Source organism: Mustela nivalis (genome assembly GCF_964662115.1).
Source record: "Mustela nivalis genome assembly, contig: HAP1_SCAFFOLD_379, whole genome shotgun sequence".
Lineage (NCBI taxonomy): Eukaryota > Metazoa > Chordata > Mammalia > Carnivora > Mustelidae > Mustela > Mustela nivalis.
This window is the reverse complement of record NW_028136271.1, coordinates 22,570-164,336: the sequence shown is the minus strand read 5'-3', so window position 1 is coordinate 164,336 and position 141,767 is coordinate 22,570.

Sequence of the window (141,767 nt, the reverse complement as noted above, 5' to 3'; positions counted from 1 at the left end):
TGGTTTTCAGACATCCTTCCTCACACTCCTGGCAAACAAGCCCTCCGGACTAGGAACTCCAGAACCACAACCCAGCCCAGTGTCTGCCCAATGGAAGAAAAATGTTTTTTGGGGCTCTCCAGAAAACCCAGATGAGAATCAACCTGCTCGGACCTCGACGGTACCGGAAATTTATAGGATGCTCTGGACACTCAAGCTCTGTCTGACACAGCCTGAAGCCAGACGTCCAGAAAGACAAGGAGACAGCCGGCCGCACACCCAGCACTCCAGACACGCCATGGTCTTATGCCGTCACCTCTTCCTAACATTGGTTTTCAGATATCTGAACCTAGACATTATATCAATTCTCCACACAGCTGGGTATCGCAAGCACAAAACAGAACTCCTCCGTCCCCATGGCTGTAAAGCTTGCTCTTGGCATGGAGTCACACCTTCAGGGTGGGAGAAAACTTCATGGCCCCTGATGCCACGCCGAAACTTGAGTGCTGCTTGGGCACAATCACACTGTGACCCTCAGCATGAGCCCCATGTCAAAGAAAAGCCTGTCAGGGCCTGGACCATGAGCACGCATATGGGGCTTGCCAAGCCCCTATGCACCCAATCCTCACAGGTGTTTGAGTTTTCCAGTCGCCCCGCCCGTCCCCGGGGCTCGGCTCGGGAATCCCTTTTTTGGAGAGACACATGAGCCAGACAACACGACTCCACCCTTCCCACAAAATGACCCCCAACTCTTGGGAGCTGGGACAAATCCCCAGAGAGGGATACTCGTCCACAGTCCCTGAGGCCTCCCCTCCAATCCACGGCTATCCCGGACACAACATCCAGAGACAAAAGCCTGAAGGAACGCCTCCCACTCGCCCTAGTTTCAGAGGCCCAGGAGCTCCCTCTCGGGCTGTACATGCGGCCTGCCATACCCTAGGAGCCACGCATAAGCTGAGTTTGTGTATTCAGAATTCTGTGCCCACAGCCTGGACCCACACAACCTCCAGGCTAGGGCCTCTGGAGCCACAGCGAAAGATTGTGCCTGCCCTCTCCAAGGAAAGTGTGCCCAATCCATTGACCACAACCCTACAGGTTAGGGAAAAGCTCCAAGGCACCAGAGGCCATCAATACTGTAGGCCACCCTGGACAACAGCGGAGCAACTACTCCACTTAGACTCTCAGACAGTGTCCGCAGAGACAGAAAGTTGAAATGGACAGGCCCCCAGGCCCTAATCTGAACCTTAGCTTTGGTTTCCATGTGTCCGTCCTCAGAGGACTGTTTTCGTAGACCAGCACACGGGTCTTTTCTGAGGTACCAAACCAAACCTCTGTCCTCTCCACATGGGGAGCTTTCTTACTGGTGATGTATCAAACCCTTCAGGTAGGAGAGTTCCGCAGGGCCACTGAACAACCAGCACATTCCAAGGTCTCCCTGGACCCAAACGCACATTATGACGCATCCTCAGGAGAGGCCATTTCAACTCAGCCCCCTGGGTAGCGTGCCCCAGAGGCAGCAGATCAAACATATCTTGTCGCTAATGGCCAATGGGAATGCGAGGCATGCTGTGCAGGGATCCATCCTTCAAACCCTGCTCTCCAGTCCTTCCTAATGGTATGTCCTGGAGCCATGCAGCAGGACTCGAATGTCCCGCAGAAGGAAACCTTGTGGTTTGGGGCAACCTCCAAACTCAGCGTGGGAAAACTTCCTTGGCCTCAAGAGGCCCCCGCCTCATGAAGGTGCCATCATGGACACATACTCCAGCCTCAGCCAACGTCTGATCCTCAGCCTGACTTCAGATGCAGTTGATTTCGATTCATCCTCTGCAGAGTGGGCCTGCTCTGCCCTTGGCTCCAATCCTCTCCCTAGCTTGTGTTTCCAGACTTCTGTCCTCACACTCCTGGCCCACAAACCCTCCCTACTGGGAATTCTGGGGCCAGAATGAAGCACTCTGCCTGCCTCCCAAGAGAAAACCATTGTCTATGGTGCTGCCCAGAAACCTCAAATGAGGATCAAACTGCTTGGCCCTCGGCAACACCCCAATTGCATAGGCTACCTTAAACACTGATGCTCTGTGGCAAAGAGCCTGAGCCCAGACCTTCCAACAGACACCGACACAGCTGGCTACACACCCAGCACATTGGACCCGCCACTGCCTTAGGCCACCATCCATTCCCAACCTGGGTTTTCAGTCATCGGAACCTAGACCTTATTCCAATCCCTGCACAGGGGGGAACCTGATGCACAAGTCAGAACCCCTCCTTCCCCATGGCAAGAAACCTTGCTGCTGGCAGTGATTCAAACCTTCTGTGTAGTAGAAAACGGCATGTCCATGAGGTCACGCCCATGCGTGAGGGCCGCCTTGGGCACAAACACACATTGTGACCCTCAACGTGAGTACTTTATTCAAGTAACGCCTCTCAGTGACTGGACCAAGAGCCAGCAGATGTGGCTTGTCATGGCCATAGGCACCCAGGACTAACTAAATGGTGTGTATTCCAGTTGAGGGAACCCACTGCTGTGCTCTAGAGTCCCTCTCCTGGGGGGTCCCTAGTGGCAGAAATCAGTACTCTTCCCTTCCCACAGAATGAACCCAAACACTTGGGAGCTTGGACAATCCCCCGAAAGGAAGGCTCTTCCTCGGCCCCTGAAGCAACCCCTACCCTGCACGGCCACTCTGAACGCAACACCCAGAGACAAAAGCCTGAGTGACTGCCTCCCACGTGCCCTCCTTTGATATTGAGAGGATCTCCCCTCACGGACTGGAGATCAGGCTTGCCATTACCTTGGCCCCTGGCTGAGGCAAGTTGGCTTTTTCAGACATCTGTCCCCACAGCCCTGGCAAACACAGCCTCTAGCCTGGCTCCTCTGGAGCCATACCACAGGACCGTGCCTGCTCTCTCCTGGGAAATGTGTCCATTCCTTTGGCCACACACCTCCAGAATATGAGAAACCTCAAGGCCCCCAAGGACATCCTAATACTGGGAGCCTCCTTGGACACACAGGGGTATTCGGACACAAACTGAACACCTACCTCCACGAAGGCATGCACACAGATGTCAACAGAGATAGAAGGTTGAGCCGGACAGGCCCTTAGGCCCTAATCTCAACTCTTGCTTTGGTTTCCAGGTGTCACTCCTCAGAGGCTTTGGTTCCAAGAACAGGATATAGGGCTTTCCTGAGTCACTGAAAAGAAAACCTCTCGTCTCCACATGGGAAGCTTCCTTGTTGGAGCCGTGTCAACACCTCAGGTTGGAGAATACTGGAGAGTCCCCGAGCCACCTCCACATTCCAAGGTCTCCCAGGCCACCAAGCCACAGTAGGACACATCTTCAGGAGAGTCCATTTCAACACTTCCCTCGAGGTAGCTCACTCAGGAGCCCGCAGATTGAGCCTGCCTTGTCCTGACTAAAGAGTGGGAATATGAGGTGGCGTTCCCAGGCATCCATGCTTAGACACCTGCTCTCGAGTCATTCCGTATGGGGCCTCCTGGAACCATCCAATAGGACTCGACTCTCATTCAGAAGGAAACCTGAGGTTTGGAGTAGTTCACAAATCCCATCGAAGGAAAACCTACCTGGCGTCATGAAGCCCCCACACCCTTCAGGAAGAGGCCATGCTGGACAAAAACTCTAGCCTGAGGCACGTCTCATAGTTGACATGACCTCAGTGCAGGAGATCTCGATTCAGCCTCTGCAGAGTGGGCCTGCCGTGCCCTCGGTCCCAAACCTCACGCTAGCTTGTGTTTTCAGACTTCCTTCCTCACACTCCTGGCAAACAAGCCCTCCGGACTAGGAACTCCAGAACCACAACCCAGCCCAGGTTCTGCTCAATGGAAGAAAAACGTTTCCCTTTGGGGCTCTCCAGAAAACCCAGATGAGGATCAACCTGCTCGGACCTCGACGGTACCCGAAATTTATAGACTGCTCTGGGCACTCAAGCTCTGTCTGACACAGCCTGAAGCCAGACGTCCAGACAGACAAGGAGACAGCTGGCCGCACACCCAGCACTTCAGACATGCCATGGTCTTATGCCGTCACCTCTTCCTAACCTTGGTTTTCAGATATCTGAACCTAGACATTCTATCAATTCTCCACACAGCTAGGTATCGCAAGCACCAAACAGAACTCCTCCGTCCCCATGGCTATAAAGCTTGCTCTTGACATGGAGTCACACCTTCAGGGTGGGAGAAAACTTCATGTCCCCTGATGCCACGCCTAAACTTGAGTGCTGCTTGGGCACAAATTCACACTGTGACCCTCAGCATGAGCCCCATGTCAAAGAAAGGCCTGTCATGGCCTGGACCAAGAGCCCGCATATGGGGCTTGCCAAGCCCCTATGCACCCAATCCTCACCAGTGTTTGAGTTTTCCGTCGCCCCACCCATACCTGGGCCTCTGCTCGGGAATCCCTTTCTTGGAGAGACACATGAGCCAGACAACACGACTCCACCCTTCCCACAAAATGACCCCAAACTCTTGGGAGCTGGGACAAATCCCCAGAGAGGGATACTCGTCCACAGTCCCTGAGGCCACCCCTCCAATCCACGGCTATCCCGGACACAACATCCAGAGACAAAAGCCTGAAGGAACGCCTCCCACTCGCCCTGGTTTCAGAGGCCCAGGAGCTCCCTCTCGGGCTGTACATACAGCCTGCCATATCCTAGGCGCCACGCATAAGCTGATTTTGTGTTTTCAGACTTCTGTGCCCACATCCTGGACCCACACAACCCCCAGGCTAGGGCCTCTGGAGCCACAGCGAAAGATTGTGCCTGCCCTCTCCAAGGAAAGTGTGCCCAATCCATTGACAACAACACTACAGGTTAGGGAAAAGCTCCAAGGCCCCTGAGGCCATCAATAGTGTAGGCCACCCTGGACTAAGAGGGGCTATCTGACACCAGCGGAGCAACTATCTCCACTTAGACTCTCAGACAGTGTCCCCAGAGACAGAATGTTGAAATGGAGAGGCCCCCAGGCCCTAATCTGAACCTTAGCTTTGGTTTCCATGTGTCCCTCCTTAGGGGACTGTTTTCGTAGACCAGCACACGGGGTTTCTCTGAGGCACCAAACCAAAACTCTCTCGTCTCCAAATGGGGAGCTTACTTACTGGGGATGTATCAAACCCTTCAGGTAGGAGAGTTCCGCAGGGCCACTGAACAATCTGCACATTCCAAGGTCTCCCTGGACCCAAACGCACATTATGACGCATCCTCAGGAGAGGCCATTTCAACTCAGCCCCCTGGGTAGCGTGCCCCAGAGGCAGCAGATCAAACATATCTTGTCGCTAATGGCCAATGGGAATGCGAGGCATGCTGTGCAGGGATCCATCCTTCAAACCCTGCTCTCCAGTCCTTCCTAATGGTATGTCCTGGAGCCATGCAACATGACTCGAATGTCCAGCAGAAGGAAACCTTGTGGTTTGGGGCAACCTCCAAACTCAGCGTGGGAAAACTTCCTTGGCCTCATGAGGCCCCCGCTTCATGAAGGTGCCATCATGGACACATACTCTAGCCTCAGCCGTCTGATCCTCAGCATGACTTCAGATGAAAGAGATTTCGATTCAGCCTCTGCAGAGTGGGCCTGCTCTGCCCTTGGCTCCAATCCTCACCCTAGCTTGTGTTTTCCGACTTCCGTCCTCACACTCTGGCCCACAAACCCTCCCTCCTGAAAATTCTGGGGCCACAATGACGCACTCTGCCTGCCTCCCAGGAGAAAACCATTGTCTATGGTGCTGCCCAGAAACCCCAAATGAGGATCAAACTGCTGGGCCCTCGGCAACACCCCAATTGCCTAGGCTACCTTAAACACTGATTTCTGTCGCAAATAGCCTGAGCCCAGACCTTCCAACAGACACCGACACAGCTGGCTGCACACCCAGCACATTGGACCCGCCACTGCCTTAGGCCACCATCCATTCCCAACCTGGGTTTTCAGTCATCGGAACCTAGACCTTATCTCCAATCCCTGCACAGGGGGGAACCTGATGCACAAGTCAGAACCCCTCCTTCCCCATGCCAAGGAACCTTGCTGCTGGCAGTGAGTCAAACCTTCAGTGTATAGAAAACGGCATGGCCCATGAGGCCACGCCCATGCGTGTGGGGCGCCTTGGGCACAAACACACATTGTGACCCTCAGCGTGAGTACCTTATTCAAGTAACGCCTCTCAGTGACTGGACCAATAGCCCACATATGTGGCTTGTCATGGCCATAGGCACCCAGGACTAACTAGATGGTGTGTATTCCAGTTGAGGGAACCCACTGCTGGGCTCTAGAGTCCCTCTCCTGGGGGGTCCCCTGTGGCAGAAACCAGTATTATTCCCTTCCCACAGAATGAACCCAAACACTTGGGAGCTTGGACAATCACCCGAGAGGAAGGCTCTTCCTCGGCCCCTGAAGCAACCCCTACCCTGCACGGCCACTCTGAACGCAACACCCAGAGACAAAAGCCTGAGTGACTGCCTCCCACGTGCCCTCCTTTGATATCGAGAGGATCTCCCCTCACGGACTGGAGATCAGGCCTGCCATTACCTTGGCCCCTGGCTGAGGCAAGTTGGCTTTTTCAGACATCTGTCCCCACAGCCCTGGCAAACACAGCCTCTAGGCTGGGTCCTCTGGAGCCATACCACAGGATCGTGCCTGCTCTCTCCTGGGAAACTGTGTCCATTCCTTTGGCCACACACCTCCAGAATATGAGAAACCTCAAGGCCCCCGAGGACATCCCACTACTGGGAGCCTCCCTGGACACACAGGGGCATTCAGACACAAGCTGAGCAGCTACGTCCACGAAGGCATGCACACAGATGTCAACAGAGATAGAAGGTTGAGCCGGACAGGCCCTTAGGCCCTAATCTCAACTCTTGCTTTGGTTTCCAGGTGTCACTCCTCAGAGGCTTTGTTTCCAAGAACAGGATATGGGGCTTTCCTGAGGCACTGAACAGAACTCCTCTCGTCTCCACATGGGAAGCTTCCTTGTTGGAACCGTGTCAAACACCTCAGGTTGAGAATCTTGCAGAGTCCCTGAGCCACCTCCACATTCCCAGGTCTCCCAGGCCACCAAGCCACAGTAGGACTCATCTTCAGGAGAGTCCATTTCAACACTACCCTCTAGGTAGCTCACCCAGGAGCCCGCAGATTGAGCCTGCCTTGTCCTGACTCAAGAGTGGGAATATGAGTTGGCGTTCCCAGGCATCCATGCTTTGACACCTGCTCTCGAGTCTTTCCGTATGGGGCCTCCTGGAACCATCCAATAGCACTCGACTGTCGTGCAGAAGGAAACCTTGAGGTTTGGAGTAGTTCAATAATCCCATCGAAGGTAAACCTCCCTGGCCTCATGAAGCCCCCACACCCTTCAGCAAGAGGCCATGCTTGACAAAAACTCTAGTCTGAGGCACGTCTCATAGTTGACATGACCTCAGTGCAGGAGATCTCGATTCAGCTTCTGCAGAGTGGTCCTGCCGTGCCCTCGGTCCCAAACCTCACGCTAGCTTGTTTTTACAGACTTCCTTCCTCACACTCCTGGCAAACAAGCACTCCGGACTAGGAACTCCTGAACCACAACCCAGCCCAGTGTCTGCCCAACAGAAGTAAAACGTTTTCCTGTGGGGCTCTCCAGAAAACCCAGATGAGGATCAACCTGCTCGGGCCTCGACGATTCCCGAACTGGATAGGCTGCTAGGGGCACCCATGCTCTGTCTGACACAGCCTGAAGCCAGGCGTCCAGACAGACAAGGATACAGCTGGCTGCAAACCCAGCACTTCGGACACGCAATGGTCTTATGCCGTCAGTTCTTCCTAACCTTGGTTTTCAGATATCTGAACCTAGACATTCTATCAATTCTCAACACAGCTGGGTAACGGAAGCACAAAACAGAACGCTTCCTTCCCCATTGCTGCCTATGCAATAGGGGTGTTGCCGAGGGCCAAGCAGTTTTATCCTCATTTGGGGTTTCTGGGCAGCACCATAGACAAAGTTTTTCTCCTGGGAGGTAGGCAGAGTGCTTCTTTGTGGCACCAGAATTTCCAGTAGGGAGGGTTTGTGGGCGAGGAGTGTGAGGACGGAAGACTGAAAACACAAGCTAGGGTGAGGATTGGAGCCAAGGGCAGAGCAGGCCCACTCTGCAGAGGATGAATCGAAATCTCCGGCATCTAAAATCAGGCTGAGGATCAGACGTTGATTGAGAATGGAGTATGTTTCCATGATGGCACCTTCATGAAGCGGGGGCCCCATGAGACCAAGGAAGTTTTCCCACGCTGAGTTTGGAGGTTGCCCCAAACCACAAGGTTTCCTTCTGCGGGACATTCGAGTCCTGTTGCATGGCTCCAGGACATACCATACGGAAGGAATGGAGAGCAGGGTTTGAAAGATGGATCCCTGTACAGTATGCCTCGCATTCCCATTGGCCATTAGGGACAAGATATGTTTGATCTACTGCCTATGGGGCACGCTACCCAGGGGGCTGAGTTGAAATGGCCTCTCCTGAGGATGCGTCATAATGTGCGTTGGGGTCCATGGAGACATTGGAATGTGCTGGTTGTTCAGTGGCCCTGCGGAACTCTCCTACCTGAAGGGTCTGATACATCACCAGTAAGAAAGCTCCCCATGTGGAGACTAGAGAGGTTTGGTTTGGTGCCTCAGAAAAGCCCCGTGTGCTGGTCTACGAAAACAGACCTCTGAGGACGGACACATGGAAACCAAAGCTAAGGTTCAGATTAGGGCCTGGGGGCCTGTCCATTTCAACCTTCTGTCTCTGGGGACACTGTCTGAGAGTCTACGTGGAGATAGTTGCTCCGCAGGTGGCAGAGAGCCCCTCTTAGTCCAGGGAGGTCTACACTAGTGATGGTTAAGGGGCCTTGGAGCTTTTCCCTAACCTGTAGCGTTGTGGTCAATGGATTGGGCACACTTTCCTTGGAGAGGGCAGGCACAATCTTTGGTTGTGGCTCCAGAGGCCCTAGCCTGGAGGTGGTGTGGGTCCTGGCTGTGGGCACAGAAGTCTGAAAACACAAACTCAGATTATGCGTGGCGCCTAGGGTATGGCAGGCCGCATGTACAGCCTGAGAGGGAGCTCCTGGGCCTCTGAAACCAGGGCGAGTGGGAGGCGTTCCTTCAGGCTTTTGTCTCTGGATGTTGTGTCCGGGATAGCCGTAGATTAGAGGGGTGGCCTCAGGGTTGTGGAAGAGTATCCCTCTCTGGGGATTTATCCCAGCTCCCTAGAATTTGGGGTCATTTTGTGGTAACGGTGGAGTCGTATTGTCTGGCTCATGTGTCTCTCCAAGAAAGGGATTCCAGAGCAGAGCCCCAGGTACGGGCGGGGAGACTGGAAAACTCAAACACTGGTGAGGATTGGGTGCATAGGGGCTTGGTAAGCCCCATATGCGGGCTCTTGGTCCAGGCCTCGACAGGCCTTTCTTTGACATGGGGCTCATGCTGAGGGTCACCGTGTGAATTTGTGCCAAAGCAGCACTCAAGTTTGGGCTTGGCATCAGGGGCCATGAGGGTTTCTCCCACCCTGAAGGTGTGACTCCATGCCAAGAGCAAGCTTTACAGCCATGGGGAAGGAGGAGTTCTGTTTTGTGCTTGCGATACCCAGCTGTGTGGTATTGATATAATGTCTAGGTTCAGTTATCTGAAAACCAAGGTTAGGAAGAGGTGACGGCATAAGGCCATGGCGTGTCTGAAGTGCTGGGTGTGCAGCCAGCTGTCTCCTTGTCTGTCTGGACGACTGGCTTCAGGCTGTGTCACACAGAGCATGAGTGCCCAGAGCAGCCTATCCAGTTCAGGTACCGTCGATGCCTGAGCAGGTTGATCCTCATCTGGGTTTTCTGGAGAGCCCCACAGGGAAACATTTTTCTTCCGTTGGGCAGACACTGGGCTGGGTTGTGGTTCTGGAGTTCCTTGTCCGGAGGGCTTGTTTTCTAGGAGTGTGAGGTAGGAAGTCTGAAAACACAAGCTAGCGTGAGGTTTGGGACCGAGGGCACGGCAGGCCCACCCTGCAGAGGCTGAATCGAGATCTCGTGCACTGAGGTCATGTCAACTATGAGAAGTGCCTCAGGCTAGAGTTTTTGTCCAGCATGGCCTCCTCCTGAAGGGCATGGGGGCTTCATGAGGCCAGGGAGGATTGTCTACGATGGGATTTGTGAACTACTCCAAACCTCAAGGTTTCCTTCTGCACGACAGTCGAGTGCTATTGGATGGTTCCAGGAGGCCCCATGCTGAAAGACTCGAGAGCAGGTGTCTAAGCATGGATGCCTGGGAACGCCACCTCATATTCCCACTCTTTAGTCAGGACAAGGCAGGCTCAATCTGCGGGCTCCTGGGTGAGCTTCCCAGAGGGGAGAGTTGAAATGGACTTTCCTGAAGATGAGTCCTACTGTGGCTTGGTGGCCTGGGAGACCTTGGAATGTGGAGGTGGCTCAGGGACTCTGCAGGATTCTCCAACATGAGGTGCTTGACAAGGCTCCAACAAGGAAGCTTCCCAAGTGGAGACGAGAGGAGTTCTGTTCAATGCCTCAGGAAAGCCCCATATCCTGTTCTTGGAACCAAAGCCTCTGGGGAGTGACACCTGGAAAAAAGCAAGAGTTGAGATTAGAGCCTAAGGGCCTGTCTGGCTCAACCTTCTATCTCTGTTGATATCTGTGTGCATGTCTTCATGGAGGTAGCCTCTCAGCTTGTGTCCGATTGCCCCTGTGTGTCCAGGGAGGCTCCAGGTATTGGGATGTCCTCGGGGGCCTTGAGGTTTCTCATATGCTGGAGGTGTGTGGCCAAAGGAATGGACACAGTTTCCCAGGAAAGAGCAGGCACGGTCCTGTGGTATGGCTCCAGAGGACCCAGCCTAGAGGCTGCGTTTGCCAGGGCTGTGGGGACAGATGTCTGAAAAAGCAAACTTAGCTCAGCTAGTGGCCAAGGTAATGGCAGGCCTGATGTCCAGGCCGTGAGGGGAGATCCTCTGGATATCAAAGGAGGGCAAGTGGGAGGCAGTCGCTCAGGCTTTTGTCTCTGCATGTTGTGTTCACAGTGGCCGTTCAGGGTAGGGGTTGCTTCAGAGACGAGGAAGAGCCTTCCTCTCGGGGGATTGTCCAAGGTCCCAAGTGTTTGGGTTCATTCTGTGGGAAGGGAAGAGTACTGCTTTCTGCCACAGGGGACCCCCCAGGAGAGGGACTCTAGAGCACAGCAGTGGGTTCCCTCAACTGGAATACACACCATCTATTTAGTCCTGGGTGCTTATGGGCATGGCAAGCCACATAGGCGGGCTCTTGGTCCAGTCACTGAGAGGCGTTACTTGAATAAGGTACTCACGCTGAGGGTCACAATGTGTGTTTGTGCCCAAGGCGGCCCTTATGCATGGGCGTGGCCTCATGGCCCATGCTGTTTTCTCCTACACTGAAAGTTTGACTCACTGGCAGCAGCAAGGTTTCTTGCCATGGGTAAGGAGGGGTTCTGATTTGTGCATCAGGTTATCCCCTGTGCAGGGATTGGAGATAAGGTCTAGGTTCCGATGACTGAAAACCCAGGTTGGGAATGGATGGTGGCCTCAGGCCGTGGCGGGTCTAATGTGCTGAGAGTGCAGCCAGCTGTGTCGGTGTCTGTTGGAAGGTCTGGGCTCAGGCTATTTGCGACAGATCATCAGTGTTTAAGATAGCCTATGCAATTGGGGTGTTGCCGAGGGCCAAGCAGTTTGATCCTCATTTGGGGTTTCTGGGCAGCACCATCGACAATGTTTTTCTCCTGGGAGGCAGGCAGAGTGCTTCATTGTGGCCCCAGAATTCCCAGTAGGGAGGGTTTGTGGGCCAGGAGTGTGAGGACAGAAGTCTGAAAACACAAGCTAGGGTGAGGATTGGAGCCAAGGGCAGAGCAGGCCCACTCTGCAGAGGATGAATCGAAATCTCCTGCATCTGAAGTCAGGCTGAGGATCAGACGTTGGCTGAGGCTGGAGTATGTGTACATGATGGCACCTTCATGAAGCGGGGGCCCCATGAGACCAAGGAAGTTTTCCCACGCTGAGTTTGGAGGTTGCCCCAAACCACAAGGTTTCCTTCTGCGGGACATTCGAGTCCTGTTGCATGGCTCCAGGACATACCATACGGAAGGAATGGAGAGCAGGGTTTGAAAGATGGATCCCTGTACAGTATGCCTCGCATTCCCATTGGCCATTAGGGACAAGATATGTTTGATCTACTGCCTATGGGGCACGCTACCCAGGGGGCTGAGTTGAAATGGCCTCTCCTGAGGATGCGTCATAATGTGCGTTGGGGTCCATGGAGACATTGGAATGTGCTGGTTGTTCAGTGGCCCTGCGGAACTCTCCTACCTGAAGGGTCTGATACATCACCAGTAAGAAAGCTCCCCATGTGGAGACTAGAGAGGTTTGGTTTGGTGCCTCAGAAAAGCCCCGTGTGCTGGTCTACGAAAACAGACCTCTGAGGACGGACACATGGAAACCAAAGCTAAGGTTCAGATTAGGGCCTGGGGGCCTGTCCATTTCAACCTTCTGTCTCTGGGGACACTGTCTGAGAGTCTACGTGGAGATAGTTGCTCCGCTGGTGTCAGAGAGCCCCTCTTAGTCAAGGGAGGTCTACACTAGTGATGGTTAAGGGGCCTTGGAGCTTTTCCCTAACCTGTAGCGTTGTGGTCAATGGATTGGGCACACTTTCCTTGGAGAGGGCAGGCACAATCTTTGGCTGTGGCTCCAGAGGCCCTAGCCTGGAGGTGGTGTGGGTCCTGGCTGTGGGCACAGAAGTCTGAAAACACAAACTCAGATTATGCGTGGCGCCTAGGGTATGGCAGGCCGCATGTACAGCCCGAGAGGGAGCTCCTGGGCCTCTGAAACCAGGGCGAGTGGGAGGCGTTCCTTCAGGCTTTTGTCTCTGGATGTGTGTCCGGGATAGTCGTGGATTGGAGGGGTGGCCTCAGGAACTGTGGACGAGTATCCCTCTCTGGGGATTTGTCCCGCCTCCCAAGAATTTGGGGTCATTTTTTGGGGAGGGTGGAGTCGTGTTGTCTGGCTCATGTGTCTCTCCAAGAAAGGGATTCCAGAGCAGAGCCCCAGGTACGGGCGAGGCGACTGGAAAACTCAAACACTGGTGAAGATTGGGTGCATAGGGGCTTGGCAAGCCCCATATGCGGGCTCTTCGTCCAGGCCCTGACAGCCCTTTCTTAGACATGGGGCTCATGCTGAGGGTCACCGTGTGAATTTGTGCCAAAGCAGCACTCAAGTTTGGGCGTGGCATCAGGGGCCATGAAGGTTTCTCCCACCCTGAAGGTGTGACTCCATGCCAAGAGCAAGCTTTACAGCCATGGGGAAGGAGGAGTTCTGTTTTGTGCTTCCGATACCCAGCTGTGTGGTATTGATATAATGTCTAGGTTCAGATATCTGAAAACCAAGGTTAGGAAGAGGTGACGGCATAAGGCCATGGCGTGTCTGAAGTGCTGGGTGTGCGGCCAGCTGTCTCCTTGTCTGTCTGGACGACTGGCTTCAGGCTGTGTCACACAGAGCATGAGTGCCCAGAGCAGCCTATCCAGTTCAGGTACCGTCGATGCCTGAGCAGGTTGATCCTCATCTGGGTTTTCTGGAGATCCCACAGGGAAACATTTTTCTTCCGTTGGGCAGACACTGGGCTGGGTTGTGGTTCTGGAGTTCCTTGTCCGGAGGGCTTGTTTTCTAGGAGTGTGAGGTAGGAAGTCTGAAAACACAAGCTAGCGTGAGGTTTGGGACCGAGGGCACGGCAGGCCCACCCTGCAGAGGCTGAATCGAGATCTCGTGCACTGAGGTCATGTCAACTATGAGAAGTGCCTCAGGCTAGAGTTTTTGTCCAGCATGGCCTCCTCCTGAAGGGCGTGGGGGCTTCATGAGGCCAGGGAGGATTGTCTACGATGGGATTTGTGAACTACTCCAAACCTCAAGGTTTCCTTCTGCACGACAGTCGAGTGCTATTGGATGGTTCCAGGAGGCCCCATGCTGAAAGACTCGAGAGCAGGTGTCTAAGCATGGATGCCTGGGAACGCCACCTCATATTCCCACTCTTTAGTCAGGACAAGGCAGGCTCAATCTGCGGGCTCCTGGGTGAGCTTCCCAGAGGGGAGAGTTGAAATGGACTTTCCTGAAGATGAGTCCTACTGTGGCTTGGTGGCCTGGGAGACCTTGGAATGTGGAGGTGGCTCAGGGACTCTGCAGGATTCTCCAACATGAGGTGCTTGACAAGGCTCCAACAAGGAAGCTTCCCAAGTGGAGACGAGAGGAGTTCTGTTCAATGCCTCAGGAAAGCCCCATATCCTGTTCTTGGAACCAAAGCCTCTGGGGAGTGACACCTGGAAAAAAGCAAGAGTTGAGATTAGAGCCTAAGGGCCTGTCTGGCTCAACCTTCTATCTCTGTTGATATCTGTGTGCATGTCTTCATGGAGGTAGCCTCTCAGCTTGTGTCCGATTGCCCCTGTGTGTCCAGGGAGGCTCCAGGTATTGGGATGTCCTCGGGGGCCTTGAGGTTTCTCATATGCTGGAGGTGTGTGGCCAAAGGAATGGACACAGTTTCCCAGGAAAGAGCAGGCACGGTCCTGTGGTATGGCTCCAGAGGACCCAGCCTAGAGGCTGCGTTTGCCAGGGCTGTGGGGACAGATGTCTGAAAAAGCAAACTTAGCTCAGCTAGTGGCCAAGGTAATGGCAGGCCTGATGTCCAGGCCGTGAGGGGAGATCCTCTGGATATCAAAGGAGGGCAAGTGGGAGGCAGTCGCTCAGGCTTTTGTCTCTGCATGTTGTGTTCACAGTGGCCGTTCAGGGTAGGGGTTGCTTCAGAGACGAGGAAGAGCCTTCCTCTCGGGGGATTGTCCAAGGTCCCAAGTGTTTGGGTTCATTCTGTGGGAAGGGAAGAGTACTGCTTTCTGCCACAGGGGACCCCCCAGGAGAGGGACTCTAGAGCACAGCAGTGGGTTCCCTCAACTGGAATACACACCATCTATTTAGTCCTGGGTGCCTATGGGCATGGCAAGCCACATAGGCGGGCTCTTGGTCCAGTCACTGAGAGGCGTTACTTGAATAAGGTACTCACGCTGAGGGTCACAATGTGTGTTTGTGCCCAAGGCGGCCCTTATGCATGGGTGGCCTCATGGCCCATGCTGTTTTCTCCTACACTGAAAGTTTGACTCACTGGCAGCAGCAAGGTTTCTTGCCATGGGTAAGGAGGGGTTCTGATTTGTGCATCAGGTTATCCCCTGTGCAGGGATTGGAGATAAGGTCTAGGTTCCGATGACTGAAAACCCAGGTTGGGAATGGATGGTGGCCTCAGGCCGTGGCGGGTCTAATGTGCTGAGAGTGCAGCCAGCTGTGTCGGTGTCTGTTGGAAGGTCTGGGCTCAGGCTATTTGCGACAGATCATCAGTGTTTAAGATAGCCTATGCAATTGGGGTGTTGCCGAGGGCCAAGCAGTTTGATCCTCATTTGGGGTTTCTGGGCAGCACCATCGACAATGTTTTTCTCCTGGGAGGCAGGCAGAGTGCTTCATTGTGGCCCCAGAATTCCCAGTAGGGAGGGTTTGTGGGCCAGGAGTGTGAGGACAGAAGTCTGAAAACACAAGCTAGGGTGAGGATTGGAGCCAAGGGCAGAGCAGGCCCACTCTGCAGAGGATGAATCGAAATCTCCTGCATCTGAAGTCAGGCTGAGGATCAGACGTTGGCTGAGGCTGGAGTATGTGTACATGATGGCACCTTCATGAAGCGGGGGCCCCATGAGACCAAGGAAGTTTTCCCACGCTGAGTTTGGAGGTTGCCCCAAACCACAAGGTTTCCTTCTGCGGGACATTCGAGTCCTGTTGCATGGCTCCAGGACATACCATACGGAAGGAATGGAGAGCAGGGTTCCAAGGAAGGATCCATGTACAGTATGCCTCGCATTCCCATTGGCCATTAGGGACAAGATATGTTTGATCTACTGCCTATGGGGCACGCTTCCCAGGGGTCTGAGTTGAAATGGCCTCTCCTGAGGATGCGTCATAATGTGCGTTTGGGTCCATGGAGTCCTTGGAATGTGCTGGTTGTTCAGTGGCCCTGTGGAACTCTCCTACCTGAAGGGTCTGATACATCCCCAGTAAGAAAGCTCCCCATGTGGAGACGAGAGAGATTTGGTTTGGTGCCTCAGAAAAGCCCCGTTTGCTGGTCTACAAAAACAGTCCTCTGATGACGGACACATGGAAACCAAAGTTAAGATTCAGATTAGGGCCTGGGGGCCTGTCCATTTTAACCTTCTGTCTCTGGGGACACTGTCTGAGAGTCTAAGTGGAGATAGTTGCTCCACTGGTGTCAGATAGCCCCTCTTAGTCCAGGGTGGCCTACACTATTGATGGCCTCAGGAGCCTTGGAGCTTTTCCCTAACCTGTAGCGTTGTGGTCAATGGATTGGGCACACTTTCCTTGGAGAGGGCACGCACAATCTTTCGCTGTGGCTCCAGAGGCCCTAGCCTGGAGGTTGTGTGGGTCCAGGCTCTGGGCACAGAAGTCTGAAAACACAAACTCAGCTTATGAGTGGCGCCTAGGGTATGGCAGGCCGGATGTAAAGCCCGAGAGGGAGCTCCTGGGCCTCTGAAACCAGGGCGAGTGGGAGGCGTTCCTTCAGGCTTTTGTCTCTGGATGTTGTGTCCGGGATAGCCGTGGATTGGAGGGGTGGCCTCAGGGACTGTGGACGAGTATCCCTCTCTGGGGATTTGCTCCTGCTCCCAAGAGTTGGGGGACATTTTGAGGGAAGGGTGGAGTTGTATTTTCTGGCTCATGTGTCTCTCCAAGAAAGGGATCCAGAGCAGAGCCCCAGGTACGTGAGGGGCGACTGGTAAAATCAAACACTGGTGAGGATTGGGTGCATAGGGGCTTGGCAAGCCCCATATGCGGGCTCTTGGTCCAGGCCCTGACAAGGCTTTCTTTGACATGGGGCTCATGCTGAGGGTCACAGTGTGAATTTGTGCCCAAGCAGCACTAAAGTTTCGGCGTGGCATCAGGGGCAATGAAGGTTTCTCCCACCCTGAAGGGGTGACCTCATGCCAAGAGCAAGCTTTACAGCCATGGGGAAGGAGGAGTTCTGTTTTTTGCTTGCGATACCCAGCTTTGTGGAGAATTGATATAATGTCTAGGTTCAGATATCTGAAAACCAAGGTTAGGAAGAGGTGACGGCATAAGGCCATGGCGTGTCCGAAGTGCTGGGTGTGCGGCCAGCTGTCTCCTTGTCTGTCTGGACGTCTGGCTTCAGGCTGTGTCAGACAGAGCATAGTGCCCAGAGCAGCCTATCCAGTTCGGCTACCGTCGATGCCTGAGCAGGTTGATCCTCATCTGGGTTTTCTGGAGAGCCCCACAGGGAAACGTTTTTCTTCCATTGGGCAGACACTGGGCTGGGTTGTGTTTCTGGAGTTCCTAGTCCGGAGGGCTTGTTTTCTAGGAGTGTGAGGTAGGAAGTCTGAAAACACAAGCTAGCGTGAGGTTTGGGACCGAGGGCACGGCAGGCCCACTCTGCAGAGGCTGAATCGAGAACTCCTACACTGAGGTCATGTCAACTATGAGACGTGTCTCAGGCTAGAGTTTTTGTCCAGCATGGACTCTTCCTGAAGGGCGTAGGGGCTTCATGAGGCCAGGGAGGTTTGCCTACGATGGGATTTGTGAAGTACTCCAAACCTCAAGGTTTCCTTTTGCACGACAGTCGAGTCCTATTGGATGGTTCCAGGAGGCCCCATACGGAAACACTCGAGAGCAGGAGTCTAAGCATGGATGCCTGGGAACGCCACCTCATATTCCCACTCTTTAGTCAGGGAAGGCAGGGTCAATCTGCGGGCTCCTGGGTGAGCTACCCAGAGGGGAGAGTTGAAATGGACTCTCCTGAAGATAAGTCCTACTGTGGCTTGGTGGCCTGGGAGACCTTGGAATGTGGAGGTGGCTCAGGGACTCTGCAGGATTCTCCAACCTGAAGTGTTTGACAAGGCTCCAACAAAGAAGCTTCCCATTGGAGACGAGAGGAGTTCTGTTCAGTGCCTCAGGAAAGCCCCATATCCTGTTCGTGGAACCAAAGCCTCTGAGGAGTGACACCTGTAAACCAAAGCAAGAGTTGAAGTTAGGGCGTAAGGGCCTGTCCGGCTCAACCTTCTATCTCTGTTGACATCCGTGTGCATGCCTTCGTGGAGGTAGCTGCTCAGCTTGTGTTCGAATGCCGCTGTGCGTCCAGGGAGTCTCCCAGTAGTGGGATGTCCTCGGGGGCCTTGAGTTTTCTCATATTCTGGAGGTGTGTGGCCAAAGGAATGGACACAGTTTCCCAGGAGAGAGCAGGCACGGTCCTGTGGTATGGCTCGAGAGAACCCAGCCTAGAGGCTGTGTTTGCCAGGGCTGTGGGGACAGATGTCTGAAAAAGCAAACTTGGCTCAGCTAGGCCCCAAGGTAATGGCAGACCTGATGTCCAGGCCCTGAGGGGAGATCCTCTGGATATCAAAGGAGGGCAAGTGGGAGGCAGTCGCTCAGGCTTTTGTCTCTGGGTGTTGCGTTCACTGTGGCCGTTCAGGGTAGGGGTTGCTTCAGGGGCTGAGGAAGAGCCTTCCTCTCGTGGGATTGTCCAAGCTCCCAAGTGTTTGTGTTCATTCTGTGGGAAGGGAAGAGTACTGATTTCTGCCACAGTGGACCCCCCAGGAGAGGGACTCTAGAGCACAGAAGTGGGTTCCCTCAACTGGAATACACACCATCTAGTTAGTACTGGGTGCCTATCGGCATGGCAAGCCACACAGGCGGAATCTTGGTCCAGTCACTGAGAGGCGTTACTTGAATAAGGTACTCACGCTGAGGGTCACAATGTGTGTTTGTGCCCAAGCCGGCCCTCAGGCATGGGCATGGCCTCATGGGCCATGCCGTTTTCTCCTACACTGAAGGTTTGACTCACTGCCAGCAAAGGTATCTTGCCATGGGGAATGAGGGGTTCTGACTTGTGCATCAGGTTCCCCTCTGTGCAGGGAAAGGAGATAAGGTCTAGGTTCCGATGACTGAAAACCCAGGTTGGGAATGGATGGTGGCCTAAGGCAGTGGCGGGTCCAATGTGCTGGGTGGGCAGCCAGCTGTGTCAGTGTCTGTTGGAAGGTCTGGTCTCAGGCTATTTGCGACAGAGCATCAGTGTTTAAGGTAGCCTATGCAATTGGGGTGTTGCCGGGGTCCAAGCAGTTTGATCCTCACATGGGGTTTCTGGTCAGCACCATAGACAAAATTTTTATCCTGGGAGGCAGGCAGAGTGCTTCATAGTGGCCCCAGAATTCCCAGTAGGGAGAGTTTGTGGGCCAGGAGTGTGAGGACGGAAGTCTGAAAACACAAGCTAGGGTGAGGATTGGAGCCAAGGGCAGAGCAGGCCCACTCTGCAGAGGCTGAATCAAAATCTCCTGCATCTGAAGTCAGGCTGAGGATCAGACGTTGGCTGAGGCTAGAGTATGTGTACATGATGGCACCTTCATGAAGCGGGGGCCATATGAGGCCAAGGAAGTTTTCCCACACTGAGTTTGGAGGTTGCCCCAAACCACAAGGTTTCTTTCTGCGGGACATTCGAGTCCTGTTGCATGGCTCCAGGACATACCATACGGAAGGACTGGAGAGCAGGGTTCCAAGGAAGGATCCATGTACAGTATGCCTCACATTCCCATTGGCCATTAGCGACAAGATATGTTTGATCTGCTACCTCTGGGGCACGCTACCCAGGGGGCTGAGTTGAAATGGCCTCTCCTGAGGATGCGTCATAACGTGCGTTTGGGTGCATGGAGACCTTGGAATGTGCTGGTTGTTCAGTGGCCCTGCGGAACTCTCCTACCTGAAGGGTCTGATACATCCCCAGTAAGAAAGCTGCACATGTGGAGACGAGAGAGGTTTGGTTTGGTGCCTCAGAAAAGCCCCGTGTGCTGGTCTACGAAAAAGGTCCTCTGATGACGGACACATGGAAACCAAAGCTAAGATTCAGATTAGGGCCTGGGGGCCTGTCCATTTTAACCTTCTGTCTCTGGAGACACTGTCTGAGAGTCTAAGTGGAGATAGTTGCTCCGCTGGTGTCAGATAGCCCCTCTTCTTCCAGGGTGGCCTACACTATTGGTGGCCTCAGGATCCTTGGAGCTTTTCCCTAACCTGTAGAGTTGTGGTCAATGGATTGGGAACATTTTCCTTGGAGAGGGCAGGCACAATCTTTGGCTGTGGCTCCAGAGGCCCTAGCCTGGAGGTTGTGTGGGTCCAGGCTGTGGGCACAGAAGTCTGAAAACACAAACTCAGCTTATGAGTGGCGCCTAGGGTATGGCAGGCCGGATGTACAGCCCGAGAGGGAGCTCCTGGGCCTCTGAAACAAGGGCGAGTGGGAGGCGTTCCTTCAGGCTTTTGTCTCTGGATAGCCGTGGATTGGAGGGGTGGCCTCAGGAAATGTGGACGAGTATCCCTCTCTTGGGATTTGTCACTGCTCCCAAGAGTTTGGGGACATTTTGAGGGAAGGGTGGAGTCGTGTTGTCTGGCTCATGTGTCTCTCCAAGAAAGGGATCCAGAGCAGAGCCCCAGGTACGTGAGGGGCGACTGGTAAACTCAAACACTGGTGAGGATTGGGTGCATAGGGGCTTGGCAAGCCCCATATGCGGACTCTTGGTCCAGGCCCTGACAGGGCTTTCTTTGACATGGGGCTCATGCTGAGGTTCACAGTGTGAATTTGTGCCCAAGCAGCACTAAAGTTTCGGCGTGGAATCAGGGGCCATGAAGTTTTCTCTCACCCTGAAGGAGTGACTCCATGCCAAGAGCAAGCTTTACAGCCATGGGGACGGAGGAGTTCTGTTTTGTGCTTGCGATACCCAGCTGTGTGGAGAATTGATAGAATGTCTAGGTTCAGATATCTGAAAACCAAGGTTAGGAAGAGGTGACGGCATAAGGCCATGGCGTGTCCGAAGTGCTTGGTGTGCGGCCAGCTGTCTCCTTGTCTGTCTGGACGTCTGGCTTCAGGCTGTGTCAGACAGAGCATGAGTGCCCAGAGCAGCCTATCCAGTTCGGGTACCGTCGAGGCCCGAGCAGGTTGATCCTCATCTGGGTTTTCTGGAGAGCCCCACAGGGAAACATTTTTCTTCCGTTGGGCAGACACTGGGCTGGGTTGTGGTTCTGGAGTTCCTAGTCCGTAGGGCTTGTTTGCCAGGAGTGTGAGGAAGGAAGTCTGAAAACACAAGCTAGCGTGAGGTTTGGGACCGAGGGCACGGCAGGCCCATTCTACAAAGGCTGAATCGAGATCTCCTGCAGTGAGGTCATGTCAACTATGAGACGTGCCTCAGGCTAGAGTTTTTGTCCAGCATGGACTCTTCTTGAAGGGCGTGGGGGCTTCATGGGGCCAGGGAGGTTTGCCTACGATGGGATTTGTGAACTACTCCAAACCTCAAGGTTTCCTTCTGCACGACAGTCGAGTCTTTTTGGATGGTTCCAGGAGGCCCCATACGGAAACACTCGAGAGCAGGTGTCTAAGCATGGATGCCTGGGAACGCCACCTCATATTCCCACTCTTTAGTCAGGACAAGGTAGGCTCAATCTGCGGGCTCCTGGGTGAGCTACCCAGAGGGGAGAGTTGAAATGGACTCTCCTGAAGATAAGTCCTACTGTGGCTTGGTGGCCTGGGAGATCTTGGAATGTGGAGGTGGCTCAGGGACTCTGCAGGATTCTCCAACCTGAAGTGTTTGACAAGGCTCCAACAAGAAAGCTTCCCATTGGAGACGAGAGGAGTTCTGTTCAGTGCCTCAGGAAAGCCCCATATCCTGTTCTTGGAACCAAAGCCTCTGAGGAGGGACACCTGTAAACCAAAGCAAGAGTTGAGATTAGGGCGTAAGGGCCTGTCCGGCTCAACCTTCTATCTCTGTTGACATCTGTGTGCATGCCTTCGTGGAGGTAGCTGCTCAGCTTGTGTCCGAATGCCGCTGTGCGTCCAGGGAGGCTCCCAGTAGTGGGATGTCCTCGTTGGCCTTGAGTTTTCTCATATTCTGGAGGTGTGTGGCCAAAGGAATGGACACAGTTTCCCAGGAGAGAGCAGGCACGGTCCTGTGGTATGGCTCGAGAGAACCCAGCCTAGAGGCTGCGTTTGCCAGGGCTGTGGGGACAGATGTCTGAAAACGCAAACTTGGCTCCACTAGGGGCCAAGGTAATGGCAGACCTGATGTCCAGGCCGTGAGGGGAGATCCTCTGGATATCAAAGAAGGGCAAGTGGGAGGCAGTCGCTAAGGCTTTTGTCTCTGGGTGTTGCGTACACTGTGGCCATTCAGGTTAGGGGATGCTTCAGGGCCTGAGGAAGAGCCTTCCTCTCGTGGGATTGTCCAAGCTCCCAAGTGTTTGTGTTCATTCTGTGGGAAGGGAAGTGTACTGATTTCTGCCACAGTGGACCCCCCAGGAGAGGGACTCTAGAGCACTGAAGTGGGTTCCCTCAACTGGAATACACACCATCTAGTTAGTCCTGGGTGCCTATCGGCATGTCAAGCCACACAGGCGGGCTCTTGGTCCAGTCACTGAGAGGCGTTACTTGAATAAGGTACTCACGCTGAGGGTCACAATGTGTGTTTGTGCCCAAGCCGGCCCTCACGCATGGGCATGGCCTCATGGGCCATGCTGTTTTCTCCTACACTGAAGGTTTGACTCACTGCCAGCAAAGGTATCTTGCCATGGGGAATGAGGGGTTCTGACTTGTGCATCAGGTTCCCCCCTGTGCAGGGATTGGAGATAAGGTCTAGGTTCCGATGACTGAAAACCCAGGTTGGGAATGGATGGTGGCCTAAGGCAGTGGCGGGTCCAATGTGCTGGGTGGGCAGCCAGCTATTTCAGTGTCTGTTGGAAGGTCTGGTCTCAGGCTATTTGCGACATAGCATCAGTGTTTAAGGTAGCCTATGCAATTGGGGTGTTGCCGAGGGCCAAGCAGTTTGATCCTCACATGGGGTTTCTGGTCAGCACCATAGACAAAGTTTTTCTCTTGAGAGGCAGGCAGAGTGTTTCATAGTGGCCCCAGAATTCCCAGTAGGGTGGGTGTGTGGGCCAGGAGTGTGAGGACAGAAGTCTGAAAACACAAGCTAGGGTGAGGATTGGAGCCAAGGGCAGAGCAGGCCCACTCTGCAGAGGCTTAATCAAAATCTCCTGCATCTGAAGTCAGGCTGAGGATCAGACGTTGGCTGAGGTAGGAGTATGTGTCCATGATGGCACCTTCATGAAGTGGGGGCCCCATGAGGCCAAGAAAGTTTTCCCACGCTGAGTTTGGAGGTTGCCCCAAACCACAAAGTTTCCTTCTGCGGGACATTCGAGTACTGTTCCATGGCTCCAGGACATACCACACGGAAGGACTGGAGAGCAGGGTTCCAAGGATGGATCCCTGTACATTATGCCTCACATTCCCATTGGCCATTAGTGACAAGATATGTTTGATCTGCTGCCTCTGGGGCACGCTATCCAGGGGGCTGAGTTGAAATGGCCTCTCCTGAGGATGCGTCATAATGTGCGTTTGGGTCCATGGAGACCTTGGAATGTGCTGGTTGTTCAGTGGCCCTGCGGAACTCTCCTACCTGAAGGGTCTGATACATCCCCAGTAAGAAAGCTCCCCATGTGGAGACGAGAGAGGTTTGGTTTGGTTCCTCAGAAAAGCTCCGTGTGTTGGTCTACCAAAACAGTCCTCTGAGAACGGACACATGGAAACCAAAGCTAAGGTTCAGATTAGGGCCTGGGGGCCTGTCCATTTCAACCTTCTGTCTCTGGGGACACTGTCTGAGAGTCTAAGTGGAGATAGTTGCTCCGCTGGTGTCAGAGAGCCCCTCTTAGTCCAGCGTGGCCTATAATATTGATGGCCTCAGGGGCCTTGGAGCTTTTCCCTAACCTGTAGGGTTGTGGTCAATGGATTGGGCACACTTTCCTTGGAGAGGGCAGGCACAATCTTTCGCTGTGGCTCCAGAGGCCCTAGCCTGGAGGATATGTGGGTCCAGGCTGTGGGCACAAAAGTCTGAAAACACAAACTCAGCTTATGAGTGGCGCCTAGGGTATGGCAGGCGGGATGTACAGCCCAAGAGGGAGCTCCAGGGCCTCTGAAACAAGGGCGAGACGGAGGCGTTCCTTCAGGCTTTTGTCTGTGGAAGTTGTGACCGGGATAGCCGTGGTTTGGAGGGGTGGCATTAGGGACTGTGGACGATTATCCCTCTCTGGGGATTTGCCCCTGCTCGCAAGAGTTTGGGGTCATTTTGAGGGAAGGGTGGAGTCGTGTTGTCTGGCTCATTTGTCTCTCCAAGAAAGGGATCCATAGCAGAGCCCCAGGTACGGGCGGGGTGACTGGAAAACTCAAACGCTGGTGAGGATTGGGTGCATAGGGCCTTGGCCAGCCCCGTATGCGGCCTCTTGGTCCAGGCCTTGACAGGGCTTTCTTTACATGGGGCTCATTCTGAGGGTCACAGTGTGAATTTGTGCCCAAGCAACACTGAAGTTTCAGCGTGGCATCAGGGGCCATGAAGGTTTCTCCCACCCTGCGGGGTGGACTCCATGCCAAGAGCATGATTTACAGCCATGGGGAAGGAGGAGTTCTGTTTTGTGCTGGCGATACCCAGCTGTGTGGGGAATTGATAGAATGTCTTCCTTCAGATATCTGAAAACCAAGGTTAGGAAGAGGTGACGGAATAAGGCCATGGCGTATCCGAAGTGCTGGGTGTAAGGCCAGCTGTCTTCTTGTCTGTCTGAACGTCTGGCTTCAGGCTGTGTCAGACAGAGCATGAGTGCCCAGAGCAGCCTATCCAGTTCGGGTACCGTCGAGGCCCGAGCAGGTTGATCCTCATCTGGGTTTTCTGGAGCCCCACAGGGAAACGTTTTTCTTCCGTTGGGCAGACACTGGGCTGGGTTGTGGTTCTGGAGTTCCAAGTCCGGAGGGCTTGTTTGCCAGGAGTGTGAGGAAGGAAGTCTGAAAACACAAGCTAGCGTGAGGTTTGGGACCGAGGGCACGGCAGGACCAATCTGCAGAAGCTGAATCGAGATCTCCAGCACTGAGGTCATGTCAACTATGAGAAGTGACTCAGGCTAGAGTTTTTGTCCAGCATGGCCTCTTCCTGAAGGGCGTGGGGCTTCATGAGGCCAGGGAGATTTGCCTACGATGGGATTTGTTAACTTCCCCAAACTTCAAGGTTTCCTTCTGCACGACAGTCGAGTCCTATTGGATGGTTTCAGGAGGCCCATTACGGAAACACTCGAGAGTAGGTGTCTAAGCATGGATGCCTGGGAACGCCAACTCATATTCCCACTCTTTAGTCAGGACAAGGCAGTCTCAATCTGCGGGCTCCTGGGTGAGCTACCCAGAGGGGAGAGTTTAAACGGACTCTCCTGAAGATGAGTCCTACTGTGGCTTGGTGGCCTGGGAGACCTTGGAATGTGGAGGTGGCTCAGGGACTCTGCAGGATTCTGCAACCTGAGGTGTTTGACACGGCTCCAACATGGAAGCTTCCCATGTGGAGACGAGAGGAGTTCTGTTCAGTGCCTCAGGAAATCCCCATATCCTGTTCTTGGAACCCAAGCCTCTGAGGAGTGACACCTGGAAACCAAAGCAAGAGCTGAGATTAGGGCCTAAGGACCTGTCCGGCCCAACCTTCAATCTCTGTTGACATCTGTGTGCATGCCTTCGTGGAGGTAGCTGCTCAGCTTGTGTCCGAATGCACCTGTGCGTCCAGGGAGGCTCACAGTAGTGAGATGTCCTCGGGGGCCTTGAGGATTCTCATATTCTGGAGGTGTGTGGCCAAAGAATGGATACAGTTTCCCAGGAGAGTGCAGGCACGGTCCTGTGGTATGGCTCCAGAGGACCCAGCCTAGAGGCTGTGTTTGCCAGGGCTGTGGGGACAGATGTATGAAAAAGCAAACTTGGCTCAGCTAGGGGCCAAGGTAATGGCAGGGCTGATGTCCAGGCCGTGAGGGGAGATCCTTTGGATATCAAAGGAGGGCAAGTGGGAGGCAGTCGCTCAGGCTTTTGTCTCTGGGTGTTGCGTTCACTGTGGCCGTTCAGGTTAGGGGTTCCTTCAGGGGCCGAGGAAGAGCCTTCCTCTCGGGGGATTGTACAAGCTCCCAAGTGTTTGGGTTCATTCTGTGGGAAGGGAAGAGTACTGTTTTCTGCCACAGGGGACCCCCCAGGAGAGGGACTCTAGAGCACAGCAGTGGATTCCCCCAACTGGAATACACACCATCTAGTTAGTACAGGGTGCCTAGCGGCATGGCAAGCCACATAGGCGGGCTCTTGGTCCAGTCACTGAGAGGCGTTACTTGAATAAGGTACTCACGCTGAGGTTCACAATGTGTGTTTGTGCCCAAGGCGGCACTCACGCATGGGCATGGCCTCATGGGCCATGCCGTTTTCTCCTAAACTGAAGGTTTGACTCACTGCCAGCAGCAAGGTTTCTTGCCATGGGGAAGGAGGGGTTCTGACTTGTGCATCAGGTTCCCCCCTGTGCAGGGATTGGAGATCAGATCTAGGTTCCGATGATGAAAACCCAGGTTGGGAATGGATGGTGGCCTAAGGCAGTGGCGGTTCCAATGTGCTGGGTGTGCAGCCAGCTGTGTCGGTGTCTGTTGGAAGGTCTGGGCTCAGGCTATTTGCGACAGAGCATCCGTGTTTAAGGTAGCCTATGCAATTGGGGTGTTGCCGAGGGCCAAGCAGTTTGATCCTCATTTGGGGTTTCTGGGCAGCACCATAGACAATGTTTTTCTCCTGGGAGGCAGGCAGAGTGCTTCACTGTGGCCCCAGAATTCCCAGTAGGGTGGGTTTGTGGGCCAGGAGTGTGAGGACGGAAGTCTGAAAACACAAGCTAGGGTGAGGATTGGAGCCAAGGGCAGAGCAGGCCAACTCTGCAGAGGCTGAATCAATATCTCCTGCATCTGAAGTCAGGCTGAGGATCAGACGTTGGCTGAGGCTGGAGTATGTGTCCATGATGGCACCTTCATCAAGCGGGGGCCCCATGAGGCCAAGGAAGTTTTCCCACGCTGAGTTTGGAGGTTGCCCCAAACCACAAGGTTTCCTTCTGCGGGACATTCGAGTCCTGTTGCATGGCTCCAGAACATACCATACGGAAGGACTGGAGAGCAGGTTTCGAAGGATGGATCCCTGTACAGCATGTCTCGCATTCCCATTGGCCATTAGCGACAAGATATGTTTGATCTGCTGCCTCTGGGGCACGCTACCCAGGGGACAGAGTTGAAATGGCCTCTCCTGAGGATGCGTCATAATGTGCGTTTGGGTGCATGGAGACCTTGGAATGTGCTGGTTGTTCAGTGGCCCTGCGGAACTCTCCTACCTGAAGGGTTTGATACATCCCCAGTAAGAAAGCTCCCCATGTGGAGACGAGAGAGGTTTGGTTTGGTGCCTCAGAAAAGCCCCGTGTGCTGGTCTACGAAAACAGTCCTCTGTGGACGGACACATGGAAACCAAAGTTAAGGTTCAGATTAGGGACTGGGGGCCTGTCCATTTCAACCTTCTGTCTCTGGGGACACTGTCTTAGAGTCTAAGTGGAGATAGTTGCTCCGCTGGTGTCATACAGCCCCTCTTAGTTTAGGGTGGCCTACACTATTGATGGCCTCAAGGGCCTTGGAGCATTTCCCTAACCTGTAGGGTTGTGGTCAATGGATTGGGCACACTATTCTTGGAGAGGGCATGCAAATCTTTCGCTGTGGCTCCAGAGGCCCTAGCCTGGAGGTTGTGTGGGTCCAGGCTGTGGGCACAGAAGTCTGAAAACACAAACTCAGCTTATGAGTGGCGCCTATGGTATGGCCAGCAGGATGTACAGCCCGAGAGGGAGCTCCTGGGCCTCTGAAACAAGGGCGAGTGGGAGGCGTTCCTTCAGGCTTTTGTCTCTGGAAGTTGTGTCCGGGATAGCCGTGGATTGGACGGGTGGCCTCAGGAAATGTGGGCGAGTATACCTCTCTGGGGATTTGTCCCTGTTCCCAATAGTTTGGTGTCATTTTGAGGGAAAGGTGGAGTCGTGTTGTCTGGCTCATGTGTCTCTCCAAGAAAGGGATCCAGAACAGAGCCCCAGGAACGGGCGGGACGACTGGAAATCTCAAACACTGGTGAGGATTGGGTGCATAGGGGCTTGGCAAGCCCCATATGCGGGCTCTTGGTCCAGGCCCTGACAGGGCTTTCTTTGAAATAGGGCTCATTCTGAACGTCACAGTGTGAATTTGTGCCCAAGCAGCACTCAAGTTTCGGCGTGGAATCAGGGGCCGTGAAGGTTTCTCCCACCCTGAAGGGGTGAGTCCATGCCAAGAGCATGCTTTACAGCCATGGGGAAGGAGGAGTTCTGTTTTGTGCTTGCGATACCCAGCTGTGTGGAGAATTGATAGAAAGTCTAGGTTCAGATATCTGAAAACCAAGGTTAGGAAGAGGTGACGGCATAAGGCCATGGCGTGTCCGAAGTGATGGGTGTGCGGGCAGATGTCTCCTTGTCTGTCTGGACGTCTGGCTTCAGGCTGTGTCAGACAGAGCATGAGTGCCCAGAGCAGCCTATCCAGTTCGGGTACCGTCGAGGCCCGAGCAGGTTGATCCTCATCGGGGTTTTCTGAAGAGCACCACAGGGAAACGTTTTTCTTCCGTTGGGCAGACACTGGGCTGGGCTGTGGTTCTGGAGTTCCTAGTGCGGAGGTCTTGTTTTCCAGGAGTGTGAGGAAGGAAGTCTGAAAACACAAGCTATCGTGACATTTGGGACCGAGGGCACGGCAGGCCCAATCTGCAGAGGCTGAATCAAAATCTCCTGCATCTGAAGTCAGGCTGAGGAAGAGACGTTGGCTGAGGCTGGAGTATGTGTCCATGATGGCACCTTCATGAAGCGGGGGCCCCATGAGGCCAAGGAAGTTTTCCCACGCTGAGTTTGGAGGTTGCCCCAAACCACAAGGTTTCCTTCTGCGGGACATTCGAGTCCTGTTGCATGGCTCCAGGACAAACCATACGGAAAAACTGGAGAGCAGGGTTCGAAGGATGGATCCCTGTACAGCATGCCTCGCATTCCCATTGGCCATTAGCGACAAGATATGTTTGATCTGCTGCCTATGGGGCACGCTACCCAGGGGTCTGAGTTGAAATGGCCTCTCCTGAGGATGCGTCATTATGTGCGTTTGGGTGCATGGAGACCTTGGAATGTGCTGGTTGTTCAGTGGCCCTGCGGAACTCTCCTACCTGAAGTGTCTGATACATCCCCAGTAAGAAAGCTCCCCATGTGGAGACGAGAGAGGTTTGGTTTGGTTCCTCAGAAAAGTCCCGTGTGCTGGTCTATGAAAACAGTCCTCTGAGCACGGACACATGGAAAACAAAGCTAAGGTTCAGATTAGGGCCTGGGGGCCTGTCCATTTCAACCTTCTGTCTCTGGGGACACTGTCTTAGAGTAAGTGGAGATAGTTGCTCCGCTGGTGTCAGAGAGCCCCTCTTAGTCCAGGGTGGCCTAGACTATTGATGGCCTCAGGGGCCTGGGAGCATTTCCCTAACCTGTAGGGTTTGGTCAATGGATTGGGCACACTTTTCTTGGAAAGAGCAGGCAAATCATTCGCCGTGGATCCAGAGGCCCTAGCCTGGAGGTTGTGTGGGTCCAGGCTGTGGGCACAGAATTCTGAAAACACAAACTCAGCTTATGAGTGGCGCATAGGGTATGGCCGGCCGGAAGTACAGCCTGAGAAGGAGCTTCTGGGCCTCTGAAACAAGGGCGAGTGGGAGGCGTTCCTATAGGCTTTTGTCTCTGGAAGTTGTGTCCGGGATAGCCGTGGATTGGAGGGGTGGCCTCAGGGACTGTGGACGAGTATCCCTCTCTGGGGATTTGTCCCTGCTCCCAAGACTGTGGGGTCATTTTGAGGGAAGGGTGGAGTCGTGTTGTCTGGCTCATGTGTCTCTACAAGAAAGGGATCCAGAGCAGAGTCCCAGGACGGTCGAAGCGACTGGAAATCTCAAACACTGGTGAGGATTGGGTGCATAGGGGCTTGGCAAGCCCCATATGCGGGCTCTTGGTCCAGGCCCTGACAGGCCTTTCTTTGACATGGGGCTCATGCTGAGGGTCACAGTGTGAATTTGTGCCCAACAGCACTCAAGTTTCGGCGTGGAATCAGGGGCCATGAAGGTTTCTCCCACCCTGAAGTGGTGACACCATGCCAAGAGCAAGCTTTACAGCCATGGGGAAGGAGGAGTTCTGTTTTCTGCTTGCGATACCCTGCTGTGTGGAGAATTGATAGAATGTCTAGGTTCAGATATCTGAAAAGCAAGGTTAGGAAGAGGTGACGGCATAAGGCCATGGCGTGTCCGAAGTGATGGGTGTGCGGCCAGCTGTCTCCTTGTCTGTCTGGACGTCTGGCTTCAGGCTGTGTCAGACAGAGCATGAGTGCCCAGAGCAGCCTATCCAGTTCGGGTACCGTCGAGGCCCGAGCAGGTTGATCCTCATCTGGGTTTTCTGGAGAGCCCCACAGGGAAACGTTTTTCTTCCCTTGGGCAACACTGGGCTGGGTTGTGGTTCTGGAGTTTCTAGTCCGGAGGGCTTGTTTGCCGGGAGTGTGAGGAGGAAGTCTGAAAACACAAGCTAGCGTGAGGTTTGCTACCGAGGGCACGACAGACCCACTCTGCAGAGGCTGAATCGAGATCTCCTGCACTGAGGTCATGTCAACTATGAGACGTTCCTCAGGCTAGAGTTTTTGTCCAGCATGGCCTCTTCCTGAAGGGCGTGGGGGCTCCATGAGTCCAGGGAGGTTTGTCTACGATGGGATTTGTGAACTACTCTAAACCTCATGGTTTCCTTCTGCACGACAGTCGAGTCCTATTAGATGATTCCAGGAGGCCCCATACGGAAACACTCGAGAGCAGGTTTCTAAGCATGGATGCCTGGGAACGTCACCGCATATTCCCACTCTTTAGTCAGGACAAGCCAGGGTCAATCTGCGGGCTCCTCGGTGAGCTACCCAAAGGGGAGAGTTGAAATGGATTCTCCTGAAGATGAGTCCTACTGTGGCTTCGTGGCCTGGGAGATCTTGGAATGTGGAGGTGGCTCAGGGACTCTGCAGGATTCTCCAACCTGAGGTGTTTGACACGGCTTCAACAGGGAAGCTTCCCATGTGGAGACGAGAGGAGTTCTGTTCAGAGCCTCAGGAAAGCCCCATATCCTGTTCTTGGAACCAAAGCCTCTGAGGAGTAACACCTGGAAACCAGAACAAGAGTTGAGATTAGGGCCTAAGGGCCTGTCCGGCTCAACCATCTATCTCTGTTGACATCTGTGTGCTAGACTTCGTGGTGATAGCTGCTCAGCTTGAGTCCGAATGCCCCTGTGTGTCCAGGGAGGTTCCGAGTAGAGGGATGTCCTCGGGGGCCTTGAGGTTTCTCATATTCAAGAGGTGTGTGGCCAAAGGAATGGATAAAATTTTCCCAGGAGAGAGCAGGCACGGTCCTATGGTATGGCTCCAGAGGACCCAGCCTAGAGGCTGTGTTTGCCAGGGCTGTGGGGACAGATGTCTGAAAAAGCAAACTTGGCTCAGCTAGGGGCCAAGGTAATGGCAGGCCTGATGTCCAGGCCATGAGGGGAGATACTCTGGATATCAAAGGAGGGCAAGTGGGAGGCAGTCGCTCAGGATTTTGTCTCTGGGTGTTGCGTTCATTGTGGCTGTTCAGGGTAGGGGTTGCATCAGGGGCCGAAGAAGAGCCTTACTCTCGGGGAATTGTCCAAGCTCCCAAGTGTTTGGGTTCATTCTGTGGGAAGGGAAGAGTACTGTTTTCTGCCACAGGGGACTCCCCAGGAGAGGGACTCTAGAGCACAGAAGTGGGTTCCCTCAACTGGAATACACACCATCTAGTTAGTCCTGGGTGCCTATGGGCATGGCAAGCCACACAGGCGGGCTCTTGGTACAGTCACTGAGAGGCGTTTCTTGAATAAGGTACTCACACTGAGGGTCACAATGTGTGTTTGTGCCCAAGGCGGCCCTCACGCATGGGCATGGCCTCATGGGCCATGCCGTTTTCTCCTACACTGAAGGTTTGACTCACTGCCAGCAGCAAGGTTTCTTGCCATGGGGAAGGAGGGGTTCTGACTTGTGCATCAGGTTCCCCCCTGTGCAGAGATTGGAGATAAGGTCTAGGTTCCGATGACTGAAAACCCAGGTTGGAAATGGATGGTGGCATAAGGCAGTGGGGGGTCCAATATGCTGGATGTTCAGCCAGCTGTGTCAGTGTCTGTTGGAAGGTCTGGGCTCAGGCTCTTTGCGACAGAGCATCAGTGTTTAAGGTAGCCTATGCAATTGGGGTGTTGCCGAGGGCCAAGCAGTTTGATCCTCATTTGGGGTTTCTGGGCAGCACCATAGACAATATTTTTCTCCTGAGAGGCAGGCAGAGTGCTTCATAGTGGCCCCAGAATTCCCAGTAGGGAGGGTTTGTGGGCCAGGAGTGTGAGGACGGAAGTCTGAAAACACAAGCTAGGGTGAGGATAGGAGCCAAGGGCAGAGCAGGCCCACTCTGCAGAGGCTGAATCAAAATCTCCTGCATCTGAAGTCAGGCTGAGGATGAGACGTTGGCTGAGGCTGGACTATGTGTCCATGTTGGCACCTTCATGAAGCCAGGGCCCCATGAGGCCAAGGAAGTTTCCCCAGGCTGTGTTTGGAGGTTGACCCAAACCACAAGGTTTCCTACTGTGGGACATTCGTGTCCTGTTGCATGGCTCCAGGAAATACCATATGGATGGACCGGAGAGCAGGGTTCGAAGGATGGATCCCTGTACAGCATTCCCATTGGCCATTAGCGACAAGATATGTTTGATCTGCTGCCTCTGGGGCACGCTACCCAGGGGTCTGAGTTGAAATGGCCTCTCCTGAGGATGCGTCATAATGTGCGTTTGGGTGCATGGAGACCTTGGAATGTGCTGGTTGTTCAGTGGCCCTGCGGAACTCTCCTACCTGAAGGGTTTGATACATCCCCAGTAAGAAAGCTCCCCATGTGGAGACGAGAGAGGTTTGGATTGGTGCCTCAGAAAAGTCCCGTGTGCTGGTCTATGAAAACAGTCCTCTGAGCACGGACACATGGAAAACAAAGCTAAGGTTCAGATTAGGGCCTGGGGGCCTGTCCATTTCAACCTTCTGTCTCTGGGGACACTGTCTGAGGGCCTGTCTATTTCAACCTTCTGTCTCTGGGGACACTGTCTTAGAGTAAGTGGAGATAGTTGCTCCGCTGGTGTCAGAGAGCCCCTCTTAGTCCAGGGTGGCCTAGACTATTGATGGCCTCAGGGGCCTGGGAGCATTTCCCTAACCTGTAGGGTTTGGTCAATGGATTGGGCACACTTTTCTTGGAAAGAGCAGGCAAATCATTCGCCGTGGCTCCAGAGGCCCTAGCCTGGAGGTTGTGTGGGTCCAGGCTGTGGGCACAGAATTCTGAAAACACAAACTCAGCTTATGAGTGGCGCATAGGGTATGGCCGGCCGGAAGTACAGCCTGAGAAGGAGCTTCTGGGCCTCTGAAACAAGGGCGAGTGGGAGGCGTTCCTATAGGCTTTTGTCTCTGGAAGTTGTGTCCGGGATAGCCGTGGATTGGAGGGGTGGCCTCAGGGACTGTGGACGAGTATCCCTCTCTGGGGATTTGTCCCTGCTAGACTATTGATGGCCCTCAGGGGCCTGGGAGCATTTCCCTAACCTGTAGGGTTTGGTCAATGGATTGGGCACACTTTTCTTGGAAAGAGCAGGCACAATCTTTCGCTGTGGCTCCCGAGACCCTAGCCTGGAGGTTGTGTGGGTCCAGGCTTTTTGCACAGAAGTCTGAAAACACAAACTCAGCTTATGAGTGGATGCCTAAGGTATGGCAGGCTGGATGTACAGCCCGAGAGGGAGCTCCTGGGCCTCTGAAACAAGGGCGAGTGGGAGGCGTTCCTACAGGCTTTTGTCTCTGGAACTGTGACCGGGATAGCCGTGGATTGGAGGGGTGGCCTCAGGGACTGTGGACGAGTATCCCTCTCTGGGGATTTGTACCTGCTCCCAAGAGTTTGGGGTCATTTTGAGGGAAGGGTGGAGTCGTGTTGTCTGGTTCATGTGTCTCTCCAAGAAAGGGAACCAGAGCAGAGCCCCAGGTACGGGCTGGGCGACAGGAAAACTCCAACACTGGTGAGGATTGGGTGCATAGCCAGCTGTGTCGGTGTCTGTTGGAAGGTCTGGGCTCAGGCTCTTTGCGACAGAGCATCAGTGTTTAAGGTAGCCTATGCAATTGGGGTGTTGCTGAGGTCCAAGCAGTTTGATCCTCATTTGGGGTTTCTGGGCAGCACCATAGACAAAGTTTTTCTCCTGGGAGGCAGGCAGAGTGCTTCATAGTGGCCCCAGAATTCCCAGTAGTGTGGGTTTGTGGGCCAGGAGTGTGAGGACGGAAGTCTGAAAACACAAGCTAGGGTGAGGATTGGAGCCAAGGGCAGAGCAGGCCCACTCTGCAGAGGCTGAATCAAAATCTCCTGCATCTGAAGTCAGGCTGAGGATCAGACGTTGGCTGAGGCTGGAGTATGTGTCCATGATGGCACCTTCATGAAGCGGGACCCCCATGATGCGAAGGATGTTTTCCACGCTGAGTTTGGAGGTTGCCCCAAACCAAAAGGCTTCCTTCTGAGGGACATTCGAGTCCTTTTGCATGGCTCCAGGACATACCATACGGAAGGACTGGAGAGCCGGGTTCGAAGTATGGATCCCTGTACAGCATGCCTCGCATTCCCATTGGCCATTAGCGACAAGATATGTTTGATCTGCTGCCTCTGGGGCACGCTACCCAGGGGGCTGAGTTGAAATGGCCTCTACTGAGGATGCGTCATAATGTGCGTTTGGGTCCAGGGAGACCTTGGAATGTGCTGGTTGTTCAGTGGCCCTGCGGAACTCTCCTACCTGAAGGGTTTGATACATCCCCAGTAAGAAAGCTCCCCATGTGGAGACGAGAGAGGTTTGGTTTGGTGCCTCAGAAAAGCCCCGTGTGCTGGTCTACGAAAACAGTCCTCTGAGGACGGACACATAGAAACCAAAGCTAAGGTTCAGATTAGGGCCTAGGGGCCTGTCTTTTTCAACCTTCTGTCTCTGGGGACACTGTCTGAAAGGCTAAGTTGAGATAGTTGCTCCGCTGGTGTCAGAGAGACCCTCTTCTTCCAGGGTGGCCTACACTATTGATGGCCTCAGGGGCCTTGGAGCTTTTCCCTAAACTGTTGGGTGTGGTCAATGGATTGGGCACACTTTCCTTGGAGAGGGCAGGCACAATCTTTCGCTGTGGCTCCAGAGGCCCTAGCCTGGAGGTTGTGTGGGTCCAGGCTGTGGGCACAGAAGTCTGAAAACACAAACTCAGCTTATGAGTGGCGCCTAGGGTATGGCAGGCCGGATGTACAGCCCGAGAGGGAGCTCCTGGGCCTCTGAAACAAGGGCGTGTTGGAGGCATTTCTTCAGGCTTTTGTCTCTGGAAGTTGTGACCGGGATAGCCGTGGATCGGAGGGGTGGCCTCAGGGACTGTGGACGAGTATCCCTCTCTGGAGATTTGTCCCTGCTGCCAAGAGTTTGGGGTCATTTTGAGGGAAGGGTGGAGTCGTGTTGTCTGGCTCATGTGTCTCTCCAAGAAAGGATCCAGTGCAGAGCCCCAGGTACGGGCGAGGCGACTGGAAAACTCAAACACTGGTGAGGATTGGGTGCATAGGGGCTTGGCAAGCCCCATATGCGGGCTCTTGGTCCAGGCCCTGACAGGGTTTTCTTAGACATGGGGCTCATGCTGAGGGTTACAGTGTGAAATTGTGCCCAAGCAGCACTCAAGTTTCGGCGTGGCATCAGGGGCCATGAAGGTCTCTCCCACCCTGAAGTGGTGACTCCATGCCAAGAGCAAACTTTACAGCCATGGGGAAGGAAGAGTTCTGTTTTGTGCTTGCGATACCCAGCTGTGTGGAGAATTGATAGAATGTCTAGGTTCAGATATATGAAAAGCAAGGTTAGGAAGAGTGATGTCATAAGGCCAAGGCGTGTCCGAAGTGTTGGGTGTGCGGCCAGATGTCTCCTTGTCTGTCTGGACGTCTGGTACAGGCTGTGTCAGACAGAGCATGAGTGCCCAGAGCAGCCTATCCAGTTCGCGTACCGTCGAGGCCTGAGCAGGTTGATCCTCATTTGGGTTTTCTGGAGAGCCCCACAGGGAAACGTTTTTCTTCCGTTGGGCAGACACTGGGCTGGGTTGTGGTTCTGGAGTTCCTAGTCTGGCGGGCTTGTTTGCCAAGAGTGTGAGGAAGGAAGTCTGAAAACACAAGCTAGCATGAGGTTTGGGACCGAGGGCACGGCAGGCCCACTCTGCAGAGGCTGAATCGAGATCCCCTGCACTGAGGTCATGTCAACTATGAGACGTGCCTCAGGCTAGAGTTTTTGTCCAGCATGGCCTCTTCCTGAAGGGCGTGGGGGCTTCATGAGGCCAGGGAGATTTGCCTACGATGGGATTTGTGAACTACTCCAAACCTCAAGGTTTCCTTCTGCACGACAGTCGAGTCCTATTGGATGGTTCCAGGAGGCCCCATACGGAAACACTCGAGAGCACGTGTCTAAGCATGGATGCCTGTGAACGCCACCTCATATTCCCACTCTTTAGTCAGGACAAGGCAGGCTCAATCTGCGGGCTCCTGGGTGAGCTACCCAGAGGGGAGAGTTGAAATGGACTCTCCTGAAGATGAGTCCTACTGTGGCTTCATGGCCTGGGAGACCTTGGAATGTGGAGGTGGCTCAGGGACTCTGCAGGATCCTCCAACCTGAGGTGTTTGACACGGCTCCAACAAGGAAGCTTCCCATTGGAGACGAGAGGAGTTCTGTTCAGTGCCTCAGGAAAGCCCCATATCCTGTTCTTGGAACCAAAGCCTCTGAGGAGTTACACCTGAAAACCAAAGCAATAGTTGAGATTAGGGCGTAAGGGCCTGTCTGGCTCAACCTTCTATCTCTGTTGATATCTATGTGCATGCCTTCGTGGAGGTAGCTGCTGAGCTTGTGTCCGAATGCCACTGGGTGTCCAGGGAGGCTCCCAGTAGTGGGATGTCCTCGGGGGCCTTAAGTTTTCTCATATTCTGGAGGTGTGTGGAAAAAGGAATGGACACAGTTTCCCAGGTGAGAGCAGGCACGGTCCTGGTTATGGCTCCAGAGGACCCAGCCTAGAGACTGTGTTTGCCAGGGCTGTGGGGACAGATGTCTGAAAAAGCTAACTTGGCTCAGCTAGGGGCCAAGGTAATGGCAGGCCTGATGTCCAGGCCATGAGGGGAGATCCTCTGGATATCAAAGGAGGGCAAGTGGGAGGAAGTCGTTCAGGCTTTTGTCTCTGGGTGTTGCGTTCACTGTGGCCGTTCAGGGTAGGGGTTGATTCAGGGGCCGAGGAAGAGCCTTCCTCTCGGGGGATTGTCCAAGCTCCCACGTTTTTGGGTTCATTCTGTGGGAAGGAAAGAGTACTGTTTTCTGCCACAGGGGACCCCCCAGGAGAGGGATTCTAGAGCACAGAATTGGGTTCCCTCAACTGGAATACACACCATCTATTAGTCCTGGGTGCATATCGGCATGGCAAGCCACACAGGCGGGCTCTTGGTCCAGTCACTGAGAGGCGTTACTTGAATAAGGTACTCATGCTGAGGGTCACAATGTGTGTTTGTGCCCAAGGCGCCCCTCACGCATGGGCGTGGCCTCATGGGCCATGCCGTTTTCTCATACACTGAAGGTTTGACTCACTGCCAGCAAAGGTTTCTTGCCGTGGGGAAGGAGGGGTTCTGTCTTGTGCATCAGGTCCCCCCTGTGCAGGGATTGGAGATAAGTTCTAGGTTCCGATGACTGAAAACCCAGGTTGGGAATGGATGGTGGCCTAAGGCAGTGGCGGGTCCAATGTGCTGGGTGTGCAGCCAGCTGTGTCGGTGTCTGTTGGAAGGTCTGGGGTCAAGCTCTTTGCGACAGAGCATCAGTGTTTAAGGTAGCCTATGCAATTGGGGTGTTGCCGAGGGCCAAGCAGTTTGATCCTCATTTGGGGTTTCTGGGCAGCACCATAGACAAAGTTTTTCTCCTGGGAGGCAGGCAGAGTGCATCATAGTGGCCCTAGAATTCCCAGTAGTGTGGGTTTGTGCGCCAGGAGTGTAAGGACGGAAGTCTGAAAACACAAGCTAGGGTGAGGATTGGAGCTAAGGGCAGAGCAGGCCCACTCTGCAGAGGCTGAATCGAAATCTCCTGCATCTGAAGTCAGGCTGAGGATCAGACGTTGGCTGAGGCTGGAGTATGTGTCCATGATGGCACCTTCATGAAGCGGGGGCCCCATGAGGCCAAGGAAGTTTTCCCACGCTGAGTTTGGAGGTTGCCCCAAACCACAAGGTTTTCTTCTGCGGGACATTCGAGTCCTGTTGCGAGGTTCCAGGACATACCATACGGAAGGACTGGAGAGCAGGGTTCGCAGGATGGATCACTGTACAGCATGCCTCGCATTCCCATTGGCCATTAGCGACAAGATATGTTTGATCTGCTGCCTCTGGGACACGCTTCCCAGGGGTCTGAGTTGAAATGGCCTCTCCTGAGGATGCGTCATAATGTGCGTTTGGGTCCATGGAGACCTTGGAATGTGCTGGTTGTTCATTGGCCCTGCGGAACTCTCCTACCTGCAGGGTTTGATACATCCCCAGTAAGAAAGCTCCCCATGTGGAGACGAGAGAGGTTTGGTTTGGTGCCTCAGAAAAGCCCCGTGTGCTGGTCTACGAAAACAGTCCTCTGAGGACGGACACATGGAAACCAAAGCTAAGGTTCAGATTAGGGCCTTGGGGCCTGTCCATTTCAACCTTCTGTCTCTGGGGACACTGTCTGAGAGTCTAAGTGGAGATAGTTGCTCCGCTGGTGTCAGAGCGCCCCTCCTAGTCCAGGTTGGCCTACACTATTGATGGCCTCAGGGGCCTTGGAGCTTTTCTCTAACCTGTAGGGTTGTGGTCAATGGATTGGGCACACTTTCCTTGGAGAGGGCAGGCACAATCTTTCGCTCTGGCTCCAGAGGCCCTAGCCTGGAGGTTGTGTGGGTCGAGGCTGTGGGCACAGAAGTCTGAAAACACAAACTCAGCTTATGAGTGGCGCCTAGGGTATGGCAGGCCGGATGTACAGTTCGAGAGGGAGCTCCTGGGCCTCTGAAACAAGGGCGAGTGGGAGGCGTTCCTTCAGTCTTTTGTCTCTGGATGTTGTGTCTGAGATAGCCGTGGATTGGAGGGGTGGCCTCAGGGACAGTGGACCGGTATCCCTCTCTGGAAATTTGTCCCTCCTCCCAAGAGTTTGGGGTCATTTTGAGGGAAGGGTGGAGTCGTGTTATCTGGCTCATGTGTCTCTCCAAGAATGGGATCCAGAGCAGAGCCCCAGGTACGGGCGGTGCGACTGGAAAACTCAAACACTGGTGAGGATTGGGTGCATAGGGGCTTGGCAAGCCCCATATGCGGGCTCTTGGTCCAGGCCCTGACAGGGCTTTCTTTGACATGGGGCTCATGCTGAGGGTCACAGTGTCAATTTGTGCCCAAGCAGCACTCAAGTTTCGGCGTGGCATCAGGGGCCATGAAGGTTTCTCCCACCCTGAAGGGGTGACTCCATGCCAAGAGCAAGCTTTACAACCAAGGGGAAGGAGGAGTTCTGTTTTGTGCTTGCGATACCCAGCTGTGTGGAGAATTGATAGAATGTCTAGGTTCAGATATCTGAAAACCAAGGTTAGGAAGAGGTGACAGCATAAGGCCATGGCGTGTCCGAAGTGCTGGGTGTGCGGCCAGCTGTCTCCTTGTCTGTCTGGACGTTTGGCTTCAGGCTGTGTCACACAGAGCATGAGTGCCCAGAGCAGCCTATCGAGTTCTGGTACCGTCGAGGCCCTTGCAGGTTGATCCTCATCTGGGTTTTCTGGAGAGCCCCACAGATAAACGTTGTTCTTCCGTTGGGCAGACACTGGGCTGGGTTGTGGTTCTGGAGTTCCTAGTCCGGAGGCCTTGTTTGCCAGGAGTGTGAGGAAGGAAGTCTGAAAACACAAGCTAGCGTGAGGTTTGGGACCGAGGGCACGGCAGGCCCACTCTGCAAAGGCTGAATCGAGATCTCCTGCACTGAGGTCATGTCAACTATGAGACGTGCCTCAGGCTAGAGTTTTTGTCCAGCATGGCCTCTTCCTGAAGGGCGTGGGGGCTTCATGAGTCCAGGGAGGTTTGCCTACGATGGGATTTGTGAACTACTCCAAAACTCAAGGTTTCCTTCTGCACGACAGTCGAGTCCTATTGGATGGTTCCAGGAGGCCCCATACGGAAACACTCGAGAGCAGGTGTCTAAGCATGGATGCCTGGAACGCCACCTCATATTCCCACTCTTTAGTCAGCACAAGGCAGTCTCAATCTGCGGGCTCCTGAGTGAGCTACCCAGAGGGGAGAGTTGAAACGGACTCTCCTGAAGATGCGTCCTACTGTGGCTTGGTGGCCTGAGAGACCTTGAAATGTGGAGGTGGCTCAGGAACTCTGCAGGATTCTCCAACCTGAGGTGTTTGACACGGCTCCAACAAGGAAGCTTCCCATGTGGAGACGAGAGGAGTTCTGCTCAGTGCCTCAGGAAAGCCCCATATCCTGTTCTTGGAACTAAAGTCTGAGGAGTGACACCTGGATACCAAAGCAAGAGTAGAGATTAGGGGCTAAGGGCCTGTCCGGCTCAACCTTCTATCTCTGTTGACATTTATGTGCATGCCTTCATGGAGGTAGCTGCCAAGCTGGTGTCCGAATGCCCCTGTGGGTCCAGGGAGGCTTTCAGTAGTGGGATGTCCTCGGGGGCCTTGAGGTTTCTAATATTCTGGAGGTGTGTGGCCAAAGGAATGGACACAGTTTCCCAGGAGAAAGCAGGCACGGTCCTGTGGTATGGCTCCAGAGGACCCAGCCTAGAGGCTGTGTTTGCCAGGGCTGTGGGGACAGATGTCTGAAAAAGCAAACTTGTCTCAGTAGGTGCCAAGGTAGTGGCAGGCCTGATGTCCAGGCCATGAGGAGAGATCCTCTGGATATCAAAGGAGGGCAAGTGGGAGGCAGTCGCTCAGGCTTTTGTCTCTGGGTGTTGCGTTCATTGTAGCTGTTCAGGGTAGGGGTTGCTTCAGGGGCCGAAGAAGAGCCTTACTCTTGGGGAATTGTCCAAGCTCCCAAGTGTTTGGGTTCATTCTGTGGGAAGGGAAGAGTAATGTTTTCTGCCACAGGGGACCCCCCAGGAGAGGGACTCTAGAGCACAGAAGTGGGTTCCCTCAACTGGAATACACACCATCTAGTTAGTCCTGGGTGCCTATGGGCATGGCAAGCCCCATAGGCGGGCTCTTGGACCAGTCACTGAGAGGCGTTACTTGAATAAGGTACTCACGCTGAGGGTCACAATGTGTGTTTGTGCCCAAGGCGGCCCTCACGCATGGGCGTGGTCTCATGGGCCATGCCGTTTTCTCCTACACTGAAGGTTTGACTCACTGCCAGCAGCAAGGTTTCTTGCCATGGGGAAGGATGGGTTCTGATTTGTGCATCAGGTTCCCCCCTGTGCAGGGATTGGAGATAAGGTCTAAGTTCCGATGACTGAAAACCCAGGTTGGGAATGGATGGTGGCCTAAGGCAGTGGCGGGTGCAATGTGCTGGGTGTACAGCCAGCTGTGTCGGTGTCTGTTGGAAGGTCTGGGCTCAAGCTATTTGCGAAAGAGCATCAGTGTTTAAGGTAGCCTATGCAATTGGGGTGTTGCCGAGGGCCAAGCAGTTTGATCCTCATTTGGGGTTACTTGGCAATACCATAGACAAAGTTTTTCTCCTGGGAGGCAGGCAGAGTGCTTCATAGTGGCCCCAGAATTCCCAGTAGGGAGGGTTTGTGGGCCAGGAGTGTGGTGACGGAAGTCTGAAAACACAAGCTAGGGTGAGGATTGGAGCTAAGGGCTGAGCAGGCCCACTCTGCAGAGGCTTAAACAAAATCTCCTGCATCTGAAGTCAGGCTGAGGATCAGACGTTGGCTGAGGCTGGAGTATGTGTCCATGATGGCACCTTCATGAAGCGGGGGCCCCATGAGGCCAAGGAAGTTTTCCCATGCTGAGTTTGGTGGTTGCCCCAAACCACAAGGCTTCCTTCTGCGGGACATTCGAGTCCTGTTGCATGGCTCCAGGACATACCATACGGAGGGACTGGAGAGCAGGGTTCGCAGGATGGATCCCTGTACAGCATGCCTCGCATTCCCATTGGCCATTAGCGACAAGATATGTTTGATCTGCTGCCTCTGGGACACGCTTCCCAGGGGTCTGAGTTGAAATGGCCTCTCCTGAGGATGCGTCATAATGTGCGTTTGGGTCCATGGAGACCTTGGAATGTGCTGGTTGTTCATTGGCCCTGCGGAACTCTCCTACCTGCAGGGTTTGATACATCCGCAGTAAGAAAGCTCCCCATGTGGAGATGAGAGAGGTTTGGTTTGATGCCTCAGAAAAGCCTCGTGTGCTGGCCAACGAAAACAGTCCTCTGAGGACGGACACATGGAAACCAAAGCTAAGTTTCAGATTAGGGCCTTGGGGCCTGTCCATTTCAACCTTCTGCCTCTGGGCACACTGTCTGAGAGTCTAAGTGGAGATAGTGGCTCAGCTGGTGTCAGAGCGCCCCTCCTAGTCCAGGATGGCCTACACTATTGATGGCCTCAGGGGCCTTGGAGCTTTTCTCTAACCTGTAGGGTTGTGGTCAATGGATTGGGCACACTTTCCTTGGAGAGGGCAGGCACAATCTTTCGCTGTGGCTCCAGAGGCCCTAGCCTGGAGGTTGTGTGGGTCCAGGCTTTTTGCACAGAAGTCTGAAAACACAAACTCAGCTTATGAGTGGCGCCTAGGGTATGGCAGGCCGGATGTACAGCCCGAGAGGGAGCTCCTGGGCCTCTGAAACAAGGGCGAGTGGGAGGCGTTCCTTCGTCTTTTGTCTCTGGATGTTGTGTCCGGGATAGCCGTGGATTGGATGGGTGGCCTCAGGGACAGTGGACCGGTATCCCTCTCTGGAAATTTGTCCCTCCTCCCAAGAGTTTGGGGTCATTTTGAGGGAAGGGTGGAGTCGTGTTGTCTGGCTCATGTGTTTCGCCAAGAATGGGATCCAGAGCAGAGCCCCAGGTATGGGCGGTGCGAATGGAAAACTCAAACACTGGTGAGGATTGGGTGCATAGGGGATTGGCAAGCCCCATATGCGGGCTCTTGGTCCAGGCCCTGACAGGGCTTTCTTTGACATGGGGCTCATGCTGAGGGTCACAGTGTCAATTTGTGCCCAAGCAGCACTCAAGTTTCGGCGTGGCATCAGGGGCCATGAAGGTTTCTCCCACCCTGAAGGGGTGACTCCATGCCAAGAGCAAGCTTTACAACCAAGGGGAAGGAGGAGTTCTGTTTTGTGCTTGCGATACCCAGCTGTGTGGAGAATTGATAGAATGTCTAGGTTCAGATATCTGAAAACCAAGGTTAGGAAGAGGTGACGGCATAAGGCCATGGCGTGTCCGAAGTGCTGGGTGTGCGGCCAGCTGTCTCCTTGTCTGTCTGGACGTTTGGCTTCAGGCTGTGTCACACAGAGCATGAGTGCCCAGAGCAGCCTATCGAGTTCTGGTACCGTCGAGGCCCTTGCAGGTTGATCCTCATCTGGGTTTTCTGGAGAGCCCCACAGATAAACGTTGTTCTTCCGTTGGGCAGACACTGGGCTGGGTTGTGGTTCTGGAGTTCCTAGTCCGGAGGCCTTGTTTGCCAGGAGTGTGAGGAAGGAAGTCTGAAAACACAAGCTAGCGTGAGGTTTGGGACCGAGGGCACGGCAGGCCCACTCTGCAAAGGCTGAATCGAGATCTCCTGCACTGAGGTCATGTCAACTATGAGACGTGCCTCAGGCTAGAGTTTTTGTCCAGCATGGCCTCCTCCTGAAGGGCGTGGGGGCTTCATGAGTCCAGGGAGGTTTGCCTACGATGGGATTTGTGAACTACTCCAAAACTCAAGGTTTCCTTCTGCACGACAGTCGAGTCCTATTGGATGGTTCCAGGAGGCCCCATACGGAAACACTCGAGAGCAGGAGTCTAAGCATGGATGCCTGGAACGCCACCTCATATTCCCACTCTTTAGTCAGGACAAGGCAGTCTCAATCTGCGGGCTCCTGGGTGAGCTACTCAGAGGGGAGAGTTGAAACGGACTCTCCTGAAGATGCGTCCTACTGTGGCTTGGTGGCCTGAGAGACCTTGAAATGTGGAGGTGGCTCAGGAACTCTGCAGGATTCTCCAACCTGAGGTGTTTGACACGGCTCCAACAAGGAAGCTTCCCATGTGGAGACGAGAGGAGTTCTGCTCAGTGCCTCAGGAAAGCCCCATTCCCTGTTCTTGGAACCAAAGCCTCTGAGGAGTGACACCTGGAAACCAAAGCAAGAGTAGAGATTAGGGCCTAAGGGCCTGTCCGGCTCAACCTTCTATCTCTGTTGACATTTATGTGCATGCCTTCGTGGAGGTAGCTGCCAAGCTCGTGTCCGAATGCCCCTGTGGGTCCAGGGAGGCTCCCAGTAGCGGGATATCCTCGGGGGCCTTGAGGTTTCTAATATTCTGGAGGTGTGTGGCCAAAGGAATGGACACAGTTTCCCAGGAGAAAGCAGGCACGGTCCTGTGGTATGGCTCCAGAGGACCCAGCCTAGAGGCTGTGTTTGCCAGGGCTGTGGGGACAGATGTCTGAAAAAGCAAACTTGTCTCAGTAGGTGCCAAGGTAATGGCAGGACTGATGTCCAGGCCATGAGGAGAGATCCTCTGCATATTAAAGGAGGGCAAGTGGGAGGCAGTCGCTCAGGCTTTTGTCACTGGGTGTTTCGTTCACAGTGGCCTTTCAGGGTTGGGGTTGCTTCAGGGGCCTAGGAAGAGCATTCCTCTCGGGGGATTGTTCAAGCTCCCAAGTGTTTGGGTTCATTCTGTGGGAAGGTAAGAGTACTGTCTTCTGCCACAGGGGACCCCCCAGGAGAGGGACTCTAGAGCACAGCAGTGGATTCCCTCAACTGGAATACACACCATCTTGTCTTGGGTGCCTATGGGCATGGCAAGCCCCATAGGCGGGCTCTTGGTCCAGTCACTGAGAGGCTTTACTTGAATAAGGTACTCACGCTGAGGGTCACAATGTGTGTTTGTGCCCAAGGCGGCCCTCACGCATGGGCATGGTCTCATGGGCCATGCCGTTTTCTCCTACACTGAAGGTTTGACTCACTGCCAGCAGCAAGGTTTCTTGCCATGGGGAAGGATGGGTTCTGATTTGTGCATCAGGTTCCCCCCTGTGCAGGGATTGGAGATAAGGTCTAGGTTCCGATGACTGAAAACCCAGGTTGGGAATGGATGGTGGCCTAAGGCAGTGGCGGGTCCAATGTGCTGGGTGTGCAGCCAGCTGTGTCGGTATCTGTTGGAAGGTCTGGGCTCAAGCTATTTGCGACAGATCATCAGTGTTTAAGGTAGCCTATGCAATTGGGGTGTTGCCGAGGGCCAAGCAGTTTGATCCTCATTTGGGATTTCTGGGCAGCACCATAGACAAAGATTTTCTCCTGGGAGGCAGGCAGAGTGCTTCATAGTGGCCCCAGAATTCCCAGTAGGGAGGGTTTGTGGGCCAGGAGTGTGGGGACGGAAGTCTGAAAACACAAGCTAGGGTGAGGATTGGAGCCAAGGGCTGAGCAGGCCCACTCTGCAGAGACTTAATCAAAATCTCCTGCATCTGAAGTCAGGCTGAGGATCAGACGTTGGCTGAGGCTGGAGTATGTGTCCATGATGGCACCTTCATGAAGCGGCGGCCCCATGAGGCCAAGGAAGTTTTCCCACGCTGAGTTTGGTGGTTGCCCCAAACCACAAGGTTTCCTTCTGCGGGACATTCGAGTCCTGTTGCATGGCTCCAGGACATACCATACGGAGGGACTGGAGAGCAGGGTTCGAAGGATGGATCCCTGTACAGCATGCCTCGCATTCCCATTGGCCATTAGCGACAAGATATGTTTGATCTGCTGCCTCTGCGGCATGCTACCCAGGGGGCTGAGTTGAAGTGGCCTCTCCTGAGGATGCGTCATAATGTGCGTTTGGGTCCATGGAGACCTTGGAATGTGCTGGTTGTTCAGTGGCCCTGCGGAACTCTCCTTCCTGAAGGGTTTGATACATCCGCAGTAAGAAAGCTCCCCATGTGGAGATGAGAGAGGTTTGGTTTGGTGCCTCAGAAAAGCCCCGTGTGCTTGTCTACGAAAACAGTCCTCTGAGGACGGACACATGGAAACCAAAGCTAAGGTTCAGATTAGGGCCTGGGGGCCTGTCCATTTCAACCTTCTGTCTCTGGGGACACTGTCTGAGAGTCTAAGTGGAGATAGTTGCTTCGCTGGTTTCAGAGAGCCCCTCTTAGTCCAGGGTGGCCTTCACTATTGATGGCATCAGGGCCTTGGAGCTTTTCCCTAACCTGTATGTTTGTGGTAAATGGATTGGGCACACTTTCCTCTGAGAGGGCAGGCACAATCTTTGGCTGTGGCTCCAGAGGCCCTAGCCTGGAGGTTGTGTGGATCCAGGCTGTGGGCACAGAAGTCTGAAAACAAAAACTCAGCTTATGAGTGGTGCCTAGGGTATGGCAGGCCGGATGTACAGCCCGAGAGGGAGCTCCTGGGCCTGTGAAACAAGGGCGAGTGGGAGGCGTTCCTTCAGGCTATTGTCTCTGAATCTTGTGTCCAGGATAGGGGTGGATTGGAGGGGTGGCCCAGGGACTGTGGACCGGTATCCCTCTCTGGGGATTTGTCCCTCCTCCCAAGAGTTTGGGGTCATTTTGAGGGAAGGGTGGAGTCATGTTGTCTGGCTCATGTGTCTCTCCAAGAAAGGGATCCAGAGCAGAGCCCCAGGTACGGGCGGGGCGACTGGAAAACTCAAACACTGGTGAGGATTGGGTGCATAGGGGCTTGGCAAGCCCCATATGCGGGCTCTTGGTCCAGGCCCTGACAGGGCTTTCTTTGACATGGGGCTCATGCTGAGGGTCACAGTGTGAATTTGTGCCCAAGCAGCACTCAAGTTTCGGCGTGGCATCAGGGGCCATGAAGGTTTCTCCCACCCTGATGGGGTGACTCCATGCCAAGAGCAAGCTTTACAGCCATGGGGAAGGAGGAGTTCTGTTTTGTGCTTGCGATACCCAGCTGTGTGGAGAATTGATAGAAAGTCTAGGTTCAGATATCTGAAAACCAAGGTTAGGAAGAGGTGACGGCATAAGGCCATGGCGTGTTCGAAGTGCTGGGTGTGCGGACAGCTGTCTCCTTGTCTATCTGGACGTCTGGCTTCAGGCTGTGTCAGACAGAGCATGAGTGCCCAGAGCAGACTATTCAGTTCGGGTACCGTCGAGGCCCGAGCAGGTTGATCCTCATCTGGGTTTTCTGGAGAGCCCAACAGGGAAACGTTTTTCTTCCGTTGGGAGGACACTGGGTTGGGTTGTGGTTCTGGAGTTCCTAGTCCGGCGGGCTTGTTTGCCAGGAGTGTGAGGAAGGAAGTCTGAAAACACAAGCTAGCGTGAGGTTTGGGACCGAGGGCACGGCGGGCCCACTCTGCAGAGGCTGAATCGAGATCTCCTGCACTGAGGTCATGTCAACTATGAGACGTGCCTCAGGCTAGAGTTTTTGTCCAGCATGTCCTCTTCCTGAAGGGCGTGGGGGCTTCATGAGTCCAGGGAGATTTGCCTACGATGGGATTTGTGAACTACTCCAAACCTCAAGGTTTCCTTCTGCACGACAGTCGAGTCCTATTGGATGGTTCCAGAGGCCCCATACGGAAACACTCGAGAGCAGGTGTCTAAGCATGGATGCCTGGGAACGCCACCTCATATTCCCACTCTTTAGTCAGGACAAAGCAGGCTCAATCTGCGGGCTCCTGCATGAGCTACCCAGAGGGGAGGGCTGAAATGGACTCTCCTGAAGATGAGTCCTACTGTGGCTTGGTGGCTTGGGAGACTTTGGAATGTGGAGGTGGCTCAGGAACTCTGCAGGATTCTCCAACCTGAGGTGTTTGACACGGCTCCAACAAGGTACCTTCCCATGAGGAGACGAGAGTTCTGTTCAGTGCCTCAGGAAAGCCCCATATCCTGTTCTTGGAACCAAAGCCTCTGAGGAGTGAAAACTGGAAACCAAAGCAAGAGTTGAGATTATGGCCTAAGGGCCTGACCGGCTCAACCTTCTATCTCTGTTGATATCTGTGTGCATGTGTTCGTGGAGGTAGCTGCCCAGCTTGTTTCCAAATGCCCCTGTTGGTCCAGGGAAGCTCCCAGTAGCGGATGTCCTCGGGGCCTTGAGGTTTCTCATATACTGGAGGTTTGTGGCCAAAGGAATAGACACAGTTTCCCAGGAGGGAGCAGGCACGGTCCTGTGGTATGGCTCCAGAGGACCCAGCCGAGAGGCTGTGTTTGCCAGGGCTGTGGGGACAGATGTCTGAAAAAGCAAACTTGGCTCAGCTAGGTGCAAAGGTAATGGCAGGCCTGATGTCCGGGCCATGAGGAGAGATCCTCTGGATATCAAAGGAGGGCAAGTGGGAGGCAGTCGCTCAGGATTTTGTCGCTGGGTGTTGCGTTCACCGTGGCCGTTCAGGGTAGGGGTTGCTTCAGGGGCCGAGGAAGAGCCTTCCTCTCGGGAGATTGTCTAAGCTCCCAAGTGTTTGAGTTCATTCTGTGGGAAGGGAAGAGTACTGTATTATGCCACAGGAGACCCCCCATGAGAGGGACTCTAGAGCACAGCAGTGGATTCCCTCAACTGGAATACACACCATCTAGGTAGTCCTGGGTGCCTATGGGCATGGCAAGCCCCATAGGCGGGCTCTTGGTCCAGTCACTGAGAGGCGTTACTTGAATAAGGTACTCACGCTGAGGGTCACAATGTGTGTTTGTGCCCAAGGCGACCCTCACGCATGGGCGTGGTCTCATGGGCCATGCCGTTTTCTCCTACACTGAAGGTTTGACTCATGCCAGCAGCAAGGTTTCTTGCCATGGGGAATGATGGGTTCTGACTTGTGCATCAGGTTCCCCCCTGTGCAGGGATTGGAGATAAGGTCTAGGTACCGATGACTGAAAACCCAGGTTGGGAATGGATGGTGGCCTAAGGCAGTGGCGGGTCCAATGTGCTGGGCGTGCAGCCACCTGTGTCGGTGTCTGTTGGAAGTCTGGGCTCAGGCTATTTGCGACAGAGCATCAGTGTTTAAGGTAGCCTATGCAATTGGGGTGTTGCCGAGGGCCAAGCAGTTTGATCCTCATTTGGGGTTTCTGGGCAGCACCATAGACAATGTTTTTCTCCTGGGAGGCAGGCAGAGTGCTTCATAGTGGCCCCAGAATTCCCAGTAGGGAGGGTTTGTGGGCCAGGAGTGTGAGGACGGAAGTCTGAAAACACAAGCTAGGGTGAGGATTGGAGCCAAGGGCAGAGCAGGCCCACTCTGCAGAGGCTGAATCAAAATCTCCTGCATCTGAAGTCAGGCTGAGGATCAGACGTTGGCTGAGGCTCGAGTATGTGTCCATGATGGCACCTTCCTGAAGCGGGGGCCCCATGAGGCCAAGGAAGTTTTCCCACACTGAGTTTGGAGGTTGCCCCAAACCACAAGGTTTTCTTCTGCGGGACATTCGAGTCCTGTTGCAAGGTTCCAGGACATACCATACGGAAGGACTGGAGAGCAGGGTTCGCAGGATGGATCACTTTAAGCATGCCTCGCATTCCCATTGGCCATTAGCGACAAGATATGTTTGATCTGCTGCCTCGGGGACACGCTACCCAGGGGTCTGAGTTGAAATGGCCTCTCCTGAGGATGCGTCATAATGTGCGTTTGGGTCCATGGAGACCTTGGAATGTGCTGGTTGTTCATTGGCCCTGCGGAACTCTCCTACCTGCAGGGTTTGATACATCCCCAGTAAGAAAGCTCCCCATGTGGAGACGAGAGAGGTTTGGTTTGGTGCCTCAGAAAAGCCCCGTGTGCTGGTCTACGAAAACAGTCCTCTGAGGACGGACACATGGAAACCAAAGCTAAGGTTCAGATTAGGGCCTTGGGGCCTGTCCATTTCAACCTTCTGTCTCTGGGGACACTGTCTGAGAGTCTAAGTGGAGATAGTTGCTCCGCTGGTGTCAGAGCGCCCCTCCTAGTCCAGGATGGCCTACACTATTGATGGCCTCAGGGGCCTTGGAGCTTTTCTCTAACCTGTAGTGTTGTGGTCAATGGATTGGGCACACTTTCCTTGGAGAGGGCAGGCACAATCTTTCGCTGTGGCTCCAGAGGCCCTAGCCTGGAGGTTGTGTGGGTCCAGGCTGTGGGCACAGAAGTCTGAAAACACAAACTCAGCTTATGAGTGGCGCCTAGGGTATGGCAGGCCGGATGTACAGCCCGAGAGGGAGCTCCTGGGCCTCTGAAACAAGGGCGAGTGGGAGGCGTTCCTTCAGTCTTTTGTCTCTGGATGTTGTGTCCGAGATAGCCGTGGATTGGAGGGGTGGCCTCAGGGATAGTGGACCGGTATCCCTCTCTGGAAATTTGTCCCTCCTCCCAAGAGTTTGGGGTCATTATGAGTGAAGGGTGGAGTCGTGTTTTCTGGCTCATGTGACTCCCCAAGAATGGGATCCAGAGCAGAGCCCCAGGTACGGGCGGTGCGACTGGAAAAGTCAAACACTGGTGAGGATTGGGTGCATAGGGGCTTGGCAAGCCCCATATGCGGGCTCTTGGTCCAGGCCCTGACAGGGCTTTCTTTGACATGGGGCTCATGCTGAGGGTCACAGTGTCAATTTGTGCCCAAGCAGCACTCAAGTTTCGGCGTGGCATCAGGGGCCATGAAGGTTTCTCCCACCCTGAAGGGGTGACTCCATGCCAAGAGCAAGCTTTACAGCCAAAGGGAAGGAGGAGTTCTGTTTTGTGCTTGCGATACCAGGCTGTGTGGAGAATTGATAGAATGTCTAGGTTCAGATATCTGAAAACCAAGGTTAGGAAGACGTGACGGCATAAGGCCATGGCGTGTCCGAAGTGCTGGGTGTGCGGCCAGCTGTCTCCTTGTCTGTCTGGACGTTTGGCTTCAGGCTGTGTCACACAGAGCATGAGTGCCCAGAGCAGCCTATCGAGTTCTGGTACCGTCGAGGCCCTTGCAGGTTGATCCTCATCTGGGTTTTCTGGAGAGCCCCACAGAGAAACGTTGTTCTTCCGTTGGGCAGACACTGGGCTGGGTTGTGGTTCTGGAGTTCCTAGTACGGAGGCCTTGTTTGCCAGGAGTGTGAGGAAGGAAGTCTGAAAACACAAGCTAGCGTGAGGTTTGGGACCGAGGGCACGGCAGGCCCACTCTGCAGAGGCTGAATCGAGATCTCCTGCACTGAGGTCATGTCAACTATGAGACGTGCCTCAGGCTAGAGTTTTTGTCCAGCATGGCCTCTTCCTGAAGGGCGTGGGGGCTTCATGAGTCCAGGGAGGTTTGCCTACGATGGGATTTGTGAACTACTCCAAACCTCAAGGTTTCCTTCTGCACGACAGTCGAGTCCTATTGGATGGTTCCAGGAGGCCCCATACGGAAACACTCGAGAGCAGGTGTCTAAGCATGGATGCCTGGAACGCCACCTCATATTCCCACTCTTTAGTCAGGACAAGGCAGTTTCAATCTGCGGTCTCCTGGGTGAGCTACCCAGAGGGGAGAGTTGAAATGGACTCTCCTGAAGATGAGTCCTACTGTGGCTTGGTGGCCTGAGAGACCTTGAAATGTGGAGGTGGCTCAGGAACTCTGCAGGATTCTCCAACCTGAGGTGTTTGACACGGCTCCAACAAGGAAGCTTCCCATGTGGAGACGAGAGGAGTTCTGCTCAGTGCCTCAGGAAAGCCCCATACCCTGTTCTTGGAACCAAAGCCTCTGAGGAGTGACACCTGGAAACCAAAGCAAGAGTAGAGATTAGGGCCTAAGGGCCTGTCCGCCTCAACCTTCTATCTCTGTTGACATTTGTGTGCATGCCTTCGTGGAGGTAGCTGCCAAGCTGGTGTCCGAATGCCCCTGTGGGTCCAGGGAGGCTCCCAGTAGTGGGATGTCCTCGGGGGCCTTGAGGTTTCTAATATTCTGGAGGTGTGTGTCCAAAGGAATGGACACAGTTTCCCAGGAGAAAGCAGGCACGGTCCTGTGGTATGGCTCCAGAGGACCCAGCCTAGAGGCTGTGTTTGCCAGGGATGTGTGCAAAGATGTCTGAAAAAGCAAATTTGGCTCAGCTAGGGGCCAATGTAATGGCAGGCCTGATGTCCAGGCCGTGATGGGAGAACCTCTGGATATCAAAGGAGGGTAAGTGGGAGTCAGTCGCTCAGGCTTTTGTCACTGGGTGTTGCATTCACAGTGGCCGTTCAGGGTAGGGGTTGCTTCAGGGGCCGAGGAATAGCATTCCTCTCAGGGGATTGTCCAAGCTCCCAAGTGTTTGGGTTCATTCTGTGGGAAGGGAAGAGTACTGTCTTCAGCCACAGGGGACCCCCCAGGAGAGGGACTCTAGAGCACAGCAGTGGGTTCGCTCAACCGGAATACACACCATCTAGTTAGTCCTGGGTGCCTCTGGGCATGGCAAGCCCCATAGGCGGGCTCTTGGTCCAATCACTGAGAGGCGTTACTTGAATAATGTACTCACGCTGAGGGTCACAATGTGTGTTTGTGCCCAAGGCGCACCTCACGCATGGGCGTGGCCTCATGGGCCATACCGTTTTCTCCTACACTGAAGGTTTGACTCACTGCCAGTGCAAGGTTTCTTGCCATGGGGAAGGAGGGGTTCTGACTTGTGCATCAGGTTCCCCCCTGTGCAGGGATTGGAGATAAGGTCTAGGTTCCGATGACTGAAAACCCAGGTTGGGAATGGATGGTGGCCTATGGCAGTGGCGGGTCCAATGTGCTGGGTGTAATTTGTCGGTGTCTGTTGGAAGGTCTGGGCTCAGGCTATTTGCGACAGAGCATCAGTGTTTAAGGTAGCCTATGCAATTGGGGTGTTGCCGAGGGCCAAGCATTTTGATCCTCATTTGGGGTTTCTGGGCAGCACCATAGACAATGTTTTTCTCCTGGGAGGCAGGCAGAGTGCTTCATAGGGGCCCCAGAATTCCCAGTAGGGAGGGTTTGTGGGCCAGGAGTGTGAGGACGGAAGTCTGAAAACACAAGCTAGGGTGAGGATTGGAGCCAAGGGCAGAGCAGGCCCACTCTGCAGAGGCTGACTCAAAATCTCCTGCATCTGAGGTCAGGCTGAGGATCAGACGTTGGCTGAGGCTGGAGGATGTGTCCATGATGGCACCTCATGAAGCCGGGGCCCCATGAGGCCAAGGAAGTTTTCCCACGCTGAGTTTGGAGGTTGCCCCAAATTACAAGGTTTCCTTCTGCGGGACTTTTGAGTCCTGTTGCATGGCTCCAGGACATACCATACGGAAGGACTGGAGAGCAGGGTTCCAGTATCCCTGTAAAGCATGCCTCACATTCCCATTGGCCATTAGCGACAAGATATGTTTGATCTGCTGCCTCTAGGGCACGCTACCCAGGGGGCTGAGTTGAAATGGCCTCCCCGGAGGATGCGTCATAATGTGCGTTTGTGTCCATGGAGACCTTGGAATGTGCTGGTTGTTCAGTGGCCCTGCGGAACTCTCCTACCTGAAGGGTTTGATACATCCCCAGTAAGTAAGCTCCCCATGTGGAGACGAGAGAGGTTTGGTTTGGTGCCTCAGAAAAGCCCCGTGTGCTGGTCTACGAAAACAGTCCTCTGGGGACGGACACATGGAAACCAATGCTAAGGTTCAGATTAGGGCCTGGGGTGTCTGTCCATTTCAACCTTCTGTCTCTGGGGAAACTGTCTGAGAGTCTAAGTGGAGATAGTTGCTCCACTGGTGTAGGAGAGCCCCTCTTAGTCCAGGATGGCCTACATTATTTGATGGCCTCAGGGGCCTTGGAGCTTTTCCCTCACTGTAGTGTTGTGGTCAATGGATTTGGCAAAGTTTCCTTGGAGAGGGCAGGCACAATCTTTCGCTGTGGCTCTAGAGGCCCTAGCTTGGAGGTTGTGGGAGTCCAGGCTGTGGGCACAGATGTCTGAAAACACAAACTCAGCTTATGAGTGGCGCCTAGGGTATGGCAGGCCAGATGTACAGCCGAGAGGGAGCTCCTGGGCCCCTGAAACAAGGGCGAGTGGGAGGCTTTCCTTCAGGCTTTTGTCTCTGGATTTTGTGTCCGGGATAGCCGTGGATTGGAGGGGTGGCCTCAGGGACTGTGGATGAGTATCCCTCTCTGGAGATTTGTCCAAGCTCCCAAGAGTTTGAAGTCATTTTTTAGGAAGGGTGGATTCGTGTTGTCTGGCTCATGTGTCTCCGATACACAAACTCAGCTTTGGTTTGGGGACGTCAATATGGCAGCCCAAATCTTCAAACCATGAGAACAACTCATGTGGATTTGAATATAGAGCGAGTCTGAGGCGCTTACTCAGGCTTTTGTCTCTGGATTTTGTATCAGCGATGGCCGTGGAATGTCGGGGAGTCCTCAAGGGCCATGGACGAATCTTCCTCTCTGAGGATTTGGCCCGATACCCAATCGTTTTCGTCAATCTGTGGGATGGGAGGACTCCTTTCAGTTTTGTTACCTTAAGTGTTCCACCAGAAGAGGAATTCCAAAGCATAGCCGTGGGGAAGACTGAAGGGGCAACCCGAAATATGGTTAAAAATTGGGGCCTAGGGGCATGGCAAGCCCTATATGCTATCTATTCATCCAGCCACTGAGAGGCCTTACTTGAGGACTGGGCATAGGCTGAGGGTCACAATGTGTGTTTGGGACCAATGTGGCCCGGGAGCATGGGTGGGGCCTCATGGGCCACACTGGTTTCAACTACACTGAACGTTGGACAACATGCCAACCTCAAGGTTTCTTGCCATGGGGAAGGAGTTCTGTATTCTGCATCATGTTCAACCGTGGGCAGTGATTGGAGATAAGGTCCAGGTTCTGAAGCCTGAAAACCAAGGTTGGGAAGAGATGACGACGTAAGGCCATGGCGGCTCGATGTGCTCAGTGTGCGGCCAGCTGTCTGGATGGGGCCAGGAGGTCAAGGCTCAGGCTGTGTCAGAAAAGGCATTAGTGCCCTGGTCAGCCTATGTATTTTGGGTACATCCTAGGTAGGTGCAGGTTGATCCTCACTTGGGGATACTGGGTAGCCCCAGAGGGCAATGTTTTCCTTCTTGAGGTCAGGCAGAGTGCTGCATTGTAGTTCTGATTGCCAAAATGGAGGGCTTGTGGGCCAGTAGTCTAAACAGAAATCTGAGAACACAAGCTAGGCTTAGGATTCTGGTGAGGCCATGGCAGGCACAATGTAAAGACCGGAATCGAGATCTCGTGCATCTGAAGACAGGGCTAGGGTCAGACGATCGCTCAGGTTGGAGTTTCTGTCCCTGATGGCCCCTTCATGAATGGGGGGCTCACGAAGCCATGGGACTTTTCCCACGATGGGAGTTGTGAGAAGCTCCAAACTGCAAAGAGTCTTCTGCAGGACAATTGAGACCTGTTGTTTGGCTCCAGGCCAATGATTCTGAGTAGGGTTCTCAGGATGGATGGCTGGGTAGCCCACCTCGCATTCCAATTGTCTCCTAGCAACAAGACAGGTTAGATCTGCTGCATCTGGGGCAGCAACCTAGGAGGCTGAGTTGAAATGGACTCTCCTGGGGATTGGTCCTAATGTGCTTTTGTGTCTATGGAGAGCTTGGAATGACGTGGTGGCACTGGGGCCCTGAAGGGTTCTCCTAAACAGAGGCTTTGACACAGCTCCAACGTGCAAGTTTCCCATGTGTAGATGAGATGTTTTCTGATGGGTGAGTCAAGAAACAGCCATATGCTGGTTTTGAAATCCAGGCCTCTGAGGAGAGATGCCTGGAAACCAAAGCAATGGATATGATTAGTGCATAGGGCATGTTCTTTCCTTTTTACCTCGGGACATCTGTCTATGGGTCTGAGTGCAGGGAGGTGCTCCAATGCGCTCAGATTGCCCCTGTTTTTCCTGGGAAGCCACCACTATTGAGATGGGTTAGGGACTTTGGAGGTTTATAGTATTAGAAGGGTTGTGTCCATTGGAATGGGCACACACAATTCCCTTGGAGAGGGCAAGTACAGTCCTAAGGTTTGGCGCCAGGGGCCTGAGCCAGTCGGTTGTGTAGGCCAGGGCTGTTTGGACAGTTGTCTGAAAACACAAACTCGGCTTATGTTTCGGGTCATAGGTATGGCAGGACTGATCTAGAGACCATGAGGAGAACTCTTCGGGATTTGATAAAAGGGCGAGTGTGAGGCTCTTGCTCAAGTTTTCGTCTCTGGATATCGTGTCACTCATGGTCGTGAAATTTCTGGGTGACTTCATGCGAAATGGACGAGTCTTACTCTCTGGCGGTTTGGCCCAGGCCAAAGAGTTTGGGGTCATTCTGTGGGAAGGAAGAAGTCCGTTTTGTTGTTGTTGTTGTTTTCTTTTTTAACCTCAGGTGTCCCACAAATGAGGGATTCCAGTGTAGAGCCCTCGGGAGGGGCGATGGACAATCAGAAATCTGGTTAAAAATTGGGGCCTAGGGACATGTCAAGCCCATTATGACATCTAATGGTGCAGCCACTGAGAGGATTTCCTAGAGGACAGGACTCATGCTGAGGGTCACAATGCGTGTTTATGCCCTCGTCGCACTCAAGAATGGGCGGGGCCTCATGGTGAATGCTGGTTTCTCCTACACTGAACTTTGGACAACGTGCCAACCACAAGGTTTCTTGCCATGGGTAAGGAGGAGTTCTGATTTCTGCATCACACTCACCCCTGGGCAGTGATTGGAGATAAGGTCTCGGTTCTGAAGCCTGAAATCTGAGATAGGGAAGAGATGATGACCTAAGGCCATGGTGGGTTTTATGTGCTCAGTGTGCGGTCAGCTTTCTGGGTGTTGATCAGGAGGTCCGGGCTCAGGTAGTGTCCGACAGTGCATTAGTGCCCAGGTTAGACTACATAATTTGGGTAAAGTCGAGTGCTGTGTAGGTTTATCCTCATTTAAGGTGCCTGGGCAGCTATTAGGCAATAGTTTTTTTTCTGGAGGGCAGGCAGAGTGCTGCATTGTGTGTCCGGAATTGCCAAAATTGAGAGCTTCGGGGCCAGAGGTGTGAGTACGGAAGTCTGAGAAGACAAGCTAGACTTGGGTTTCAGGGCGAGGGCACGGCAGGTACCCCCTGCAGATCTGAACCAATATCTCATGCATCTGAAGTCAGGGCGAGGATCAGACGTTGGCTCAGGTTGGAGTACCCTTGCATGACGGCTGCTTCATGAAGGGAGCGGAATCTCGAGGCCATTGAGGTTTTCCCACTTTGGGAGTTGTGGAATGCCCCCTTCATGGATACCTTCTGTGGGACAATTGAGACCTGTTGGACAGCTCCAGGACATCCCATATGGAATGACTCCAGAGCACCGTTCGAGGATGGATGCCTGGGAACCCCACCTCACATTCCAATTGTCGCCTAGCAACAAGACGGTTGAGATCTGATGGCTCTGCGGGAGCAACCGGGTTGGCTGAGTTGAAATGGACTTTCCTGCGGATGGATCCTAATGTGTTTTTGGGTGTAAGAGGGACTTGGAATGGGGTGGTGGCACCGGGACCCAATCCTGGTTTGGGCAGAACACTCGTGAGAATTGGCCGGCGTAGGGCAGCTCTGCGGACCGCCCTGCTCTCCATGTCCCAGGGCCCTTTCTCGCCCAGGGCATATTGCTGCCGCCCAGAAATGGCACGGAAAAGACGCGGCCCAACTGGGCACGCCGGCGCAGTGGAGTGTTCCCGGATCAGAGTTGAAGGACGGGTGGTGGCCTGGTGTGCGCCTCCGACTTTCGGGTAGATCGGGCAGCCAAGGATGGGGATGACCTCATTTTGGTCATACAGGTTTATCACACTCTGAGCGTTGTCTGAAGCACCAGGAGGTGCCAATGGAGACTGCGTGGTTGGGAGTTGCGTGGCTACGGGACTAAGGGTTTCCGATATGGAGGCCATCAGGGACAGGACCCCGGAAGCAGAAGGTTGGGGAAGCAGGCGAGCGTTCCAGACCGGACTTTGTGATGGGCCTGGCCCCATGTTAGACCGCCAGGGATGTGACCCCCGCAGGTCGAGGATCCACGGGCGTCGTCCTCGGTGCATTCCATCTTGTGGAGTGCCTCCTGGCGGCGATCGGTTGCGGACACTCACAATGCCCTTCAAAGCTCCGGTGGGGTCGGCCCAGCAGACGTGCAGCGCCCGAATGACTTCGCCCGGCGTTTTCCGGCCAATTCTCACGAGCGTTCTGCCCAAACCAGGATTGGTTTGGGCAGAACGCTCGTGAGAATTGGCCGGCGTAGGGCAGCCCTGCGGACAGCCCTGCTCTCCATGGCCCAGGGCCCTTTCTCGCCCAGGGCTTGTTGCTGCCGCCCAGAAATGGCTCGGAAAAGAAGCGGCCCACCCGGGCACGCCGGCGCAGTGGAGCGTTCCCGGAGCAGAGTTGAAGGACGGGTGGTGGCCTGGTGTGCGCCTCTGTCTTTCGGGTAGATCGGGCGGCCAAGGATGGGGATGACCTCATTTTGGTCATACAGGTTTAACACACTCTGAGCGTTGTCTGAAGCACCAGGAGGCGCCGATGGAGACTGCGTGGTTGGGAGATGCGTGGCTGCGGGACTAAGGGTTTCCGATATGAAGGCCATGAGGGACAGGACCCCGGAAGCAGAAGGTTGGGGAAGCAGGCGAGCGTTTCAGACCGGTCCTTGAGATGGGCCTGGCCCCATGTTACACCGCCTGGGATGTGACCCCCGCAGGTCGAGGATCCACGGGCGTCGTCCTCGGTGCATTCCATCTTGTGGAGTGCCTCCTGGCGGCTATCGGTTGCGGACACTCACAATGCCCTTCAAGGCCCCGGGGGGTTCGGCCCAGCAGACGTGCAGCGCCCGAATGACTTCTCCCGGCGTTTTCCGGCCAATTCTCACGAGCGTTCTGCCCAAACCAGGATTGGTTTGTGCAGAACGCTCGTGAGAATAGGCCGGCGTAGGGCAGCTCTGCGGAACGCCCTGCTCTCCATGTCCCAGGGCCCTTTCTCGCCCAGGGCATATTGCTGCCGCCAGAAATGGCACGGAAAAGACGTGGCCCAACTGGGCACTCCGGCGCAGTGGAGTGTTCCCGGATCAGAGTTGAAGGACTGTTGGTGGACTGTTGTGCGCCTCCGTCTTTCGGGTAGATCGGGCGGCCAAGGATGGGGATGACCTCATTTTGGTCATACAGGTTTATCACACTCTGAGCGTTGTCTGAAGCACCAGGAGGCGCCGATGGAGACTGCGTGGTTGGGAGATGCGTGGCTGCGGGACTAAGGGTTTCCGATATGGAGGACATGAGGGACAGGACCCCGGAAGCAGAAGGTTGGGGAAGCAGGCGAGCGTTCCAGACCGGATTTTGTGATGGGCCTGGCCCCATGTTAGACCGCCAGGGATGTGACCCCCGCAGGTCGAGGATCCACGGGCGTCGTCCTCGGTGCAATCCATCTTGTGGAGTGCCTCTTGGCGGCGATCGGTTGCGGGCACTCAAAATGCCTTCAAGGCCCGGGGGGGGGGCGGCCCAGCAGACGTGCGGCGCCCGAATGACTTCGCCGGGGGTTTTCCGGCCAATTCTCACGAGCGTTCTTCCCAAACCAGGATTGGTTTGGGCAGAACGCTCGTGAGAATTGGCCGGCGTAGGGCAGCTCTGCGGAACGCCCTGCTCTCCATGTCCCAGGGCCCTTTCTCGCCCAGGGCATATTGCTGCCGCCCAGAAATGGCACGGAAAAGACGCGGCCCAACTGGGCACGCCGGCGCAGTGGAGTGTTCCCGGATCAGAGTTGAAGGACGGGTGGTGGACTGGTGTGTGCCTCCGTCTTTCAGGTAGATGGGGCGGCAAAGGATGAGGATGACCTCATTTTGGTGAACAGGTTTATCTCACTCTGAGGGTTGTCCGAAGCACCAGGGGACGCCGATGCAGACTGCGTGGTTGGGAGATGCGTGGCTGCGGGACTAAGGGTTTCCGATATGGAGGCCATGAGGGACAGGACCCCGGAAGCAGAAGGTTGGGGCTGCAGGTGAGCGTTCCAAACCGGACTTCGTGATGGGCCTGGCCCTATGGTAGAGCGCCAGGGATGGTACCCCCGCAGGTCGAGGATCCACGGGCGTTGTCCTCGCTGCATTCCATCTTGTGGATTTCCTCCTGGCGGCGATCGGTTGCGGACACTCACAATGCCCTTCAAGGCCCCGGGGGGGTCGGCCCAGCAGACGTGCAGCGCCCGAATGACTTCGCCGGGCGTTTTCCGGTCAATTCTCACGAGCGTTCTGCCCAAACCAGGATTGGTTTGGGCAGAACGCTCGTGAGAATTGGCCGGCGTAGGGCACCTCTGCGGACCGCCCTGCTCTCCATGTCCCAGGGCCCTTTCTCGCCCAGGGCTTGTTGCTGCCGCCCAGAAATGGCACGGAAAAGAAGCGGCCCACCCGGGCACGCCAGCGCAGTGGAGCGTTCCCGGAGCAGAGTTGAAGGACGGGTGGTGGCCTGGTGTGCGCCTCCGTCTTTCGGGTAGATCGGGCGGCCAAGGATGGGGATGACCTCATTTAGGTCATACAGGTTTATCACACTCTGAGCGTTGTCTGAAGCACCAGGAGGCGCCGATGGAGACTGCGTGGTTGGGAGATGCGTGGCTGTGGGACTAAGGTTTTCCGATATGGAGGCCATCAGGGACAGGACCCCGGAAGCAGAAGGTTGGGGAAGCAGGCGAGCGTTCCAGACCGGACTTTGTGATGGGCCTGGCCCCATGTTAGACCGCCAGGGATGTGACCCCCGCACGTCGAGGATCCACGGGCGTCGTCCTCGGTACAATCCATCTTGTGGAGTGTCTCTTGGCGGCGATCGGGTGCGGGCACTCAAAATGCCTTCAAGGCCCGGGGAGGGGCGGCCCAGCAGACGTGTGGCGCCCGAATGACTTCGCCGGGGGTTTTCCGGCCAATTCTCACGAGCGTTCTTCCCAAACCAGGATTGGTTTGGGCAGAACGCTCGTGAGAATTGGCCGGCGTAGGGCAGCTCTGCGGACCGCCCTGCTCTCCATGTCCCAGGGCCCTTTCTCGCCCAGGGCATATTGCTGCCGCCCAGAAATGGCACGGAAAAGACACGGTCCAACTGGGCACGCCGGCGCAGTGGAGTGTTCCCGGATCAGAGTTGAAGGACGGGTGGTGGACTGGTGTGCGCCTCCGTCTTTCAGGTAGATGGGGCGGCAAAGGATGGGGATGACCTCATTTTGGTGAACAGGTTTATCTCACTCTGAGGGTTGTCCGAAGCACCAGGGGACGCCGATGCAGACTGCGTGGTTGGGAGATGCGTGGCTGCGGGACTAAGGGTTTCCGATATGGAGGCCATGAGGGACAGGACCCCGGAAGCAGAAGGTTGGGGAAGCAGGCGAGCGTTCCAGACCGGACTTTGTGATGGGCCTGGCCCCATGGTAGACCGCCAGGGATGTGACCCCCGCAGGTCGAGGATCCACGGGCGTCGTCCTCGGTGCAATCCATCTTGTGCAGTGCCTCTTGGCGGCGATCGGGTGAGGACACTCACAATGCCCTTCAAGGCCCCGGGGGGGTCGGCCCAGCAGATGTGCAGCGCCCGAATGACTTCGCCCGGCGTTTTCCGGCCAATTCTCACGAGCGTTCTGCCCAAACCAGGATTGGTTTGGGCAGAACGCTCGTGAGAATTGGCCGGCGTAGGGCAGCCCTGGGGACAGCCCTGCTCTCCATGGCCCAGGGCCCTTTCTCGCCCAGGGCTTGTTGCTGCCGCCCAGAAATGGCACGGAAAAGAAGCGGCCCACCCGGGCACGCCGGCGCAGTGGAGCGTTCCCGGAGCAGAGTTGAAGGACGGGTGGTGGCCTGGTGTGCGCCTCCGTCTTTCGGGTAGATCTGGCGGCCAAGAATGGGGATGACCTCATTTTGGTCATACAGGTTTATCACACTCTGAGCGTTGTCTGAAGCACCAGGAGGCGCCGATGGAGACTGCGTGGTTGGGAGATGCGTGGCTGCGGGACTAAGGGTTTCCGATATGGAGGCCATGAGGGACAGGACCCCGGAAGCAGAAGGTTGGGGAAGCAGGCGAGCGTTCCAGACCGGACTTTGTGATGGGCCTGGCCCCATGTTAGACCGCCAGGGATGTGATCCCGCAGGTCGAGGATCCACGGGCGTCGTCCTCGGTGCATTCCATCTTGTGGAGTGCCTCCTGGCGGCGATCGGTTGCGGACACTCACAATGCCCTTCAAGGCCCCGGGGGGGTCGGCCCAGCAGACGTGCAGCGCCCGAATGACTTCGCCGGGCGTTTTCCGGCCAATTCTCACGAGCGTTCTTCCCAAACCAGGATTGGTTTGGGCAGAACGCTCGTGAGAATTGGCCGGCGTAGGGCAGCCCTGCGGACAGCCCTGCTCTCCAAGGCCCAGGGCCCTTTGTCGCCCAGGGCTTGTTGCTGACGCCCAGAAATGGCACGGAAAAGAAGCGGCCCACCCGGGCACGCCGGCGCAGTGGAGCGTTCCCGGAGCAGAGTTGAAGGACGGGTGGTGGCCTGGTGTGCGCCTCCGTCTTTCGGGTAGATCGGGCGGCCAAGGATGGGGATGACCTAATTTTGGTCATACAGGTTTATCACACTCTGAGCGTTGTCTGAAGCACCAGGAGGCGCCGATGGAGACTGCATGGTTGGGAGATGTGTGACTGCGGGACTAAGGGTTTCCGATATGGAGGCCATGAGGGACAGGACCCCGAAAGCAGAAGGTTGGGGAAGCAGGCGAGCGTTCCAGACCGGACTTTGTGATGGGCCTGGCCCCATGTTACACCGCCAGGGATGTGACCCCCGAAGGTCGAGGATCCACGGGCGTCGTCCTCGGTGCAATCCATCTTGCGGAGTGCCTCTTGGCGGCGATCGGGTGCGGGCACTCAAAATGCCTTCAAGGCCCGGAGGGGGGCGGCCCAGCAGACGTGTGGCGCCCGAATGACTTCGCCGGGGGTTTTCCGGCCAATTCTCACGAGCGTTCTTCCCAAACCAGGATTGGTTTGGGCAGAACGCTCGTGAGAATTGGCCGGCGTAGGGCAGCTCTGCGGACCGCCCTGCTCTCCATGTCCCAGGGCCCTTTCTCGCCCAGGGCATATTGCTGCCGCCCAGAAATGGCACGGAAAAGACGCGGCCCAACTGGGCACGCCGGCGCAGTGGAGTGTTCCCGGATCAGAGTTGAAGGACGGGTGGTGGACTGGTGTGCGCCTCCGTCTTTCAGGTAGATGGGGCGGCAAAGGATGGGGATGACCTCATTTTGGTGAACAGGTTTATCTCACTCTGAGGGTTGTCCGAAGCACCAGGGGACACCGATGCAGACTGCGTGGTTGGGAGATGCGTGGCTGCGGGACTAAGGGTTTCCGATATGGAGGCCATGAGGGACAGGACCCCGGAAGCAGAAGGTTGGGGAGGCAGGTGAGCGTTCCAAACCGGACTTCGTGATGGGCCTGGCCCTATGGTAGAGCGCCAGGGATGGGACCCCCGCAGGTCGAGGATCCACGGGCTTTGTCCTCGCTGCATTCCATCTTGTGGATTGCCTCCTGCCGGCGATCGGTTGCGGACACTCACAATGCCCTTCAAGGCCCCGGGGGGGGGGCGGCCCAGCAGACGTGCAGCGCCCGAATGACTTCGCCCGGCGTTTTCCGGCCAATTCTCACGAGCGTTCTGCCCAAACCAGGATGGGTTTGGGCAGAACGCTCGTGAGAATTGGCCGGCGTAGGGAAGCCCTGCGGACAGCCCTGCTCTCCAAGGCACAGGGCCCTTTCTCGCCCAGGGCTTGTTGCTGCCGCCCAGAAATGGCACGGAAAAGAAGCGGCCCACCCGGGCACGCCGGCGCAGTGGAGCATTCCCGGAGCAGAGTTGAAGGACGGGTGGTGGCCTGGTGTGCGCCTCGGTCTTTCGGGTAGATCGGGCGGCCAAGGATGGGGATGACCTCATTATGGTCATACAGGTTTATCACACTCTGAGCGTTGTCTGAAGCACCAGGAGGCGCCGATGGAGACTGCATGGTTGGGAGATGCGTGGCTGCGGGACTAAGGGTTTCCGATATGGAGGCCATGAGGGACAGGACCCCGGAAGCAGAAGGTTGGGGAAGCAGGCGAGCGTTCCAGACCGGACTTTGTGATGGGCCTGGTTCCATGGTAGACCGCCAGGGATGTGACCCCCGCAGGTGAGGATCCACGGGCGTCGTCCTCGGTGCAATCCATCTTGTGAAGTGCCTCTTGGCGGCGATCGGGTGCGGGCACTCAAAATGCCTTCAAGGCCGGGGGGGGGTGCGGACCAGCAGACGTGCGGCGCCCGAATGACTTCGCCGGGAGTTTTCCTGCCAATTCTCACGAGCGTTCTGCCCAAACCAGGATTGGTTTGGGCAGAACACTCGTGAGAATTGGCCGGCGTAGGGCAGCTCTGCGGACCGCCCTGCTCTCCATGTCCCAGGGCCCTTTCTCGCCCAGGGCATATTGCTGCCGCCCAGAAATGGCACGGAAAAGACGCGGCCCAACTTGGCACGCCGGCGCAGTGGAGTGTTCCCGGATCAGAGTTGAAGGACGGGTGGTGGACTGGTGTGCGCCTCCGTCTTTCAGGTAGATGGGGCGGCAAAGGATGGGGATGACCTCATTTTGGTGAACAGGTTTATCTCACTCTGAGGGTTGTCCGAAGCACCAGGGGACGCCGATGCAGACTGCGTGGTTGGGAGATGCGTGGCTGCGGGACTAAGGGTTTCCGATATGGAGGCCATGAGGGACAGGACCCCGGAAGCAGAAGGTTGGGGAGGCAGGTGAGCGTTCCAAACCGGACTTCGTGATGGGCCTGGCCCTATGGTAGAGCGCCAGGGAAGGGACCCCCGCAGATCGAGGATCCACGGGCGTTGTCCTCGCTGCATTCCATCTTGTGGATTGCCTCCTGGCGGCGATCGGTTGTGGACACTCACAATGCCCTTCAAGGCCCCGGGGGTTCGGCCCAGCAGACGTGCAGCGCCCGAATGACTTCGCCGGGCGTTTTCCGGCCAATTCTCACGAGCGTTCTGCCCAAACCAGGATTGATTTGGGCAGAACGCTCGTGAGAATTGGCCGGCGTAGGGCAGCCCTGCGGACAGCCCTGCCCACCATGGCCCAGGGCCCTTTCTCGTCCAGGGCTTGTTGCTGCCGCCCAGAAATGGCACGGAAAAGAAGCGGCCCACCCGGGCATGCCGGCGCAGTGGAGCGTTCCCGGAGCAGAGTTGAAGGACGGGTGGTGGCCTGGTGTGCGCCTCCGTCTTTCGGGTAGATCGGGTGGCCAAGGATGGTGATGACCTCATTTTGGTCATACAGGTTTATCACACTGTGAGCGTTGTCTGAAGCACCAGGAGGCGCCGATGGAGACTGCGTGGTTGGGAGATGCGTGGCTGCGGGACTAAGGGTTTCCGATATGGAGGCCATGAGGGACAGGACCCCGGAAGCATAAGGTTGGGGAAGCAGGCGAGCGTTCCAGACCGGACTTTGTGATGGGCCTGGCCCCATGTTAGACCGCCAGGGATGTGACCCCCGCAGGTCGAGGATCCACGGGCGTCGTCCTCGGTGCATTCCATCTTGTGGAGTGCCTCCTGGTGGCGATCCGGTGCGGACACTCACAATGCCCTTCAAGGCCCCGGGGGGGGCAGCCCAGCAGATGTGCGGCGCCCGAATGACTTCGCCGGGGGTTTTCCGGCCAATTCTCACGAGCGTTCTTCCCAAACCAGGATTGGTTTGGGCAGAACGCTCGTGAGAATTGGCCGGCGTAGGGCAGCTCTGCGGACAGCCCTGCTCTCCATGTCCCAGGGCCCTTTCTCGCCCAGAGCATATTGCTGCCGCCCAGAAATGGCACGGAAAAGACGCAGCCCAACTGGGCACGCCGGCGCAGTGGAGTGTTCCCGGATCAGAGTTGAAGGACGGGTGGTGGACTGGTGTGCGCCTCCGTCTTTCAGGGAGATGGGGCGGCAAAGGATGGGGATGACCTCATTTTGGTGAACAGGTTTATCTCATTCTGAGGGTTGTCCGAAGCACCACAGGACGCCGATGCAGACTGCGTGGTTGGGAGATGCGTGGCTGCGGGACTAAGGGTTTCCGATATGGAGGCCATGAGGGACAGGACCCCGGAAGCAGAAGGTTGGGGAGGCAGGTGAGCGTTCCAACCGGACTTCGTGATGGGCCTGGCCCTATGGAAGAGCGCCAGGGATGGGACCTCCGCCGGTCGAGGATCCACGGGCGTTGTCCTTGCTGCATTCCATCTTGTGGATTGCCTCCTGGCGGCGATCGGTTGCGGACACTCACAATGCCCTTCAAGGCCCCGGGGGGGTCGGCACAGCAGACGTGCAGCGCCCGAATGACCTCGCCGGGCATTTTCCGGCCTATTCTCATGAGGATTGGTTTGGGCAGAACGCTCGTGAGAATTGGCCGGCGTAGGGCAGCCCTGCGGACAGCCCTGCTCTCCATGGCCCAGGGCCCTTTCTCGCCCAGGGCTTGTTGCTGCCGCCCAGAAATGGCACGGAAAAGAAGCGGCCCACCCGGGCACGCCGGCGCAGTGGAGCGTTCCCGGAGCAGAGTTGAAGGACGGGTGGTGGACTGGTGTGCGCCTCCGTCTTTCGGGTAGATCGGGCGGCCAAGGATGGGGATGACCTCATTTTGGTCATACAGGTTTATCACACTCTGAGCGTTGTCTGAAGCACCAGGAGGCGCCGATGGAGACTGCATGGTTGGGAGATGCGTGGCTGCGGGACTAAGGGTTTCCGATATGGAGGCCATGAGTGACAGGACCCCGGAAGCAGAAGGTTGGGGAAGCAGGCGAGCGTTCCAGACCGGACTTTGTGATGGGCCTGGCCCCATGGTAGACCGCCAGGGATGTGACCCCCGCAGGTCGAGGATCTACGGGCGTCGTCCTCGGTGAAATCCATCTTGTGGAGTGCCTCTTGGCGGCGATCGGGTGCGGGCACTCAAAATGCCTTCAAGGCCCCGGGGGGGGGGGCGGACCAGCAGACGTGCGGCGCCCGAATGACTTCGCCGGGAGTTTTCCTGCCAATTCTCACGAGCGTTCTGCCCAAACCAGGATTGGTTTGGGCAGAACGCTCGTGAGAATTGGCCGGCGTAGGGCAGCTCTGCGGACCGCCCTGCTCTCCATGACCCAGGGCCCTTTCTCGCCCAGGGCATATTGCTGCCGCCCAGAAATGGCACGGAAAAGACGCGGCCCAACTGGGCACGCCGGCGCAGTTGAGTGTTCCCGGATCAGAGTTGAAGGATGGGTGGTGGCCTGGTGTGCGCCTCCGTCTTTCGGGTAGATCGGGCGGCCAAGGATGGGGATGACCTCATTTTGGTCATACAGGTTTATCACACTCTGAGCGTTGTCTGAAGCCCCAGGAGGCGCCGATGGAGACTGCGTGGTTGGGAGATGCGTGGCTGCGGGACTAAGGATTTCCGATATGGAGGCCATGAGGGACAGGACCCCGGAAGCAGACGGTTGTGGAAGCAGGAGAGCGTTGCAAATCGGACTTCGTGATGGGCCTGGCCTCATGGTAGAGCGCCAGGAATGGGACCCCCGCAGGTCGAGGATCCACGGGCGTTGTCCTCGCTGCATTCCATCTTGTGGAGTGCCTCCTGGCGGCGATCCGGTGCGGACACTCACAATGCCCTTAAAGGCCCCGGGGGAGGGGCGGCCCATCAGACGTGCAGCGCCGGAATGAATTCACCCTGCATTTTCCGGCCAATTCTCACGAGCGTTCTGCCCAAAGCAGGATTGGTTTGGGCAGAACGCTCGTGAGAATTGGCTGGCGTAGGGCAGCCCTGCGGACAGCCCTGCTCTCCATGGCCCAGGGCCCTTTCTCGCCCAGGGCTTGTTGCTGCCGCCCAGAAATGGCACGGAAAAGAAGCGGCCCACCCGGGCACGCCGGCGCAGTGGAGCGTTCCCGGATCAGAGTTGAAGGACGGGTGGTGGACTGGTGTGCGCCTCCGTCTTTCAGGTAGATGGGGCGTCAAAGGATGGGGATGATCTCATTTTGGACATACAGGTTTATCTCATTCTGAGGGATATCCGAAGCACCAGGATGCCCGATGGAGACTGCGTGGTTGGGAGATTCGTGGCTGCGGGACTAAGGGTTTCCGATATGGAGGCCATGAGGGACAGGACCACGGAAGCAAAAGGTTGGGGAAGCAGGCGAGCGTTGCAAATCGGACTACGTGACGGGCCTGGCCTCATGGTAGAGCGCCCGGAATGGGACCCCCGCAGGTCGAGGATACACGGGCGTTGTCCTCGCTGCATTCCAATTAGTGGAGTGCCTCCTGGCGGCGATCCGGTGCGGACACTCACAATGCCCTTCAAGGCCCCGGGGGGAGGGCGACCCAGCAGACGTGCAGCGCCCGAATGACTTCGCCGGGCGTTTTCCGGCCAATTCTCATGAGCGTTCTTCCCAAACCAGGATTGTTTTGCGCAGAACGCTCGTGAGAATTGGCCGGCGTAGGGCAGCCCTGCGGACCGCCCTGCTCTCCATGGCCCAGGGCCCTTTCTAGCCCAGGGCATGTTGCTGCCGCCCAGAAATGGCACGGAAAGAAGCGGCCCACCCGGGCACGCCGGCGCAGTGGAGCGTTCCCGGAGCAGAGTTGAAGGACGGGTGGTGGCCTGGTGTGCGCCTTCGTCTTTCGGGTAGATCGGGCGGCCAAGGATGGGGATGAGCTCATTTTGGTCATACAGGTTTATCACACTCTGAGCGTTGTCTGAAGCACCAGGAGGCGCCGATGGAGACTGCGTGGTTGGGAGATGCGTGGCTGCGGGACTAAGGATTTCCGATATGGAGGCCATGAGGGACAGGACCCCGGAAGCAGAAGGTTGGGGAAGCAGGCGAGCGTTCCAGACCGGACTTTGTGATGGGCCTGGCCCCATGTTAGTCCGCCAGGGATGTGACCCCCGCAGGTGAGGATCCACGGGCGTCGTCCTCGGTGCAATCCATCTTGTGGAGTGCCTCTTGGCGGCGATTCGGTGCGGGCACTCAAAATGCCTTTTAGGCCCCGGGGGGGGCGGCCCAGCAGACGTGCGGCGCCCGAATGACTTCGCCGGGGGTTTTCCGGCCAATTCTCACGAGCGGTCATCCCAAACCAGGATTGGTTTGGGCAGAACGCTCGTGAGAATTGGCTGGCGTAGGGCAGCTCTGCGGCCCGCTCTGCTCTCCATGGCCCAGGGCCCTTTCTCGCCCAGGGCATATTGCTGCCGCCTAGAAATGGCACGGAAATGACGCGGCCCAACTGGGCACGCCAGCGCAGTGGAGTGTTCCCGGATCAGAGTTGAAGGACGGGTGGTGGACTGGTGTGCGCCTCCGTCTTTCAGGTAGATGGGTCGGCAAAGGATGGGGATGACCTCATTTTGGTGAACAGGTTTATCTCAATCTGAGGGTTGTCCGAAGCACCAGGAGACGCCGATGCAGACTGCGTGGTGGGGAGATGCGTGGGTGCGGGACTAAGGGTTTTCGATATGGAGGCCATGAGGGACAGGACCCCGGAAGCAGAAGGTTGGGGAGGCAGGTGAGCGTTCCAAACCGGACTTCGTGATTGGCCTGGCCCTATGGTAGAGCGCCAGGGATGGGACCCCCACAGGTCGAGGATCCACGGGCGTTGTCCTCGCTGCATTCCATCTTGTGGATCGCCTCCTGGCTGCGATCGTTTCGGACACTCACAATGCCCTTCAAGGCCCCGGGGGGGTCGGCCCAGCAGACGTGCAGCGCCCTAATGACTTCGCCGGGCGTTTTCCGGCCAATTCTCACGAGCGTTGTGCCCAAACCAGGATTCAGGATTGGTTTGGGCAGAACGCTCGTGAGAATTGGCCGGCGTAGGGCAGCCCTGCGGACAGCCCTGCTCTCCACGGCCCAAGGCCCTTTCTCGCCCAGGGCTTGTTGCTGCCGCCCAGAAATGGCACGGAAAAGAAGCGGCCCACCCGGGCACGCCGGCGCAGTGGAGCGTTCCCTGAGCAGAGTTGAAGGACGGGTGGTGGCCTGGTGTGTGCCTCCGTCTTTCGGGTAGATCGGGTGGCCAAGGATGGGGATGACCTCATTTTGGTCATACAGGTTTATCACACTCTGAGCGTTGTCTGAAGCACCAGGAGGCGCCGATGGAGACTGCGTGTTTGGGAGATGCGTCGCTGCGGGACTAAGGATTTCCGATATGGAGGCCATGAGGGACAGGACCCCGGAAGCAGAAGGTTGGGGAAGCAGGCGAGCGTTCCAGACCGGACTTTGTGATGGGCCTGGCCCCATGGTAGACCGCCAGGGATGTGACCCCCGCAGGTCGAGGATCCACGGGCGTCGTCCTCGGTGCAATCCATCTTGTGGAGTGCCTCTTGGCGGCGATCGGGTGCGGGCACTCAAAATGCCTTCAAGGCCCGTGGGGGGCGTCCCAACAGACGTGCGGCGCCTGAATGACTTCGCCGGGGGTATTCCGGCCAATTCTCACGAGCGTTCTTCCCAAACCAGGATTGGTTTGGGCAGAACGCTCGTGAGAATTGGCCGGCGTAGGGCAGCTCTGCGGACCGCCCTGCTCTCCATGGCCCAGGGCCCTTTCTCGCCCAGGGCATATTGCTGCCGCCCAGAAATGATACGGAAAAAACGCGGCCCAACTGGGCACGCCGGCGCAGTGGAGTGTTCCCGGATCAGAGTTGAAGGACGGGTGGTGGACTGGTCTGCGCCTCCGTCTTTCAGGTAGATGGGGCGGCAAAGGATGGGGATGACCTCATTTTGGTGAACAGGTTTATCTCACTCTGAGGGTTGTCCGAAGCACCAGGGACGCTGATGCAGACTGCGTGGTTGGGAGATGCGTGGCTGCGGGACTAAGGGTTTCCGATATGGAGGCCATGAGGGACAGGACCCCGGAAGCAGAAGGTTGGGGAAGCAGGCGAGCGTTCCAGACCGGACTTTGTGATGGGCCTAGCCCCATGGTAGACCGCCAGGGATGTGACCCCCGCAGGTCGAGGATCCACGGGCGTCGTCCTCGGTGCATTCCATCTTGTGGAGTGCCTCCTGGTGGCGATCCGGTGCGGACACTCACAATGCCCTTCAAGGCCCCAGGGGGGGGCGGCCCAGCAGACGTGCAGCGCCCGAATGATTCGCCCGGCGTTTTCCGGCCAATTCTCACGAGCGTTCTGCCCAAACCAGGATTGGTTTGGGCAGAACGCTCGTGAGAATTGGCCGGCGTAGGGCAGCCCTGCGGACAGCCCTGCTTTTTCTGCATTGATTGAGAGGACCATGTAGTTCTTCTCTCTTCTCATATTAATTTTTTCAATGACATTGATTGATTTATGAATGTTGAACCATCCTTGTAGCCCAGGGATGAATCCCACCTGGTCATGGTAGATAATCTTTTTAATGTTCTTTTTGACCCTGTTTGCAAGGATCTTGTTGAGAATCTTAGCATCCATATTCATCAGTGATATTGGTCTGAAATTATCCATTTTGGTAGGGTCTTTGCCTGGTTTGGGGATAAGGGTAATTCTGGCTTCATAGAAAGAGTCTGGAAGTTTTCCTTCTGCTTCAATTTTTTGAAACAGCTTCAGGAGAATTGATGTTATTCTTCTTTGTAAGTTTGGTAGAATTCCCCAAGCAATCCATCAGGTCTTGGGCTCTTGTTTCTTGGGAGGTTTTTGATCACTGCTTATATCTCGTTACTAGATATCGGTCGATTCAGGTTGTCGATCTCTTCCTGGTTCAATTTTGGAAGTTTATAATTTTCCAAGAATGCTTCCATTTCATCAAGGTTGCTAAGCTTATTGGCATATAACTATTGATAATAACTTCTGATGATTGTTTCTACTTCCTCCTTGTTAGTTGTGATCTCTCCGTTTTCATTTATAATTTTGTGAATTTGGGCTTTCTCTCTTTTCTTTTGGATTAGTGTGGCCAGTGCCTTATTGATCTTATTGATTCTTTCAAAAAAAAAAAAACAACTTCTAGTTTCATTGATACGTTCTACTGTATCTTTGGTTTCTACCTCATTGATCTCAGCTCTAATCTGGATGATTTCTCTTCTTATGTGTGGAGTTGGTTTGATTTTTTTGTTGATTCTCCAGTTCTTTAAGGTGTAGAGACATCTGCTGTATTCTGGATTTTTCAAAATTTTGATGGAGGCTTGGATGTCTATGTATTTCCCCCTTAGAACCGCCTTTGCTGTATCCCATAGGGTTTGGATCGAAGTGTCTTTATTCTCATTGGTTTCCAATTGTTTCAGTTCTTCTTTAATCTCCTGGTTGATCCAAGCATTCTTAAGCAAGATGGTCTTTAGCTTCCAGGTGTTTGAGTTCCTTCTGTACTTTTCCTTGTGATTAAGCTCCAGTTTCAGAGCATTATGATCTGAGAATATGCAGGGAAAAATCTCAGTCTTTTGATATCAGTTTAGTCCTGATTTATGACCCAGCATGTGGTCTATTCTTGAGAAGGTTTCCTGTGCTCTTGAGAAGAATGAGTATTCTTTTGTTTTAGGGTGGAATGTTCTGCATATATCTATGAGATCCATCTGTTCCAATGTGTCATTCAATGCTCTTGTTTCTTTATTGATTTTCTGCTTCAATGATCTGTCTATTTCTGAGAGAGGCTTGTTAAGATCTCCAATGATGAGTGTATTCATATCAATATGACTCTTTATCTTGATTAACGTTTTCTTTTGTAATTGGATGCTCCCATATTGGAGGCATAGATATTTATAATTGTTAGATCATCTTGGTGGATTGTCACTTTAAGAATTATGAAGTGTCCTTCTTTATCTCTGACTACAGCCTTTAGTTTAAAATCTAATTTATCTGATATGAGAATTGCTACCCCAGCCTTCTTTTGAGGCCCATTGGCATGAAAGATGCTTCTCCATCCCTTCACTTTCAGTCTGGGTGTATCTTTAGGTTAAAAATGGGTCTCTTGTAGAGAAAATATGGATGGGTTCTGTCGTTTTATCCAATCTGCAACCCTGTGCTGTTTTTTTGGGCACATTTAGGCCATTCTCTTTGAGATTGATTATTGATAGATACATTTTTATTGACATCGAGTTACCTTTGAAGTCTTTCTTTCTGTAGATTGTCTCTATATTTCTCTTCCATGCTTTTATTAGGATTTTTACTCTTTTATAGAACCCCCCTTAATATTTCCTGCAGTGTCGGCTTGGTGGTAGCATAGTCTTTTAAGTCTTGCCGGTCTTGGAAACTATTTATATCTTCATCCATTTTGAATGTCAGTCTTGATGGATAAAGTATTCTTGGCTGCATGTTCTTCTCATTTAGTGCCCTGAATATATCTTACCAGCCTTTTCTGGATTGCCAGGCTTCTGTGGAAAGGTCTGATGTTATATTGATGGGCTTTCCTATGTAAGTAAGGAGCCTCTTTGCCCTAGCAGCTTTCAGGAGATTATACCTACAATTATAATTCCTCAATTTGACTATCAGGTGTCGTGGGTTTTTTTTTTTTTGAATGTATAATCTTGGGTGGAGACCATTTAGCCTCCAGTACATGAATTCTGGTTCCATTCGCGAGATTGGGAAAATTTTCTTGAAGGACTTGTTCCACTATATCTTCTAGATCTTTCTTTCTTCTCCCCTTCAGGGATTCCAGTAATTCTGAGGTTGGAACGTTTCATGGCATCATTTTTTTCCCTGATTCTGTTTTCGTGATTTCTAAGCTGTTTGTTCCAGGCTTCCTCCTGATCCTTTCTCTCTATCTGTTTGTCCTCCAGATCACTAATTCTATCTTCTGTCTCAGTTACCCTAGCTTTGAGAGAGTTTAGATTAGATTGGAACTCATTGAGAGCATTGTGGACCTCCTCCCTGGTAGCTTTAAGCTCCGCCCTAACATTGTGAACATCATGTCTCATCGCTTTCAGCTTGGCCCTAATCAATTATGTTTGGTCATCCATGCCTTTCTCCAAACTAGCTATTGCCTGGATTATTGTTAACCAGAATTCTCTTTCCAACATATTGTCTATGTTGATAGCCATTAGCTCTAGTGCAGAAGGACCATCCCCTGTATTTTTCTTCTGTTGGGCATTCCTCGTCCTAGTCATTTTGGTGAGAGATGACTGAACAGATGTAGCTGGATGTATCAACCATGGTGCAGTCAAGGTGCACCCTGGAAAACTTCTGAACAATCAGGATTCCCCACCCAAATGAGAGACAAAAGAAAAGAAAAAGAAAAAAAAAACAAACAAAAAAAGAGATAGAGAGAGAGACAGGAAAGAAAGGGCAGATTAAAGAGAAAGTTCAGCCCAAATGGGCCCTAAGGTAAGATTTATGAAGTAGACAAACAAAAAGACGGATAAAGGTATATGACAAGAGAAAAAAATATATATATATACAAAAAAAGGAAGACCCTCGTCAAAAAGAACCCCACGTGTAAGATTTATATACTATCAGGACAAACACAAAAACACAAGAAACACTGGTGGAAGATAAAGATTGGAGAGTGGTTATAAATTCTCAGTGTGTTCGAGGAAGGCTGTTTTAATTCTTCCTGGATGTATCCTGATACCTTTGTTAAAGGACTCAACTTTTCTAAGATAAAGGGGTATTAAAATTAGTTACCTATAGGGGTAGTATTGATTGGGGAAAGGGGACTACTTTGAAGTTTAACTCTATATGAATAATAGAAGATAAAAATAAAAAGGAAAAACCTAAACTAAACTAAAATATAAAAAAAAGTAGGAATAAAAAAATAGGAATGCATAAGGAAAACATAGGTGTATGTATCAAAAAGTTAAGGTTAGAAAGTTATTATGGAATTTGATGTACTGGACAGCTCGCTGTGATGGTAAATAAGTTAATAAAATTACATATATATATATATATATATATATATATATATATCAGAATAGTGGGAATGAATGAAAAAGAAAACTTTTCCTATGAAGTAGTGTTTGTACTCTTGTAGTCCTTTTTTATTTTTTTCTCTCTCTTTTTTTTTATTTCTTGGTTTGTTTTCTGGGGGAGGGGCCTGCCACGTGGGTTTTCAGTCAGTGATGTTCCCTGAGTTACGTTCTTGCGCCCCCCTCAAGGTGGTGGGCTCTGTGGAAACTGTTTTTTTTTTTTTTCCGACTTTTGTTCTCTGGAGGGTTTTATGTTTATTCACTTTTTTTCTCACTTTGACTGCTTTTGATGGTTTTTGTAGTTTTAGAGGAAAATAAACCACACCCTGATCTCCCTCTCAGAGAGAAGCCTCAGTCTGGCTGCAGAGTCTAAATAAGTTCCCCATGGGCCACTGGCAGAGCAGGTTTCAAGTCGCTGTTTCTGGGGTACCCAAAGCCAAGGAAGTAGCGGCTGTCTGGGAAGCTCCAGACCGCCAGAGAGGTTCCAAGCAGCAGTCATATTCCTGCTGGCCAGGGCTGGGAGTGCCTGGTCTTTCTGGGTCTAAGAGTGCCCAGCTTGCATGCACCAATTTCAGGGGAGGCTGAGGTTCACGCGCAGGTCTCAGGCTCTGAGAACAAGGTGCAGATCCGAGAGCACCAGGTTGGGCCTTCAAGCACCTCTCTCAGGGGAGAGTTTGATGCAGGCTCTGAAACAATGGCACATATGAAAGGGTACTGGCTGGGCCTTTATACCTCTCTCAGGGGAGTATGTCAGGCTCTATAACAGGGCTCATGCATTCTGCCATCCAGCATGGCTCCCATCCCCTCACAGGAGCCAGAACCCATGCATTCTCAGGTGCACTGGCGGCTTAGGGACCAAGACCTGGTTTCTTGGCTGCACTCTCTCTGGCTCAGCACCAGGGGAGGCTGTCCTGGGACCAGGGACTTAAGCCCCTGTCGCTAGCCATCCCAATTCCCACAATCCCCCCCCCCCCCACCGGAGATTCTTAGCTCTTTTGGAGTGCTTTCCACCAGTCTCCAAGTTAATGCTGGTCCCCAGATGCAGGGCACTCTCGCTCGTATTGGGGTATTACTTTCCAACTGATTGCCTCTGGTGGCTCCCTCCCCCTTTTGTTTATCTTCTGATATCAGTCCCCCATTCCCACTCCGCGTTACCTGCACACTGGTGTCTTCTGCCCCTGTAGAGAACCAGACGTGTATAATACTGATCTCAGGGTGATTTCATGGGTGATTGGAGTTCTTTGGTAGGTAATCAGCTCACTTTGGGGTACAGGTTGAAAAGCCATCTCCTCCTACTTCCCTGCCATCTTGTCGACCTCTCTCTGCTTCAATTTTTTGAAACAGTTTCAGGAGAATAGGTGTTATTTCTTCTTTGAATGTTTTATAGAATTCCCAAATGAATCCATCAGGGCCTGGGTTTTTGTTTTTTGGGAGGTTTTTGATCACCGCTTCAACCTCATTACTAGATATTGGTCTTCAGATTGTCCGTTTCTTCCTGGTTGAATTTTGCGAGTTTATAGTTTTCCAGGAATGCATCCATTTCATCTAGGTTGCTTAGCTTATTGGCATATAACTGTTGATAACTTCTGATAGTTGTTTCTATTTCCTTGGTGTTCGTTGTGATCTCTACCTTTTCATTCATAATTTTATTAATTTGAGCTTTCTCTCTTTTCTTTTGGATTAGTGTGGCCAATGGTTTCTCGATCTTATTGATTCTTTCAAAAAACCAGCTGCTAGTTTCACTGATATGTTCTACTGTATCTCTGGTTTCTACCTCATTGATCTCAGCTCTAATCTTGATTATTCCCCTTCTTGTGTGTGGAGTTGGTTTGTTTTGTTGTTGATTCTCCAGTTCTTTAAGGTGTAAAGACAGCTGCTGTCTTCTGGATTTTTCAATTTTTTTTTTTTTGAGGGATGCTTGGATGGCTATGTATTACCCCCTTAGGACCGCCTTTGCTGTATCCCATAGGTTTTGGATTGAAGTGTCTTCATTCTCATTGGTTTCCATGCATTATTTCAGTTCTTCTTTGATCTCCTGGTTGATCCAAGCATTCTTAAGCAAGGTGGTCTTTAGCTTCCAGGTGTTTGAGTTCCTTCTGAACTTTTCCTTGTGATTGAGCTCCAGTTTCAAAGCATTATGATCTGAGGATGTGCAGGGAATAATCTCAGTCTTTTGGTATCAGTTGAGTCCTGTTTTGTGACTCAGTATGTGGTCTATTCTTGAGAAGGCTCCATGTGGACTTGAGAAGAATGAGTATTTTGATGTTTTAGGGTGGAATGTTCTGTATATATCTATAAGGTCCATCTGGTCCAGTGTGTCATTCAATGCTCTTGTTTCTTTATTGATTTTCTGCTTCAATGATCTGTCTATTTCTGAGAGAGGCATGTTACGATCTCCTATGATGAGTGTATTCATATCAATATAACTCTTTATGTTGATTAACAGTTTTCTTATGTAATTGGCTGCTCCCATATTGGGAGCATAGATATTTATAATTGTTAGATCATCTTGATGGATAGTCCCTTTAAGAATTATGTAGTGTCCTTCTGTATCTCTGACTACAGCCTTTAGTTTAAAATCTAATTTATCTGATATGAGAATCGCTACCCCGGCCTTCTTTTGAGGCCCATTGGCATGAAAGATGCTTCTCCATCCCTTCACTTTCAGTCTGGGTGTATCTTTAGGTTCAAAATGGGTCTCTTGTAGACAACATATGGATGGGTCCTGTCATTTAATCCAGTCTGCAACCCTGTGCCATTTTATGTGCACATTTAGGCCATTCACATTTAGGATGATTATTGATAGATACGTTTTTATTGACATCGTGTTATCTTTGAAGTCTTTCTTTCTGTAGATGGTCTCTATATTTCTGTTCATACTACTCTGGGGTTTTTTGCTCTCTTATAGAACCCCCTTAATATTTCCTGCAGTGTCGGCTTGGTGGTTGCATAGTCTTTTAAGTCTTGCTGGTCTTGGAAACTCTTTATCTCTCCATCCATTTTGAATGTCAGTCTTGCTGGGTAAAGTATTCTTGGCTGCATGTTCTTCTCATTCAATGCCCTGAATATATCTTGCCAGCCCTCTCTGGCTTGCCAGGTGTCTGTTTAGAGGTCTGACATTATTCTGATGGGCTTTCCTCTGTACGTAAGGATCTTCTTTGTCCTAGCTACTTTCAAGAGGTTCTGCCTACAATTATATTTCTTCATTCTTACTGCTAGGTGTCTCGAGGACTTTTGAGAATCTGTAATCTTGGGGGGATACCGTTCGGCCTCTAGTACAGGAATGCTGGTTCCATTCATGAGATTCGGAAAATTTTCATGAAGAACTTGTTCCACTATATCTTCTAGACTTCTTTCTTTCTCCTCTCCTTCAGGGATTCTAATAATTCTGACGATGGAACATTTCATGGCATCATTTATTTCCGTGATTCTGTTTTCATGGCTCTAATCTGTTTGTTTAAGGCTTCCTCCTGATACTTCTCTATCTGTTCATTCTCCAGATCACTAATTCTATCTTCTGTCTCAGTTACTCTAGCTTTGAGAGAATTTAGATTAGAGGGGAACTCACTGAGAGCATTGTGAAGCTCATCCCTGGTAGTTTTCAGCTCTTCCCTAATATTGAAAACGTGATCTCTGGTCGTTTTAACTTAGGCTCTAATCAGTTCCTTTTGGTCACTCATGGCTTTCTCCAACCTAGCTATTGCTTGGATAATTGTTAGCCTGAATTCTCTTTCTGACACATTGTCTATGTTGATAGCCATTAGCTCTGTTGCAGAAGATCCATTTTTTGTATTTTTTTTTCTGTTGGGCATTCCTCCTCCTACTCATTTTGGTGAGAGATGGCTGAATGGGTGTATCTGGATGTATCGACAGTGGTGCAGTCAAGGTGCACCCTGGAACGCTTCTGATCAATCAGAGTTACCCACCCAAATAAGAGGAAAAAGAAAAGGAAAAGAAAAAAAGAGAGAGGGAGAGAGACAACAATGAAAGGTGAGATAAAAGAGAAGGTTCAGCCCAAATGGGTTCCAAGGTAAGATTTATGAAGTTTAAACAAAAACAGACAAACAAAATGACTGATAAAAGTATATGAGAAGAGAAATATATATATATATATATATATATATATATATATATATATATATATTTGCATATATATTCAAATAAAGGAATAACCTTATCAGAAAGAAACCCGAGTGTAAGATTTATATACTATCAGGACAAACACAAAAACACAGAAAAAGGGGTGCCTGGGTGGCTCAGTGGGTTAAGCCGCTGCCTTCGGCTCAGGTCATGATCTCAGGGTCCTGGGATCAAGTCCCGCATCGGGCTCTCTGCTCAGCAGGGAGCCTGCTTCCTCCTCTCTCTCTCTCTGCCTGCCTATCTCCCTACTTGTGATCTCTCTCTGTCAAATATATAAATAAAAAAAAACACAGAAATACTGGTGGAAGAAAAAGATTGTAGAGTGGTTGTAAATTCTCAGTGTGGGTGAGGAAGGTTTTTCTCTTGTTGTCTTTTTTTTTTTTTTCCTTTCCCAGTTGGTTTTCTGGGGGAGGGGCCTGCCACGTGGATTTTCAGTCAATGATGTTCTCTGAGTTAAGTCCTCCCAGCCCCCTCAAGGGGGTGGGCTCTTAGGAAACTGGTTTTTTTCAGGCTTTTGTTCTCTGGAGGTTTTTATATTTGTTCACTTTTGTTTTTCTCTCTTGCCTTGAGGGCTTTTGATGGTTTTTGTAGGTTTAGAGGAAAGAAAACTGTACCCTGACCTCCGTCTCATAGAGAAGCCTCAATCTGGCTGCAGAGCCCAAATAAATCCCCCCTTCAACACTGGCAGAGCAGGTTCCCAGTCGCGGTCCCTGGGGACTCAAGATTTTTTGCTTGTACCCAAAACCACAGCAGTGGCGGCTGTCTGGGCAGCTCCAGACTGCCAGAGAAGTTCCAAGCAGCAATCGCACACTGAGATTTTCCCACTGGCACAAGCTGGGAGTGCCTGTTCTTTCCAGGTCCGAGAGCACCAGGCTGGTGCCTGTGCCATCTCTCTCTGGGGAGGGCGCAGGGCATGACTCGGACTCTGATGGCATGGCAGGGCACTTGCATGGGGACTGCAAAAAGGCTGTGCTTCTGTTGGCTGGCGAGGCTCCCAGCCCCTCATGGGAGCTGGGCGCCACACGCTCTCAGGTGAGCTTGCTGGTGGTTCAGGGACCAAGACCTGGTTTCTCTGCCGCACTCTTTCTAACTCTGCACCAGGGGTGGCTGTCCTGGGTCTGGGGACTTAAGCCCCTGACCCTAACACCCCGATTCCTGCAATTTCTCCCCAGTGATCCTTTGCTCTTCTTGAGTGCTTTCTACTATACTTCTGAGATAATGCTGGTCCCCAGACGCAGGGCACTCTCGTATTGGGATATTACTTTCCGGTGGGTCACCTCTGGTAGCACCATGCCCCTTTTGTTTATCTTCCGATATCAGTCCGACTTTCCCACTCCGCTTTACCTGCCCACTGGCGTCTTCTGCTCCGGTAGAGATCCAGACGTGTATAATTCGGGTCTCAGGCTGATTTTGTCGGTGAGTGGAGTTCAATAGAAGTAATCAGCTCATTTTAGGGTCCAGATTGAAAGGGAGCCTCCTCCTACTTCTCCGCCATCTTGTCTCCAGTATAAACATATTAACAATTTTTTTAAATTAAATTAATTAATTTATTTTCATAAAAACAGTATTTATTATTTATTTCACCAACCCAGTGCTCCATGCAATCTGTGCACTCTATAATACCCACCACCTGGTACCCCAAGCTCCCACCTCCCCCGCCACTTCAATCCCCTTAGTTGTTTTTCAGAGTCCATAGTCTCTCCTGATTCACCTCCCCTTCCAATTTCCCCCAACTCCCTTCTCCTCTCTAAGACCCCTTGTCCTCCATGATATTTGTTATGCTCCACAAATAAGTGAAACCATATGATTAATTGACTCTCTCTGCCTTTCTTCATTCAGCACAATCTCTTCCAGTCCCGTCCATGCTGCTACAAAAGTTGGGTATTCATCCTTTCTGATGGAGGCATAATACCCCATAGTGTATAAGGACCACATCTTCCTTATCCATTCGTCCGTTGAAGGGCATCTTCATTCTTTCATAGTTTGGCGACCGTGGCCATTGCTCCTATATACATTAGGGTACAGATGGCCCTTCTTTTTACGACATCTGTATCTTTGGGGTAAATACCCAGTAGTGAAATTTCAGGGTCATAGGGAAGTTCTATTTTTAATTTCTTGAGGAATCTCCACACTGTTCTCCAGAGAGGCTGCACCAACTTGCAATCCCACCAACAGTGTAAAAGGGTTCCCCTTTCTCCACATCCTCTCCAACACATGTTGTTTCTTGTTTTGTTAATTTTGGCCATTCTAACTGGTGTAAGGTGATATCTCAATGTGGTTTTAATTTGAATCACCCTGAGGGCTAGTGATGATGTACATTTTTTCATGTGTCTGATTGCCGTTTGTATGTCTTCATTGGAGAATTGTCTGTTCATATCTTCTGCCCATTTTTTGATATGTTTGCCTATTTCCTATGTGTTGAATTTGAGGAGTTCATTATAGATCCTGGATATCAACCTTTTGTCTGTACTGTCATTTGCAAATATCTTATCACATTCCATGGGTTGCATCTTTGTTTTTTTGACTGTTTCCTTTGCTGTGCAGAAGCTTTTGATTTTGATGAAGTCCCAAAAGTTTATTTTGGCTTTTGTTTCCTTTGCCTTTGGATACATATCTTGAAAGAAGTTGCTGTGGGTGATATAGAAGAGATTACTGCCTATGTTCTCCTCTAGGGTTCTGATGGATTCCTGTCTTACATTGAGGTCTTTTATCCATTTTAACAATGTTTATTCTTCTGATCCTTGAGCATGGAATGGTCTTCTGTCTTTTTTGTTTTCTTCAATTTTTTTCATGAGTGTTCTGTAGTTCCTCGAGAAAAATCCTTTACTTCTTTGGTATGGTTTATTCCCAGGTATCTTATGGTTTCAGTGCTGTAGTAAATGAAATTGATTCTCTAATGTCCCTTTCTGTATTTTCATTGATAATGTAGAAGAAGGCCACTGATTTCTGTACAATAATTTCGTATCCTGCCACATTATTGAGTTGCTGTATGAGTTCTGGTAGTTTGGAGGTGGGGTGCTTTGGGTTTTCCATATAAAGTATGTCATCTGTGAGGAGAGAGTGTTTGACTTCTTCATTACCAATTTGGATACCTTTTATTTCTCTTTGTTGTCTGATTGCTGTTGCTAGGATTTCAAATAGTTTGTAGAACAAGAGGGGTGAGAGTGGGCATCCTTGTCATGTTCCTGATCTCAAAGGGAAGCCTGTCAGCTTTTACCCATCGAGGATGATATTCACTGTGGGTTTTTCATAGAAACATTTTATGAAGTTGACTAATGTTACCTCTATCCCTATACTTTGAAGCATTTTAATCAGGACCGGATGCTGGATTTTGTATAATGCTTTTTCTTCTTCAATGGAGAGGACCATGTTGTTCTCCTCTCTACGCTTCATAATTTGTTCTATGACATTGATTGATTTGTGAATGCTGAACCATCCTTGCAACCCAGGGATAGATCCCACCTGGTCATGGTGGATCATCTTTTGAATGTACTGTTGGATCCTGTGAGCTAGGATCTTGTTGAGAATCTTAGTATCCATATTCATCAGTGATATTGGTCTGAAATTCTCCTTTTGGTGAGGTCTTTGCCTGGTTTGTGGAGCAGGGTAATGCTGCCTTCATAAAAAGGGTCTGGAGGTTTTCTTTCTGCTTAATTTTTGGAACGGGCTTCAGGAGAAGACATGTTATTTCTTCTATGAAAGTCTGGTAGATTTCTCCTGTGAATCCATCAAGTCCTGGGCTCTTGTTTATTGGGAGGTTTTTGATCACTGCTTCAATCTGGTTACTGGGTAAAAGTCTATTCATGTTGTGAATTTCTTCCCGGTTCAATTTTGGGATTATACTTTTCTAAAAATGCATCCATTTCACAAAGGTTGCTTAGCATATTGGCATACAACTGTTTATTTTTTTAAATTATTTTCAGTGTAACCATATTCAATGTTTTAGCACAACTCCCAGTGTTCCATGCACTCCATACCATCTCTAATAAGCACCACTTGGTTCCCCCAAACTCCCACCCCCACCCATGCAAAGACCTCAGAGTCTTTTACAGAGTCCATAGTCTCTCATGGTTCACCTCCGCTTCCAATTTCCCTCAACTCCCTTCTCCTCTCCACCTCCCCTTGTCCTCCATGGTATTGTTTATGCTCCACACTTAATAAAACAATATGATAACTGACTCTGTCTGCTTATCTTATTCCACTAAGCATAATCTCTTCCAGTCCCGTCCATGTTGCTGCAAAATTTGGGTATTCAACCTTTCTGATGGAGGCATAATACTCCATTGTGTATATGGACTACATCTTCCTTATCCATTCGTCTTTTGAAGTGCATCTTCGTTTTTTCCACAGTTTGTTGACCATGGCCATTGCTGCTATAAACATTGGGGTACAGATGACCCTTCGTTTCACTCCATCTGTATCTTTGGGGTAAATACCCAGTAGTGCAATTGCAGGGTCCTAGGATAGCTCTGTTTTTAATTTCTTGAGGAATCTCCACACTGTTCTCCAAAGTGGCTGCACCAACTTGCGTTCCCACCAATAGTTTAAGAGGGTTTCCCTTTCTCCACATCCTCTCCAACACATGTTGTTTCCTGTCTTGCTTATTTTGGCTGTTCTAACTGGGGTAAGGTGGTATCTCAATGCGCTTTTAATGTGCATCAGCCTGATGGCTAGTGATGATGTACATTTTCTCATGTGTCTGATAGGCATTTGTATGTCTTCATTGGAGAAGTGTCTCTTCATATCTTCTGCCCATTTTTACAATATGATTGTCTGTTTTGTGTGTGTTGAGTTTGAGGAGTTCCTTATAGGTCCTGGATATCAACCATTTGTCTGTCCTGTCATTTGCAAGTATCTTCTTGCAATCCTTGGGTTGCTCTTTGTTTTGTTGACTGTTTCCTTTGCTATGCAGAAGGTTTAGATTTTGATGAAGTCCCAGAAATTTATTTTGGCTTTTGTTTCCTTTCCCTTTGGAGACATATCTTGAAAGAAGTTGTTGTGGCTGACATCGAAGAGATTACTGCCTATATTCTCCTCTATGATTCTGATGGATTTTGTCTCACATTGAGGTCTTTTATCCATTTTGAGTTTGTCTTTGTGTGCGGTGTAAGAGAATGGTCCAGTTTCATTCTTCTACGTATAGTTGCCCAGTTTTCTCTGCACCATTTATTGAAGAGACTGTCTTTTTTCCACTGTATATTTTTTTCTGTTTTGTCTCAGATTATTTGACCATAGAGTTGAGGGTCCATATCAGGGCTCTCTACTCTGTTCCACTGGCCTATATGTCTATTTTTTTGCCTGTACCATGCTGTCTTGGTTATCATAGCTTTGTAGTAAAGCTTAAAATCAGGAAATGTGATGCCCCCATTTGCATTTTCTTTTCTTTTCCAATTGATTTATTTTCAGAAAAACAGTACTCATTATTTTTTCACCACACCCAGTGCTCCATGCAATTTGTGCTCTCTATAATGCCCACCACCTGGTACCCAACCTCCCACACCCCCGCCACTTCAAAACCCTAAGATTGTTTTTCAGAGTCCATAGTCTCTCATGGTTCACCTCCCCTTGCAATTTCCCCAAACTCCCTTTTCCTCTCTAACTTCCCTTGTCCTCCATGCTATTTGTTATGCTCCACACATAAGTGGAACCTTATGATAATTTATTCTCTCTGCTTGACTTATTTCACTTATTTCACTCAGCAGAATCTCTTCCAGTCCCATTCATGTAGCTACATATGTTAGGTATTCATCCTTTCTGATGGAGGCCTAATACTCCATAGTGTATATGGACCACATATTCCTTATCCAATCGTCCATTGAAGGGCATCTTGGTTCTATCCACTGTTTGGCGACCATGGACATTGCTTCTATAAATTTGGGGGTAGAGATGGCCCTTCTTTTCACTCCATCTGTTTCTTGGGGGTAAATACCCAGTAGTGCAATTGCAGGGTCTTAGGGAAGTTCTATTTTTAATTTCTTGAGTAATCTCCACACTGTTCTCCAGAGTGGCTGCACCGACTTGCTTTCCCACCATCAGTGTAAGAGGGTTCCCCTTTCTCCACATCCTCTCCAACACATGTTGATTCCTATCTTTCTAAGGCCATTCTAACTGGTGTAAGGTGATATCTCAATGTGGTTTTAATTTGCATCTCCCTGATGGCTAGTGATGACAAACATTTTTTAATGTGTCTGATAGCCATTTGTATGTCTTCATTGGAGATATGTCTCTTTGTATCTTCTGCCCATTTTTTAATAGGATTATCTGTGTTGTATGTGTTGAGTTTCAGGAATTGTTTATAGATCCTGGATATCAAGGTTTTGTCAGTACTGTCATTTGCAAATATCTACTCGAATTCGGTGGGTTGCCTCATTGTTTTGTTGACTGTTTCCTTTGCTGTGTAGAAGCTTTTGATCTTTATGAAGTCCCAAACGTTCATCTTCACTTTTTTTTCCTTTGCCTTTGGAGACATATTTTGAAAGAAGTTGCTATGGCCAATGTTGAAGAGGTTTCTGCCTATGTTCTCCTCCAAGATTCTGATGGATTCCTGCCTCAGGTTGAGGTCTTTTATCCATTTCGAGTTTCTCTTTGTGTATGGTGTCAGAGAATGGTCGAGTTTCATTCATCTACACAAAGCTGTCCCAATTTTCTCAGCAGCATTTATTGAAAAGACTTTGTTTTTCCTTTGTATATTTTTTCCTGCTTTCTTGAAAATTATTTGACTATAGATTGATGGTCCATATCTGAGCTCTCTATTCTGTTACTCTGGTCTAATGGCCTGTTTTTATGCCAGTCCCCTGCTGTCTTGGTGATCACAGCTTTGTAGTAACCCTTGAAGCCAGGCAACAGGGTACACCCAGTTTTGTTCTTTTCTTTTTGGCATTTCCTTAGCAATACGGGATCTCCTCTGATTCCACACCAATTTTAGGCTTGGGTTGCTCCAGCTCTTTGAAAAATACCGGAGGAATTTTGATCAGAATGGCATTAAAAGGATAGATTTCTCTAGGCTGTATAGACTTTTTAAGACTGTTTATTCTTCTGATCCATGAGCATGGAATGGTCTTCCATCTTTATGGTTTTCTTCCATTTATTTCATGAGTGTTCTGTAGTTCCCTGAGTATAGATTGCTTATCACTTTGATTTGGTTTATTCCCAGGTATCTTATGGGTTGGGAGCTATAGTAAATGGAATTGATTCTCTAATTTCCCTTTCTGTATTTTCATTGTTAAAGGATAAGAAAACCACTGATTTTTGTACAAAGATTTTGTATCCTCCCGCATTATTGAAGTGCTGTATGAGTTCTAGTAGTTTTGGGGTGGATTCTTTTGGGTTTTCCATATAAAGTATGTCATCTGTGAAGAGAGAGTTTGACTTCTTCATTGCCAATTTGGATACATTTTATTTCTCCTTCTTGTCTGATTGCTGTTGCTAGGACTTCAAATACTATGTTGAATAAGAGTGGAGAGAGTGGGCATCCCTGTCATGATCCTGATCTCTAAAGGAAGGCTGTCAGCTTTTACCCATTGAGGATGGTATTCACTGTGGTGTTTTCATAGATACACTTAAGGAAGCTGATGAATGTTCCCTCTATCCCTACTTTGAAGTGTTTTATTCAGGAACGAAAGCCGGATTTTCTCAAATGTGTTCTTTTCACCAATTGAGATGACCATGTGGTTTTTCTGTCTTCGCTTATTAATTTGTTTCTGATGTTGATTGATTTGTGAATGATGAAGCATCCTTGCAACCCAGGGATAGATCCCACCTGGCCATGGTGGATCATCTTTTTAATATGCTGTTGGATCCTATGAGCTTGCCTATTGTTGAGAATCTTAGTATCGATATTCATCAGTGATATTGGTCTGAAATTCTCCTATTTGGTGAGGTCTTTTCCTGGTTTGGGGATCAGGGTAATGCTGGCTATATAAGAAGAGTCAGGAAGTTTTCTTCTGCTTCCATTTTTGGAAAGATCTTCAGGTGAATAGGTGTTATTTCTACTCTGAAAGTTTGGTAGAGATGCCCAGGGAAGCTGTCTGTTCCTGAGCTCTTGTTTTTTGGGAGGTTTTTGATCACTACTTCAATCTCGTTACTGGATAATGGTCTATTCAGGTTCTACATTGCTTACTGGTTCAATTTTGGAATTTTATACTTTCCTAGGAATGCAGCCATTTCACCTAGGTTGCTTAGCTTATTAGCATACAACTGTTTTTTTTTTTTTTAATTTTTAATTTCTTTAAGTGTAACATTATTCTTTGTTTTTCCACCACGGTCAGTGATCTATGTAATCCCTACCCTCTCTCTTATACATACCAATCGCTTCTGCCAACCTCTCACCCCCCGCTCTTTCAAAGCCCTCATATTGTTTTTCAGAGTCCATAGTCTGATAGTATCATAGTCTTATAGAGGGCACGGATTGCATGAAGCACTGGGCGTGGTGAAAAAATAATGAATACTTTTTTTTCTGAGAAAATAAATTAATTTAATTTTAAAAAAAGATATGTCTCCAAAGGCAAAGGAAACAAAGCGAAAATGAACTTTGGAAATTCATCAAAATCAAAAGCTTCTGCACAGCAAAGGAAACATTCAAGAAAACAATGGTAAACGATGGAATGGGAGAAGATATTTTCAAACCATTTTTAAACTGGATTATTTGTATTTTGGGGTGTTAAATTGTAGCCATTCCACATATTTTGGACACTATCCCCATACTGCATAGGGTTTTATTTTTTTAATGAATATTTTCTCCCTTTCAGTATGTTGTCTTTTTTTTAAATTAAATATATTTATTTTCAGCATAACAGTATTCAATATTTTTTTACCACACCCAGTGCTCCATGCAGTCCGTGCCCTCTACAGTACCTACCACCTGATACCCCAACCTCCCACACCCTTATTACTTCTTCCTTGCTCTTCTGCTGTGTGGAAACTTTATTGTGTTACAGTCCCAGTTGTTTATTTTTGCCTTTATTTCCTTGCCTCAGGAAACAGTCTAGAAAATGTTTGCTTTGGTCCATGTCAGGAAGTTACGGTCTGTGCCCTCTTGGATTTTTATGGTTTCAGGTCTCCCACTGAGGTCTTGAAACTGTTTTGAACTTCTATGTCTGTTTGGCATAAGGAAGCAGAGTAATTGCATTCTTCTGTGCATAGCTGTCCAGTTTTCCCAACACTATAGAGACTGTTCTTTTCCTTTCTATATTCTTGCCTGCTTTGTGGAAGACTAATAGGCCACAGAATTGCGGGTTTATATCTGAGCTTCTATCCTGTTCCCTAGGTCACTGTGTGTATTTTTGTGCCAGTGCCATAGTTAGGATGATCACAGCTATGTAGTATAACTTGAAATATGGAATTGTGATTCCTCCAGCATTGTTTTTCTTCTCGACATTGCATTGGCTGTTCAGTATCTTTGGTGGTTCCATACAAATTTTTAGGAGTGTTTGCTTGACTTTTTTTTGTTTAACTTAATTCAATGAGCCAACTTATAGGACACCACTAGTGTTATAGGACACTATAACACTTATAGGACAACTTATAGGACACCAACTTATAGGACACCTTTAGTGTTCAATAATAGATCAAATGTGTATACTGCCCAGTGCTCATTGCATCATGGGCCCTCTTTAAGGCCTACCACCCAGTTGCCCCATCCCCCACGCCACTGCCCTCCAGCAATCCTGAGTTGGTTTTTGTAATGAAGTGTCTCTCGTGGTTTTTCTCCCTCTCTGACGACTTCACATTCAGTTCCCCCCTTCCCCTCTGATCCTCTGTGGTGTTTCTTCTATTTTACATAGGTGAACCCATGTGACGCTTGCTTTTCTCTGATAGCCTTATTTCACTCAGCATAATACCCACCAGTTCCTTCCAGGTGGATGCGATGGTTAGTCTTCATCCTCTATGATGGATGAATAATATTCTATTGTAGATATGAACCACATCTTCTTTATCCATTCATCTGTCCATGGACATCAGCGCTCTGTCCATAGTTTGGCTAGAGTGGATAATGCTATAATGAACACTGGGGGGGGGGATGCCACTATTTTTCACTCAATCTGTATTTTTTTTCGATTTTATTTATTGACTTGACGGAGACAGAGAGAGATCACAAGCATGCAGAGAGGCAGGCAGAGGGATGGGGGGAAGCAGGCTCCCTTCTGAGCAGACAGCCTGATGTGGAGCTTGATCCCAGGACCCTGAGATCCTGAAGGCTTGACCCACTGAGCCACCCAGATGCCCCACAATCTGTATCTTTGGGTTAAATACCAAGCAGTGCAATTGCTGTGTTGTCTATTTTTAAGTTTGGGAAGAAACTCGATAACATGTGGCAGAGTGATTGTACGAGGGTGCATTGCCACCAGCAGTGTAAGAGTGTTCCCCTCTCACCATGTCCTCGCCAGCATTTGTTTTCCCTGCCTTGATCATTTTAGCCATGCCAGCTGTTGTAAGGTGGTATCTCACTGTGGTTTTGATTTGTATTTTCCTGATGGCTATTGCTGTAGAACACTTTTTTTGTGTGTCTCTTGGTCACTTCTATGTCCTCTTAGTAGAAAGGTATGTTCGTGTTTTTGCCTATGTCTTCAGCTAGATTAGGGCTAGTCCCAGGATCATGGAAGGTGTGATCTGCTTAGGTATGGAGACCTTCAGAGACATCTGAATTGAAGGCCAGAGTTAAGGAGAGTATCAGGCCCAGGCTCTGTGTTCAGTCTGGTATGAAAATATAAATAAGCAGGGAATGGTTCAATATGTCATTCAGATTTCTCCTGCTCTAAGTCCTTTCTGCAGTTCCAAAGGGCATGATTTCTGACTTTGTTGTAGGATGAGACTGTGCTTCGCTCAGGTGTCCCCATTCCCTGGGGATTTGGAGCCAGGCCTCTGGGTATGGTCCTTTAGGAACCAAACGTAGGGTTAGGATTGGGGCCTAGGATCATGGCAGGTTCAACCTTCCAGCTGTGTGGCAAGACTCCCAGAGGGCTGAGTTGAGGGTGTGGTTGGTGTCCAACAGGCCATGGAATGTGGGGGTGGCCTCAGGTGGCCATGAAGATTTCTCCTGCTCTGAATCATTTTCGGGGTTCCAAATGCCATGGTTTCCTTCTGGGAGGCAGGCGGATTCCTCTGAAATTGTTCAGGATTCCCCAGTTCCTGGGACTGTGGCGCCGCCAGGTCTCTGAGGAAATACCCCTGGTAGACCACCCGAGGGTCAGGGTTGGGTTCAGGATTTAGGGTCATGGGTTAGGGTTAGGGTTGAGGGGTTTTCTAGGGTTAATATGTTTGACTTTAACACAAGATGCCCATGCTTAAATAAGACATTTTCTGAGAGTATTTTACATTGAGTAAATTTAGCATGTAACCCAAATAGTTATGGAGAAGAATGGAAGGTTCCAAAGCAACACTTAAGACAATATTTCCTGACATTTATGTTTTATCATCAAAATAATTAAAAATTGAATTGCTCTGTGACTCTTCTCACAGATGAATTTGCTGTCCCTGTCTTTCCAGTCTTGGCCAAAAGCATCTTCTCATTGGGCTTCCTTAATGGGCGTCTCTGAGTGGAATGGTTCTCTTAGACCTTAGCCTGCATTCCTTCCTATTGTTGGTTTGTTGATTATATCCTACACTCATTGGAAGCTCCCAGGTGGGACTAGAGCTATACATTTGCACTAAGTAGATACTCCATACATACTTACTAATTCAACAAGTATGGTTTTCTTTTTAATCAAAAATATCCATGTTTTATCAATGATTTTTTTAACCATTTCAGAATATATTTGGAGAAAACTATTGCTCCATGACTATACATCTGTCAAGGCTGTGGCTTCATTATGTTCTGTGTCATGTTTCCATGAGCTGACCAGAATGCTCATGACCCATGTATGAAGCTCAACTTCAAACCTTAGGGGTGATTTCTGTGAAACCACTGGGAGGTGTTTGGGGGGCTTACACTGCTGAACACCACATATCATGCAGGGCCAGATGGGACGTGAGAAACCTTTCTTTCCCCAGCTTTTACATTTTCCTCCACCTTCTGTCAGCATGTTGCTTTCCCACCAACTGTATCTTTGCAGCAAACTCTGAGATGGCCTATGGCTTGGGACTCCATTGACATCTCAGAGTCTCATTAGAACCAGTGTCAGAGGTTTCTGTGGCACTGACATGACCCTTGTTCCCAGAATAGGTCCCATAAAGAGTCCCATGAGAATCTGTGTGTCCAGCAAAGATATATAGGTGATTGCATCTCTAGCTGAAACCGCTCTGGGGGAACCTGATGGAGGCCATCTCCAGGCTCAGTCTGGCTCTTTCACTGATTTCCCTTATGACCTAGGAGAGTCATTTTATCGGAGTTTGAGGATCATCATTTCTTTTTTTTTTAAGATTTTTTTACTAATTAGTTAGAGATTGAAACAGAGTGATCACAGGCAGATAGAATGGCAGGCAGAGGCAGAGAGAGAATCAGGCTCCTTGTCGAGCAAGTAGCCCAATGTGGGACTCGATCCCTGATGCTGGGAAGGCAGCGACGTAAACAACTGAACCACCTAGGCATCCCGAGACTCATCATTTCTAAAATGAGGAAATGTATTTAGATGAATTGATTCTTGCAAGACAATTGGATGAACTCCTAGGAAGTTCTGGGCAGTCCTCAAGGTGGATTCTCTCTCAGGAGTTCCGACTCCCATCGTCCCCACTCCTATTAATTTCCCCCTTTTGACACAATGGCTACTCCTTGTAAATTTCCCAGGGTGACACTGGACTAGCAAGTGTCTTCAGGGTGTGCCCCCATACCATCCGAAGTGGTTGAGAGGCCATGAGCCATTGTGATCCAAAACCCAGGTTTTGGCTGTGCTGCCTTACTTGCACAAAAACAGCAGTGCCTGTGTCAGGCCTTCACTGCGCCATCTGGGTTGGCTTAGTGAGGACCTAGTCCTGGACACTAGCCCCATGACACTGTGAGGGCACTCAGAATCCACAGTTCAGTCATGCAAAGCAACAAGTGATTCTACATCAGGATAAATGATGCAAGGTTTAGTTTTAGAGCAATTATGATAAAATTAGATTTAAATACAGAACAGAAAGTAGTTCAACTATAATCTGTATCATGGCCGTGATGAGAAAAGTGAACGATGGAGTCAAAAAGGGGAATGGGAGTTCCAAGAAGCAGGCTGGGGTCGTCCAGGGATAGGGGGTGTCTCGCGGAGGAAGGGACCAGGAGGCTTGTCATCGGTTCCAACAGTGCAGCATCAGGGTGTGTGCCGGGCCTGACCCACGATCCCCAGGGGCACTGGGGGCATTCTAGCTCCAGAAGACCTACAGAAATGCAAACTGGCCTGTGTAGAGCCTTTCTGGTCTGTTTCTTGGTTCCTGGGTGTGGCTCTTTCTCTGCTTCTGGAGGCTGTTGATTGTCCTTAGATACCTAAGGGGCTTTTAAAAAAATATAGTCACCAAAGCACTGAGCACATTCCCTGTCCCCAGAAATAGGTCACTAAACATAAATATTGTTTCATCTTAGCTGAGGACCAGGAGCTGGTGCTATATAGGTCCTCATGAGGTAGCATCTGTTGCCCACTGGCCATCACCCCATGACACCCACACCAAGCTCAGCCCATCCTCTGCTCTGCTCAAGGGCAGCAGACAGATGGACCAGGTGCAGGTGGGATTCCCTCCAGGCAGGCATGGCTTGCTTCCGACAGGTAGAGAAGTGGGCCTGTTCACAAGCACAAGATGTGTATTCTTTTGTTTCCTTGGTGTCTGCCTCCCCTGTCCATCATGTTGGTCATGAAGATTTAGCTCCTGGGAGAACTTGGGTTTTCAGATTTCTGTTGACATGTCAAAGTGTAGATCTGAGTTTCCTTTGTTTCCTGTGCTTGTGTTGGAGATGAAGGCAGGAAAAGTCATCATACTCTGAATGTAGAGTATGAAATATCCAGTGTGCTCTGACCCCCACCCCTCAGGCTTGAAAGCCACAGTCAACTACATACTTCATGTTCTACACAATCAGCTTTATGGTCTCCCAGACACATGTGACATGAAATCGTACTGAAAGATGATTCCCGAACTTTTGCCTTGCAGTTTGTGGAGAGATTAGGGACACTGCCCCTCGCCTGCACTGTTTTTTCTGGTCTGGCAAATGCCCAGTCACACTGCCACATGTAGCCACCCAAGGGCACAGCTGCCACATCCTCCCGGAGCACTCCCTGTCCTCGTGACCTCCATTCTGGCCAACCCAGCACACCCACAGTCCTCCTGAGTGTCCCATGTCATGGTACATGTCACACAAGGCTGTCAGTTTTTGTCTCTCGGTCTGTTCTTCATGCTTGGAGTAGATTTCTCTCACAGGTGCCTGGATGGATGGCAGGACCATTAATTATTTCAGAATCTTTTGTCCTGGAACAGCAGGCGTCCTTTAAATCCGGACGGGCAGGGGGAATCTCTGTCCCTCTGTGTGACCCCCGCCTCAGAGGGATCTAGTGTCCAGGACAAGGGATTTGGGAGTCCTCCCAGATGAAGTTTGTTCTGTGAAGGTGGCTTCCTTCCAGGATCATTATGGAACCACATGGCATGGCCATTCTGGGAGACAAAAAGCATGTTCCTGTATTGTATTCTCTTTGTACGCTGTAGCTACCAGAGAGGATACTTGTGGAAAAGGATACTGGGGATGAAAGTCTGAAAACCCAAGCTAGGGTTAGGGTTAGGGTTAGTGCGTAGGGCATGGCATGCCCAACCTATAGAGCTTGAAGTGATCTCCCCAGTACCTGAAGTTAGGGGGGAGTTTCACGTGGTCACTCAAGCTGTAGTTTATGTCCACAGGGGCCGCTGAATGTGGGGGTAGCCTCATGGGTCCATGGTTTTTTTTTCCCACTGTAGGGTTTTTGCACATGTCAAAATAGCAAGGTTTCATTCTGGGGGTCAGGAGGACTCCTAGTTTATGGCTCAAGGGCCCTCCATATGGAGGCATTCAAGAGCAGGGCTCTGGGTATGGATGCCTGAAAACCAAATCTTGGGTTAAGATTAGGGCCTAGGTACATGCAAACCTGATCTGCAATCTCTGCAGTAAGCTCCCCAGGGGACTGAATTGAAAAGGGGGCTCAGGCTGAGGGTCACAATATGGGTTTATGTCCAGGTCAGACTCCGAAGTGTGTGTGGCCTCAGGGACCATAAAGATTTCTCCTACTCTGAGGGTTTTACACAGCTCCAAATTACAAGACTTCCTCCTGGGGGGCATAGGTCAGGACGAGTTGTGTTTTGTGGCTCAGAGGTCCTCCACATGGAGGGATTCTAGACCAGGTCTCCGAGGACAGATGTCTGAAAACCCAATCTAGGATTAGGTTTAGGGCCGAGGCACATGCCAAATCCAAACTGCTGGCTCTTGGGCCAGCTACCTGGGTGTATGACTATTGGTTGGGGCTGTACCAGAATGTATTAGGTCCAATGCTGGCTTCCATAAATTGGGGTGGCCTCAGCAGCCATGCAGGTTTCTCCTCATCTGTGCAATTGTGCAGCTCTATAGAACACAGTTTTCTCTGGAGGGCAGGCAGAGTCCCTTGGTGTGGCTCTGGAATCCCCAATCTGGAGGGCTTGTGGGGCATGACTCTGGGGATGGAAGTTGGAAAATACAAGCTGGGGTTTGGGTTGGGGCCGAAGGCATGGCAGACCTGATCTTCAAACTCTGAAGCGAGCTCCTTGGGATCTGAATATAGAGGACTAATCAGGCGGTCGATCAGGCTGGAATTTGTATCCATGAGGGTTTCAGAATGTGGGGCTTGCCTCATGGAGCCATAGATGTTTCTCCCGCTCTGGCGGTTTTAAGCTGGGACAAAGTGCAAGGTATCCTTCTAGAGGACAGTAGGAGTCCCATTTTATGGCTCAGGGGTTCTCCATATGGAAGGATTGGAGACTAGGCCTATGGGTATGGATGCCTGAAAGCCAATTTAGACCTAGGATTAGGGCCTAGCGGCATGCCAGGACCAATCTGCTGGCTCTGTTGCAAGCTACCCAGGGGGCTGAATTGAAAATGGTTCCCAGGCTCAGGGTCACAATATGGATTTGTGTCCAATGTGGCCTATGAACTAGGGGACAACCTCAGGGGCCATGCATGTTTCTCCTAATCTGGGCTTTTTTTTGCAGCTCCATAGGACATAGTTTCCTTTTTGATGGCAGGCAGAATCTTGTGGTGCGCTTCCAGAGTCTCCAAGAGTTTGGAGACAGAAGTCTGAAAACCCCAACTAGGGTTTGAGTTAGAGAATAGGGCATGACTCTCTGATCTGCAGATGCTGAGGCAAACTCCCGGGGATCTGATGTAGGGGCAAGTGTGAGGCTGGAGTTTGTGTCTATGAGGTCTGCTGAATGTTGGGGTGCCCTAATGGAGCCATAGAGTTTTCTCCTGCTCTGGGGTTTATGTTCACCTGCAAAAAGCAAGGTTCCTTCTGGTGTACAGGAGTCCTGTTTTATGGTTCAGGTGTGTGCCATATGGAGGGATATGAGGAGGGTCCTGGGTATGGATGCCTGAATCCCCAATCTAGGTTTAGGATTAAGGTCTAGGGGCATTGCAGGTCCTATCTGCTGGCTCTGGGACCAGCTACCTGGGTGACTGACTGGAGGTCAGGGCTCAAGGTAAATGTCAGAATGTGTTTTACTGTCGAGGGATGGCCTCCATAAATGGGGTTAGAATCAGGAGCGTTCAGGTTTCTCCTAAACTGGGATTCTGTGCAGTTCCATATGGCATGGTTTCCTTCTGGAGGGCAGGCAGAGTCTTGTGGTGTGGCTCCAGAGATCCCAAACTAGATTGCTTGTGGTTCAGGACTCTGGGGACGGAAGTTTGAAACCCAAGCTAAGTTTATGATTAGGGCCTAGGACATTGCAGGCCCAATCTGCAGAAGCTGAGGCGAGGTCCCAGAATCTCAAATAGGGCAAGTGTCAAGCAGTTGCTCAGGCTGAAATTTGTTTCTATGAGGGCTGAAAAATGTGAGGGTGGTCTCATAGGGCCATGGAGGTTTCTCCTGCTCTAGAGGGTTTTGTGCAGTTGCAAAGAGGAAGCACTCCTTCTGGGGTACAGGCGAAGTCCTCTTTTATGGCTCAGGGGTTCCCACTATGGAGGGATTTGAGAGCAGGGCTCTGGATATAGATGCTGGAAAATCCAACCTAGGGTTAGGATTAAGGCATAGGGACATGGCAGGCCTGATCTGTTGGTTCTGTAGCAAGCTAACCAGGGTTCGGGGCCCTGAGTTGAGAATGGGGCTCAGGCTGAGGGTCTCAATTCGGGTATGTGTCCAGTACGGCCTCTGAATGTGAAGGTCGCCTCAGGGTCATGCAGGATTCCTCTATTCTTCCTCCTAATAGCAAGGTTTCCTTCTGTGGGGGCAGGAGGAGTTCTGTTTTGTGGCCCATGGGCCGCCTGTATGGAGGGAATCGAGACCAGGCCTCTAGGGACAGATGCCTGTTAACCAAAGGTAGGTTTAGGATTAGGCCCTAGGGGCATGGCAGGTAGGATCTGCTGGCTCTGGGGCCAGCTACCTGGGTGGCTGACTGGAGGTCAGGTCTCAAGCTGAGTGTAGGAATGTGCATTACTATCCAGGGATGGCCTCCATAAATGAGGGTGGTCTCAGAGTTTGTGCAGTTCTTTCCTAATCTGTGGGCTTTTGCAGCTCCTTAGGGCTTTGTTTCCCTCAAGAGGGAAGGCAGAAGTTCTGTGGTGTTGCTACACAATCCCCAATGTCGAGGGTTTGTCAGCCAGGACTCTGGTGATGGAAGACTGAAAACCCATGGTAGGGTGAGAGTTAGGGCCTAGGGCATGGCAGGCCTGATCTGTACATGCTGACATGAGCTCCCCAGGACCTGGAGTTGGGGCAAGTGTCAGGTGGTTGCTCAGGGTAGCGTTTGTGAACATGAGGGCCACCGAATGTGGGGCTGACCTAATGGACCCATGAAGGTTTCTCCCCCTCTGGGCACTTTGTGCAGCTCCAAATACCGAGGTTTCCTTCTGGGGGACAGGAGCAGTCCTGTTTTATGGCTCAAGGGATATACCATTTAGAGGGATTAGAGACCAGCTCTGTGGGTATGGATGCCTGAAAACCCAACTGAGGGTTAGCTTTAGGGTCTAGGGACATGTAAGGCCCAATCTGCTGGCTCTGGTGAGAGCTACCAAGGAAAGCAGCTCAGATGAGGGTCACAGTGTGGTTTTATGTCCAGGATGGTCTCCAAAAGTGGGGGTGCCCTCAGGAGCCATGCAGGTTTCTTTTCCTCTGAGGGTTTTACACAGCTCCAAATAGCAAGGTTTCTTTCTGGATGGCAGGAGGAGTTTTGTTTTGTGACTCAGGGGTCCTCCATATGGATGGATTCGAGACCAGCCCTCTGAGTATGAATGCTTAAAAACCCTATAGATTTAGGTCTTAGGAGCATGGCAGATCTGATTGGCTGGTGATGGGGCCAGCTACCAGGGACACTGAGTGGAGGTCAGTGCTCAAGCTGAGTGTCAGAATGCGTATCACTGTCCAGGGATGGTCTCTGTAAATGGGGGTGGCCTCGGGAGCCGTGCGGTTTTCTACTAATATGGGGCGTTTGTACAGCTCCATAGGGCATCGTTTCCTTCTGGATGGCAGGCAGAGTCCTGTTTTGTGGCTGCACACTCCCTGGTCTGGTGGCCATGTGGGCCAGGACTCTGGGGACAGAAGTCTGAAAACCAAAGCTAGGGTGAAGGTCAGGTCCTAGGGCATGGAAGGCTCGTTCTGCAGAAGCTGAGGCACACTGCACAGGATGTGCAGTTAGGATGCATGGACGGCAGTCACTTAGGCTGCTGTTTGGGTCCATGAGGGACGCCGAAAGTGAGGGTGGTCTCATGAAGCCATGGATGTTTCTCCCACTCTGGGGGTTCTGTGCAGCTCCAAATAGCAAGGTTTCCTCCTGGTGGGCAGAGGAGTCCTGTTTTATGGCTTGGGGGTCCCACAATTCAGGGATTTGAGAGCATTGCGCTAGGTATAGATGCCTGAAAACCCAACCGAGGTTTAGATTTAGGGCCTAGAGGCATGGCAGGCCTGATCTGCTTGCTCTGGGGTGAGCTACCCATGGGAATGAGTTGAATACTGGGCTTAGGTTGAGAGTCACAATGTGGATTTGTGGCCCAGGGCAGCCTCTGAACGTGGGGGTGCCCTCAGGGGACATGTAGGTTTCTCCTATGCTGAGGGTTTTACACAGCTCTAAATGGTAAGGTTTCCTTCTGGGGGTGGGGAGGGCGAGTTCTGTTTTGTGGCTCAGGCATTCCCATATGGAGGGATTTGAGACTAGGCCTCTAGGGACAGATGCCCGAAAACACATGCTAGGGTTAGGGTTTGGGCATTGGGCATGGCAGGCGTGATCGTCAGATGCTGAGCTGAGCCCCCTGGGATGCGAAGTTAGGGAGAATGTCAGGTGTTTGCTCAGGCTATAGTTTGTGTTCATGAAAGGCACTGAATGTGGGGTTGTGTTAATGGGGTCTTGGAGATTTCTCCCACTCTGGGTTTTTTTTGTTTTGTTTTGTTTTGTTTGTTTTTGTTTTTGTTTTTGTTTTTGTTTTGTAGCTCCAAATAGCAAAGTTTCATTCTCGGAGACAGGATATGTCCTGAATTCTGGCTCAATTATCCCCCATGTGGATATACTGAGAACAGGGCTCTGGGTATGGATAACTGAATTCCCAACTTAGGGTTAAGTAAGGCCTATGGTAATGGCAGCCTTGATCTACTGGTTCTAGGGTGAGCTACAGAAAGGGTTGATTTGATGGGCGCATCCCAGGCTGTGCCAGACTGTATTAGTGACAGTGGTGGCCTACAAATGTGGGGTGGAATTGGAGGTAGTGCATGTTTCTCCTAAGCTGTGGGCAGTGCATCTTCATATGTCAGGGTTTCCTTCTGGAGGGCAGGCAAATTATTTTGGTGTGGCTCAGAGTCCCCAGTCTGGAGGGCTTGTGGATCAGGACTCTGGGGAAGAAGTCTGAAAATCCAAGCGAGGGATAGGGTTAAGGCTTAGGGATGGCAGGCCTGATATGTAGATGCTGAGGTTAGCTCCCTGGGATCTGAAATTAGATCACGTGTCAGGTGGTCACTCAGGCTTGAGTTTATGTCCATATGGAACTGGCCAAATGAGGCCATGGAAATTTCTCCAGTTCTGTGGGTTTTGTGTAGTTCCTAATAGCACGGTTTCATTCTGGAGGAAAGAAGGAGTAGTGTTTATGTCTCAGCGGTCCCCTGTGTGGAAGTATTTGAGAGATGAGCACTGGGTATGGATGCCTAAAAACCCTATGGACGCCTGAAAACCCTGGAGTTAGAATTGCAGCCTAGAGGTATGGCAGACCTGATGTGCTGGCTCTGGGGTGAGATACCCAGGAGGATAATTTGAGGAGCACAGGCTGTGCCAGACTGCACTTTAGTGTCAAGGTTGGCTTAAATTCGAGGTTGAAATTGAGAGCCTTGCAGATTTCTCCTAAACAGGAGTTTCTGTGCAGCTCCATAGGACATGGTATCCATCTGCAGGGCAGGCAGAGTCCTGTGGTGTTTCTCCAGGGTCCCCAATCTGGAGAGCTTTTGGGCAAAACTCTTGGGATAAAAGTCTGAATACCCGGGCGCCTGGGTGGCTCAGTGGGTTAAGCCGCTGCCTTCGGCTCAGGTCATGATCTCAGGGTCCTGGGATCGAGTCCCACATCGGGCTCTCTGCTCTGTGGGGAGCCTGCTTCCTCCTCTCCCTCTCTGCTTGCCTCTCTGCCTGTGATCTCTCTCTGTCAAATAAATAAATAAAATCTTTAAAAAAAAAAGTCTGAATACCCAACCTAGGTTTAGGGTTAGGGACTAGGTCATGGCAGGCCTGAAATGCAGATGCTGAGAAGAGCTCCCGGGATTTCAACTTAAGGCAAGTGTCAGGTGGTCACTCAGGCGGGAGTTTATGTCCATGAGGGACACCAAATACTGGGGCTGGCCTAATGGGACCATGGATGTTTCTCCTGCTCCAGGGAGTTTGCACAGCTCCAAATAGCAAGATTTCCTTCTGGGGGACAGGAGGAGCCATGTTTTCTGGGTCAGGGGTACACCATGTTGAGGGATTTGAGTGCAGGATTCCAGGTATGGATGCCGGAAAAACCCAGCCTATTGCTGGCTTAGGGCCTAGGGCATTGGCAGGCCAGATATGTTGGCTTTCAGGCGAGCTCCTCAGAGGGATGAGTTGACAACCAGGATTAGGCTGAGGGTCACAATGCGGGTTTGTGTCCAGAACCGGCTCTGAAAGTGGGGGTGGCCTCAGGAGCTATGTAGGTTTCCCTACTCTGAGGGTTCTGCACAACTCCAAATAGGAAGGTTTCCTTCTGGGGAACAGGAGGAGTTCTGGTTTATGGCTAAGGGGGTCCCACATGTGGACGTATTTGAGACCAGGCCTTGGGGACAGATGCCTGAAAACAGAAGCTAGGGTAAGGATAGGACTAGTGGCATGAAAGGTCTAATCTTCTGGGTCTGGGACCAGCTACTTGGGTGGCTGACTGGAGGACGAGGCTCAAACTCTGTGTCCGAATGTGAATCACTATCCAGGGATGACCTCCATAAATGGGGGAGGCCTTGGGGACCATGCAGGTTTCTCCTAAACTGGGAGTTTTGTGCAGATCCATAGGGCATGGTTAACTTATGGAAGGCATTGCTGAGTGTTGTGATGTGGCTCCAGAGTCCCCAGTCTGGAGGGCTTGGAGGCCGGGCATCTTGGGATGGAAGCCTGAAAACCCAACCTAGGGTTAGAGTTGGGGCCTAGACACATGGCATGCCTGATCTCTCAGAACTGAGGAGGGCTCCCTGAAGGGCTGAGTTGAGGGCGGGCATCAGGCGGCAGATCAGTCTTGAAGTTTTGGGTCCATGGGGCTTAGATGCTGGTATTGCCCTCTGGGGGTATGCATGTTTCTCCCGCTCTGAGGTTTCTGTACAGCTCTAAATGGCACCATTTCTCCCTAGGTGGCCAGTGGAGTGCCTGCATGAGACTCAGGCATCTGCAATATGCAGGTCTTTGGTGCTTACCCTCTGCACAACACGCCTAGGGTAAGGATTAGGGCCTGCCGCATTACAGGCCCAATCTGCCAGCACTGAGTCTGGCTCCTCTCAGGGCTGAGTTGAGGCCATTTCTCCAGCCCTGTGGCGGAATCCGGCTTTATGGCTGGGGACTGCTGATGGTTGGGGGACATGCAGATTTCTCCTGCTCTGAGAGTTATGCACATCTCCTATGGGAACTGTTTCCTCCTGGGTAGCAGCCAGAGTCCTGGGGTGTGGCTCAGGTGTCCCCAATCTGAAGGGCTTGGGGGCCAGTTCTGTGGGGACAGAATTCTGAAAAGTCAACATAGGGTTAGGGCATGGGGCATGGCTGATCCAATCTTCTGGTGCTGAGGCAGCTCCCCTGACAGGCTGAGTTGAGGATGGGGGTCAAGTGGCATGTCAGACTCTGGATTTTTTTGTTGTGTGGGCCATCTGCATTGAGGGTGGCCTCAGGAATCCTTGTGGGTCTCTCACGGTCTGAGGGTTCAGGAAGGCTCCAAATGAAAGGGTTTCCATTCGATGCCAGACAGAGTCCTTAGGTGTGGCTCATGGTTCCTAATCTGGAGGGCTTGTTGGCAATGTCTCTGGGCACGGAAGCCTGAAAACACAAACTGGGGTTTGGGTTAGGACTTAGGAGTATCCAAACCCCATCTTCCAGCCCTGAGGTGAGAACCCTGGGGTTTGAGTCAAGCCCAGGAATCAGGAAACACGTCAGGCTGTGAGTTTGTGACTGGGGGTTGGTGCTGAGTTTGGGGATGTCCTCAGGGAGGCATGCAGGTTGCTCCATGTGGGTTGTTCCTAGGATTCTGTGTAGCTTAGAATGGCACGCTTTTCTTCTGGATTGCAGAAAGACTCGTGGGGTGTGATCTAGAGGTCCTAAATTGGAGGGGCAGTGCCAATGTGGCTTTAGACCTGTAGAGGGTTTGGGAGCTGCATTAGGAGTTCATGGAAGGCTCGGCAGTGCCGATTAACGCCACTGGAGGGAGAGGTGAACTGTGGTGCGAAAGTCCGTAATAAGGGTAGCAATGCTGCTTGCCACCACTGGAGGCACTGGAGGCAGTGCCGAGCTGCTGTGGGAAACATACCATAAGAGGAGACTGTGCAGTTTGCTGGCTCTGAGGGCAGTGGTGAGGTGCTGGGTGAGAAACCCTGAAACGTGAGTCACTGCAGCTTGTTTTTACAGGACGTAGTGCTGAGCTGAAGACTCTCTGTTTCCCCAGTCTCAAGAGTGGTGGTAACAACCGCTGGAGCCGGGCCCCTACTCAGCATTGTGAAACATTGCCCCAGGTTTGCTGGTAATGTGCTGTCAGGATAGTTCCGGAGGTTCCTCCTGGTGGGGGTCTGCAGCCAGGGAGAGCCAAACCCGTTTCATGATGCCTTTGGAACCGAGGACTTGAGTGTCTACTTAGAAGAGTCTATTTGCTTCTCTAAAAAGGACAAGGGCATTGGCCGGCTTGAGAAGGAAGTGAAAGAACACTTAAGGATCAAGCATGTGTCTCTCCTTCCTTCTCCCAGGAATCGGAGCAGGTGTGTAGGCTTTAGGTGGGAGGTGCCTACTTATCCGCACCTGACGACCCTTCTTCACTCTTGTTCCATGAGACGTGAAGTTTGGAAATCAGCGTCTGAATCCATCATGCAGCTTGTCCCAGGACGTCAGCATTCAGAGAAAAGAGCAGGCCGGTGGGGCACAGTGGCACATCCATGGCAGCATGGGAGGTAAAATTTCTCTTTCAGCCCAAACATCCTGGGTTTTCTCTCCTCTCCAATGGAGCCAAAAAGTCACATGAGCGCAGCTGTCAGAAATGGAGAGTGGGTGCTAGGGTTCCTGAGTTTCCTTGCAGGGAGCACCTGGCAGGGGATCTCATTTTCTCTGTTGGCTTCTGGCTTACACGGTATTTGGTACATCTCTTTCTAATCAAATCCCCTGGATTCAAAGGGGGAAGATGAGATGAACTTGGTGTGTGTTTGAAACATAGACCTCATTCCTTCATCTAACAGTGTTGATTCCATGGGTCCTAGGCTGTGGTGGAATGGCCAGCATCTAGAGTTAGGTGAATGTTTGTGGTCAGAGAGAAGCTTGGATGATGGCTTCTCCTTTGTCCATCATGATGTATCCTAAGGGATTCATGTTTTTTATCCAAAGAGTTCCAAGGAGGGCAGAGGGAAAATTCAAAAGGATTCCAAGGAGCCTTGGATGATTGAAAAGAGAAGCTTGGCTGTCTAGTTTCACTCGGTGGACCATTTAGAGAGTTGGACATGGCATCCTTTCTCTGCAGTTTCATGGGTGGGTGAAGTCAGGAGAGTCTTTGGTAATTCCCCTGGATAGAGGCATTCTGATGGCCTCACAGGGCATGACATCAGGAACCCTGGGTTGAATTTCTGGGGTTGCTTGCTGGACGCTGGGTGAGTCATGTTATCCCCAAGGTTTTTTGTTTCCTCCTTAGGAAATTTCTGGCAGGGAATGTTCTGCTTCCAGAAAAACCCTCCTGCACTGTCAGTGGGCATGCGGGTTGTTGCAGCCACTCTAGAAAAGAGCATCGTGGTTCCTTTGAAAGCTAAGAACTGAACAACCCTACAATCCAGCAGTTGCCCTCCTCGGTATCTCCCTATAAGGGAGGGTACACACTGTGATGAGCTCTGGGTGTTCTGTGCAGGTGAGGAATCACAAAATCCTACCGCTGAAGCAAAGGAATGAACACTGCATGGAAACATATTGGAACTGAAATAAAGGAAGGAAAGAAGAAGACCATGTTCTACTTCATGAAGAGCGAGGTAAAAATGGAGTGATTTTTCTTCTCCTTTTCTGTCAATGATCATTTTCAAAAACACTGTGGTGGGATACACTAGTTTCTGATTGCATAAGGAGCCCTCAGAAAGCTGCCAGGAAATGTTTAGACCTCAGAACATGTCCATGTTCCATTGATATGTTCCTTCCAGTTTGCAGGTACAATGGTAAGTGGAGAGAAATAGGGCAGAAGAGGAAAGGAGGTGCTGAACATTCAGGATGTAGCCTTCCCCTGTTTCTTTCTTTTTAAAAAGATTTTATTTTTTATATATTTGGTAGAGATTACAAATAGGCAGAGAAGGGGGGGAAGGAAAGGAGGCTCTAGACTGATCAGAGAACCCGATGCAGGGCTCGATCCCAGGACCTTGGGATCATGACCTGTGCTTAAGTCAGAGGCTTTAACCCACTGAGTCACCCAGGCTCCCCATCCTTCCCCCTTTCTCAAGAAAGCCCTGGGCCAGTTTATGTTGAGAAGATGGAGAGGGGATCCCAGCTTTGCAGCAGGCAGGGTAGTTCCAGGTCTTCCTAGAGCTGACAGGGTTCACTGAGGAGTGCTGAGCTGTGGGTGTGACAGGTCCAAACTGCTGGTCCAGAGGCGGGATCTCTGAGGAGCTGCGTTGAAGATGGGGTTCAGGTGGCGTACGAGGCTAGGGGGGCTGAAGAACATAGGGGAGTACTCATGGGGACACACAGGTTTCTCTCTTTCTGACAGTTCCTTGCAGGTCCAAACAGACTGGTTTCCTTCTAGGTGGCAGGTGGACTCCTATGGTGTGACTCTAGGGTTCCCAACCCAGAGGGCTTGCTGGACAGACCCCTGTAGAAGGAAGCCTGAAAACGCAACTTAGGTTTAGGGTAATGGCCTTGCGGAATTGCAGCTCTGATCCACCAGCGCTGATTCAGATTCCCCTCAGGGTTGAGTTGAGGGAGCTCATCCTGCAGTGTGGCAGAATCGGGGTTTCTGGCCAGGGGGGCTACTGATGTTGAGAGTGTTTTAGAAGGGTGTGCATGTTTCCTCCTCTCTGAGGGCACTGCAGAGCTCTAAATGGCACAGTCTCCCCCCGCATGGCAGTTGGATTCTTGGGTTTTCACAGAGGGGTCCTTAATCTGGGGAGTTTGGGGGCCAGGTCTCTTGAATTGGAAGCCTGAAAACAGAAACTAGAGTTATGGTAGGGCGTCAGGGCAGGCAGGCTTGATCAGCTGGTGCTGAGGCAGGCTTTCCAGTGGGCTGACGTCAGGCTGGGCATCAGGCATATCAGATTCCAAGTTTGTGTCTAGGGAGGCTATAGAAACTGGGAGCATCCTCAGAGTGGCATGCAAGTTTCTCCCAGTCTGAGGGCTCTGCTGAGCTCCAAAGGGCACAGTTTCCTCATGTGTGTGGGGCGCAGCCCTGGGGTGTCACTGAGGCATGCTTTATGCCACTGCGAGTCTCACAGGTGCCCATCATCAGGCTTAGGGAAAAGGCCTCTGGACATGGAAGCCTGTACACCATCATAGGGTTAGTGTTAGGGCCTTTGGGCACGGCAGGCCCAATGTACTGGTGCTGATGCAGGCTCTTCACAGGACTGAGTCCAGGCCATACATCTGGAGGCACAGCAGAATCCGGTTTTATGGCCATAAGGCCTCTCATGTTGAGGGAGGCTTTAGGGGGGATTGCAGGTTTCTCTCTGTCTGAGGGTTTGGTGCAGCCCAAACCACAAGAAGTTTGCCCACGTGGTCAGTGGAGTCACATGGTGTCACTCTGCTGTCCTTAATCTTGGGGATGTGGGAGCCAGGTCTCTTTGGATAGAAACCTAAAAACCCAAATTAGGGTTATGGTAAGGGCATAGGGTCATGGCAGGTCTGAACATTTCTTGCTGAGGTGGGGTCCCCGGTGTGCTGAGTTGAGAACAGGCACCAGGCAGGGGGTTAGATTCCGGGTTTGGGTCCAGGGGTTGAACAATGCTGGGTGTGGCCTTGGGGGGTCATGCAGGTTTCATAGCTCTGAGGAATGTGTGCACCTCCCAATGGCACTACTGCACCCTAGGAACCAGGGGAGTGCCAGAGTGAGTCTCAGGCATCCCCAATCTGGGGGCTGTGGGTGCCAGGCCTCAGGGTATGGAAGCTTGTATACCCCACCTAGTGTTCGGGTTAAACCTAGGGACATGGCAGGCCCAATTTGGCAACGCTGAAATTGGCTCCCATCAAGGCAGAGTTTAGGACATTCATCTGGCCACCTGAAGAATCAAGGTTTGTCTCTGGGGGGCCACTGATGGTAGGAGTGGCTTTAGGGGGACATGCAGGTTTCTGCCCCTCTGAAGGTTCAGCGCAGCTCCAAGTGGCATGGGTTCCATCCATGTGGAGGGAAGATTACTGAGGTGTTGCTCAGGGGTCCTTAATTCAGGGGGCCTGGGGGTCAGGCCCCTTGGAATGGAAGCCCGAAAACCCAAAGAAAGGTTCGAGTTAGGGCCTTGGAACATTGCAGGCCATATATACTGAATCTGAGGGGGCCTGCCCACAGGGATGAATTGGGGACACACCTCTTCCATCACAAGTATATAGCTTTATGGCCAAGGAGGGGCGTGATGATCAGGGAAGCTTTATGGGTGCAAGCAGGTTTCACCCCCTTGGAGGGCATGACACAACTCCAATCAGCATGAATCCCTACCACGTGGCAGGTGGAGTGGTGGGGTGTCACTCAGACCTCCTTTATCCGAGGGGATTTGGGGCCAGGAGCCTTAGAATGGAAGCATGAATAATGAAACTACAGTTTATTTAGAGCCTAGGGGCATGGTATGTCAGATCTTCTGGGACCAAGGCAGTCACCCAGGGCTCAGTAGGGAGAGTCATTGGCCTTGCATCCACTGGCTTGTGGAGGGCTTTCCCCGAGTTCTTGCCAAGCTCACTGAGGACAGGATTCTAGAAAAGGCCGTGTTCAGGCAGACATGAGCTGCGCAAAGTGAGGTCTCCAGGGAATTTCCTGCCAATTCTCATGAGCATTCTACCTAAACCCATATGGTGAGAATAGGCTGGCATTAATGGGTTATTTGGACCACCCATCTCTGGTGGACTATAGTTGTTTCTTGCACAGTGCATGCATAGCCATCAGGAAAACATGCAGAGACTATGCTGCTGATGGTGTGGAAAGGCCTTGTTGAGGGGAGGGCAGGCATGGGTCTCCACATACAATGGTTGACTCAGGCTCCAAAAGCCACGGTTTGCAAATAGGTGGCAAGAGGACTAATGGGGTGGGTTTCAGATTTCCTGCAGTGGAGGGTTCGAGAGACAGGACCCTGCGAAGGTAAGACTGAAAACTAGGTGAGGATTAGGACCAAGGAATAGGGGCATGGCAGACCCCATCTCCCAGCTCCAGGGAGGGAATCCATGATTGCCAAGGAGCAGGAGGCATTGGCCTCATCTCCCACTGATTCATGGAGGGCTTTTTGGCAGGGTCCGAGTCATGACAACATGGGATCCTGGGCCAGGCCCAACAGGCGGCCCTGCAGACATGTGTCACCCTTATCGAGAACGCAGGGTGTTTTCCGGCCAAATCTCAAGAACGTTTTGCCCAAATCTGGATCAATTTGGGCAGAACACTCATCAGAATTGGCCGGGGTTGGGCAGCCCTGAGTGACCGTGGGCCCTTCCTCAGGCGGGGCATGTCGCAGTCATCCAGTAAAGGCACTGAGACGATGAGCGCCACTCAGGGGCCCTAGTGCAGGGGACATTTCCCGGAGCAGAATGAGGAAGAGGTTGTGGCATCCACCTCTGACTTTTCCAGCCACTGGGGCACTGATGCTTGGGAGTGGCCTCAGTGGGGGAATGAAGATTTCTCTGCCCCCAAGGCATTTCCAAAGTTCTAAAAGGCACTATTTCCACCTGGGTGGCTGGTGGATATGTGGCATGGGACTCAGGGTTTTCCAGTTGGAGGGCCCGAGGGAGAGGATCCTGGAAACAGAAGGCCAAGAAAGCAGGCAAGGGTTAATTCCTGGGCCACGGGGCTGTACCAGTCGAATTGGACAGTGCAATGGAGGGAACCTCCAGAGGTTAAGGAGCAGGAGGTGTCAGACTCAACTGAACCGGACTCACAGAGGGCTTTCTGGCCGGGTTCAGACGTAACATTCGGGATCCCAGGCCAGGCCCAGGCGGCAGCCCTGCAGACGTGTGGTGCCCAAAGCTTGTTTGCCGGGCATTTTCCGGCCAGTTCTCTCGAGCATTCTGCTCTAATTGGGATCGATTTGGGCAGAATATTCGTGAGAATTGGCCAGCGATAGGCAACCCTGCACATTGCCCCATTCCCCATGGCTGAGGGCCATTTCTCGCTCAGGGCATGTCGCAGCCACCCAGAAAACGTGCAGAGACATAGCGACCCACCCGGGGGCCCCGGCGGAGGGGAGTGTTCCAGGAGTAAAGTTGAGGGAGTGTTTGTGGCGGGGCATCTGCACCCGACTCTTTGGGTGACTTGGGAGCCCAAGGATGGGTCTGGCCTCAGTGGAGGCAGGAATGTACTTCTCACTCATAGGCTTTTCTGCAGCTCCGAAAGGCACCTTGACATAGGATCTTAGGATGCTCGTGGCGCAGGACTCAGGCTTTCCCAGTTGGGGCACCGAGGGACAGGACCCAGGAAATGGAAGGTTGAGCAAGCAGGCGAGGGCTTGTGCTTGGGCATCAGGGCTGTCCCAGACCCATGGGCCAGCGCAAGGGAGGGTACCCCTGGAGGCTGAGGAGCAGGAAGCATCTGCTTGGCCTGTGCCAGACTCAGAAGACGTTCCAGCAGAGTTTGACGTGATGACTGGGGATGACGGCCGATACCTACAGGGCTGCCCTGCAGACTTTCGGCGCCCAAAGCGATTTAGGCAGGCCTTTTCCAGCCAATACTCACGAGCGTTCTGCCCAAACCAATCCCGGTTGGGCAGAATGCTCATGAGGATTGGCTGGTGTTGGATTGCCCTCTGGACCACCCTTCTCCCCGTGGCTGAGGGCCCTTTCTCGCTGGGGGCATGTCACGGCCACCAGGAAAATGCGCCGAGACAAGGCCCACCGGGGGGCCTTGGTGTAGGGGAGCGTTCCTGAAGCAGAGTTGAGGGACGGGTGGTGGCTGGGCTCATGATGCCAGGCCATGCCCAGGGAGCTGCCGTGCAGATGCGCGGTGCCCGAAGTGATTTGGCCTGGCATTTTCGGGCCAATTCTCTCGAGCGTTCTGCCCAAACCAGGATGGGTTTGGACAGAATGCTCGTGAGAATTGGCTGGCATTGGGCAGCCCTGCGGACCACTCTACTCCACATGGCCGAGGGCCCTTTCTTGCTTGGGGCATGTCACAGTGACCCAGAAAACTTGCCGAGACGATGTGTCCCATCCGGGGGCACTGGCCCATGGGACCGTTCCTGGAGTAGAGTTGAGGGTTGCGGAGGTGTGGCACGGGACTCCTTGTTCCCCAGGTGGAGGCCCGGAGGGACAGCCCCCTGGAAACCAAATGCAGGGAGAGCAGGAGAGGTTTCATGCCCGGGCCTAGTGGCTGGACTAGCCCCATCGACAGCTCCAGGGAGGGTACCCCCGGAAGCTGAGGAGCAGGAGGCATCAGCGTCACTGGAGCCTGCCATCTAGAGGGTTTTCTGGCGGGGTTCTGACATGACTGCTCGTGGTGCCCGGCAAGACCTGGGGGCGGCCCTGCCGACGTGTGGCGCCCAAAGTGATTTTGCCAGGTGTTTTCCAGCCAGTTCTCACAAGCGTTCTCTTGCTCTGAGGCTTGTCCGAAGAGCGGAAAGGCACCGTGTGCACTGGGGTGGGATAGAGAGGCGTGGCAGGAGACTCAGGGTTCCCCAGTTGGAGGCACCAAAGGACAGGTCCCTGGAAATGGAAGACTGAGGAAGCAGGCCAGGGTTCTTGTCCAGGCCTCTGCTCAGGCCGAGCCCCAACGGACAGTATCAGGGATGGGATATTCGGAGGATGAGGAGCAGGAGGCGATAGCTTCACCACAGACTGACTACCGGATGGCTTTCTGGCATGTTTCAGACAGGACAGCTTGCCATGCCAGGCTAGGACCAGGGGGCGGCCCTGCAGACGTGCTACACCTGAAGCCAGTTCACCGGCATGTTCCAGCCAATTCTCAGGAGCATTCTGCCTAAACTGATCCCGGCGTTGGGCAGCCCTGCGTAGTGAACTGCTCTCCAAGACCCAGGGCCCTTTCTCGCCCAGGGCATGTTGCGGCTGCCCAGAAATGGCACGGAAAATATGCAGCCCACCCGCGAGCGATGGCACAGTGGAGCGTTCCGGGAGCAGAGTTGAAGGACGGATGGCGGCCAGGCGTGGGCCTCCTTCTTTCGGGAAGATGGGGCGCCCAAGGATGGGGATAACCTCATATTGGGCACGCAGGTTTATCTCATTCCGAGGGTTGTCTGAAGTGCCGGGAGGCGCCGTTTGTGCCTGCGTGTTCGGGAGTTGCGTGGAGGCAAGACTCAGGGTTCCAGATATGGAGGCCACGAGGAACAGGACCCCGGAAGCAGAAGGCTGGGGATGCGAGCGAGCGATCGATCCCGGGCTTCGTGATGGGACCGGACCCATGGTATAGTGCCAGGGACGGGACCCCAGAGGCCGAGGATCCCCAGGCGTTGTCCTAGCCACAGTCCGTCTCACAGAGTGCTTCTTGGCGTGTTGCGGGAGCGGCACTCACAATGCCCAGCCATGTCCTGGGGGGGCGGCCCTACAGACGTGCGGCTCCCGAGATGACTTTGCTGGGCATTTTCTGGCCAATTCTCACGAGCATTCTACCCAAATCGAGATCGGTTTGGGCAGAACGCTTGTGAGAATTGGACGGCACTGGGCAGCCCTGCGGACCACCCTGCTCTCCATCGCCCAGGGCCCTTTGTCGCCCCGGCATGTTGCGGCCGCCCGGAAATCAAACGGAAAAGACGTGGCTCGCACGGGGCCCCGGCGCAGTGGAGCGTTCCGGGAGCAGATTTGAGGGACAGATGGCGGCCATGTGTGCGCCTCCGTCTTTCGGGAAGATGGGGCGGCCAATGATGGGGATGACTTCATTTTGGGCCACACGTTTATCTCACTCCGAGGGTTTTCAGAAGATCCGGAAGGCATCATTGGCGCCTGCGTGGTTGGGAGATGCGTGGGTGCGGGACTCAGGCTTTCCGATTTTGGGTGATGAGGGACAGGACCCTGGAAGCAGAAGGCTGGGGAAGCGAGCGAGCGATCGATCCCGGTCTTTGTGATTGGCCCCGCCCCATGGTATAGCGCCAGGGATGGGACCCCCGCAGGCCGAGGATCCGCAGGCGTTGGTCTCGCCGCAGTTGGTCTCGTGCAGTGCCTATTGGCGGAGTTTGGGTGCGGGCAATCACAAAGCCTGGACAGGCCCCGGGAGGATGGCTCTGCAGAAATGCGGCGCCCGAGGAGTCTTCGCCGGGCATTTTCTGGCCAATTCTCACGAGCATTCTACCAAATCGAGATCGGTTTGGGCAGAGCGCTCCTGAGAATTGGACGGCATTGGGCAGCCCTGCGGACCGCCCTGCTCTCCATCGCCCAGGGCACTTTGTCTCTCCGGCATGTTGCGGTTGCCCGGAAATCGCACGGAAAAGAAGCGGCCCACCCGGGGGCGCCGGCGCAGTGAAGAGTTCTGGGAGCAGATTTGAGGGACAGATGGCGGCCGGGCGTGGGCCTCCGTCTTTCGGGAAGATGGGGCACCCAAGGATGGGGATAACCTCATATTGGGCACGCAGGTTTCTCTCACTCCGAGGGTTGTCCGAAGTTGCGGGAGGCGCCGTTTGTGCCTGCGTGGTGGGAGTTGCGTGGCGGCAAGACTCAGGTTTCCCGATATGGAGGCCAGGAGGAACAGGACCCCAAAAGCAGAAGGCTGGGAATGCGAGCCAGCGTTCGAGCCCAGGCTTCGAGATGGGCCCGGACCCATTGTACAGCGCCAGGGACAGGACACCCACAGGCCAAGGACCCATAGGCGTTGTCCTCGCCACAGTCTGTCTCACTGAGTTCCTCTTGGTGGGGTGCGGGGGCGGGCAATCACAATGCCCAGCCAGGCCCCGGGGGGACGGCCCAGCAGACGTGCGGCGCCTGAGGTGACTTCACCGGGCGTTTTCCGGCCAATTCTCACAAGCGTTCTGCCCAAACCGAGATCGGTTTGGGCAGAACGCTTGTGAGAATTGGCCGGCCTTGGGCAGCCCTGCAGACCGCCCTGCTCTCCAGGGCCCAGGGCCCTTTCTCACCCAGGGCATGTTGCGGCTGCCCAGAAATCGCACGGGGTAGATGCGGCCCACACGGGGGCACCGGCGCAGTGGAGCGTTCCGGGAGCAGATTTGAAGGACTGATGGCGGCGGGGCATGCGCCTCCGTCTTTCGGGATGATGGGGCGCCCAAAGATGGAGATGACCTCATTTTGGGCACACAGGTTTCTCTCACTCCGAGGGTTGTCCGAAGCATCTGGAGGCGCCGTTGACGCCTGCGTGGTTGGGAGATGCGTGACGGCAAGACTCACGGTTCCTGATATGGAGGCCACGAGGAACAGGACCCTGGAAGCAGAAGGCTGGGGATGCGAGCGAGTGTTCAAGCCCGGGTTTCGTGATGGGCCCAGACCCATTGTATAGCGCCAGGGATGGGACCCCCGCAGGCGGAGGATCAGCAGGCATTGGCCTCACCGCAGTCCATCTCACGGAGTGCCTCTTGGCGTGGTGCAGGAACGGGCACTCACAATGCCCGGCCAGGCCCCAGGGGGGGCCCTGCCGATGTGCAGCACCCGAAGAGACTTCGCCGGGCGTTTTCCTGCCAATTCTCACGAGCCTTCTGCCCAAACTGGGATCGTTTAGGGCAGAAGGCTCGTGAGAATTGGCCGGCGTAGGGCAGCCCTGCGGACCGCCCTGCTCTCCATGTCCCAGGGACCTTTCTCGCCCAGGGCATATTGCTGCCGCCCAGAAATGGCACGGAAAAGAAGCGGCCAACCCGGGCACGCCGGCGCAGTGGTGCGTTCCCGGAGCAGAGTTGAAGGACGGGTGGTGGCCTGGTGTGCGCCTCCGTCTTTCGGGTAGATCGGGCGGCCAAGGATGGGGATGACCTCATTTTGGTCATACAGGTTTATCACACTCTGAGCGTTGTCTGAAGCACCAGGAGGCGCCAATGGAGACTGCGTGGTTGGGAGATGCGTGGCTGCGGGACTAAGGGTTTCCGATATGGAGGCCATGAGGGACAGGACCCCGGAAGCAGAAGGTTGGGGAAGCAGGCGAGCGTTCCAGACCGGACTTTGTGATGGGCCTGGCCCCATGGTAGACCGCCAGGGATGTGACCCCCGCAGGTCGAGGATCCACGGGCGTCGTCCTCGGTGCAATCCATCTTGTGGAGTGCCCCTTGGCGGCGATCGGGTGCGGGCACTCAAAATGCCTTCAAGGCCCTGGGGGGGGCGGCCCAGCCGACGTGCGGCACCCGAATGACTTCGCCGGGGGTTTTCCGTCCAATTCTCACGAGCGTTCTTCCCAAACCAGGATTGGTTTGGGCAGAACGCTCGTGAGAATTGGCCGGCGTAGGGCAGCCCTGCGGACAGCCCTGCTCTCCATGTCCCAGGGCACTTTCTCGCCGAGGGCATATTGCTGCCGCCCAGAAATGGCACGGAAAAGACGCGGCCCAACTGGGCACGCCGGCGCAGTGGAGTGTTCCCGGCTCAGAGTTGAAGGACGGGTGGTGGACTGGTGTGCGCCTCCGTCTTTCAGGCAGATGGGGCGGCAAAGGATGGGGATGACCTCATTTTGGTGAACAGGTTTATCTCACTCTGAGGCTTGTCCGAAGCACCAGGGGACGCCGATGCAGACTGCGTGGTTGGGAGATGCGTGGCTGCGGGACTAAGGGTTTCCAATATGGAGGCCATGAGGGACAGGACCCCGGAAGCAGAAGGTTGGGGAGGCAGGTGAGCGTTCCAAACCGGACTTCGTGATGGGCCTGGCCCTATGGTAGAGCGCCAGGGATGGGATCCCCGCAGGTCGAGGATCCACGGGCGTTGTCCTCGCTGCATTCCATCTTGTGGATTGCCTCCTGGCGGTGATCGGTTGCGGACACTCAAATGCCCTTCAAGGCCCCGGGGGGGTCGGCCCAGCAGACGTGCAGCGCCCGAATGACTTCGCCGGGCGTTTTCCGGCCAATTCTCACGAGCGTTCTGCCCAAACCAGGATTGGTTTGGGCAGAACGCTCGTGAGAATTGGCCGGCGTAGGGCAGCCCTGCGGACAGCCCTGCTCTCCATGGCCCAGGGCCCTTTCTCGCCCAGGGCTTGTTGCTGCCGCCCCGAAATGGCACGGAAAAGAAGCGGCCCACCTGGGCACGCCGGCGCAGTGGAGCGTTCCCGGAGCAGAGTTGAAGGACGGGTGGTGGCCTGGTGTGCGCCTCCGTCTTTCGGGGAGATCGGGCGGTCAAGGATGGGGATAACCTCATTTTGGTCATACAGGTTTATCACACTCTGAGCGTTGTCTGAAGCACCAGGAGGCGCCGATGGAGACTGCGTGGTTGGGAGATGCGTGGCTGCGGGACTAAGGGTTTCCAATATGGAGGCCATGAGGGACAGGACCCCGGAAGCGGAAGGGTGGGGAAGCAGGCGAGCGTTCCAGACCGGACTTTGTGATGGGCCAGGCCCCATGGTAGACCGCCAGGGATGGGACCCCCGCAGGTCGAGGATCCACGGGCGTTGTCCTCGCTGCATTCCATCTTGTGGAGTGCCTCCTGGCGGCGATCCGGTGCGGACACTCAGAATGCCCTTCAAGGCCCTTGGGTGGGGCGGCCCAGCAGACGAGCAGCACCCGAATAACTTCGCCCGGCGTTTTCCGGCCAATTCTCACGAGCGTTCTGCCCAAACCAGGATTGGTTTGGGCAGAACGCTCGTGAGAATTGGCCGGCGTAGGTCAGTCCTGGGGACAGCCCTGCTCTCCATGGCCCAGGGCCCTTTCTCGCCCAGGGCTTGTTGCTGCCGCCCAGAAATGGCACGGAAAAGAAGCGGACCACCCGGGCACGCCGGTGCAGTGGAGCGTTCCCGGAGCAGAGTTGAAGGACGGGTGGTGGCCTGGTGTGCGCCTCCGCCTTTCGGGTAGATCGGGCGGCCAAGGATGGGGATGACCTCATTTTGGTCATACAGGTTTATCACACTCTGAGCGTTGTCTGAAGCACCAGGAGGTGCGGATGGAGACTGCGTGGTTGGGAGATGCGTGGCTGCGGTACTAAGGGTTTCCGATATGGAGGCCATGAGGGACAGGACCCCGGAAGCAGAAGGTTGGGGAAGCAGGCGAGAGTTCCAGACCGGACTTTGTGATGGGCCAGGCCCCATGGTAGACCGCCAGGGATGGGACCCCCGCAGGTCGAGGATCCACGGTCGTTGTCCTCGCTGCATTCCATCTCGTGGAGTGCCTCCTGGCGGCGATCCGGTGCGGACACTCACAATGCCCTTCAAGGCCCCGGGGTGGGGCGGCCCAGCAGACGTGCAGCGCCCGAATGACTTCGCCGGGCGTTTTCCGGCCAATTCTCACGAGCGTTCTGCCCAAACCAGGATTGGTTTGGGCAGAACGCTCGTGAGAATTGGTCGGCGTAGGGCAGCCCTGCGGACAGCCCTGCTCTCCATGGCCCAGGGCCCTTTCTCGCCCAGGGCCCTTTCTCGCCCAGGGCTTCTTGCTGCCGCCCCGAAATGGCACGGAAAAGAAGTGGCCCAACTGGGCACGCCGGCGCAGTGGAGTGTTCCCGGCTCAGAGTTGAAGGACGGGTGGTGGACTGGTGTGCGCCTCCGTCTTTCAGGTAGATGGGGCGGCAAAGGATGGGGATGACCTCATTTTGGTGAACAGGTTTATCTCACTCTGAGGGTTGTCCGAAGCACCAGGGGACGCCGATGCAGACTGCGTGGTTGGGAGATGCGTGGCTGCGGGACTAAGGGTTTCCAATATGGAGGCCATGAGGGACAGGACCCCGGAAGCAGAAGGTTGGGGAGGCAGGTGACCGTTCCAAACCGGACTTCGTGATGGGCCTGGCCCTATGGTAGAGCGCCAGGGATGGGACCCCCGCAGGTCGAGGAACCACGGGCGTTGTCCTCGCTGCATTCCATCTTCTGGATTGCCTCCTGGCGGTGATCGGTTGTGGACACTCACAATGCCCTTCAAGGCCCCGGGGGGGGTCGGCCCAGCAGACGTGCAGCGCCCGAATGACTTCGCTGGGCGTTTTCCGGCCAATTCTCACGAGCGTTCTGCCCAAACCAGGATTGGTTTGGGCAGAACGCTCGTGAGAATTGGCCGGCGTAGGGCAGCCCTGCGGACAGCCCTGCTCTCCATGGCCCAGGGCCCTTTCTCGCCCAGGGCTTGTTGCTGCCGCCCCGAAATGGCACGGAAAAGAAGCGGCCCACCTGGGCACGCCGGCGCAGTGGAGCGTTCCCGGAGCAGAGTTGAAGGACGGTTGGTGGCCTGGTGTGCGCCTCCGTCTTTCGGGTAGATCGGGCGGTCAAGGATGGGGATGACCTCATTTTGGTCATACAGGTTTATCACACTCTGAGCGTTGTCTGAAGCACCAGGAGGCGCCGATGGAGACTGCGTGGTTGGGAGATGCGTGGCTGCGGGACTAAGGGTTTCCAATATGGAGGCCATGAGGGACAGGACCCCGGAAGCGGAAGGTTGGGGAAGCAGGCGAGCGTTCCAGACCGGACTTTGTGATGGGCCGGGCCCCATGGTAGACCGCCAGGGATGGGACCCCCGCAGGTCGAGGATCCACGGGCGTTGTCCTCGCTGCATTCCATCTTGTGGAGTGCCTCCTGGCGGCGATCCGGTGCGGACACTCACAATGCCCTTCAAGGCCCCGGGGTGGGGCGGCCCAGCAGACGTGCAGCGCCCGAATGACTTCGCCAGGCGTTTTCCGGCCAATTCTCACGAGCGTTCTGCCCAAACCAGGATTGGTTTGGGCAGAACGCTCGTGAGAATTGGCCGGCGTAGGTCAGCCCTGCGGACAGCCCTGCTCTCCATGGCCCAGGGCCCTTTATCGCCCAGGGCCCTTTCTCGCCCAGGGCTTGTTGCTGCCGCCCAGAAATGGCACGGAAAAGAAGCGGCCCAACTGGGCACGCCGGCGCAGTGGAGTGTTCCCGGCTCAGAGTTGAAGGACGGGTGGTGGACTGGTGTGCGCCTCCGTCTTTCAGGTAGATGGGGCGGCAAAGGATGGGGATGACCTCATTTTGGTGAACAGGTTTATCTCACTCTGAGGGTTGTCCGAAGCACCAGGGGACGCCGATGCAGACTGCGTGGTTGGGAGATGCGTGGCTGCGGGACTAAGGGTTTCCAATATGGAGGCCATGAGGGACAGACCCCGGAAGCAGAAGGTTGGGGAGGCAGGTGACCGTTCCAGACCGGACTTCGTGATGGGCCTGGCCCTATGGTAGAGCGCCAGGGATGGGATCCCCGCAGGTCGAGGATCCACGGGCGTTGTCCTCGCTGCATTCCATCTTGTGGATTGCCTCCTGGCGGTGATCGGTTGCGGACACTCACAATGCCCTTCAAGGCCCCGGGGGGGGTCGGCCCATCAGACGTGCAGCGCCCGAATGACTTCGCCGGGCGTTTTCCGGCCAATTCTCACGAGCGTTCTGCCCAAACCAGGATTGGTTTGGGCAGAACGCTCGTGAGAATTGGCCGGCGTAGGGCAGCCCTGCGGACAGCCCTGCTCTCCATGGCCCAGGGCCCTTTCTCGCCCAGGGCTTGTTGCTGCCGCCCCGAAATGGCACAGAAAAGAAGCGGCCCACCTGGGCACGCCGGCGCAGTGGAGCGTTCCCGGAGCAGAGTTGAAGGACGGGTGGTGGCCTGGTGTGCGCCTCCGTCTTTCGGGTAGATCGGGCGGTCAAGGATGGGGATGACCTCATTTTGGTCATACAGGTTTATCACACTCTGAGCGTTGTCTGAAGCACCAGGAGGCGCCGATGGAGACTGCGTGGTTGGGAGATGCGTGGCTGCGGGACTAAGGGTTTCCTATATGGAGGCCATGAGGGACAGGACCCCGGAAGCGGAAGGTTGGGGAAGCAGGAGAGCGTTCCAGACCGGACTTTGTGATGGGCCAGGCCCCATGGTAGACCGCCAGGGATGGGACCCCCGCAGGTCGAGGATCCACGGGCGTTGTCCTCGCTGCATTCCATCTTGTGGAGTGCCTCCTGGCGGCGATCCGGTGCGGACACTCAGAATGCCCTTCAAGGCCCTTGGGTGGGGCGGCCCAGCAGACGAGCAGCACCCGAATAACTTCGCCCGGCGTTTTCCGGCCAATTCTCACGAGCGTTCTGCCCAAACCAGGATTGGTTTGGGCAGAACGCTCGTGAGAATAGGCCGGCGTAGGTCAGTCCTGGGGACAGCCCTGCTCTCCATGGCCCAGGGCCCTTTCTCGCCCAGGGCTTGTTGCTGCCGCCCAGAAATGGCACGGAAAAGAAGCGGACCACCCGGGCACGCCGGTGCAGTGGAGCGTTCCCGGAGCAGAGTTGAAGGACGGGTGGTGGCCTGGTGTGCGCCTCCGCCTTTCGGGTAGATCGGGCGGCCAAGGATGGGGATGACCTCATTTTGGTCATACAGGTTTATCACACTCTGAGCGTTGTCTGAAGCACCAGGAGGTGCGGATGGAGACTGCGTGGTTGGGAGATGCGTGGCTGCGGTACTAAGGGTTTCCGATATGGAGGCCATGAGGGACAGGACCCCGGAAGCAGAAGGTTGGGGAAGCAGGCGAGAGTTCCAGACCGGACTTTGTGATGGGCCAGGCCCCATGGTAGACCGCCAGGGATGGGACCCCCGCAGGTCGAGGATCCACGGTCGTTGTCCTCGCTGCATTCCATCTCGTGGAGTGCCTCCTGGCGGCGATCCGGTGCGGACACTCACAATGCCCTTCAAGGCCCCGGGGTGGGGCGGCCCAGCAGACGTGCAGCGCCCGAATGACTTCGCCGGGCGTTTTCCGGCCAATTCTCACGAGCGTTCTGCCCAAACCAGGATTGGTTTGGGCAGAACGCTCGTGAGAATTGGTCGGCGTAGGGCAGCCCTGCGGACAGCCCTGCTCTCCATGGCCCAGGGCCCTTTCTCGCCCAGGGCCCTTTCTCGCCCAGGGCTTCTTGCTGCCGCCCCGAAATGGCACGGAAAAGAAGTGGCCCAACTGGGCACGCCGGCGCAGTGGAGTGTTCCCGGCTCAGAGTTGAAGGACGGGTGGTGGACTGGTGTGCGCCTCCGTCTTTCAGGTAGATGGGGCGGCAAAGGATGGGGATGACCTCATTTTGGTGAACAGGTTTATCTCACTCTGAGGGTTGTCCGAAGCACCAGGGGACGCCGATGCAGACTGCGTGGTTGGGAGATGCGTGGCTGCGGGACTAAGGGTTTCCAATATGGAGGCCATGAGGGACAGGACCCCGGAAGCAGAAGGTTGGGGAGGCAGGTGACCGTTCCAAACCGGACTTCGTGATGGGCCTGGCCCTATGGTAGAGCGCCAGGGATGGGACCCCCGCAGGTCGAGGAACCACGGGCGTTGTCCTCGCTGCATTCCATCTTCTGGATTGCCTCCTGGCGGTGATCGGTTGTGGACACTCACAATGCCCTTCAAGGCCCCGGGGGGGGTCGGCCCAGCAGACGTGCAGCGCCCGAATGACTTCGCTGGGCGTTTTCCGGCCAATTCTCACGAGCGTTCTGCCCAAACCAGGATTGGTTTGGGCAGAACGCTCGTGAGAATTGGCCGGCGTAGGGCAGCCCTGCGGACAGCCCTGCTCTCCATGGCCCAGGGCCCTTTCTCGCCCAGGGCTTGTTGCTGCCGCCCCGAAATGGCACGGAAAAGAAGCGGCCCACCTGGGCACGCCGGCGCAGTGGAGCGTTCCCGGAGCAGAGTTGAAGGACGGTTGGTGGCCTGGTGTGCGCCTCCGTCTTTCGGGTAGATCGGGCGGTCAAGGATGGGGATGACCTCATTTTGGTCATACAGGTTTATCACACTCTGAGCGTTGTCTGAAGCACCAGGAGGCGCCGATGGAGACTGCGTGGTTGGGAGATGCGTGGCTGCGGGACTAAGGGTTTCCAATATGGAGGCCATGAGGGACAGGACCCCGGAAGCGGAAGGTTGGGGAAGCAGGCGAGCGTTCCAGACCGGACTTTGTGATGGGCCAGGCCCCATGGTAGACCGCCAGGGATGGGACCCCCGCAGGTCGAGGATCCACGGGCGTTGTCCTCGCTGCATTCCATCTTGTGGAGTGCCTCCTGGCGGCGATCCGGTGCGGACACTCACAATGCCCTTCAAGGCCCCGGGGTGGGGCGGCCCAGCAGACGTGCAGCGCCCGAATGACTTCGCCAGGCGTTTTCCGGCCAATTCTCACGAGCGTTCTGCCCAAACCAGGATTGGTTTGGGCAGAACGCTCGTGAGAATTGGCCGGCGTAGGTCAGCCCTGCGGACAGCCCTGCTCTCCATGGCCCAGGGCCCTTTATCGCCCAGGGCCCTTTCTCGCCCAGGGCTTGTTGCTGCCGCCCAGAAATGGCACGGAAAAGAAGCGGCCCAACTGGGCACGCCGGCGCAGTGGAGTGTTCCCGGCTCAGAGTTGAAGGACGGGTGGTGGACTGGTGTGCGCCTCCGTCTTTCAGGTAGATGGGGCGGCAAAGGATGGGGATGACCTCATTTTGGTGAACAGGTTTATCTCACTCTGAGGGTTGTCCGAAGCACCAGGGGACGCCGATGCAGACTGCGTGGTGGGGAGATGCGTGGCTGCGGGACTAAGGGTTTCCAATATGGAGGCCATGAGGGACAGGACCCCGGAAGCAGAAGGTTGGGGAGGCAGGTGACCGTTCCAGACCGGACTTCGTGATGGGCCTGGCCCTATGGTAGAGCGCCAGGGATGGGATCCCCGCAGGTCGAGGATCCACGGGCGTTGTCCTCGCTGCATTCCATCTTGTGGATTGCCTCCTGGCGGTGATCGGTTGCGGACACTCACAATGCCCTTCAAGGCCCCGGGGGGGGTCGGCCCATCAGACGTGCAGCGCCCGAATGACTTCGCCGGGCGTTTTCCGGCCAATTCTCACGAGCGTTCTGCCCAAACCAGGATTGGTTTGGGCAGAACGCTCGTGAGAATTGGCCGGCGTAGGGCAGCCCTGCGGACAGCCCTGCTCTCCATGGCCCAGGGCCCTTTCTCGCCCAGGGCTTGTTGCTGCCGCCCCGAAATGGCACAGAAAAGAAGCGGCCCACCTGGGCACGCCGGCGCAGTGGAGCGTTCCCGGAGCAGAGTTGAAGGACGGGTGGTGGCCTGGTGTGCGCCTCCGTCTTTCGGGTAGATCGGGCGGTCAAGGATGGGGATGACCTCATTTTGGTCATACAGGTTTATCACACTCTGAGCGTTGTCTGAAGCACCAGGAGGCGCCGATGGATACTGCGTGGTTGGGAGATGCGTGGCTGCGGGACTAAGGGTTTCCTATATGGAGGCCATGAGGGACAGGACCCCGGAAGCGGAAGGTTGGGGAAGCAGGAGAGCGTTCCAGACCGGACTTTGTGATGGGCCAGGCCCCATGGTAGACCGCCAGGAATGGGACCCCCGCAGGTCGAGGATCCACGGGCGTTGTCCTCGCTGCATTCCATCTTGTGGAGTGCCTCCTGGCGGCGATCCGGTGCGGACACTCACAATGCCCTTCAAGGCCCTGGGGTGGGGCGGCCCAGCAGACGTGCAGCGCCCGAATGACTTCGCCAGGCGTTTTCCGGCCAATTCTCACGAGCGTTCTGCCCAAACCAGGATTGGTTTGGGCAGAACGCTCGTGAGAATTGGCCGGCGTAGGTCAGCCCTGCGGACAGCCCTGCTCTCCATGGCCCAGGGCCCTTTATCGCCCAGGGCCCTTTCTCGCCCAGGGCTTGTTGCTGCCGCCCCGAAATGGCACGGAAAAGAAGCGGCCCAACTGGGCACGCCGGCGCAGTGGAGTGTTCCCGGCTCAGAGTTGAAGGACGGGTGGTGGACTGGTGTGCGCCTCCGTCTTTCAGGTAGATGGGGCGGCAAAGGATGGGGATGACCTCATTTTGGTGAACAGGTTTATCTCACTCTGAGGGTTGTCCGAAGCACCAGGGGACGCCGATGCAGACTGCGTGGTTGGGAGATGCGTGGCTGCGGGACTAAGGGTTTCCAATATGAAGGCCATGAGGGACAGGACCCCGGAGCAGAAGGTTGGGGAGGCAGGTGAGCGTTCCAAACCGGACTTCGTGATGGGCCTGGCCCTATGGTAGAGCGCCAGGGATGGGATCCCCGCAGGTCGAGGATCCACGGGCGTTGTCCTCGCTGCATTCCATCTTGTGGATTGCCTCCTGGCGGTGATCGGTTGCGGACACTCACAATGCCCTTCAAGGCCCCGGGGGGGGTCGGCCCAGCAGACGTGCAGCGCCCGAATGACTTCGCCGGGCGTTTTCCGGCCAATTCTCACGAGCGTTCTGCCCAAACCAATTGGGCAGAACGCTCGTGAGAATTGGCCGGCGTAGGTCAGCCCTGCGGTCAGCCCTGCTCTCCATGGCCCAGGGCCCTTTCTCGCCCAGGGCTTGTTGCTGCCGCCCCGAAATGGCACGGAAAAGAAGCGGCACACCTGGGCACGCCGGCGCAGTGGAGCGTTCCCGGAGCAGAGTTGAAGGACGGGTGGTGGCCTGGTGTGCGCCTCTGTCTTTCGGGTAGATCGGGCGGTCAAGGATGGGGATGACCTCATTTTGGTCATACAGGTTTATCACACTCTGAGCGTTGTCTGAAGCACCAGGAGGCGCCGATGGAGACTGCCTGGTTGGGAGATGCGTGGCTGCGGGACTAAGGGTTTCCAATATGGAGGCCATGAGGGACAGGACCCCGGAAGCGGAAGGTTGGGGAAGCAGGCGAGCGTTCCAGACCGGACTTTGTGATGGGCCAGGCCCCATGGTAGACCGCCAGGGATGGGACCCCCGCAGGTCGAGGATCCACGGGCGTTGTCCTCGCTGCATTCCATCTTGTGGAGTGCCTCCTGGCGGCGATCCGGTGCGGACACTCACAATGCCCTTCAAGGCCCCGGGGTGGGGCGGCCCAGCAGACGTGCAGCGCCCGAATGACTTCGCCAGGCGTTTTCCGGCCAATTCTCACGAGCGTTCTCCCAAACCAGGATTGGTTTGGGCAGAACGCTCGTGAGAATTGGCCGGCGTAGGTCAGCCCTGCGGACAGCCCTGCTCTCCATGGCCCAGGGCCCTTTATCGCCCAGGGCCCTTTCTCGCCCAGGGCTTGTTGCTGCCGCCCAGAAATGGCACGGAAAAGAAGCGGCCCAACTGGGCACGCCGGCGCAGTGGAGTGTTCCCGGCTCAGAGTTGAAGGACGGGTGGTGGACTGGTGTGCGCCTCCGTCTTTCAGGTAGATGGGGCGGCAAAGGATGGGGATGACCTCATTTTGGTGAACAGGTTTATCTCACTCTGAGGGTTGTCCGAAGCACCAGGGGACGCCGATGCAGACTGCGAGGTTGGGAGATGCGTGGCTGAGGGACTAAGGGTTTCCAATATGGAGGCCATGAGGGACAGACCCCGGAAGCAGAAGGTTGGGGAGGCAGGTGGCGTTCCAAACCGGACTTCATGATGGGCCTGGCCCTATGGTAGAGCGCCAGGGATGGGATCCCCGCAGGTCGAGGATCCAGGGGCGTTTTCCTCGCTGCATTCCATCTTGTGGATTGCCTCCTGGCGGTGATCGGTTGCGGACACTCACAATGCCCTTCAAGGCCCCGGGGGGGGTCGGCCCAGCAGACGTGCAGCGCCCGAATGACTTCGCCGGGCGTTTTCCGGCCAATTCTCACGAGCGTTCTGCCCAAACCAGGATAGGTTTGGGCAGAACGCTCGTGAGAATTGGTCGGCGTAGGGCAGAACTGCGGACAGCCCTGCTCTCCATGGCCCAGGGCCCTTTCTCGCCCAGGGCTTGTTGTTGCCGCCCCGAAATGGCACGGAAAAGAATCGGCCCACCTGGGCACGCCGGCGCAGTGGAGCGTTCCCGGAGCAGAGTTGAAGGACGGGTGGTGGCCTGGTGTGCGCCTCCGTCTTTCGGGTAGATCGGGCGGTCAAGGATGGGGATGACCTCATTTTGGACATACAGGTTTATCACACTCTGAGCGTTGTCTGAAGCACCAGGAGGCGCCGATGGAGACTGCGTGGTTGGGAGATGCGTGGCTGCGGGACTAAGGGTTTCCAATATGGAGGCCATGAGGGACAGGACCCCGGAAGCGGAAGGTTGGGGAAGCAGGCGAGCGTTCCAGACCGGACTTTGTGATGGGCCAGGCCCCATGGTAGACCGCCAGGGATGGGACCCCCGCAGGTCGAGGATCCACGGGCGTTGTCCTCGCTGCATTCCATCTTGTGGAGTGCCTCCTGGCGGCGATCCGGTGCGGACACTCACAATGCCCTTCAAGGCCCCGGGGTGGGGCGGCCCAGCAGACGTGCAGCGCCCGAATGACTTCGCCAGGCGTTTTCCGGCCAATTCTCACGAGCGTTCTGCCCAAACCAGGATTGGTTTGGGCAGAACGCTCGTGAGAATTGGCCGGCGTAGGTCAGCCCTGCGGACAGCCCTGCTCTCCATGGCCCAGGGCTCTTTATCGCCCAGGGCCCTTTCTCGCCCAGGGCTTGTTGCTGCCGCCCAGAAATGGCACGGAAAAGAAGCGGCCCAACTGGGCACGCCGGCGCAGTGTAGTGTTCCCGGCTCAGAGTTGAAGGACGGGTCGTGGACTGGTGTGCGCCTGGGTCTTTCAGGTAGATGGGGCGGCAAAGGATGGGGATGACCTCATTTTGGTGAACAGGTTTATCTCACTCTGAGGGTTGTCCGAAGCACCAGGGGACGCCGATGCAGACTGCGTGGTTGGGAGATGCGTGGCTGCGGGACTAAGGGTTTCCAATATGGAGGCCATGAGGGACAGGACCCCGGAAGCAGAAGGTTGGGGAGGCAGGTGAGCGTTCCAAACCGGACTTCGTGATGGGCCTGGCCCTATGGTAGAGCGCCAGGGATGGGACCCCCGCAGGTCGAGGATCCACGGGCGTTGTCCTCGCTGCATTCCATCTTGTGGATTGCCTCCTGGCGGTGATCGGTTGTGGACACTCACAATGCCCTTCAAGGCCCCGGGGGGGTCGGCCCAGCAGACGTGCAGCGCCCGAATGACTTCGCCGGGCGTTTTCCGGCCAATTCTCACGAGCGTTCTGCCCAAACCAGGATTGGTTTGGGCAGAACGCTCGTGAGAATTGGCCGGCGTAGGGCAGCCCTGCGGACAGCCCTGCTCTCCATGGCCCAGGGCCCTTACTCGCCCAGGGCTTGTTGCTGCCGCCCCGAATTGGCACGGAAAAGAAGCGGCCCACCTGGGCACGCCGGCGCAGTGGAGCGTTCCCGGAGCAGAGTTGAAGGACGGGTGGTGGCCTGGTGTGCGCCTCCGTCTTTCGGGTAGATCGGGCGGTCAAGGATGGGGATGACCTCATTTTGGTCATACAGGTTTATCACACTCTGAGCGTTGTCTGAAGCACCAGGAGGCGCCGATGGAGACTGCGTGGTAGGGAGATGCGTGGCTGCGGGACTAAGGGTTTCCAATATGGAGGCCATGAGGGACAGGACCCCGGAAGCGGAAGGTTGGGGAAGCAGGCGAGCGTTCCAGACCGGACTTTGTGATGGGCCAGGCCCCATGGTAGACCGCCGGGATGGGACCCCCGCAGGTCGAGGATCCACGGGCGTTGTCCTCGCTGCATTCCATCTTGTGGAGTGCCTCCTGGCGGCGATCCGGTGCGGACACTCACAATGCCCTTCAAGGCCCCGGGGTGGGGCGGCCCAGCAGACGTGCAGCGCCCGAATGACTTCGCCAGGCGTTTTCCGGCCAATTCTCACGAGCGTTCTGCCCAAACCAGGATTGGTTTGGGCAGAACGCTCGTGAGAATTGGCCGGCGTAGGGCAGCCCTGCGGACAGCCCTGCTCTCCATGGCCCAGGGCCCTTTATCGCCCAGGGCCCTTTCTCGCCCAGGGCTTGTTGCTGCCGCCCAGAAATGGCACGGAAAAGAAGCGGCCCAACTGGGCACGCCGGCGCAGTGGAGTGTTCCCGGCTCAGAGTTGAAGGACGGGTGGTGGACTGGTGTGCGCCTCCGTCTTTCAGGTAGATGGGGCGGCAAAGGATGGGGATGACCTCATTTTGGTCATACAGGTTTAATCACACTCTGAGCGTTGTCTGAAGCACCAGGATGCGCTGATGGAGACTGCGTGGTTGGGAGATGCGTGGCTGCGGGACTAAGGGTTTCCGATATGGAGGCCATGAGGGACAGGACCCCGGAAGCAGAAGGTTGGGGAAGCAGGCGAGCGTTCCAGACCGGACTTTGTGATGGGCCTGGCCCCAGGGTAGACCGCCAGGAATGGGACCCCCGCAGATCGAGGATCCACGGGCGTTGTCCTCGCTGCATTCCATCTTGTGGAGTGCCTCCTGGCGGCGATTCGGTGCGGACACTCACAATGCCCTTCAAGGCCCCGGGGTGGGGCGCCCCAGCAGACTTGCAGCGCCCGAATGAGTTCGCCGGGCGTTTTCCGGCCAATTGTCACGAGCGTTCTGCCCAAACCAGGATTGGTTTGGGCAGAACGCTCGTGAGAATTGGCCGGCGTAGGTCAGCCCTGCGGACAGCCCTGCTCTCCATGGCCCAGGGCCCTTTATCGCCCAGGGCCCTTTCTCGCCCAGGGCTTGTTGCTGCCGCCCAGAAATGGCACGGAAAAGAAGCGGCCCAACTGGGCACGCCGGCGCAGTGGAGTGTTCCCGGCTCAGAGTTGAAGGACGGGTGGTGGACTGGTGTGCGCCTCCGTCTTTCAAGTAGATGGGGCGGCAAAGGATGGGGATGACCTCATTTTGGTGAACAGGTTTATCTCACTCTGAGGGTTGTCCGAAGCACCAGGGGACGCCGATGCAGACTGCGTGGTTGGGAGATGCGTGGCTGCGGGACTAAGGGTTTCCAATATGGAGGCCATGAGGGACAGGACCCCGGAAGCAGAAGGTTGGGGAGGCAGGTGAGCGTTCCAAACCGGACTTCGTGATGGGCCTGGCCCTATGGTAGAGCGCCAGGGATGGGACCCCCGCAGGTCGAGGATCCACGGGCGTTGTCCTCGCTGCATTCCATCTTGTGGATTGCCTCCTGGCGGTGATCGGTTGCGGACACTCACAATGCCCTTCAAGGCCCCGGGGGGGTCGGCCCAGCAGACGTGCAGCGCCCGAATGACTTCGCCGGGCGTTTTCCGGCCAATTCTCACGAGCGTTCTGCCCAAACCAGGATTGGTTTGGGCAGAACGCTCGTGAGAATTGGCCGGCGTAGGGCAGCCCTGCGGACAGCCCTGCTCTCCATGGCCCAGGGCCCTTTCTCGCCCAGGGCTTGTTGCTGCCGCCCCGAAATGGCACGGAAAAGAAGCGGCCCACCTGGGCACGCCGGCGCAGTGGAGCGTTCCCGGAGCAGATTGGAAGGACGGGTGGTGGCCTGGTGTGCGCCTCAATGTTGTGGGTAGATCGGGCGGCCAAGGATGGGGATGACCTCATTTTGGTCATACAGGTTTATCACACTCTGAGCGTTGTCTGAAGCACCAGGATGCGCTGATGGAGACTGCGTGGTTGGGAGATGCGTGGCTGCGGGACTAAGGGTTTCCGATATGGAGGCCATGAGGGACAGGACCCCGGAAGCAGAAGGTTGGGGAAGCAGGCGAGCGTTCCAGACTGGACTTTGTGATGGGCCTGGCCCCAGGGTAGACCGCCAGGAATGGGACCCCCGCAGGTCGAGGATCCACGGGCGTTGTCCTCGCTGCATTCCATCTTGTGGAGTGCCTCCTGGCGGCGATTCGGTGCGGACACTCACAATGCCCTTCAAGGCCCCGGGGTGGGGCGCCCCAGCAGACTTGCAGCGCCCGAATGAGTTCGCCGGGCGTTTTCCGGCCAATTCTCACGAGCGTTCTGCCCAAACCAGGATTGGTTTGGGCAGAACGCTCGTGAGAATTGGCCGGCGTAGGGGAGCCCTGCGGACAGCCCTGCTCTCCATGGCCCAGGGCCCTTTCTCGCCCAGGGCTTGTTGCTGCCGCCCAGAATCGCACGGAAAAGAAGCGGCCCACCCGGGCACGCCAGCGCAGTGGAGCGTTCCCGGAGCAGAGTTGAAGGACGGGTGGTGGCCTGGTGTGCGCCTCCGTCTTTCGGGTAGATCGGGCGGTCAAGGATGGGGATGACCTCATTTTGGTCATACAGGTTTATCACACTCTGAGCGTTGTCTGAAGCACCAGGAGGCGCCGATGGAGACTGCGTGGTTGGGAGATGCGTGGCTGCGGGACTAAGGGTTTCCAATATGGAGGCCATGAGGGACAGGACCCCGGAAGCGGAAGGTTGGGGAAGCAGGCGAGCGTTCCAGACCGGACTTTGTGATGGGCCAGGCCCCATGGTAGACCGCCAGGGATGGGACCCCCGCAGGTCGAGGATCCACGGGCGTTGTCCTCGCTGCATTCCATCTTGTGGAGTGCCTCCTGGCGGCGATCCGGTGCGGACATTCACAATGCCCTTCAAGGCCCCAAGGTGGGGCGGCCCAGCAGACGTGCAGCGCCCGAATGACTTCGCCAGGCGTTTTCTGGCCAATTCTCACGAGCGTTCTGCCCAAACCAATCCTGGTTTGGGCAGAACGCTCGTGAGAATTGGCCGGCGTAGGTCAGTCCTGCGGACAGCCCTGCTCTCCATGGCCCAGGGCCCTTTATCGCCCAGGGCCCTTTCTCGCCCAGGGCTTGTTGCTGCCGCCCAGAAATGGCACGGAAAAGAAGCGGCCCAACTGGGCACGCCGGCGCAGTGGAGTGTTCCCGGCTCAGAGTTGAAGGACGGGTGGTGGACTGGTGTGCGCCTCTGTCTTTCAGGTAGATGGGGCGGCAAAGGATGGGGATGACCTCATTTTGGTGAACAGGTTTATCTCACTCTGAGGGTTGTCCGAAGCACCAGGGGACGCCGATGCAGACTGCGTGGTTGGGAGATGCGTGGCTGCGGGACTAAGGGTTTCCAATATGGAGGCCATGAGGGACAGGACCCCGGAAGCAGAAGGTTGGGGAGGCAGGTGAGCGTTCCAAACCGGACTTCGTGATGGGCCTGGCCCTATGGTAGAGCGCCAGGGATGGGACCCCCGCAGGTCGAGGATCCACGGGCGTTGTCCTCGCTGCATTCCATCTTGTGGATTGCCTCCTGGCGGTGATCGGTTGCGGACACTCACAATGCCCTTCAAGGCCCCGGGGGGGTCGGCCCAGCAGACGTGCAGCGCCCGAATGACTTCGCCGGGCGTTTTCCGGCCAATTCTCACGAGCGTTCTGCCCAAACCAGGATTGGTTTAGGCAGAACGCTCGTGAGAATGGGCCGGCGTAGGGCAGCCCTGCGGACAGCACTGCTCTCCATGGCCCAGGGCCCTTTCTCGCCCAGGGCTTCTTGCTGCCGCCCCGAAATGGCACGGAAAAGAAGCGGCCCACCTGGGCACGCCGGCGCAGTGGAGCGTTCCCGGAGCAGAGTTGAAGGACGGGTGGTGGCCTGGTGTGCGCCTCCGTCTTTCGGGTAGATCGGGCGGTCAAGGATGGGGATGACCTCATTTTGGTCATACAGGTTTATCACACTCTGAGCGTTGTCTGAAGCACCAGGAGGCGCCGATGGAGACTGCGTGGTTGGGAGATGCGTGGCTGCGGGACTAAGGGTTTCCAATATGGAGGCCATGAGGGACAGGACCCCGGAAGCGGAAGGTTGGGGAAGCAGGCGAGCGTTCCCGACCGGACTTTGTGATGGGCCAGGCCCCATGGTAGACCGCCAGGGATGGGACCCCCGCAGGTCGAGGATCCACGGGCGTTGTCCTCGCTGCGTTCCATCTTGTGGAGTGCCTCCTGGCGGCGATCCGGTGCGGACACTCACAATGCCCTTCAAGGCCCCGGGGTGGGGCGGCCCAGCAGACGTGCAGCGCCCGAATGACTTCGCCAGGCGTTTTCCGGCCAATTCTCACGAGCGTTCTCCCAAACCAGGATTGGTTTGGGCAGAACGCTCGTGAGAATTGGCCGGCGTAGGTCAGCCCTGCGGACAGCCCTGCTCTCCATGGCCCAGGGCCCTTTATCGCCCAGGGCCCTTTCTCGCCCAGTGCTTGTTGCTGCCGCCCAGAAATGGCACGGAAAAGAAGCGGCCCAACTGGGCACGCCGGCGCAGTGGAGTGTTCCCGGCTCAGAGTTGAAGGACGGGTGGTGGACTGGTGTGCGCCTCCGTCTTTCAGGTAGATGGGGCGGCAAAGGATGGGGATGACCTCATTTTGGTGAACAGGTTTATCTCACTCTGAGGGTTGTCCGAAGCACCAGGGGACGCCGATGCAGACTGCGTGGTTGGGAGATGCGTGGCTGCGGGACTAAGGGTTTCCAATATGGAGGCCATGAGGGACAGGACCCCGGAAGCAGAAGGTTGGGGAGGCAGGTGAGCGTTCCAAACCGGACTTCGTGATGGGCCTGGCCCTATGGTAGAGCGCCAGGGATGGGACCCCCGCAGGTCGAGGATCCACGGGCGTTGTCCTCGCTGCATTCCATCTTGTGGATTGCCTCCTGGCGGTGATCGGTTGCGGACACTCACAATGCCCTTCAAGGCCCCGGGGGGGTCGGCCCAGCAGACGTGCAGCGCCTGAATGACTTCGCCGGGCGTTTTCCGGCCAATTCTCACGAGCGTCTGCCCAAACCAGGATTGGTTTGGGCAGAACGCTCGTGAGAATTGGCCGGCGTAGGGCAGCCCGGCGGACAGCCCTGCTCTCCATGGCCCAGGGCCCTTTCTCGCCCAGGGCTTGTTGCTGCCGCCCCGAAATGGCACGGAAAAGAAGCGGCCCACCTGGGCACGACGGCGCAGTGGAGCGTTCCCGGAGCAGAGTTGAAGGACGGGTGGTGGCCTGGTGTGCACCTCCGTCTTTCGGGTAGATCGGGCGGTCAAGGATAGGGATGACCTCATTTTGGTCATACAGGTTTATCACACTCTGAGCGTTGTCTGAAGCACCAGGAGGCGCCGATGGAGACTGCGTGGTTGGGAGATGCGTGGCTGCGGGACTAAGGGTTTCCAATATGGAGGCCATGAGGGACAGGACCCCGGAAGCGGAAGGGGGGGGAAGCAGGCGAGCGTTCCAGACCGGACTTTGTGATGGGCCAGGCCCCATGGTAGACCGCCAGGGATGGGACCCCCGCAGGTCGAGGATCCACGGGCGTTGTCCTCGCTGCATTCCATCTTGTGGAGTGCCTCCTGGCGGCGATCCGGTGCGGACACTCACAATGCCCTTCAAGGCCCCGGGGTGGAGCGGCCCAGCAGAGTTGCAGCGCCCGAATGACTTCGCCAGGCGTTTTCCGGCCAATTCTCACGAGCGTTCTGCCCAAACCAGGATTGGTTTGGGCAGAACGCTCATGAGAATTGGCCGGCGTAGGTCAGCCCTGCGGACAGCCCTGCTCTCCATGGCCCAGGGCCTTTTCTCGCCCAGGGCTTGTTGCTGCCGCCCAGAAATGGCACGGAAAAGAAGCGGCCCAACTGGGCACGCCGGCGCAGTGGAGTGTTCCCGGCTCAGAGTTGAAGGACGGGTGGTGGACTGGTGTGCGCCTCCGTCTTTCAGGTAGATGGGGCGGCAAAGGATGGGGATGACCTCATTTTGGTGAACAGGTTTATCTCACTCTGAGGGTTGTCCGAAGCACCAGGGGACGCCGATGCAGACTGCGTGGTTGGGAGATGCGTGGCTGCGGGACTAAGGGTTTCCAATATGGAGGCCATGAGGGACAGGACCCCGGAAGCAGAAGGTTGGGGAGGCAGGTGAGCGTTCCAAACCGGACTTCGTGATGGGCCTGGCCCTATGGTAGAGCGCCAGGGATGGGACCCCCGCAGGTCGAGGATCCACGGGCGTTTTCCTCGCTGCATTCCATCTTGTGGATTGCCTCCTGGCGGTGATCGGTTGCGGACACTCACAATGCCCTTCAAGGCCCCGGGGGGGTCGGCCCAGCAGACGTGCAGCGCCCGAATGACTTCGCCGGGCGTTTTCCGGCCAATTCTCACGAGCGTTCTGCCCAAACCAGGATTGGTTTAGGCAGAACGCTCGTGAGAATTGGCCGGCGTAGGGCAGCCCTGCGGACAGCCCTGCTCTCCATGGCCCAGGGCACTTTCTCGCCCAGGGCTTGTTGCTGCCGCCCCGAAATGGCACGGAAAAGAAGCGGCCCACCTGGGCACGCCGGCGCAGTGGAGCGTTCCCGGAGCAGAGTTGAAGGACGGGTGGTGGCCTGGTGTGCGCCTCCGTCTTTCGTGTAGATCGGGCGGTCAAGGATGGGGATGACCTCATTTTGGTCATACAGGTTTATCACACTCTGAGCGTTGTCTGAAGCACCAGGAGGCGCCGATGGAGACTGCGTGGTTGGGAGATGCGTGGCTGCGGGACTAAGGTTTTCCAATATGGAGGCCATGAGGGACAGGACCCCGGAAGCGGAAGGTTGGGGAAGCAGGCGAGCGTTCCAGACCGGACTTTGTGATGGGCCAGGCCCCATGGTAGACCGCCAGGGATGGGACCCCCGCAGGTCGAGGATCCACGGGCGTTGTCCTCGCTGCATTCTATCTTGTGGAGTGCCTCCTGGCGGCGATCCGGTGCGGACACTCACAATGCCCTTCAAGGCCCCGGGGTGGGGCGGCCCAGCAGACGTGCAGCGCCCGAATGACTTCGCCAGGCGTTTTCCGGCCAATTCTCACGAGCGTTCTCCCAAACCAGGATTGGTTTTGGCAGAACGCTCGTGAGAATTGGCCGGCGTAGGTCAGCCCTGCGGACAGTCCTGCTCTCCATGGCCCAGGGCCCTTTATCGCCCAGGGCCCTTTCTCGCCCAGGGCTTGTTGCTGCCGCCCAGAAATGGCACGGAAAAGAAGCGGCCCAACTGGGCACGCCGGCGCAGTGGAGTGTTCCCGGCTTAGAGTTGAAGGACGGGTGGTGGACTGGTGTGCGCCTCCGTCTTTCAGGTAGATGGGGCGGCAAAGGATGTGGATGACCTCATTTTGGTGAACAGGTTTATCTCACTCTGAGGGTTGTCCGAAGCACCAGGGGACGCCGATGCAGACTGCGTGGTTGGGAGATGCGTGGCTGCGGGTCTATGGGTTTCCAATATGGAGGCCATGAGGGACAGGACCCCGGAAGCAGATGGTTGGGGAGGCAGGTGACCGTTCCAAACCGGACTTCGTGCTGGGCCTGGCCCTATGGTAGAGCGCCAGGGATGGGACCCCCGCAGGTCGAGGATCCACGGGCGTTGTCCTCGCTGCATTCCATCTTGTGGATTGCCTCCTGGCGGTGATCGGTTGCGGACACTCACAATGCCCTTCAAGGCCCCGGGGGGGTCGGCCCAGCAGACGTGCAGCGCCCGAATGACTTCGCCGGGCGTTTTCCGGCCAATTCTCACGAGCGTTCTGCCCAAACCAGGATTAGTTTGGGCAGAACGCTCGTGAGAATTGGCCGGCGTAGGGCAGCCCTGCGGACAGCCCTGCTCTCCATGGCCCAGGGCCCTTTCTCGCCCAGGGCTTCTTGCTGCCGCCCCGAAATGGCACGGAAAAGAAGCGGCCCACCTGGGCACGCCGGCGCAGTGGAGCGTTCCCGGAGCAGAGTTGAAGGACGGGTGGTGGCCTGGTGTGCGCCTCCGTCTTTCGGGTAGATCGGGCGGTCAAGGATGGGGATGACCTCATTTTGGTCATACAGGTTTATCACACTCTGAGCGTTGTCTGAAGCACCAGGAGGCGCCGATGGAGACTGCGTGGTTGGGAGATGCGTGGTTGAGGGACTAAGGGTTTCAAATATGGAGGCCATGAGGGACAGGACCCCGGAAGCGGAAGGGTGGGGAAGCAGGCGAGCGTTCCAGACCGGACTTTGTAATGGGCCAGGCCCCATGGTAGACCGCCAGGGATGGGACCCCCGCAGGTCGAGGATCCACGGGCGTTGTCCTCGCTGCATTCCATCTTGTGGAGTGCCTCCTGGCGGCGATCCGGTGCGGACACTCACAATGCCCTTCAAGGCCCCGGGGTGGGGCGGCCCAGCAGACGTGCAGCGCCCGAATGACTTCGCCAGGCGTTTTCCGGCCAATTCTCACGAGCGTTCTGCCCAAACCAGGATTGGTTTTGGCAAAACGCTCGTGAGAATTGGCCGGCGTAGGTCAGCCCTGCTGACAGCCCTGCTCTCCATGGCCCAGGGCCCTTTATCGCCCAGGGCCCTTTCTCGCCCAGGGCTTGTTGCTGCCGCCCAGAAATGGCACGGAAAAGAAGCGGCCCAACTGGGCACGCCGGCGCAGTGGAGTGTTCCTGGCTCAGAGTTGAAGGACGGGTGGTGGACTGGTGTGCGCCTCCGTCTTTCAGGTAGATGGGGCCGCAAAGGATGGGGATGACCTCATTTTGGTGAACAGGTTTATCTCACTCTGAGGGTTGTCCGAAGCACCAGGGGACGCCGATGCAGACTGCGTGGTTGGGAGATGCGTGGCTGCGGGACTAAGGGTTTCCAATATGGAGGCCATGAGGGACAGGACCCCGAGAGCAGAAGGTTGGGGAGGCAGGTGAGCGTTCCAAACCGGACTTCGTGATGGGCCTGGCCCTATGGTAGAGCGCCAGGGATGGGACCCCCGCAGGTCGAGGATCCACGGGCGTTGTCCTCGCTGCATTCCATCTTGTGGATTGCCTCCTGGCGGTGATCGGTTGCGGACACTCACAATGCCCTTCAAGGCCCCGGGGGGGTCGGCCCAGCAGACGTGCAGCGCCCGAATGACTTCGCCGGGCGTTTTCCGGCCAATTCTCACGAGCGATCTGCCCAAACCAGGATTGGTTTAGGCAGAACGCTCGTGAGAATTGGCCGGCGTAGGGCAGCCCTGCGGACAGCCCTGCTCTCCATGGCCCAGGGCCCTTTCTCGCCCAGGGCTTCTTGCTGCCGCCCCGAAATGGCACGGAAAAGAAGCGGCCCACCTGGGCACGCCGGCGCAGTGGAGCGTTCCCGGAGCAGAGTTGAAGGACGGGTGGTGGCCTGGTGTGTGCCTCCGTCTTTCGGGTAGATCGGGCGGTCAAGGATGGGGATGACCTCATTTTGGTCATACAGGTTTATCACACTCTGAGCGTTGTCTGAAGCACCAGGAGGCGCCGATGGAGACTGCGTGGTTGGGAGATGCGTGGCTGCGGGACTAAGGGTTTCCAATATGGAGGCCATGAGGGACAGGACCCCGGAAGCGGAAGGTTGGGGAAGCAGGCGAGCGTTCCAGACCGGACTTTGTGATGGGCCAGGCCCCATGGTAGACCGCCAGGGATGGGACCCCCGCAGGTCGAGGATCCACGGGCGTTGTCCTCGCTGCATTCCATCTTGTGGAGTGCCTCCTGGCGGCGATCCGGTGCGGACACTCACAATGCCCTTCAAGGCCCCGGGGGGGTCGGCCCAGCAGACGTGCAGCGCCCGAATGACTTCGCCGGGCGTTTTCCGGCCAATTCTCACGAGCGTTCTGCCCAAACCAGGATTGGTTTGGGGAGAACGCTCGTGAGAATTGGCCGCCGTAGGTCAGTCCTGCGGACAGCCCTGCTCTCCATGGCCCAGGGCCCTTTCTCGCCCAGGGCTTGTTGCTGCCGCCCAGAAATGGCACGGAAAAGAAGCGGCCCACCCGGGCACGCCGGCGCAGTGGAGCGTTCCTGGAGCAGAGTTGAAGGACGGGTGGTGGCCTGGTGTGCGCCTCCGCCTTTCGGGTAGATCGGGCGGTCAAGGATGGGGATGACCTCATTTTGGTCATACAGGTTTATCACAGTCTGAGCGTTGTCTGAAGCACCAGGAGGCGCCGATGGAGACTGCGTGGTTGGGAGATGCGTGGCTGCGGGACTAAGGGTTTCCAATATGGAGGCCATGAGGGACAGGACCCCGGAAGCGGAAGGTTGGGGAAGCAGGCGAGCGTTCCAGACCGGACTTTGTGATGGGCCAGGCACCATGGTAGACCGCCAGGGATGGACCCCCGCAGGTCGAGGATCCACGGGCGTTGTCCTAGCTTCATTCCATCTTGTGGAGTGCCTCCTGGCGGCGATCCGGTGCGGACACTCACAATGCCCTTCAAGGCCCCGGGGTGGGGCGGCCCAGCAGACGTGCAGCGCCCGAATGACTTCGCCAGGCGTTTTCCGGCCAATTCTCACGAGCGTTCTGCCCAAACCAGGATTGGTTTGGGCAGAACGCTCGTGAGAATTGGCCGGCGTAGGTCAGCCCTGCGGACAGCCCTGCTCTCCATGGCCCAGGGCCCTTTATCGCCCAGGGCCCTTTCTCGCCCAGGGCTTGTTGCTGCCGCCCAGAAATGGCACGGAAAAGAAGCGGCCCAACTGGGCACGCCGGCGCAGTGGAGTGTTCCCGGCTCAGAGTTGAAGGACGGGTGGTGGACTGGTGTGCGCCTCCGTCTTTCAGGTAGATGGGGCGGCAAAGGATGGGGATGACCTCATTTTGGTGAACAGGTTTATCTCACTCTGAGGGTTGTCCGAAGCACCAGGGGACGCCGATGCAGACTGCGTGGTTGGGAGATGCGTGGCTGCGGGACTAAGGGTTTCCAATATGGAGGCCATGAGGGACAGGACCCCGGAAGCAGAAGGTTGGGGAGGCAGGTGAGCGTTCCAAACCGGACTTCGTGATGGGCCTGGCCCTATGGTAGAGCGCCAGGGATGGGACACCCGCAGGTCGAGGATCCACGGGCGTTGTCCTCGCTGCATTCCATCTTGTGGATTGCCTCCTGGCGGTGATCGGTTGCGGACACTCACAATGACCTTCAAGGCCCCGGGGGGGTCGGCCCAGCAGACGTGCAGCGCCCGAATGACTTCGCCGGGCGTTTTCCGGCCAATTCTCACGAGCGTTCTGCCCAAACCAGGATTCGTTTGGGCAGAACGCTCGTGAGAATTGGTCGGCGTAGGGCAGCCCTGCGGACAGCCCTGCTCTCCATGGCCCAGGGCCCTTTCTCGCCCCGGGCTTGTTGCTGCCGCCCCGAAATGGCACGGAAAAGAAGCGGCACACCTGGGCACGCCGGCGCAGTGTAGCGTTCCCGGAGTAGAGTTGAAGGACGGGTGGTGGCCTCGTGTGCGCCTCCGTCTTTCGGGTAGATCGGGCGGTCAAGGATGGGGATGACCTCATTTTGGTCATACAGGTTTATCACACTCTGAGCGTTGTCTGAAGCACCAGGAGGCGCCGATGGAGACTGCGTGGTTGGGAGATGCGTGGCTGCGGGACTAAGGGTTTCCAATATGGAGGCCATGAGGGACAGGACCCCGGAAGCGGAAGGTTGGGGAAGCAGGCGAGCGTTCCAGACCGGACTTTGTGATGGGCCAGGCCCCATGGTAGACCGCCAGGGATGGGACCCCCGCAGGTCGAGGATCCACGGGCGTTGTCCTCGCTGCATTCCATCTTGTGGAGTGCCTCCTGGCGGCGATCCGGTGCGGACACTCACAATGCCCTTCAAGGCCCCGGGGTGGGGCGGCCCAGCAGACGTGCAGCGCCCGAATGACTTCGCCAGGCGTTTTCCGGCCAATTCTCACGAGCGTTCTGCCCAAACCAGGATTGGTTTGGGCAGAACGCTCGTGAGAATTGGCCGGCGTAGGTCAGTCCTGCGGACAGCCCTGCTCTCCATGGCCCAGGGCCCTTTATCGCCCAGGGCCCTTTCTCGCCCAGGGCTTGTTGCTGCCGCCCAGAAATGGCACGGAAAAGAAGCGGCCCAACTGGGCATGCCGGCGCAGTGGAGTGTTCCCGGCTCAGAGTTGAAGGACGGGTGGTGGACTGGTGTGCGCCTCCGTCTTTCAGGTAGATGGGGCGGCAAAGGATGGGGATGACCTCATTTTGGTGAACAGGTTTATCTCACTCTGAGGGTTGTCCGAAGCACCAGGGGACGCCGATGCAGACTGCGTGGTTGGGAGATGCGTGGCTGCGGGACTAAGGGTTTCCAATATGGAGGCCATGAGGGACAGGACCCCGGAAGCAGAAGGTTGGGGAGGCAGGTGAGCGTTCCAAACCGGACTTCGTGATGGGCCTGGCCCTATGGTAGAGCGCCAGGGATGGGACCCCCGCAGGTCGAGGATCCACGGGCGTTGTCCTCGCTGCATTCCATCTTGTGGATTGCCTCCTGGCGGTGATCGGTTGCGGACACTCACAATGCCCTTCAAGGCCCCGGGGGGGTCGGCCCAGCAGACGTGCAGCGCCCGAATGACTTCGCCGGGCGTTTTCCGGCCAATTCTCACGAGCGTTCTGCCCAAACCAGGATTGGTTTGGGCAGAACGCTCGTGAGAATTGGCCGGCGTAGGGCAGCCCTGCGGACAGCCCTGCTCTCCATGGCCCAGGGCCCTTTCTCGCCCAGGGCTTGTTGCTGCCGCCCCGAAATGGCACGGAAAAGAAGCGGCCCACCTGGGCACGCCGGCGCAGTGGAGCGTTCCCGGAGCAGAGTTGAAGGACGGGTGGTGGCCTGGTGTGCGCCTCCGTCTTTCGGGTAGATCGGGCGGTCAAGGATGGGGATGACCTCATTTTGGTCATACAGGTTTATCACACTCTGAGCGTTGTCTGAAGCACCAGGAGGCGCCGATGGAGACTGCGTGGTTGGGAGATGCGTGGCTGCGGGACTAAGGGTTTCCAATATGGAGGCCATGAGGGACAGGACCCCGGAAGCGGAAGGGTGGGGAAGCAGGCGAGCGTTCCAGACCGGACTTTGTGATGGGCCAGGCCCCATGGTAGACCGCCAGGGATGGGACCCCCGCAGGTCGAGGATCCACGGGCGTTGTCCTCGCTGCATTCCATCTTGTGGAGTGCCTCCTGGCGGCGATCCGGTGCGGACACTCACAATGCCCTTCAAGGCCCCGGGGTGGGGCGGCCCAGCAGACGTGCAGCGCCCGAATGACTTCGCCAGGCGTTTTCCGGCCAATTCTCACGAGCGTTCTCCCAAACCAGGATTGGTTTGGGCAGAACGCTCGTGAGAATTGGCCGGCGTAGGTCAGTCCTGCGGACAGCCCTGCTCTCCATGGCCCAGGGCCCTTTATCGCCCAGGGCGCTTTCTCGCCCAGGGCTTGTTGCTGCCGCCCAGAAATGGCACGGAAAAGAAGCGGCCCAACTGGGCACGCCGGCGCAGTGGAGTGTTCCCGGCTCAGAGTTGAAGGACGGGTGGTGGACTGGTGTGCGCCTCCATCTTTCAGGTAGATGGGGCGGCAAAGGATGGGGATGACCTCATTTTGGTGAACAGGTTTATCTCACTCTGAGGGTTGTCCGAAGCACCAGGGGACGCCGATGCAGACTGCGTGGTCGGGAGATGCGTGGCTGCGGGACTAAGGGTTTCCAATATGGAGGCCATGAGGGACAGTACCCCGAGAGCAGAAGGTTGGGGAGGCAGGTGAGCGTTCCAAACCGGACTTCGTGATGGGCCTGGCCCTATGGTAGAGCGCCAGGGATGGGACCCCCGCAGGTCGAGGATCCACGGGCGTTGTCCTCGCTGCATTCCATCTTGTGGATTGCCTCCTGGCGGTGATCGGTTGCGGACACTCACAATGCCCTTCAAGGCCCCGGGGGGGTCGGCCCAGCAGACGTGCAGCGCCCGAATGACTTCGCCGGGCGTTTTCCGGCCTATTCTCACGAGCGATCTGCCCAAACCAGGATTGGTTTAGGCAGAACGCTCGTGAGAATTGGCCGGCGTAGGTCAGCCCTGCGGACAGCCCTGCTCTCCATGGCCCAGGGCCCTTTCTCGCCCAGGGCTTCTTGCTGCCGCCCCGAAATGGCACGGAAAAGAAGCGGCCCACCTGGGCACGCCGGCGCAGTGGAGCGTTCCCGGAGCAGAGTTGAAGGACGGGTGGTGGCCTGGTGTGCGCCTCCGTATTTCGGGTAGATCGGGCGGTCAAGGATGGGGATGACCTCATTTTGGTCATACAGGTTTATCACACTCTGAGCGTTGTCTGAAGCACCAGGAGGCGCCGATGGAGACTGCGTGGTTGGGAGATGCGTGGCTGCGGGACTAAGGGTTTCCAATATGGAGGCCATGAGGGACAGGACCCCGGAAGCGGAAGGTTGGGGAAGCAGGCGAGCGTTCCAGACCGGACTTTGTGATGGGCCAGGCCCCATGGTAGACCGCCAGGGATGGGACCCCCGCAGGTCGAGGATCCACGGGCGTTGTCCTCGCTGCATTCCATCTTGTGGAGTTCCTCCTGGCGGCGATCCGGTGCGGACACTCACAATGCCCTTCAAGGCCCCGGGGTGGGGCGGCCCAGCAGACGTGCAGCGCCCGAATGACTTCGCCAGGCGTTTTCCGGCCAATTCTCACGAGCGTTCTCCCAAACCAGGATTGGTTTGGGCAGAACGCTCGTGAGAATTGGCCGGCGTAGGTCAGTCCTGCGGACAGCCCTGCTCTCCATGGCCCAGGGCCCTTTATCGCCCAGGGCCCTTTCTCGCCCAGGGCTTGTTGCTGCCGCCCAGAAATGGCACGGAAAAGAAGCGGCCCAACTGGGCACGCCGGCGCAGTGGAGTGTTCCCGGCTCAGAGTTGAAGGACGGGTGGTGGACTGGTGTGCGCCTCCGTCTTTCAGGTAGATGGGGCGGCAAAGGATGGGGATGACCTCATTTTGGTGAACAGGTTTATCTCACTCTGAGGGTTGTCCGAAGCACCAGGGGACGCCGATGCAGACTGCGTGGTTGGGAGATGCGTGGCTGCGGGACTAAGGGTTTCCAATATGGAGGCCATGAGGGACAGGACCCCGAGAGCAGAAGGTTGGGGAGGCAGGTGAGCGTTCCAAACCGGACTTCGTGATGGGCCTGGCCCTATGGTAGAGCGCCAGGGATGGGACCCCCGCAGGTCGAGGATCCACGGGCGTTGTCCTCGCTGCATTCCATCTTGTGGATTGCCTCCTGGCGGTGATCGGTTGCGGACACTCACAATGCCCTTCAAGGCCCCGGGGGGGTCGGCCCAGCAGACGTGCAGCGCCCGAATGACTTCGCCGGGCGTTTTCCGGCCTATTCTCACGAGCGATCTGCCCAAACCAGGATTGGTTTAGGCAGAACGCTCGTGAGAATTGGCCGGCGTAGGTCAGCCCTGCGGACAGCCCTGCTCTCCATGGCCCAGGGCCCTTTCTCGCCCAGGGCTTCTTGCTGCCGCCCCGAAATGGCACGGAAAAGAAGCGGCCCACCTGGGCACGCCGGCGCAGTGGAGCGTTCCCGGAGCAGAGTTGAAGGACGGGTGGTGGCCTGGTGTGCGCCTCCGTCTTTCGGGTAGATCGGGCGGTCAAGGATGGGGATGACCTCATTTTGGTCATACAGGTTTATCACACTCTGAGCGTTGTCTGAAGCACCAGGAGGCGCCGATGGAGACTGCGTGGTTGGGAGATGCGTGGCTGCGGGACTAAGGGTTTCCAATATGGAGGCCATGAGGGACAGGACCCCGGAAGCGGAAGGTTGGGGAAGCAGGCGAGCGTTCCAGACCGGACTTTGTGATGGGCCAGGCCCCATGGTAGACCGCCAGGGATGGGACCCCCGCAGGTCGAGGATCCACGGGCGTTGTCCTCGCTGCATTCCATCTTGTGGAGTGCCTCCTGGCGGCGATCCGGTGCGGACACTCACAATGCCCTTCAAGGCCCCGGGGTGGGGCGGCCCAGCAGACGTGCAGCGCCCGAATGACTTCGCCAGGCGTTTTCCGGCCAATTCTCACGAGCGTTCTCCCAAACCAGGATTGGTTTGGGCAGAACGCTCGTGAGAATTGGCCGGCGTAGGTCAGTCCTTCGGACAGCCCTGCTCTCCATGGCCCAGGGCCCTTTATCGCCCAGGGCCCTTTCTCGCCCAGGGCTTGTTGCTGCCGCCCAGAAATGGCACGGAAAAGAAGCGGCCCAACTGGGCACGCCGGCGCAGTGGAGTGTTCCCTGCTCAGAGTTGAAGGACGGGTGGTGGACTGGTGTGCGCCTCCGTCTTTCAGGTAGATGGGGCGGCAAAGGATGGGGATGACCTCATTTTGGTGAACAGGTTTATCTCACTCTGAGGGTTGTCCGAAGCACCAGGGGACGCCGATGCAGACTGCGTGGTTGGGAGATGCGTGGCTGCGGGACTAAGGGTTTCCAATATGGAGGCCATGAGGGACAGGACCCCGAGAGCAGAAGGTTGGGGAGGCAGGTGACCGTTCCAAACC